The following is a 144,179-nucleotide window of genomic DNA, read 5'->3' on the forward strand; positions in this document are numbered from 1 at the left end:
TTAATCGGATCTAACATACAAATCTTTGTTTATATAATATATTTGCGTATATATATTATTATATTTATAAATAAATTATATGTGTGTTTGCAGCCTATAAATATAGCCTACCTGCGTACACACACACACACACACACACATATATATATATATATATATATATATATGCATACATAAGTGGGTGTGTACACACACATGTATAATATCTATCTATCTATCTATCTATCTATCTATCTATCTATCTATCTATCTATCTATCTATCATAGGAACTTCTGTCTGTCTGTCCATCTGTCTGTTAATCGAATATCTCTCGAACCGTTAGTCCAATGGATTTCAAACTTGACGGGTGTCTTGCTACGGGCACGAGTAAGTGCAGTGCCGAGTTTGACGTTGTTTGGATTAGAAATGCAAAAGATATCGTTAAATATATGCTCCCTGAATCGTCGCACTTATTCATTTGTGGATGTTAACTGATTAGAGAGGGTTGTGGTTTAAAAATAAACATTCTGTCAGCTAAGCATTAAGTCAGCTACACTGTTTACTTCTGAAGTAAAAAAGTAGCGATTCTTTTCGAGAAATTTAGCGATTCTTTTCAAGGTTGTTATTATACATTCATTACAATGTAATTGTTTATTACATGTAATTATACATTTATTACAGTGTTATTATACATTAATTACAATGTAATTATACATTTATTACAGTGTTATTATACATTTATTACAATGTAATTATACATTACAGTGTTATTATACATTTATTACAATGTAATTTTACATTTGTTAATGTGTTATTATACATTTATTACAATGTAACTATACGTTTATTACAATGTAATTATACATTTATTAAAGTGTTATTATACATTTATTACAATGTAATTATACGTTTGTTACAATGTAATTATACATTACTGTGTTATACGTTTATTACAATGTAATTATACATTTTTTACAGTGTTATACATTTGTTACATTATTATTTTGTTACATTCTTTTTGAAAAAAGTAGCGATTCTTTTTGAAAAAGTAGCGATTCTTTTTGAAAAAAAGTAGCGATTCTTTTTTTAAAAGTAGTGATTCTTTTTGAAAAAGTAGCAATTCTTTTTGAAAAAAGTAGCGATTCTTTTTGAAAAAGTAGTGTAAAAAATGTAATTATACATTTGTTACAGTCTTATTATACATTTATTACAATGTAATTAAATGTTTATTACAATGTAATTATACAATAGTCTTATTTTACATTTATTACAGTGTAATTATACATTTAATACAATGTAACTATACATAGTTTAAAAACTATGTATAGAACTATGAAAAACTATGTATAGAACTTTGAAAAACTATGTATAGAACTTTGAAAAAGTAGCGATTCACTTTTGAAAAAGTATCAATTCTTTTTTGAAAATATAGCAATTCTTTTTGAAAAAGTACCGTTTCACTTTTGAAAAAGTATCGATTCACTTTTGAAAAAGTAACGATTCACTTTAGAAAAAGTAGCGATTCTTTTTGAAAAAAAGTAGTGATTCTTTTGGAAAAAAAGTAGTGTAAAAATGTAATCTTATACATTTATTAAAACGTAATATGTTTATTATAATGTAATTATACATTTATTACAGTGTTATTATACATTTATTACAATATAAATAAACGTTTATTACAATGTAATTATACATTACAGTGTTATTATATGTTTATTACAATGTAGTTATACATTTATTACAGTGTTATTATACGTTTATTACATTATTATTTTTTTACATTCTTTTTGAAAAAAGTAGCGATTTTTGAAAAAGTAGCGATTCTTTTTGAAAAAGTAACGATTCTTTTTGAAAAAGTAACGATTCACTTTGAAAAATTATCGATTCACTTGAAAAACGATTCACTTTCGAAAAAGTAGCGATTCTTTTTGAAAAAGTATCGATTCACTTTGAAAAATTATCGATTCACTTTTGAAAAAGTAACGATTCACTTTCGAAAAAGTAGCGATTCTTTTTTGAAAAAGTAGTGATTCATTTTTGAAAAAGTATCGATTCATTTTTGAAAAAGTAGCTATTCTTTTTGAAAAAGTAGTGATTCACTTTCGAAAAAGTAGTGATTCATTTTTGAAAAAGTATCGATTAATTTTTGAAAAAGTAGCGATTCATTTTTGAAAAAGTAGCGATTCTTTTTGAAAAAAGTAGCTATTCTTTTTGAAAAAGTAGCGATTCACTTTCGAAAAAGTAGCGATTCATTTTTGAAAAACTAGCGATTCTTTTTGAAAAAGTAGTGTAAAAAAGTAATTATACATTTGTTAGTCTTATACATTTATTACAATGTAATTACACGTTTATTACTATGTAATGTACATTTATTAGTATTTTATAAATTTATTACAGTGCAAATATACGTTTATTACATTGTAATTATACATTTATTACAGTGTTTTTATACATTTATTACAATGTAATTATACATTTATTACAATGTTATACATTTTTTACATTATTAATATACATTTGTTACATTATTATTTTGTTTATTTTGTTACATTCTTTTTGAAAAAAGTAGCGATTCTTTTGAAATAAGTAGCGATTCTTTTTTAAAAAGTAGCAATTCTTTTTGAAAAAAGTAGCGATTCACTTTTTAAAAAGTAGCGATTCTTTTTAAATTAGTGATTCTTTTTTAAAAAGTAGCGTATCTTTTTTTTTAAGTAGCGATTCACTTTTGAAAAAGTAGCGATTCACTTTCGAAAAAGTAGCAATTCTTTTTTGAAAAAGTATAGATTCCCTTTTGAAATAGTAGCGATTCTTTTTTTTAAAAGTAGCTTAAAAAAATGTAATTATACATTTATTACAGTCGTATTATACATTTATCACAATGTAATTATACGTTTATTACAATGTAATTATACATTTATTACAGTGTTATTATACATTTATTACAGTGTTATTATACAGTTATTACAATGTAATTATACGTTTATTACAATGTATTTATACATTACAGTGTTATTATACGTTTATTACAATGTAATACAATTTATTACAGTGTTATTTTACATTTTTTACATTATTATTATTAAACATTTGTTACATTATTATTTTGTTACATTATTTTTTTTTAAAAAAGTATCGATTCACATTTGAAAAAGTATCGATTCACTTTTGAAAAAGTATCGATTCACTTTCGAAAAAGTACCGATTCTTTTTGGAAAAAGTAGCGATTCTTTTTGAAAAAGTAGTGTAAAGTAATTATACATTTGTTACAGTCTTATTATACATTTATTACAGTGTTATTATACATTTATTACAATGTAATTATACGTTTATTACAATGTAATTATACATTTATTATAGTGTTATATATTTATTACAATGTAATTATACGTTTATTACAATGTAATTATACATTACTGTGTTATTATACGTTTATTACAATGTAATTATACATTTATTACAGTGTTATTATACATTTATACAATGAAATTATACGTTTATTAGGGATGTCCCGATCCGATCACGCGATCGGAAATCGGGCCCGATCACGTGGTTTCAGACTCGATCGGAATCGGAGGTTACCTCCCGATCAGGACTCGGATATATGTAAATTAGGGGTGTAACGGTACATGTATTCGTAATTATTGAACCGTTTCGGTACGAGGCTTCCGGTTCGGACGCATACAAACCGAACGATTCCTAGGACCATTTTTCCTGCAGACAAAATCCGCGCTGGCACGATCACCACAACGTTGCGCAACATCAAATGGCAAACGTAATGAAAGCGTAACGAAACTGCGCTTCTCATTATATTGTGCTTAACGGACCATTATCAGTTCGGACCAGCAACATCTGTGCAGCGCGAGGTCAAGCGATTCACTTGAGATCTGTGCTAAGAGATCCAGTGAAGAAAACATTTGAATTCGCCACTGAAGTAATAACATCGCTGCGAGATCTAGTGAGAAGCATTCAAATTTCTTTGTTATTAACTGTAGATCTCTATTAGATCAAACAGCGCTGACGTGGGACCCAGGAGAAACATTGTGCCGTGAATGGATTTAATGTTGCACTTCAAAACTCAAATATTATATAAATCTATATTTAAATGTTATTTTTAATGTGATTACCAAAACATTATTTGTTCATCCTTCAAAGATTACCCCCATTTATAAACCTGAAAGTTTCAAGATGTAGGAAAACTCAAACTTATTTAAAAATAGTTTTTCTTTTAATAAATAGGAAATTTCTCTGGCATTTCTTTCTTTTTGCTGTATCGTATCGAACCGAACCGCAAATTTTGTGAACTGTTACACCCCTAATGTATATATATATTCTCATTATTTTTTATACACTTTTAAAACATTTTTATTTTTTGTTTACATGCCTGCCGGGTATTTTAAGTTGAGGTGCTATTTGTTTTTATATTAGACTTTTTCTATATTTACTGTTGCACTAAAGTCCAAAAGTGAAGATTTTATGTTATTTATTACTTGATTGTTCAAGCTACCTCACAGAAGTGCTCTGTTTGTTAACAGAGTTGTTGAATGTTAAAATAAGGTGAATTAAATATAAAATAAGGAACATCCTGGATCTGTTTTTTCTCTCTTCTTTATTATTTTTTTATGTATTATATAAGTATCGGATCGGGACTCTGTATCGGTAGATACTCAAAATCAAATGTCTCGGACTCAGACTCGAGGGCAAAAAACCTGATCGGGACATCCCTAACGTTTATTACAGTGTTATTATACATTTTTTACATTATTATTTTGTTACATTCTTTTTGAAAAAAGTAGCGATTTTTGAAAATAGTATAAAAATGTAATTATACATTTGTTACAGTCTTATTATACATTCATTACAATGTAAATATTCATTTATTACAATGTAATTATACATTTATTACAGTGTTATTATACATTTAATACAATGAAATTATAAGTTTATTACAGTGTTATTATACATTTTTTAAACTATTATTATTAAACATTTGTTACATTATTATTTTGTTACATTATTTTTTTTTTTAAGTATCGATTCACTTTCGAAAAAGTAGCGCTTCTTTTTTGAAAAAATATCGATTCACTTTTGAAAAAGTAGCGATTAATTTTTGAAAAAGTAGCGATTATTTTTTGACAAATTAGTGATTAATTTTTGAAAAAGTAGCGATTCTTTTTGGAAATAGCAGCGATTCTTTTTGAAAAAAGGAGCGATTCTTTTTGAAAAAGTAGCGATTCTTTTTGAAAAAATATCGGTTCACTTTTAAAAAAGTAGCGATTCATTTTTGAAAAAGTAGCGATTCATTTTTGACAAAGTAGCGATTCATTTTTGAAAAAGTAGCGATTCATTTTTGACAAAGTAGCGATTCATTTTTGAAAAAGTAGCGATTCTTTTTGAAAAAGTAGCGATTCTTTTTGAAAAAAGTAGTGTTAAAAAATGTAATTATACATTTATTACAGTCTTATTATACATTACAATTTATTACAATGTAATTATACATTTATTACAGTGTTATACATTTATTACAGTGTTATTATACGTTTATTACAATGTAACTATACATTTATTACAGTGTAATTATACATTTGTTACATTATTTTTTTATTGTTTTTTTAAAGTAGCGATTCTTTTTGAAAAAGTAGCTATTCTTGAAAAAGTAGCGATTATTTTTTTTTAAAGTAGTGTAAATAAGTAATTATACATTTGTTACAGTCTTATTATACATATATTACAATGTAATTATACGTTTATTACAATGTAATTATACTTTACAGTCTTATTTTACGTTTATTACAATGTAATTATACATTTAATACAATGTAACTATGAAAAATTATGTATAGAACTATGAAAAAGTAGCGATTCATTTTTGAAAAATTATCGATTCTTTTTTGAAAAATTATCGATTCTTTTTTGAAAAAGTATCGATTTACTTGAAAAAGTAGCAATTCATTTTTGAAAAAGTAGCGATTCAGTTTTGAAAAAGTAGCGATTCTTTTTTGAAAAAGTAGCGATTCATTTTTGAAAAAGTAGCGATTCTTTTTTAAAAAGTATCGATTCACTTTTGAAAAAGTAACGATTCACTTTTGAAAAAGTAGCTATTCACTTTTGAAAAAGTAGCGATTCATTTTTGAAAAAGTAGTGATTCATTTTTTACAAAGTAGCGATTCATTTTTGAAAAAGTAGCGATTCTTTTTGGAAATAGTAGCGATTCTTTTTGAAAAAAGTAACGATTCTTTTTTTAAAAGTAGCGACTCTTTTTGAAAAAAGTAGTGTAAATTTTTTAAATACATTTATTACAGTCTTATACATTTATTACAATGTAATTATAAGTTTTACACAATGTAATTATACATTAGTGTTATTATACGTTTATTACAATGTAATTATACATTACAGTGTTATTATACATTTGTTACAATGTAATTATACGTTTATTACAATGTAACTACATAGTTTAAAAACTATGTATAGAACTATGAACAACTATGTATAGAACTATGAAAAAGTAGCGATTAATTTTTGAAAAAGCATCGATTCACTTTTGAAATAGTAGCGATTCTTTTTGAAAAAGTATCGATTCTTTTTTTTAAAGTAGCGATTTAACTGAATCTGTAGTCAGCACTGTTTAATTCTGAATATTATATTTTATTCTGGTGCGCTTAACGTTATCGTTTTCTCAGAGTTTAGGCTCCTGTGTAATAGTAGCCTAGGCTATTAAGCAACTCAAACATACCAAACCAACAATTACTAAAACACACAAAAACTGATTTTGCAGGGGCACTATATAAATATAATATATACACATATAGGCTGTTATATAAACACAAACTTGTATGTTAGATGCGATTAATCCCGATTAATCGATTTGACGGCACTATTTTTATATACAATGTACAATCACCTACTGAGTACATGAATCTAAGCAGAAATTACCATTTTAATTTAATTATTTTTATAAAAAATGCAAAACTATCTTAACAATAGACTATTTTACATGAAAACTAATGTTCAGTGCTGCAGCATTTTGTACAGTGATCACTTATTATTGACACTCAACCTCATACAAACACACACAGAGGGTACAGAGCCAAAATGTGGGGCCATAAGTTGATACTGGAAATGACTGTTTCTCAGAATACACACTCTGAAAATTGGCATGACTTCAGGAGCACTCTGGATTGAGAAAACTTGTTGTTCTGCTCACATTTCCCTGAAACAGCTGAGAAAAGAACATTATCCTGAAACTCTATTCTTTTTGGCTTGTGTACTTCAGTAATGGGCACAGGGAGAGCCAGAAAGGCTAGCTCTTAGTTCTGTGTGATGCTCCAAGGGATGCCATTCATTCATGTAAAGTTAGACACATTCCTTTGTGTTTGCACCACTGATAGTCTCTGGAGGAAAAGGTCAAAAAACACTCACCGCTGTGTAATTGTAAGATACTAGTACATCATGATGGCTCACAGACTCTTCCTTTGCATAATAAAATCAGAAAACATTTCCCATTCTACTACTACAGGAATATTTTACATTTTTAAACGTTTGCCAGTTAGGTCACTGTGACATAAATAGGAAATATTCTATCATATGAATAACATGAAAAATGTAGCAAGTCAGATTGGTTTTAAATGAACCATGCTCAGAATGGTTATGAAATATGTAAGCTTAATGAAATGTGTTTGCTAAAACAGTGTTTAGGTTTAGTCTCAGGTATAGGGGTAACCAGACAACTGTTGATCCTGCTTTATTAGGATTGTGTCCCTAAGCATTGCATTTGACCTGCTGGACCTGCACATAGTGCTGTCAATTACTGTGTATGAAAAGGTATCTGCGTAATGCCAAGCCAAGAAAACATTGTTTATTTGATTGTACATGATATGGTAATTATCAAAGGCTTAAAAAAAGAGACCGAGACGAAGATGAGGAAAAAGAGAGGAGTTTCAATGTCCTGCAGGTGCGCACAGGCAAGAGCTCGAGTGTGACAAGAGTACGCGCGTTCACACAGCTCTGACGCTTGTTTGAAAGTCAAAGAGACAACCGAGAGTACAAGCTTGGCGCCAGAGAGTCGCGAGCTCAGGGGAGCGCTTTCACGAGCGATGGGCAAGGGGCCAAGGGCACTTCGGTTCATTTCCGCGACTTGAAAACGACGAACAGGTCGTTTCTTAAAGAATCGGCTCTCAGTAAAACAATTCAGAGGTTCCAATTAGCCTGCCTACGTCACATGTAATTGCGTCATCAAGTGTTCCCTGACATCCAATCCGGTTAATTAATACATTTTATTTTATTAAAGGTTGGGTCAATGAACGAATCGTTCACATCGGATTTGCGAAACGATTCAATCGGTCAATTAAGAAGATTTGACTCGTTCACGAATCGAAGTATAGTTATGTTCACAAGCTCATAAATATATTTACGCTTGGTTTGTTGAATCAGTTAAACATCCTGCATTATTAACTTGTTTGCAAAAGTCTTTAAAAGTCCATGCAATAGCTGGACAAGAGTGGCAACAAAACTGACGTGTGTGTCCCTGGCAAAATCAGAACGTTCCAATATAAACATGTTATGTTATTTGTCTGCTCTGCGCACGCAGTTGCACAGATAGCCTACACTTCAGCACGTTTAGCACGAGTAAAGAATGCCGAGGATTGAGGAGGTGCTCACGTGCTGCAAATTTGGCCAATGTTGATGCCCCGGTTCACAGAGTGACGTCGTCTCATCGACCAATCCGCTTAATTCTTTATGCCTTAACAAACCCAGTTCGGTTGCTATATAAACACATTGACAACAAGCTTCCAGCACAGATCTGTGGGAGAATCGAATGCCCTGAAGTTAATCTTAACATCGGTATCCACTATGAAGGCAGTCAGTCCGGTGAGGTCCATAAGGAAACCCGCCTTGTATTTTTCGGAGCATAATCTCGGGATCTCACGGAGCAAGAGCTCCTCGGACGACCCGCTCAGTTTACTGTACAACATGAATGACTGCTACAGCAGGTTGAAGGAGCTCGTGCCGAGTTTACCGCAGAACAAGAGCGTGAGTAAGATGGAGATCTTGCAGCATGTCATAGACTACATTCTGGATCTTCAGATCGCACTGGACCAGAACCCGCAACAGCAGGTCCACGGACAGAGCCCTCCAAAAATGAGCGTCAGATCACTCGGAGCTGATATCAGCATCATCTCCTTCCAGGTATAGCAAGTTTGTATTAAACATTTCCTGGAGGTAAATATCAAAGTGATTCATATTGGCGTAATGAAAAATGTTATCGCAATTAAATAACCGATTTAAGAAAAAGAAATACATAAAAATAAAAAATAAACATCTGAATGACAATTGTAATATACATGCTGCAATGTGATTTCCGCATTAATTTTGCTCATTAAAAAGCATAATGCTATAACACAACTTGAAATGTAGCTGGCAGCTCCACTGAAAATCGTTTACTTCTGTTAATTAACAGCCCAGTAACCCTCCAACAGATGACCTCTTAAACCTGTCTCGTTGAAATGGTAAGTTGGATGCTCTACTACACTGTGCTTGTGTATCTGTAACAGAGTTAAACTTTTGCACGTGGGGCTGTTTGTCAGTGCTGCGGCGCACCTGCACATATTTATTATGCCAGTTACACTTTACTTCAAGGTGTCATTGTTAGTGTAATTATATATTTAAGTAGCCTACTGAGTAACATTAACTAACACCTTGTACTTACTAGGGTTAGGGTAGGATTAGGGTTTGTTGCATGTTATTAGCATAGGCCTACTCTACTGTTATTACTATGGTAAGTAGGCTACATTATGCAACAAAGACACTGTAAAATTAAATATTACCATTATGCCTTATGCACTATTTTATATCTTTATTAAGTCATTAAGCATGATAGCCTATAATGCTTAGAACAACTTCTTTCATTACAATATTTAGAAATATCATTAAACTTTGATAGCTATCAGAATGTAGGCTACAAGATTAGAAAATCTGTTAAAGTTGTGGTTGGTTCGCTCAAAAAAAAAATTTGTCATCTTTGCTCTCTTATACTTTTCTAAACCTGTTTGACCTTATTCTTTGAAGCATAAGAATTCTTTGAAGAAATTTGTGTTCCACAGAAGTCAGGGGTTTCAACAGCATGAGGGTTGGGAGGGACTCTTCATATTATTTAATAATATACAATGTTTGCTAATAGCTACGTTATTTTAACGTGTATGTCAGATGCTCATGTAGACTCTGGCTGTATGGGATTGCCCTGTATTTCGCTAGTGTTTGGTTAAAGTCCGAGAAGAAAAAAACCGTGAACCTTCCTGTGGCTTCCTCCCTGGCGCCAGTCTGTCCGGATCTCTGTCCTTTTGCCTTCTCTAAACACTCCTCTCTCTCTCCCCTCTCTCTCTCAAACACTATCTTTTGCAGGTGTTTCGGGCATGGAGCAAAAACAGGGGCTTTTTGTGTTTTTTGTCCCGTGTCATTCGCCTGGATTTCGTCTTGAATGACAAAGGACTTCCCTCAAACGGACATAAAAAGTTTCTGGGTTAGTTATATACGGACTTTCATATTCTTTCTTCCAAAGGAAGATTAAAAAAGACTGGAGATATTTTAAAGGAAACCCGTAATTAAGCAAACAATCTCAAAAAGCAGGTTTTTGTTGTTGCTTTTATGTTATCAAGATGAAGCGCAAAACGAGCGCGCATTTTAACGGCTCTAATCCAGTTCGTCAAAGGCTGCGAACTCTGTAAAAATGTACTTTTTTTGTTTCCTCTTTCTGCTGAAAATGTGATGTTTATAATATTACAGAAATTTTTATAATAACAACGTAAATGGCACTTTTATACTGTATATAGTTAAATGAGAAGTATGAATTCTGTGTCCTTGTCTCAGCTATAGATGCATTGTTTTTGTTGTTTATCATTTTTGCAAATGCATAAAGCGTATTAACTTATTACCGTTCACTGTCTGTGAGTGACGCAACTCTCTTGTTATTAAGTTTGTAATGTAAAGACTACACGGTTCAAATTATAAGGGTTTTGGGAGGGTGGGAGGTACATCAATAAATAAATAACTATACTGTCATTAATAATCAATGTACTGTATAACACTTTTTATGTAATTCAAAATGTTTGTCTAATGGCTCTAGGGGCACATAAAACAATTAGATTGTGTAAGACGAATCTTACCCCGAAAATTGATGCAACTTCCTTTAAAAAGTCAACCTCTGAGTCATCACAAAGGCCACTCACAAGTGTTCAGGGTGTGGGATATAATTGTAATGCATGAACTACTGGTGCCACCCATCTGTAATTCAGAGTACTAAAATAAGTTTGCTCTTAGCAAATCATCTCGTGGGAACACAATTCTGCAGTGTGTACAGAACAGCAAAATGTTTATTTCAGTACTTTCAAACACAAACTCAAGAAACATGGTTACTGTCAATGCAGGTTTATTTAATTCCATGTTGAAGACAATCATCACAAAACACGTTTTAGTTTTCAAGATGCCTGCCAATTGTACATTTAACCGCTAAGACTAACATCACGTCATGCAGTTTCTACTGGCTAACTGTAATACTGCAGTCTGACACATGCTTGTCACTGTTTATATACTACTGTAACTACTGCAGTCTGACACATGCTTTTCACTGCTTATATACTACTGTAACTACAGCACAATCACAGCGTGCAGGACAACTCAATACAACACATTTTCAAGCCAGACTGGATGCTCATATTCATACTTTTAATGGATTTTACACTAAGTTAAGGTAGCTTTACCATGACAAGGTACTACAGTATTTTCCATTACTGATTATTTTCCAACAGCTGTGATTCCAAAATGCGTTATAGTCATTCAACTGGAGACATCAATACGTGATTAAGCTAATAATACTGTTTGAAAACTATACAGAACAATACAGAATATATAAACAATACTGAACTATAACAAGGTAGATGATGAGTGGGTGATGGTCTGATGTGAATAAAAACCACTTCAACTACACTTCACGTTAAAAAAAGGTCACAATAACCACTGTGACAGATATTTAAGCATTACACCAAACATGCGTTGACACCACAAAACATTAACCAGATAAGACCAGACGTCACCTACAGGATACTTTCTCGCTCTTCTCCGAAGGTGACTGTTTCAGAGGACACTTTAAGGATCTCAGGAGGATCTCCAGGGTTAAGTCCCCTCTTCAGATGCACCACACGGATGTTCTCATTTTGGGTAGTGGTGGAGGTGGTGCTGGATCCAGGGGTTATGATGACATCACTTCCAGTGGTCCTGGAGGTGGTGTTGGAGCTATCTCTGGGTTGGTGAACATTGTTTCCTTGTTGGGCGTTTGTGTTGTTGTTGAGGGTGGTGTTGCTGGGTGTACGGTTGAGGTTATAACTTTTGGAGGAAGGCCAGCTCTCTTCGGGGCTACTGGCCAGAAGACTGCACTGGTCCTCTGAGCAGATAGACATGCGGGCGATTGCTGGGTCTTGGAGGCCACTCAGACTACTCGGCAGCCCTCGCTTTGGGGCCGAGTTCTCCTCATCTAGCTCAATCAGATTAGCCCTCTCAGACTGTGACAGGTCGGCCTCTTCGTCTTGCAGGGAATGGTTGGGCGAGCTTTCATTGGAGCGGACGCCCGAGTCAGAAGAATCCTTCTTATCTGAAAGGTAATCCTTACCTTTGGATAGAGATCGATCTTCAGCATTGGAGGCATTGGGATCAGGTTTCTTTCCATCCTTGAGCAGAGGGGCATTGTCTGACTCTTCAGACTCTTCGTCATCACTAGTAAGTTTCTGGTAGCGTAAACCACCGCCAGCCTTCAGCTTCAGATCAGCACCCTGGAAGAGGCTCAGCTTCTCTCCAGATGTCTTGCGTCCCAGAAGGGACTTTGATGACCCATGGTCAACCTTCTCATCCTCTTCTGTTATGGGATCTAAAGTGGCCGTATCTGGCGAGGCGTAGTCGGTATTATCGGTCGTGGACTTGCTGCTCCCTCGTTTTGAAATGGATTTGCGCGAATCCTGGTCACCTCCGTCCTTCTTCTTGTCCTCAGAGATGGACTGCATTAGCTGGGTAACAAAAGGTGGCACTGGCTTCTCCATTCCTACCTCAATCTGAGCCATGGAGGCAATGTATTCCTCGTAGGCATTGCGATACTCTGCCTGTTGCTTGTCTGTTAGCTTGCAAATTTCATTGGAGGATTCCTGAGAGTTGAGGCTGGACATGCTAGGTGTACGATGAGTTGTGGCCTACAGAAGACAAGAGATGTCTTTTAGACAAATGTCTAAAATGTAATGGCTTGAAAAAAGGATTGCAAGAACCTGAGAAGAAACGCTTACCATCCATGTAGGGTTGGCTTGTCTAGGAGGCTCCTCCAAACCCACATTACTGAGCTCCTCAAAGCTGAGGTTAAAGTTGTACATGGGTGAGGTGTCCGTGTTACCAGTTCCTCCGAGAGCGGATGCTCCCGTGTGCCTGCAAGGTTCCACATGGCCAACAGTGCTGCTGCCTTGCTCACTTGGAGCCTCCTCATGCAGGATCTGGCTCTCCACAAGACGGAGCTCCAACACCTGCAAAACATCAACTTCATTACACCGGTATCAGTGTGAGAGTGTATGAGCCCAATTAACTGTACTGTACTATATCTTACATTTCTTGATCATGTATGCCTCGCAAGCTTAAAAGTTTTGTTTTGTCTGAGATTTACTTGTGAATTCTGCTAGGTAAAATAACTGAACTGGATAACATGGATGAGGTTTTGTTCAATTCGCAAGAATTATGTGTGATTGTCTTAGGAGCATTAGTAAGAATGGTTTCAAAATAGCAAGCCAATCTATAATGGTCAACCATGGGTGCCATCTTTTTCCAGCAAAATAGTTTATGAACTTATAGCTATCCTGTTTCAAGCTATTGCATTTTTTTTTGTAGAAGAAAACATTTGGTGAAAAAAAAAGTTATGTGTGTTACAAATGTATAATAATAAATAAATATAAATATAAAAATAACTAAATATTATACAATTAAAATGAGAAATTTTGCATTTATAATAAGCATAAACATTAATTAAAAAATTTAATTTCTACTTTTTCTGCCAGGGCCAATGAAAATGTTGCCAAGGCATATAGAAATCTGAAGTACTGTTTATATAAATCAGAGAAAACTACTCACCATTGTCCTGAAAAGCTGCCAATCTCCAAAATTCATGTTCATCTCTTTCTTCAGCTCGTCAATGTTACATTGAGACAGAACTCGGCCATTTATGTTAGCCTGAGAAATCACAAAATTAGAATGTAGTGCAAAACAAGATATTTTCTTCTCAATGTACACTTTTTCTTCTTCAGAAAAATACACACCTTCTTAATAGTGGCTGTATACTGAGAAAGCAGGTTCTGGTCGATGCCGTCGATAAGTCTGACACGCTCACAGACAACATCTGTGCTCATTGAGCTGAGCAGCATCGATGGGGTGCCTGAGACCACCGAGGCAGAGCCCTGGTACACACAACACAGAACTATTAGTACCACTCAACTACATCACAACAGTGTGCATATGAAAGATCTCTGAAGCCTTCAGACTGCTACCACAAGAGATAAACCATGCAGATTTTTAGAAAACAGTTGAAAGGGGTTGCAAAAGGTCTTGAATTAAAATTCAAAGAAGAGAGGGATCAAAAAAGGTACTGCAGAGGAAATTATGCAATGCATTTTGTATGTATTGCTGCCAGCAGGATTTCAAAGAGGCTAGTGCAAATCTAGAGTGACAAGATGGTAAGGAAAAGTTAGGGATACAAATAGTTGTACTCAGAGAGTTTGTTAGTGCTGGAGTGTCATATCTACCACCACACTTAGCATTAAGTGTTATGTAGCTTTCAGATAGCTACGTCTAATTATAACAAAAACCAAACATTGTGACCTACACTACATGGACTATAAATACAGATCTCTGAAAGTCAGAGTGGCACCTGGGTTCTATACTTTTAAAGTTTTCTGACAGAATACTTCAAAAGTTTAGCATTCAGGCCACGTGTGAGATGATTATTTCATTGGCTTTTGTGTAAATAGGCATCATTGAAACTGCATCATCACAACGGAGAGGGTAAAGAGGCACAGATTGGTGTACTTTCATTTTTTATGAGGACAGAAGCTTGGAAAATCCAGGGGGAAAAGTGAGAATTCTGGGGAAGGAGAAGATCTCAAGTTTAATGTGACCAACTAAACTGTACATGTTAGCATGTCACATGAGTAAATGAGCACTATGTAATGACAGTATTTTTTTATACAGTTAATTGGCATATTGTACTTTTACTTTGACTTTATATTAGGCATCTAATCTCAACTTAATTCCTCCTTCCCCACTGTGAGTGTTTAAAGAAATTTGTCCCATAGTGCATGCCAGGGTGTGAGTGTTTAGAGCTCTGGAGAGCGTTAGCGTGTGTTTGCGAAAACGTGTGAGGAGGGGCAGCATTAGCAGAGCAGCAGAACTTAAGCCGAGTCTAAAAGGATTCAGTACCTGCTTCTTTTTCAAAGACGGTACCTTACCCTGCTTGAGGAGAGAGAGGAGAGGAGGGAAGAGACAAAGGAGGTGGAAATCGTGAGGGAACCACATTCATGTTGATGAAAGAAAGATGGAGAGAGCGTTTAAACTGGGAGCAAATGAGTCTTTTTTTTCTACAGCATGTGGGAACTGGTGGACTGCGAAAGCCTCCGGTGAACATTAAGGCAGCTGGTGCTTGACGTCACTAGTGAAGTGTATATTTAAACACTGGCACATTGCTTCTTTTCTCACACAAATAAAGCGTAAAATGGACTTAATGCCAAACACTAGGTATGAAGCACTTTCTACAAAAAGGGTACAAAATAGGGCCTAAAACTTGTTAGGGTTATAAAACATCAGAATTTAATAGAGAAAAATGTATGAAATAAATAAATTTAAAAAGCCAAATTTAGTCTAAATAAGCTGCCATTCTGTGAGGACTAGCTAGTAGGATCAAAAATGTTTAATTATTGATAAACTCTCACAAATAAAACAAAAAACAAACTTGTAGTCAACAATTTGTGAGAAAACTGACCAAATGAAATATGGGAACAGAGCTGCACGCAAAAAGGTAAATCCTCAATAATTAGATTTTTTAAATAAAATTATTTAATTAAAAATACTTCAAACAATTCATTAGATTGTCAAAAATATGACATTGTTTGAGCCAAATACAAAATCTGTATTTAAAGGGGGCAGACAAACATCTGATCCATTTAAAACATTTGAAAAAAATCTTTTAATGCTAATTTTAAGGTGACAGTTCCCACAAAAAAAAAAGCATGGGGTTTGCACCATTTGTGCCTACACTGTAAGAAAAAGCATCAAGTATATCTGGAACATGAAAACAGTAAAAAAAAAACGATACTGACACATAAGACAAGAGGGAAGAAGAAACTTTAAATTCATGTTTATAAAAGGAAACACTTGCAGAGCAAAGTGCCACCATTAAACATTAGATGAGATAGAAAAGTATGTCAGCAAGTGAAACCCTAGCAAGAATATCTAACACTAGTGCTATGCTGTTATCTAAAACACCAAGTCTAGCAGCTTTTGTTCATGACTAGTACTTACAGGTCCAATGCTAGGGTCCTTGGGATAGCCAGTTTTAATGAATGGACGTGGAAGAACATGAGGAGGGAAGGAGCTGCCAGCGTATTGCCGCGGCAGCTGGTAAAGATGTTGGGGGAAATATGGCTGGGTGACCAAATGTGGAGGAAACAAAAGTTAGGGAATGAAAATATAACAGAAAATCATAAATAAATACTTGCAGGAATGTTCCAAGTTCAATACAAGGTAAATCAATAAATAACATTTATTGATAATTTCAACTTGCCCTTCCATTTTGAGAACCATATTGTATTACAATTTTTTCCTTTTCTTTAAGAAAATGTTTTCTATGGTATTTAACATTATGCCACAAATGCTGTCAATCGAGCTTAGCTTGTATTGAATCTGAAAGATTCATTTACATGCAAACATGAGAAATAATGAGGTGTCTAACACTCAATCTCTCTCTCACACAAAGACACACAACATTCTCTCTAACAGGTACAAATGCTTACAAAAATAAAGTTCATTAGGTGGAAATGTGCACAAACGTGTAGCCTCATAAACAGTTGGGGGGTTTTTTCACATCGGGGGCTGAACTTAAGAAAACAAGGCTGAACGCAAAACAAAAAAATATAACGAAGCTAAAATGAAGTAAAACAATAACTGAAACACGAGGACAGGGAGATGATTGAAAAATTGTCTGGGTGGGCATGTGGAAATGTTTGGCACTGAGGCTGGAATACTTTGAGAGGTGTGTGCTCATCCAAGGGACTTCCCTCATCTATTAAATGAGCCGATGAGCCTGGTAGAGCTCAGCTCCCTGAGGAAAGTTACGTCTAAAACACAGCTGAGTCATCAATCTACACTTGACACGATTTATCCGTTTTAACTGAACCCAATTCACCACAAATGTCCCCCAAAGAGATGACAATAATCTAATGATATATTAAAACAAAAACACAGTTTCTGATTCAGTTTAACCTATCAGAATTTTCTTTTGTGCGTTATTTGTGCAATTACACTCACCCTGTTGTAGAACGGGTGTTGTGGCCCAGCCATGCCGCTGAAATAGGCGCTGTGGGGCTGAGGAGACACACCCGGCGGGTTATACGGGCCGTTGTAGGAGGCAGTAGGGGAACAGGCCGAAGACTGCTGGCTGTAGACTGATATAGGACGGACCTCCTGCAAAGGTAGCGTGGGATAGGTGACACCACCCATGTTCACCTGCTCCCGTGCAGCACGCACATCTGACAAGAGAATACGGAGATAGAAACTGTGAAATACATGCTTTACAACATAGAACGACGGTGGAAAATATAAGTATTATATGATTTTTTTTTCATTTTCTAAGAGGATTGCCATTTTCACAAACCCGTTACCAAAATTTGGGACGTGATCAATTAAATAAAGTTTTTTTTTTTAATTACTTGATTTTTTAAAATAACTTTATTAAATAAACTAAAATTCTTCTTTTAAGACATATTTTATTAAAATTAAATAAATTAAAATGAAGCCAGAAAGATTAACAAACCGAGTTAGCAAATTTAGCCTAAAACATTATATTAAATACTGCATGAGTACATGGTTTAACCTACATTAAGGTAGTAATAGTATCAATAGGGGCCAGCTAATGTAGTTTGGAATCAAATGTGGTTAGTTTTAAAGAAAGATATTTACCTGCAATAATCTCTCTGAGTTTGGGATCTAAATTAACGGTGCAGGGGAGAAAGGTGCGGATGTCTCGAACCGCAAGCACTGGAGTACGGGAAGAAAGGAACACCTCAAAGCTACGGACATCCCCATCTATCTCCAACAATGGCTCCACGTCTTTAGTTGTTGGAATATTCTTGGAGATCCTGTCAGGCAGTACATGAAAGATACAACTTGAGAAACATGAGACAATACTAATATTTTAAGGTTTGTAAAAGTTACTTTAGCATGTGTGGAGCATCCATCACGTTTTCACTAAAACAATGCAGGCCTTGTGAGAATGACTGTTTTATCTGGCAAGGCTCAATGTAATTTATGCCAGGGTATGTTAAAACCAAAGACATGATGGTTTTACTGAAAATGAAAATGATGCTGATATAACTCAGCATTAGCAGTACAATATCTTCATTTCATTTAGTGTTTCTGGGGCACAAACTGCTTTAAGAGTGGAATGAGTGTGCAGACAGCCAGTATCAACACAATACAGCAATATTACTGATGGTTTGGAAGCCAAACCTCTTCATAAAACCACAAACTTCATATGTTTTCACTTAAACAGACCTAAGGGTTTTCAAAAAATGCTCAATAAACCCCTCAAAATGTCAGAATACACCCATGCCGCGAATGTATTTACTTCTCCCTTTATATTTGGGCACTGGAACTGCACAGTGATGGTACGCTGTGTGTAAAGTAAACATGAGTGCAGTCATTACATTCCATAATCATTTCATATCCGACAACGACACAAGTCTTGCATGAATAGCATCATCTGACTAATCACCATAGGGAAGCCTATCTAATGATCTGGGCCTGCTTTCCTTGGCTTCATGTGACATTCTGTGGCCTCCCATTATTTGTTTCCAGGAAGCTTCCCAAAGGAGACATTTTTCTCTAGGACCCTAATGGGCTAACGAACAAACTACATGCAAAAAAAAAAAAAAAATCATACGTGTGACAAAACAAGCATTACATAAGAGTACTCTGATAAAATACTTTTTTGTACAGATTAGCAACGATCTCAAGTTTAAAATAAAGGCATGTATGATGTTTCTGACAATCTGATGGCATTTTGAAAGGGCTACAAAACTACTGTGATAAAGCCTGTGGTGAAAATTAGCATAGCATCATATGATAATTAAAATATTTCTTTAAAAGCCCCACCTTTCATTGATGCTTTTCAGAGTGTTCTGATCTGGGATGCCGTCTGTCTCTTCTAGGTACAGTATGAGCCAGGATGTACGATATGGCCACTGCTCAGTCAGGTTGATCCAGGACGCAAGCCGGTCCCAGCTAAAACTTATCTGATTGGCCCTCAGCAAGCGGCCTAAACAAGAGGAGAGCATTTCATGAGTACTCAATGTTCAGATTTGTTGATTTCATATCTAAAAAAGTTCCTATTCCATTATAGTGACAAGTTTACACTATTGTTCAAAAGTTTGGGGTCGGTAAGATTTTAAAAATGTTTTTTGAAATAAGTCTCTTATTCTAACCAAGACTGCATTTATTTGATCAAAAATACAGTAAGATTATGAAATATTATTACATTTTAAAATAACTGTTTTATATTTGAATACATGTAAAAATTTAAGTTATTCCTGTGTTATACTGAATTTTCAGCATCACTTCTCCAGTCTTCAGTGTCACATGATCCATCAAAATTCATTCTAATATGATGTTTTGGTGCTTATTATTATCAAAGTTGAAAACAGTTTTATAATTTTTGTAAAATAATGTTTTAATATTATTGTGGAAACAGGTCAGGATTTTTTTTAAACATGATTTTATGATATACTGTAGGGAAAGTTCAAAAGAACAGCATTTATTTGACAACGAAATCTTTTGTAACATAAATGTCTTTACTGTCACTTTTGATCAATTTAATGCTTCATTGATGATTTTTTTTTTTTTTAATTGTACTGACCTTAAACTTCTGAACGTTAATGTAATGCTGAAACATTTGTGACTAGTTTTGCTTCTTTAAAGTGACATATTTCAGAGTAAAACAGATATTCAAAAAGAAAAAAAAATAGGGTCAATAAGAAAAAAAAATCATTTGGATTGTGAAAGGTGGCCATCACTAACCAGACTAAAACAAGACCTAAATAGCCGTTTGGCTATTGGTTAACATTATCTAATAGCTCAAGTGATGTCTGCAGAAATGGAAAGTTATTTCAGAGTTACTACATTTTTATTAAAGGTGACCTATAATTCAAAATTGAATTTACCTTGGTATAGTCAAATAACAAGAGTTCAGTGCATGGACATGACATAGAGTGAATCTCAAACTGGACTGTTTTCGCGTTCTCATTTAATTCACGTTTATGAAAAACACCCCTGAAAAACGGTCGGTTCTCCACATAATACCGACTGTGACGCAATAGTCGGGATCATTAATATGTACGCCTCCAAATATTTGCATAATGCCAGCCCTCAATGCCAGGCGGAACTGCGCAGCCGAAGCATGGCAGTTGCTCAGTGTGGATGTACACATGAACACAAAAGTATTTTTTAGTTCCTTCATCTGAGCCTCTGAAGAAACAATGGGTTAATTTTATTTTCTCTGGAAATTTCCAAACATTTCACCGAGTGTTTCCTCAACTTGGGCCAATACAGAGCTGGCCTCGGATCGAGCTACCAAGCAACACTTTCTGATGTGTAATTGTTCAAGTTCAGACAGGTAATCTTTCTCTCAAAATCGTTCAATACTGTTTATGCATCAGTAAGTCAAGCCAGTGACTAAAATATCAGCTTCACATCGTTTCTTTTAGTAGGATGAAAATAATCGTATTTAAATTGTGAACAAATTATATACAGAAAGCGATCAAAGAACAATCTTTCCACACAGCTCGAGTTTATCTGGACACTTGCCAAACTCGTTATGAAATCAATGACGCACGTTACTGCACAACGAAGCTCTTACTGTATTTACATCATCGTGTTTGCATTGGTGAAAGCAGAGAGAGTGCAGAAACTGCTTTGCAATGATAAGATCTTCATTCTCGCGATCAACACACTGTCATCTGCTCAATGCTCATCACGGCAACATTTTATGTGATGGGAATAGATCTAAATACTTTAAAAACATCTCACGATTCGTTAATCTCGATAGCTGTTATAGTAAAAACGTATAATAGCAGTGGCAGGGTATATGCAGGAATCTTGAAGTTAATTTTAATACCTTTTCAAGACTTTTTCAAGACCTTCTCAATATTTTTTAATACCTCACCGCCACTTCAAGCTGTAACCATTTACATGAGTGATACTTTTAACTTAACAGTTTTAGTTTGTGATTAAGACTATAGACCACTCTGATTAAAAAAAAAAATCAAATAGGCTGGGATAGTAAATCAAAGCAAAGTTTATTAAAAAACAAAACAAAACTTTGCTCCACCCTCAACAACAATCATGCTGACATGTGCCTCAGTTCTTCGTTTTAAAAAAAAAAAAAAAAGACTAAATTCACACACTTTTACGATGTTTTTGGGACTCAAACTGTTGGACAGCTAATTCAGAAAAATTAGGGATGCACCGAAATAAAAAATTCTTGGCCGAAACGAAAAAGAGGAACCCAAGGCCGAAAAAACGAAAGCCCGAAAGAAATTATGCCAATTATAAGTACCATTGCATTTATGGTTATGACTGTGTACAAACTTTACTAAAATCAAGGCATTGCAATAGCATAAATTAACATTTTCAAAGAATAAATCAATTACAAATTATGCAAATATTTATGTAGCACAATGCACAGTATAAAATAAAATTCAAACTAAAATGTTTAACTTGACCCCACTCATGTGTACATTAAATAATAATCTGCTGGCCTGCAGAAAGCTTTTAAAATGAAATGTTCTCTCATAAAAACAAAGCCGAGCACAAACGTCTCATCACACCATCACCCAGTTTGCACGTCTACATTAGTTGATAACATTTTAAAAATGAGCATAAACTAGCATAAAAAGCCATTTTAATGAACAAAGGTCCATGTTTAATACAAAGGTACACGAAACTTAATGAAATATGTTTAGTGAAATTAGAAAATATTTAAGAGAGCGTTAATTTAGTACATATTCCTATACATATTTTGTTGTAATGTCACAAGTAATAATCTCAGGGTTTACTGGGTTTTACATGATTATTTTCGTATTGGTGGTGGTACTAAAAAATAAACATTGTCACGTGTTTATCTTTCTTCTTCTCACCGATTCCTGATGGTTAGAGGACAGTTACTTGAGTCGTCCCCTGTCGTTTCAAAGAATAGTACAACGGCGAGCGCGTCAAGTATAAACGCCTCGACCGTTTGGAGAGGTGCGCGCGCTGTCTGTGGAGACTCGCGCTGCGGAGGCGGGCGAAAGTATAAACAAGGCTTCCGTCTCCTCGCGGGTTCAGATATACTGAAATACGTCCACACCGCAGACATGTTGCTTCAGACAAGCACGTGCAGGTCGCGGTTTCTGTTTGCGTCATCACAACATTTCGGCCGAATTATTTCGGTGATAAAAGTCTTTCGGCCGAAAACCGAAAATGCACTTTTGGGCTATTTTCAGCGGCCGAATATACCGAATCCCTAGAAAAAATACTTTCAAAAATTAAGACTTTATAAAGCCGTGATAAGACTTTTCAATACTTTTTAAGGGTCTTAATTTTCACAAAATTGATTTATCACCTTTTAATACTTTTCAAGACCCCGCGGATACCCTGAGTAGTAAAAATATTCGGGAGAGAGTTTCACATGTAATGCGTTGCTATTTCATATGCAAGCATGTCAGCCAATCACAGCAGTGGCCGCTGTTACACTGAATCCCACAGCAGACACGCCCCTTCAAACAGAGTGTTCAAATCAGAGGCTAAAAGCAGGCTAGGAAAAATGCCATTTATTTCTAAATTATGATTATGTTTTATCTAAAAAACATACTAACATTATAAGGGTAACCCAGGAAACATTATAAAATAATAATAAAAAACATTCTAGGGCACCTTTAAAGATTACACAGAGAATTTTTTTTCTTTGTAATAACATGCAATGATAAATCATTTTATAAACATGATCAAATCTGATTTCATGTTGACCTTAAAGCGTGAATGCTGACCTGTGACTGAAACAATGTTGAGCAGTCTCCTCATAGTCTGAGGGCTGATGTCACTGAACCAGTCCTCAGTGACGAGCAGTTTTGTGAGGTCAAAGGACATCTGACGCGTAACTGACCTCTGCATCTGTCGACGGCGATAAGTATCCTGAGGAGAGATTAGCTAGATTTAAATCAATAGCATCAAGGAATACAGGGAAAGAAATGTCAAGGGAAAAATTTTGAAACATTTTGTGATATGACCACATCATATGGTGGAACATTACTCTCATTCGATTAGTCAGACAAACTGCACAAGCGCAGACCAGGAGATTGCCAGATAGGATGAACAATTTAATTTGTCTTTGGAGTTCAAATCATCATACTATTGTAAACATCAGATAAAATCACATATCTTTTAATCATATTCATAATCCCTAATTATTATCATACAAGTAGCTCTCTGACAAAAAAAACAACAAAAAAACTGCATATTTATCAGCTTACCCTGCGGTTAAGTGTTGTTTTACTGCCAAACTTGGTCTGGTCGCCCAGGCTGTTCTGGGACAACTTTCTGTCCAACTCCTCATGCCAACCTATATCATTAGAAAATGTTAAGAAAATGGCTTTGCAAAGCACCACCAAATTTGCTGATTGGTTGTGATTTTTGTCATACAGCATTTTACTACTTTAAAAGTACATGTTAGTCAGAACAGGGTTAGGGCAACCATTATTGGTAAGACAATATTTTAGCATAAAACACACGATATATTTGGCAACATTTTGTACACTACCATTCAAAAGTTTTGGGAGCAGTAATTTCAATAAAAAAATAAAAAGATTCAGTAAGGATGCATTACATTGATAAAAAGTGAAAGTAAAGACATTTATAATGTTACAAAAGATTTCTTTAAAATAAATACTGTTCTTTTTAACTTTCTATTCATGAAAAAAATACTAAAATAATATATCATGGTTTCCACATTTCCAAATATTAAGCATCACAATTGTTTTCAACATCGATAATAAGAAATGTTTCTTAAGCACCAAATCATCACATTAGAATGATTTTTGAAGGATCATGTGACACTGAAGACTGGCTGCTGAAAATTCAGCTTTGCCATCACAGAGATAAATTACATTTTAAAATATATTAAAATAGAAAACAGTTATATTAAATGGTAAAAAGAAATCTCAATATTACTGTTTGTACTGTATTTTTGATCAAATGTATGCAGCCTTGATGATTTTAAAATATATTAAAATCTTTAATAAATTTTAAAATATATTAAAATAGAAAACAGTTATATTAAATGGTAAAAAGTAATCTCAATATTACTGTTTGTACTGTATTTTTGATCAAATGTATGCAGCCTTGATGAGTCATCTTAAAAACCGAAAATTAAAAAAACCTTATTGACCCCCAACTTTTGAACAGTAGTGTATATCAAAACACTGGGAAGACTACTAATAGTTAGTCACTATTTGAAACAATAGACGTTTTATTTGCCCCCCTTATCCAACGGTAATACAAACCCTCAGAGTTCCCAGTCTCTCCATTAGCAGGAGTTGGCGCACACATCTTCTTTGCACTGCTGAGGCCGCGGCTGTTGAGGAAGACGGGCAGGTGGACAATGTTGCGCATGTAGTCATGGCCGTTGATGTTGGAGTCACGCAGCACGCTATTTAGATTCTGGTTAATGGCTTTAATGATGATGTGAGGGTCACTGGCGAAGACAGAGATGAAAGGACCCTTGGAGAACAGCACTCTCACCTGTTTAGAAGGACAATTTTGATAATAGTTTTGATAATTGGTTTTTGAAATAGGTGATTTGCTCAACACTAAAAACTCATTTTATAGAAATGACAGGTGCCATCTTAAAAATTCACTCAATCTAATTGACTTCACATGCACTAGATTCTCAATCAGTATCCAAATATTTCTTTAAATGTATGATCGCATCCTATTTAGAATAGGTCTGCGGAGTCTTGATTCAATTGACTAACTGGATATGGGATGCTGCTGGTTACCACTAAAACAATGGTTCTGTTCAGTCTTTGTAAGACTAGCAAAAAAGCCAGTTCTAGGAGACCATTTTCTTTTCAAAGAACTAAAGGACAACTCCTGCGCAAAATGAACCTATAGTCTAATAACACATTGGTCCCGAGTCGACCGTTCTCTGGGATTTGTTTTCATTATAATCGAATGTAAAGAGTTTTATCTCTAAAAACTGTTTAGCTTATAACGCTAGTAAATAGGGCATAGAATAAGTAAAAAGAAATCGCTAGTTAATACCACTAACAAGGCTCAAAATAGCCCCACACTAACACGGTAGCATAATGAGGGTCCCTACATGCAAACCGAAGCATTGAGAACTTTGTAAGTGTACAGACAGTTTAATGCCCTATATACTAGCGTTATAAGCTAAACAGTTTTTAGAGATAAAACTCTTTACATTCGATTATCATGAAAACAAATCCCAGAGAACGGTTGACTAGGTACCAATGTGTTATTAGACCAAAGGTTCATTTTGCGCCGGAGTTGTCCTTTAAACAGCCTGAAGGCATCGCTGCATGACAAATCTGATTTCAAGTTTTGTGGAGATTTCATGGCTAACGACAATTCAAATGTGAGAATCTTCCAGAAATAGATGTTTCACAAACATTTACCTTTACATTTCACAAACTAACTATTATAGTATTTATTAATATGTTGAATTAACTTAAATTTTCAGTTGTCATTTCAATTTTAGCTATTTTGTTATGTGCTTTTGTCATTTTTATTACTTTTTTTAGCTATATCTATTCCATCTTTCATGCATTTTTATTTCCGCTCTAGTAATTTTAATATTAATTTAGTACTACTGCTTGAACTTATTTTATTTCAGTTAGTTGCCAAGGCAACATTTCAAATTTTTTAAAGTTTTATATTGGATCTAAAATTGATATTTTAATTTACTTCAGCTTTATTTAAATTAACAAAAATAATATCTAATAGTTTTACTTAACATTAACAACATGTTTTGCGCACAACTGTTGGTGCTCACCGTGTCTAGCATCTGTAGGACTTTGTCCTGTTCACAAGAGTCCAGACCATCAATGATGACCACTAGACGTGTCTGGTTCTGGGTAAAGCCGTCTATAGTCTTGGCCATCTTAGCCATGAGCTCCACTTCATTCTTCAAGACCTAAAAAAAAAGTATTAGAAGATCTAAAATGTCAGAAAAAGATGAACAAATTCACCCTCTGTGACACTGTGTATAAACCCCACTATGTAGCTCTGTGTATAGGTTACCCAGAAACCTGTCAACTAACCTTCATAAAGCCCTCACTTTTCAGCTTGTGCATCTTGTTGGCGGCACTGTGCAGCCTCTTCCTCTGAGAGTTCAGCACTGAGTCTGTCACCTGCCACCAGGTGCGACAGTTAAGCAACAGCGCCAATCCAACAACACTCGCCATGGAAACCAGCACTGCGTTTACTGTCTGGTTTAGCCCATCCACCTTGAAGATAGCCAGCAGGGCCATCCCCACGATCAAGCAGCCCAGGATGAAGAGGAAGATGACAAAGGATGGGATGCAACATGTCTTCTTCCACTTCTTTTTACCTGAGGGTAGACACGGTCACAACAATAAATTAATGTAAATATAGATATATCAGTTTCCCTATAGATCCTGAATAGTCGTGAATGGTCTTTACCTTGAGTGTCCTCAGTTTTGAAGACTCTAAAAAGTCTGGTGGCCAAGAAGCCAAACTCTCTCTCACAAGCATCCGAGAGAGTAGCAATCATTTCAGCCATGGACGTCTCCCCACCCACACTGGATAACCTGTTATAGTCTGTGAACAGAAACCTGACAGAAAAAAGGTGTTAATTAAAACACTTATGTATATACAGTATGTATATTTATATATTGTGACAGGACTGCTGCCTCCCCCTTATTATCACGCCAACCCGTCACTTAAATCACCAATGTGTCTGTCGTTTGCTCCTCCCACCACTATATATATATATATATATATATATATATATATATATATATATAAATAGCTCTTGAGCAGAAAATGGCAAATGGGACACCCTAAAGCTGGCCGTCTGAGACAAGTTTTGCAAATACTAAAAGATTCCTCTGATTCAAGGCTAAAATATGAAGTCTTTGATCGTTAGTTTGACATGTTCACCGACAGCCGATTAATGACCGTTGCGATCAAATTTTACTTCCGACGAAATTCTGGCAGTGTCAGAAGATTTGACTCACAGTCCTGCAGTGTGACTTCTCCTACGACGACTGTCAAATCAAGCTATGACCAAAATTAACGTTAGAGATATCTTTGTAGCCACCATTTCAATCCCGAGTGTAATGCCAATGACCGAACATGTCATTAATTGATGATGTAAAACTCCGCACAAGTTTTCTTGTGCGTCCGTTTTTAACGCGTCTTGACTGTCGTACAGTCTGACATTAATGACAACTGAGATCTTACAGTGTGACATGGCTTATAGCGATCATCATGTTCGTACACTCTGACAAGCAACAATCATAAAGGACTATTATAAATCGCAGTGTGCACACGGCTTAAGGCTGGGGTCCCAAACTCAGTTCCTGGAGGTCCACAGTCCTGCAGAGTTTAGTCCCAACCCTGCTCCAACACGCACACCTGTAGTTTTCAAAGAATCCTAAAAGACTTGATTAGCTCGATCCAGTGTGTTTAACTAGGCTTGAAGCTAAAATCTGCAGGACTGTGGCCCTCCAGGAACTGAGTTCTGTACCCCTACCCTCTTGTGGAAATCATCGACACACCACACCCACCCTTTAGGACACCCTTTATGCAGAATGTTGGCAATTACCTGACAGGCAGTGCACGGGTGGTCTGTTCCGGCAGCTCTGGTGGGTTGACGAACATGAGTTTGAGCAGAAGCTCCAGGTATCCAATGTGTCTGGCCAGACGGGTGCTAATGACCCATGCCCAGTTCCAACTCTCGCCCTCACGCCTGCTCCCAAAGTACACAACCACTGTGTAGAGATACAGAATACACACATATTCACTATACCTTTCAAGGGTTATTAATTGAATTTTGTTTCATTTGATATCATTCATAACTCAATTATGACCAAAAGTACAGATTTTTTAAGAACTTGTGTTGAAACACTGAATAATGGACCAGTTTTTCTTACCAAAGAACACATAAAGTAGTGCTAGGATGCTGAGAGAGATGGAGATAGCCAGCTTGGGATCCACGGTGAAGCCGAGCACAAGCGCAACAGAGCCGCACAGCAGGACAGATAATAACACAACCAGCCAGGAAAACTGGAACAACGGCTCCACCTGCTGACCTGCAAATGTCTTCATCTCATCTGAGAAAGAAATATGAAGATTTATCCACCAATAAATATACACCAGATGCAGCGAACTGAACTCTATTAAACATTCCAAGCTCAGAAATAGCTAAAAACCTATGTGGGTACGTGCTGTACATGACTAAACTTTGATTTAAAATATCCTTTTCAGGTCACTTTCCTTGTTTAAGTCGAGTGATTTTAAATAACGCTCACCCTCTAGTTTCTTGAGCAGGAAGGACTTGCCGCTTCCCCACTGGGCGTACAGACCCACACAGATGGGCGGCTGCATGGTGGGCTCACTCAGGATGTCTGCCAAAGCACTGCTGTACAGGTCATAGCCCAGCATGTCCCCATCTGACTCTGTGGGGGACAGATGTCCTAAAGGGGACAACATAGAGAGGGCAAAAATACACACAGGTCATTCATAACATAACACAACACAGTGAATGTAGTATAATTTGATGCTGACATGCAACTGAAGTAATTCAAAACATATGTGTACTTATTAAGGTTCAGAACTACAGAGAGCAAGTCTCTGGAAATTGTAGATCGATAAGACTGAGGACCACAAAGTGGACAATAAAGAAACAAACATACAATGCAACCTGTTTGGTCAGATTCACGAACAAATTACTCTTACGTGTCAGTTCTTTTTATTGAAGTGAACTAAAAACAAAGTGCAACTACAGTGCAATTTTATTGCCAATATTAATGACTCCTAGTCGGTTCTTTAAATGAACAGTTTAAAAAGATGAGTTAATGATTTGAAACAGTCTGAAAAACTGCCCTGTATTTGCAGAGAAAGAATTTATATGTAAGCAAAATAAACATTATAACTGAAATAAACCCAAATGTATGCGAATTTAATCAAACACAGAATAAATTCAAATGAATCAGAATGGAATCAAATAGAATCTTGTGAATCAGAATGGAATTGAATCAGGAAATCTGTATTGATACCCATTCCCAATGATGAGTATTAATCAATAGTTGAGCTCATGATGGAGATCTAGTCCCAGACTTACGGGCTCCAAAAATCTGGGTGAGGATGCTCTTCTGGTGACTGCAGTCGATGTTGTAGGGTGTCTCTCCAGCCTTGTTGGGCCGGTAGAGGAGGCGGCCATCTTTAGGGTTACGGAGGAGGAGCTCAGCCAGCCTGCGGCTCCGTCCACGTATGGCGATATGAAGAGGGGTGTCTCCTTTCTGTAGCCAAAGAGAGCAGAGACTTAAAGTGCAATATAGTCTCATCATGTGAATGTAAATTATGTACATGAAATTGTGACTGATGTTTTACCTTGTCCACTGCAGAGACTTTGGCCCCTTTGTCCAGCAACAGCTCCACTATTTCTATGTTTCTCATCTTGGTGGCTTTGATTAGTGGTGTCTCAGAATCCTAAATACACAAAAATACAGACTCAAGACTACCCCATAACAGTAAAACAATCCCTTGAACATGAGTCTTGACGTTCTTTACTTTAGTGGTGGTCTCTGTGTCTGGATTGCACTGCAGTATGTCTCTAACCATGGTTGCATTGCCTTTCTCTACTGCCCAATAGAGAGCAGTCTTATTTTCCTGTAAAAAACAACAACAGTACAGTCATTTCAATTTCCCATAACTTTTATACATCTCTCAGTTGTTGTTTATAATAGGGCTGCACGATTAATCATTTTAATCCTGATCACAATTTCTGCTTTTCTCGATTAATTAAGCATAATCATTTGTGATATTGAACCGCTGGTAAATGAGCATTTCAATTATCTTGCACTGGAACCAAGCCTATACAAGCTTTTAAACGTGGGCTTGCCAGATGTCAAATGTCTGAATCCCCCAATCAGAGCTTTTAACTTAAATGGATTAAACATTTTCCAAACAGTCTTTGATAATCTGAAACATCAACAAACATTTATGTTGGAGCGATACAGCGATATTCTTCTCAAATAAAAGTTTTATATAGTCAGTATTCCTTTACAAGGCCTAGACTACATAGTTTGCGAATGTGTTTGCTGAATAAATGCTCTTATGCATCTACAAAATAGTTTTTGTTGTTTTAATAATAAAAACATTAACATAGTTTGTAATTATTGGAATGAAAAAAAATGTAAAGAGTGTGTTAATGTATAGGATATATTAAAGCAAACTAGATGAGGTAAAATTAGAGATGCATCTCTCGTAATTGGAATTGGCCCGTTTTTGCTTCAAACACATGATCGGCAACCGGACTTTTTTTTTTCTTTTGACCTATCTCCGTTCCGGACTTATACACAAACTGCATTGCAATCATTTCCCAAAATGTCATTTGTGTGGAAATATTACTAAGTTTGTAAACAGAACGTTAATACAGGCCAGAGACTGGACAAGCTGAAGATGCAAAGAGAACACAGATGCGCTAGCAGAGCCAGGCACAGCAAGCTCACTGTCCGCAATGCTCGAAATGTAAGAGTCGGAGAGAAAAATATCAATATTAAATTGACCGTTCGCAGGCCCCTCCCACAAAACGGCCATTGTCCAATCACACATCATAGCAACCGTTACTATGTGAGCAGGTCCGTCAAACATTGACTACAAGCAAGATGGTGAAGCGGTGCGCCTACGGCGTTTGTAAATCGGACACTAGGTACCCCGAGAGATTGTCTGGAGGAGTTGTGTTCTTTCCGTCTCCAAAGCCGAAAACACAACGTGAGCGGTGCCTACAATGGATAAAACAGTGAGGACGGCCCCACTCCCAGTTAAATGTGTCGAACATGGTTAACTCGCGTGCAGCGTGCGTGAGACTGAGACACTGAGATTAGTCAAAGAAACATGGAGAAACCAGATCAAGAGGATCCACAAAGGAATTACGTTTTCTAAAGGGTTGTTGTTAACATGATATTCTCAGGGGAAAATGAGCAGCAGTGCAGCACCCGTAGACTAATGTTACAGTGCACGTTCGCAACGGGAAAGCATGCTCACTTAACAACATCAGTTCATATATCAATATCGTAACGAATAGAAATAACCTTAAATAATATAACGTTATGGTTATCTGCATCTTTCCGTCTCTTATGTTTAGTTACTTTTTAAACACGAAAATGGCATTCAGCATGAAACGCAAGCGGTTGCCGTGGTAATGAACAACCTGCTTGTTAAAGCGAATAATCCTGTATCTGAGGCAAAATTACTAAATATGCAGCGCGAGTTATATATTTCTAACTCGAAACATTAGCCACTGAACCAGTTTATAAAATCTTCTTCAAGGCTGTGCTGGTTGAATTTGAGGTAACAGGTCATGGGGTTTCTCAGATTTAGCTTGAGACAGGTGTGGTGCCGAATTCTGACCCCCGCCAAATTATTACCCCCCTAGTATGGTAGGTTTAGGATTAGTTTTGGGGGAGGGGTTAGGATTAGGGGTGGGGTTAGGATTAGGCAATCAGGTACTGATTTCAACGAGGGGGGTAATAATTTGGCAGGCAGTCGAAATTCGGCACAACGTAGGTATACGCATTCGCCTCGATAGTAGTCGTGTCTCTTTCATTGCGTATTTTTATATTTTGAATATATCCCTCCACTGCATACTGTAACCCCTTTTGCCTCGATCTGGAGGATATCGCTGAGGTATTAATCCAAAAAAGGTCACTGACACGCACGAGTATACCTCTTCCCGTCATGGCAATCTGTCGCGCTGGTCGTGTTTGACCATTTGTTTGACGGGCGTAGCAACAATAACTAGGGGGCGTGGCTTTTGCGAACGGTCAAATTGAGGGTGTGGGTTTATATGTATGTATCTCTGAAGGGATCTAATTTAAATCAAAAACAACTGCTCCTGCTACATGTGTGGAACATCTTTGTTTGGATTGTGATTAAAACGCTGTTGTTACCTCTAATTTCAAAGTGGCCCATTTGCTTGTAAAAACATTGGAATCAGAATACATTTTTCTACGTGCCGGTGTCAGTGTACGTGCTGGTGTCTAAGTCAGTGTCGGTGTACGTGCTGGTGTCCGTGCCCGTTCTTGTGTCCATGCCGGTGCTGATGCCCATGCTGGTGTCCGTGCCAGTGCCGGTGCCCGTGCAAGTGTCCGTTTTGGTGTCTGTGTACGTGCCGGTGTCCGTGCCTGTGCCTGAGTCCGTGCTGGAGTCCGTGTCTGTGCCGGTGTCCGTCCGCGTCCGTGCTGGTGCCCGTGCCGGTGTATGTGCTGATGCCCGTGCCGGTGTGCCCATGCCGGAGTTGGTGCCGTATCCGTCCGCGTCCGTGCCAGTGCCGATGTCCGTGTATGTGCTGGTGTCCATGCAGCCGATGCCCATGCCGGTGTCCAATGCCGATGCCAGTGCCCGTGCCGATGCTGGTGACGGTGTACGTGCCGGTGTCCATGCCGATGTCCATATTATTTTGAAATTCTGTGCCGGAGACCGTGTCCGTGCCTATTCTGGTGCTGGTGTCCGCGCCGGAGTCTGTGTCCGCGCCGGTGTCCGTGCCGATTCCGGTCTCCGTGCCGATGCTAGTGCCGGTGTCCGTCCGCACCGGAGTCCGTGTCCGTCCGCACCGGAGTCGGTGCCGTTGCTGGTGTCCGTGCCAGTGCCGGAGTACTTGCTGATACCCGTGCCGGAGCCATGCCGTGGTGCTGGTGCTCGTGTCCATGCTGGTGTCCGTGCTTGTGTCCATGCCGGTGCCAATGCCCGTGCCGGTGTCCATGCCAGTGCCCGTGTCAGTGTCCGTGCCGATGCTGGTGACGGTGTACGTGCTGGTGTCCATGCCGGTGTCCGTGCCAGTGTCCGTATTATTTTGAAATTCTCCGTGCCGGTGTCCGTGCCGATTCTGGTGCCAATGTCCGTGTGCCCGTGCCGGTGTCCGTGCCGATGCTGGTGTCCGTATTATTTTGAAATTCTCCGTGCCGATTCTGGTGCCGGTGTCGGTCTGCACCGGAGTTTGTGTCCGTGCCGGTGTCCGTGCTGGTGTGCCCGTGCCGGAGTCCGTGTCGATGCCTGTGCCGGTATCCAATGCCGATGTGCCCGTGCCGGTGTGCCTGTGCTGGAGTCCGTGCCGATGCTGGTGCCGGTGTCCGTGCCGATGCTGGGGACGGTGTACGTGCCGGTGTCCATATTATTTTGAAATTCTCCGTGCCGGTGTCCGTGCCAATTCTGGTGCTGGTGTCCGCGCCGGAGTCCCTGCCGATGCTGGTACCGGTGTCCATGCTGGTGTGCCCGTGCCGTAGTCCGTGTCCGTGCGCCTGTGCCGTTGTGCCCGTTTCTGTGCCGGAGTCCGTGTCGGTGTCCATGCCGATGCTGGTGCCGGTGTCCGTGCCGATGCTGGGGCTGGTGTACGTTCCGATGTCCATGCCGTTTTGATGTGCGTATTATTTTGAAATTCTCTTAGTCATGTTTCCTGTTTGTCATGTGTTTCCCTTGCCATCATGTGATTATGACTTGTGCTTCCTTAGTCTTATGTGTCATATTCTTATTTGTTGACTGTGTTTCTGATTGTGACTGATTGTTACTGTGACTGATTGCTCACAGGTGTTTCTTGTTAGTCATTAGTCTTGGAGTATAAATAGCCCTCATGTTTCCATTGTATCTTGTCTAGTTTTGTTTGTGTAACCGCTGTTGGTGAGTCTCATGTAACCAAGTCAAATTCACATCAAATTCGTGTCCGTGTTGGTGTATGTAAATGATGACGATTTTCATTTTTTGGGGAAATATCCCTTTAATGTTAATAAAACAACAAAAAACAAAGAGAATATCACTCACAGCTCTGCGAACTTTAATAGTAGCTTTAATAAGAATCAATGTATTATTTATACAGTGAAGTCTATGTAGTGTTTTATTTTTATATTTGTTCATTTAATTTCTTTCTTGAATGCTTCTGTTAAATACACATACTGTGGCTGAAAAAATAAAGCACTGTTTATTTCATTTGTATATTATACACTCACCAAAAGGATTATTATGAACACCATACTAATACTGTTTGACCCCCTTTCGCCTTCAGAACTGCCTTAATTCTACGTGGCATTGATTCAACAAGGTGCTGAAAGCATTCTTTAGAAATGTTGGCCCATATTGATAGGATAGCATCTTGCAGTTGATGGAGATTTGTGGGATGCACATCCAGAGCACGAAGCTCCCGTTCCACCACATCCCGAAGATGCTCTATTGGGTTGAGATCTGGTGACTGTGGGGGCCATTTTAGTACGGTGAACTCATTGTCATGTTCAAGAAACCAATTTGAAATGATTCGAGCTTTGTGACATGGTGCATTATCCTGCTGGAAGTAGCCATCAGAGGATGGTGGCCATAAAGGGATGGACATGGTCAGAAACAATGCTCAGGTAGGCCGTGGCATTTAAACGATGCCCAATTGGCACTAAGGGGCCTAAAGTGTGCCAAGAAAACATCCCCCACACCATTACACCACCACCACCAGCCTGCACAGTGGTAACAAGGCATGATGGATCCATGTTCTCATTCTGTTTACGCCAAATTCTGACTCTACCATCTGAATGTCTCAACAGAAATCGAGACTCATCAGACCAGGCAACATTTTTCCAGTCTTCAACTGTCCAATTTTGGTGAGCTCTTGCAAATTGTAGCCTCTTTTTCCTATTTGTAGTGGAGATTAGTGGTACCCGGTGGGGTCTTGTGCTGTTGTAGCCCATCCGCCTCAAGGTTGTGCGTGTTGTGGCTTCACAAATGCTTTGCTGCATACCTCGGTTGTAACGAGTGGTTATTTCAGTCAAAGTTGCTCTTCTATCAGCTTGAATCAGTCGGCCCATTCTCCTCTGACCTCTAGCATCAACAAGGCATTTTCGCCCACAGGACTGCCGCATACTGGATGGTTTTCCCTTTTCACACCATTCTTTGTAAACCCTAGAAATGGTTGTGCGTGAAAATCCCAGTAACTGAGCAGATTGTGAAATACTTAGACCGGCCCGTCTAGCACCAACAACCATGCCACGCTCAAAATTGCTTAAATCACCTTTCTTTCCCATTCTGACATTCAGTTTGGAGTTCAGGAGATTGTCTTGACCAGGACCACACCCCCAAATGCATTGAAGCAACTGCCATGTGATTGGTTGATTAGATAATTGCATTAATGAGAAATTGAAGAGGTGTTCCTAATAATCCTTCAGGTGAGTGTATGTTGTGTATTATGTAATGTGTATCTTTGTTCTTATCTTTTAATAACAAAGAAAATAATGACAAAGATATTTATCTTTGCCACTTTGGCCTAAATGTCTAAATATGGACTATGTTTAAATAGGGACATTAGTTTGGCTGTAATGCTCAGTCACTTGCAAATTAGTAAAACCAACATGAAAAAGAATTGATAAAATCGTGAATCATGATTTTCCTGAAAAAAATCGTGATATAATATTTTTGCCATATCGCCCACCCCTAGTTGATGTTCTCTTGTTTTGTACAATAAAGTGCAATAATTCTGATGAAATGTAAAAAGAAAATTCTCAATAATCAAGATTTATAATTTTTGAGCAAAATAATCATGATTATCTGTTTAACCATACAGCCCTAGATTAAAATATTTTAAAGTATATGATGTAATAGGCGTGTTACCTGGCCTCTAATGTCGATGTCTGCATACTTATGCAGTAGTGCCCTCACAATCTCAACATGCCCACCTCTCACAGCTCCAATCAGCACAGTGTCTCCACTCTAGAGGTTTAAAACACAACACACAATGAAAATACTTTCTCATCCAGTTTATCCGTTTTACAAATACCTGTTTGTAAGGTTTATTGTGAGGTTCAACCCACCCTGTCTGGGATGTTGACGTATGTGCCGGCATCGAGCAGGTCCTGCACAATCTCAGTGTAGCCCTCTTTAGCTGCGATCATGAGAGCTGTGTTTCCATCCTTATCAGTCATGTTTACATTGGGATTCCTCTTCAGAAGCTCTTTAACCACCTCTGTGTATCCTCCCTTCACAGCAACGATCAGTGCCGTCATGGAGTTCTAAGTGGGAAAGATTAACAAAATAAGACAAACAGTCCCTCTGGCTACTGATGTAATACTGATGTAATGCTTCTGAATCAGCTGTACATCAGTTTTTCTAGTTAAAACAAAATCTCTAAAATATTTTATACGGTAGAAATTAAGGGTAAAAAAATATTTATTTATCCTTATCCAGTAAAATCACAAATTGGAAAAGTCATATGGCCTTTGAAAAATGTTGTGGACAAATCGGGAGCCTTAGATACAAAAAGGCTGAGTGAGAACCACTGTGCTAAATGATGAATACATACCGCCCCCTCCTGGTCAACATCAGCTCCGTTCTCCAACAGGTGCATCACACAGTCATAGTGGCCCTTTCTGGCAGCCCAGATCAGTGGGGTGGTGCCGTACTAAAAGTATAAAAAGTAAAAATGCTGGTTTAAAGTTAAATATGCTGGTCTTTACTTTTAATATTTTTACCAGTAAAATTATTAAATGAATATTTCCAGTTTAACACATGTGGCATGCTGTGGCAGCAACAGCAACTGGGGCATGCTGTCGATTACCAGAGAAAGTAATGTTGACTTCGGTTTGTAAAAACAGAACAATGCACTTACAATGGAACCTTGTTTTCAACCCGGAATATTCATTTAATCGCAGTTAGTCAGGATTGGTTTAGCTCACCTTATCAGAGCAGTTGACTTTAGCTCCATGCTCCAGCAAGAGTTTCACAATCTCTGAATGGCCTCTACCGGCTGCCCAGATAATGGGGTAGACGCTGTATTGCTAAGGTAACCACATCAAAAGTATTATCAATTTTAATCAATGATTGCATATATTACATTTGGATTCATTATATAATTTGTATGTCTGTGCTTGTCTCATATGTGGAAAGGCAATTGATAAGTTTTTGCATCTTTACCAGTCCAGTGGTGATTGGGTTTGCCCCAGTTTCCAGCAGGATCGTGGCCACCTCAACTCTATTTTTATATGACGCCCAAGTAAGGGCAGTCCAACCCCCCTGCACGACACAAACCCATCTCATTAAGTTGATAACGTAAGAATGTGTTCTTTTTTAAAATGTGATTATGGTCCTTAATAAAGCATTTTTTAAAGCATTGATTTTCTCACCGAGTCTCTGTGCTCAATATATGCACTGTTTTCCAGCAGCTCTTTCACCACCTCCACATGCCCCTCTTTAGCTGCAGAGATCAGAGCGGACCAGCAGTCCTATCAGGGAGAGGCACAAAGACGGGTCACTATGGAAACTATTGAACCACTGGCAATGTCGCCATGGGAACAGTGATGGAGCTATACTACAAAGAACAGCCCTACAGCATGGTTATAATGGGCACTTTACCTTATACAGATTATAAATATATAACAAAAATAAGTCTGAAAATAAAATAAGGATATAAACATGCTTCAGGATATTTCAGGATATTGAATAAATAATAAAGGGAAATGCTATGAAGAAGACTGCTGTTGTCAATAAAGTAAAAGGGGACACATTGTAGAAAATCAGAAATTCATGTGAATTTTACAATATAATAAATATAGAAACAATACTAATATATACGTATATATATATATATATATTATCTTATTAATTATTTGATCATAGTAGATGTCACAAACTATTTTCTTATTACATTATAATAAGCTGCTGATATATGGCTATCCATAATATGAACATCGATATAGCATAATACCATAATATGTAACTTCAGTCGCACTTTAGTTTAGGGTCCAATTCTCACTATTTACTAACTATAAACTATGACTTTTACCTCAATAAACTCCTAATTACTCATTAATAGTTGGTAAGGTAGTTGGTAAGTTTAGGCATTGGGTAGGATTAAAGGGATGTAGAATAAGGTCATGCAGAATAAGGCATTAATATGTGCTTTATAAGTACCAATTAACAGCCAATATCCTAGTAATATACATGCTAATAAGCAACTAGTTAATAGTGAGAACTGGACCCTAAACTAAAGTGTGTGTAACTTCCTAACAACTATGCTATGTGGGCATTTTCTCACCACATCATCCAAGTTGACGTTTGCTCCCCTTCGGATGAGCTCTTGAACAATCTCAAGACTGCCCTGCTCCGAGGCCAACATCAGAGGAGTCTGTCCATTCTGTCAAAGACACAATGAGAAAGACAGATAAATGATATCTTAACAATTTAGCTGAAAATCTTAAATCATGTCTGACTTTCTTCGAAGCAACTTACATCGCTTCGACCATCCACCTCTTTGAACTTATCTAGATGGGCTTTTACAGCAGCCAGATTTTCTTCCTCCACGTAGCTGAAGAGGTTCTGGATGGCCAGAGTGGTCATCTTGATGGAGGTTGTGGTGTCCATGATTGCCAGTACCTAGGACACCCTGAGTAGAAACTCATTTAGTCACTTTCAGTACATAAATTGTGAACAGAGACCTAAACTGCATATCACAATAGGTTGTTGGAGGATGAAAGAAAAAAAAAAAGTAAGATTAGAGTAAGATTAAGTGCTAGAGATGTTAAATTGAGTTTGAATTCAAGTGACAGGTGATACCAGAGCATTTGTTCACAGTGCAGGCCAAGAACAGACGCAGGCGATGGACTTTAAATGTCACGAGAAAGGAGGCTGGCACAGATAAGCATAACACAGAATAACATTAATTTTGTCCAAACATCTCCACAGACACACTCACTAATAGGTTTTCCCATTCCCCAGAGTTATGTTGAAAATCTGGGAACGCCTTTTGTCAAAATCAATGCTATCAAAAAAATTAAGATTTAAGAAAAAACTGAAAAACTCTATTGTAGCGTATATATATATATATATATATATATATAAAAAAAATTATGAACTTTTGTGTAATCCCAACTTGTAGTGATTATTAGCACACTGAGGTGCAAATAACTACAACTAAGAATAAATATCATGTACTTTGTATGAATAGCCTAGTATTTATTGCTATTTGTACTTGGTGTGTAACTAGCCTCTACCTTTTTGTGTCTGGTTCTCAAATCTTTGACTTTGTGAGGGTAAATATATTAGTCTTTAACAAGCTACAATAAAGGTTTTCTGTTTTTGTTGTTTGTTTTTTTACCTGACTCTTTGCTGTTTTTCAAAGTGCTGAATTGCATGAAAATTTGGTGAATTGCATGGAAACCAATGGGGGGGAGGGCGGTGTAATCGATGTAACAAAATTATCGATGAAAATTTGCAGCCTTTCAAAAACACATCTACATGGTTTGCATGCACATTTATGACCCTAAATGACAAAAAGTCACAAAATGTCAAAAAATTAAATTGTTAAACTTTGACTAGTGTTTCAAGCAGTTTAAAAACCGAGCGTAGATCAAACTGACCTGCAACACCATAGGAGGGTTAGTGCAAATAATTGTCTAGCGAACAGACAGCATACTCTAATTACTCAATACAGGCCACAAACCAATGCAAATATTATTATAGATATTTTACAGCATTTGACCTTTATTTGATGTGTGCCAGTATGTGACCCTCAATTTAACCTTCAACACAGGCTGGGTGGGGGAAACAGACGGGAAGCAACAAACAAACGGACAACAACAAAGAGAATATGCCAGCTGAGTCAGGAATCCAAGCACCTTTCAAAGCTCTATCTATGAAACATGACACTAAAGTTATTCTTATAAACCACCATGTGACACAATACACCCAGCACAGCGTCACACTGTCCTCTGCTTTTGTCTGAATGCCTGCAGATTGCTGGCTGTGACTTCTGTCTGTCTGCTCTGGAATGGCATCATGCATTATTTATGGCAACCAAGAGTCTACACAGCAAGATGCTGAGATGATTGACAGCCCTGCAGTTATAAATTATAATGTACTGTACACTTTATTACACATTAAACTAGACAGACGATAGATAGATAGATAGATAGATAGATAGATAGATAGATAGATAGATAGATAGATAGATAGATAGATAGATAGATAGATAGATAGATAGATAGATAGATAGATAGATAGGGCTAAAAATAAATACATATATTTTGAGATAAATGGGACCTGGGTGAATAAGAGTCCAAAAACTGTAACGTTACATTATATCTGCATGGTAATGCCTATTTATTCTGGTACATTTGACTGTCTAAATATTGTACTTTGATATTAAAGAATGTTACGTTATTTCTATAAATAAATAGGAAGGGCAGTGTCTTGTCGACATGTCTGCATGTTGATGTACTGACTCCCTATGAGAGACTAGCCAATTAATCGCCATCAAAACAACCCTAAACATATTAACCTTTATTAGTATTACATAAGCATTACAAACTAGCAGCTACATATTATTCGCTGTGAATGTTCAAATACGCTCAATTCTACAGCCTGATGCTCGTTACTATCCAGCTTATGAACTGTCAATCATACGCGGCATCAACGCACAATAGCGATTTAAACCTTACGTCTGCCTTTAGCTACGAGACGTACCTCACAGAAAAGAAACGTTGAAATGCCCTGTTGTCAGAAGGTCCGTTTAGAGATGCGTATTTCTCTCTAGTTTTTCGGTCTACGGAGCTTCTTTCTTCCTATTCACCATCTCTAACAACAGCCATTTTGAAGAAGCGACGCGCTGTGCTGTAAGCTTCTTCCCGGGCGAGTCCCTGACAACATACTGTGTGACGTCATCGCTCAGCACAAGAACGCATGTGATAATCTAATAAATTGTACATAAAATATATGTGTGTGTGTGTGTGTGTGTGTGTGAGATAGTTTAGTGTATAGATTAGTTATATATACACATACTGTTTTACATAATGTTAAATTTAATGTCAGTTATATATTACTAATAGTTAAGGCTTATGTTACATTACATTACACAGCAGTTGTTGCCTAGTCATTGTTATATAATCTTATGTATTTCATCCTGCAGTTGCTTTTATTCTTTCTCAGTGCATCAGTCAATGTGAATGTTTATAAAGTCAATGTTTCTTCAACTATGAAACCTTACCCTGCTGTGACCTTTCAGGAAAAAAAACATAGGTTACTTTTAACACTTTCACTAGTTTAATGTCCAACAGTGTAATTTGCAAACCAAAAACATGTAATTTCCACCTAATGATGTGTTGTGTTGTGTTGTGTTTGATGTCATTCTGTGATGGGAATGGCCAACGTCTTTCTTTTGCTATTGCTAAGGCTGATTTCATAGCTGACTTTTATACCCTAAATACACAAAAAGGCATAATTTGGCAAAAAATAGATCTTGATTGTAAAGATTCTGTTCATAGTGTGATATTTTTGCATACATAGTTACATTTGCCTGTAAAGCGCTTTGAGAAAGCAACTTTTAAAGGTGCTATATAAAAAAAAGTATTATTATGTTTAACTTGATTTTTCTTTTCCTTCACACATCACATATCATTACAGCTCTTCCCTGATATGCTTGTCTCCAAAGTAATATATATACACTCACCGGCCACTTTATTAGGTACACCTGTCCAACTGCTCGTTAACACTTAATTTCTAAGCAGCCAATCACATGGCGGCAACTCAGTGCATTTAGGCATGTAGACATGGTCAAGACAATCTCCTGCAGTTCAAACCGAGCATCAGTATGGGGAAGAAAGTTGATTTGAGTGACTTTGAACGTGGCATGATTGTTGGTGCCAGAAGGGCTGGTCTGAGTATTTCAGAAACTGCTAATCTACTGGGATTTTCACGCACAACCATCTCTAGGGTTTACAGAGAATGGTCCGAAAAAGAAAAAACATCCAGTGAGCGGCAGTTCTGTGGGCGGAAATGCCTTGTTGATGCCAGAGGTCAGAGGAGAATGGCCAGACTGGTTCGAGCTGATAGAAGGGCAACAGTGACTGAAATAACCCACTCGTTACAACCGAGGTATGCAGCAAAGCATTTGTGAAGCCATAACACGCACAACCTTGAGGCGGATGGGCTACAACAGCAGAAGACTCCACCGGGTACCACTCATCTCCACTACAAATAGGAAAAAGAGGCTACAATTTGCAAGAGCTCACCAAAATTGAACAGTTGAAGACTGGAAAAATGTTGCCTGGTCTGATGAGTCTCGATTTCTGTTGAGACATTCAGATGTTAGAGTCAGAATTTGGCGTAAACAGAATGAGAACATGGAACCATCATGCCTTGTTACCACTGTGCAGGCTGGTGGTGGTGGTGTAATGATGTGGGGGATGTTTTCCTGGCACACTTTAGGCCCCTTAGTGCCAATTGGGCATCGTTTAAATGCCACGGCCTACCTGAGCATTGTTTCTGACCATGTCCATCCCTTTATGGCCACCATGTACCCATCCTCTGATGGCTACTTCCACCATGTCACAAAGCTCTAATCATTTCAAATTGGTTTCTTGAACATGACAATGAGTTCACTGTACTAAAATGGCCTCCACAGTCACCAGATCTCAACCCAATAGAGCATCTTTGGGATGTGGTGGAACGGGAGATTCGCATCATGGATGTGCAGCCGACAAATCTGCGGCAACTGTGTGATGCCATCATGTCAATATGGACCAAACTCCCTGAGGAATGCTTCCAGCACCTTGTTGAATCTATGCCACGAAGAATTGAGGCAGTTCTGAAGGCAAAAGGGGGTCCAACCCGTTACTAGCATGGGGTACCTAATAAAGTGGCCGGTGAGTGTGTTTATATATATATATATATATATATAAACTTCTGAAGAAACTTTATTATATTTTTAATTGTTTTAAATATTTATTATACATTTTCATACATTATGAAGGGTAAAACAAATCTATTCTAATTGAAAAGTAACAGAAAGCAAATCTATACTGATTGAAATGTAACAGACAGAAATAAACAAAACAAAAATCCCAGACAACAAAAAGAAAGATAAAAATCTGCCCCTGGGACATAAAAAGTGATTTTAGTGTAACATCCCTATATCATGTCAGCAAGATCAAGTAACTTATTGTTATCTGTAGTGGCACAAAGTGCATGGTTTATGTCTGCAGAGCAAAGAGCAGATGTCGAGGACAGCTCAGGTTGATGCATTTGAGAATGCAGAAGGCTAAATTATTAATATGTTTCAAACATTTCACTACAGATTAATTAATGTGTAACTTCAGCATGCACATTATCTTTGCAAAATAGTTCATCAGAAAACAAATACACCACAAAAGAGTAGTAAAAAGACCTCTTTTAATCACATAATTTGCAAAAAAAACAAATGTACCAGATCCACACAGCGAACATAATACGGTTCAAACAAATCCAGTGGACATCCTCTATCATTTCATCAAACTTTAACACAAACATCAGCTTCATTTCCAACCTTAAGCAGGCCAAACTTTGAAGCTGACTGATGCCATACAAAATGTCCATTACTGTGCATACAGAATCACTGCCTGCCTGACTCGGAAAAAGTCATGCAATTAACAGTACTATCTTTTCTTTTTTTTTTTTTTCTTTTTTACTCTAACATTCCAAAATTCCCAGTTTAGACTGAGAAATACTTTCATTTATGAGAAAAGAATCTCTGGTCTTTAGAGTGGAATGTATTATGTGTAACTTTCAGAGTTTATGTGAAGACTAAATGGACAAGACATTACAACAGACCATAACAAACATAACATTGACAAAGAGCAAAGAGCCCAGTTTTAATGGTTCAGCCGTGGAATTAAATCTCAATTCAGACTTTCTGACTAGGAAAAAGAACCAATTTGTCTTAAAATTTGTGGACATTATTTAAACTTTTTTTTGTTGCACAGACATCCTGCATTCTTTAAACTTCCTTTTTCCAATAAATTCATTATTATTTTTCCTGTTAGTTTAGTTGGTCATTTTTATATTTACCCCTGCGACATGAAAACTCTGTTTTCAAATATAATATTGCCTGCTTTTTGCAACTGGCAAAGGCCTTGTCCCTTGCAAGAAAATCCAATTTTACAACCTGATACAAGACCACCAGGTTAGGACACTAATACTTGCTGTGACAAGTGGGATTATAAAGGCAAGGTCACATGATTCTATACAAGTGTTTTCTTGGCAATAAAACTCTTCTTATAGCAGTCAGACTCAGGTTTGATTCCATCATCTCAAATCTCTGTCGAATCCCAGTACCACTATACTGAGTCAAGAGATGACTTACTCTATCAGTCCAGATAAAGGCTGGTTTGTTGGTTTATTTGTGAGCTTTAGTTTATCTGACTCTCTTCATGTGTGGCTGGAGAATAGGTACATTTGCCCAGTCTGTGTGTGTAGAGACGTTTGGTAAGGTGTTCCAGGACTCATGTGGCTTTTGGTTTCTGGTTGCTGTTGCTGTCTGTGCTCTCCAGGCTTGGCTGTACAGCAGACTGTTGCTCTTTCAGCCGCAGGTGGCGTGGTTTCACAGGCAGAGCAATGGCCAGCAGTATACAGCCTATGTGGATGCAGAAGTACCGTGACCTACAGAGTGATGGAGACAGCAGAATGTCATGAATGAAGATAAAAAAAAAAAAAGTTCTGCATTTTTAGTATCTGTTCTTGTTTGTCCTGCCAACCTGTAGAACTTGAGCGAGGGGCCCACAGAAAGCAGCACAAAGGGAACCACTGTGTAACAAATGGCAATCTGTGTAGCAGCCCATGTGATGACATCATACACAAACTTGTGAGTTGGCGAACCCAAGAAGTACGGTCTTACATTGTGCCTCACCTGAAGGAGAAAAGGGAACAAAACATTAAGAAAGGGAGGAATAACAACTTTAAACCTCAGAGACCCTGATATTCATGATGTGTTATTTTTTTCACCCTTAAAATTTTCTTTAGGAAGAAATTGATGTTAAAAACATTTTGTTTAGGCAAATTATTCATCACGTACTATTAAAAAAAAAAACACCAGTAAGGATAAAGTCATGAAAAGTTAACAAATTTCACAATTTGACCATTTAAACAATGTAATAAATATTTATATCAAAGCATGTTCTAAATATAATGTATTAATTGTAATACCACTTAAAAAAAAATATTATTATATAAATAATGTTCAAATAGTCACACAGACTAGTTTTTCATTCATTGAATAGGCTTTAGAGTGTGACAACAAATCTAAAAAAGCTTGACCCCTAATGCCCGGAGTTGCATTTTTACTATGCTTAAAAAAATCATCTCAAATTGATGTACGTTCAAAGTTTCAGGGCATATAAGGATTTATCCTTACTAGTCATGTAGAAATAAGATAAAACTAAATGGCACATGCTTCATTTATTCCAAAATTGTTATGAATTCAATAAAAATTGAATAACAATAAAAACATTTTTGAATTGGACAAAAGATTTGTGATGAATCTCAGTCTCAGCTACTGTGTAGTATTTACCTATATTTAATAAAAATTTGGTGTTATGTAATAGCTTTATCATAAGTAGTCATGTACTGCAGCACTTCTTTTTTTTTTGCTGGGCTGCTAAGAGACAGATGTCATTCACACTGAGGAAATATTTACTTTTTAATGTCATTTGGTTTCATCAGCCATGCCAAAAGTTAATCGGCCCACTGGGAAACGTCCCAGTGCTCTTCATGGCGAAACAAATGGCAACATCTGATGTAAGTGAGAGGAATGTTCCCTATCTGAAGACTATTTCATGTTTGGTAGAGTGTGATGTCACTCACAGCTCTGGCTGCAAGAGTGATGACGATGCCAGTGAGGAAGGTGAGGTAGTAGCCCGGGTAAGCTCCATGCCACATGGCTGACAGCAGGAAGGTGGCAGCAGTGGGATTGTAAGGACAACGTTCATAACACACCCTACAAGACAACACAGTGCGTCACACATAATAAAACACTATGCAATAATAATTTTAGCATGCAAATGAAAGGAGGAAGGAAATGATTCTTCCTCTTTTCAACTAATGCTGTGAATCTTAGTATAGTTTCTGTTGATAGCCTGTTTCCATGTTAATATTGATCATAACTGGGTAATTATGAAAAATCCCCAGTAGATGGATCTGTGGTGATATTCCTCATACAATCTTGGTCACGCATTATTTTAAACAAGCACAAAATTTGTGTAGTTATGAAGGTAGATGGGTGACATGTAATTACAATATCGTTCAAAAGTCTAAGGCCAGTAAGATATTTTTTAAAAGAAATTAATACTTTTATTCAGCCAGGATGCATTTAACTGATCAAAAGGGACAGTGACTTTTATAATGTTAAAAAATATTAATGTTACAAAAGAATACTGAAAAAAAAAAAATGTATCACGGTTTCCACAAAAATACTAAGCAGCACAGCTGTTTTCAACATACTATTTCTTGAGCACCAAATCAGCTTATTAGAATGATTTCTGAAGGATCATGTGACACTGAAGACTGGAGTAATGATGCTGAAAATGCAGCTTTGCCATCACAGGAATATATTACATTTTAAAATATATAAAATTAGAAAACAGTTGTTTTACATTGTGATAACATTTCACAATATTATGGGTTAAAAGTGTTTTTTACCAAATAAATACAGCCTTGGTGAGCATAAGAGATTTCTTTTAAAAACTTTAAAAAAAATCTTTTCCACCCCCAAAACATTTTAACATTACTGTACAATAGCACAATGTGCTCTTCCTGTTCTTACCTCTTAAGCCAATGTGCTGTTTGGATGTTCCAGTTATCCAGGAATACCTTAAAGCTTGTGGCAAGCTGAAAAATATAAGAGTTGACTTGATTGATTATGACACTTCTGATTCATTCAGGGTCAGGGGAAAAAAAAACATAACAGTAGCTCAACTGACCTCTATATTCATGATCCTGAGGTTGGAAATGAGATCCCACCGAGGCAAACCATCACTGTCGTAGCCATTAAAGCCAAATCCAGCTGCGTTGTTGATGGCATCAGCTATTTGGAAATACAGCATGAGTGTCAAGATACTCTTATATCAGACATAATAAATGTTATGACACCCAAAATTGTTTGTTTATCCCTTTATATAGTGTTATATTTGAGCAAGTATGTAATTGTCAAATTAGGCATTTAGTGAATTCTGGATATGTTTGTTGTAGTGTTTCAAATTTCAAAGACGTGTGTAATGCAAGTACTATAAATAATGGTAAAATCTTGTTCTTACTATTTCATAATTTACTACATGAGATGAATTGTTGCACAGGAATATGAATTTCAGTTCCATCTTTTGTCTGAAGGGGGCATTAAAACACAAGCCATTAGGACCAAGTCTGTGTTGTGTAAGATGTTGATCCCAAATCAAATGGGTCACACAACCAGTCCTCACAACAGATGATGGATGAAGCATCCTAATGTGTAATTAATCACGCCCGAGGTACAGCATAAATGATAATGATGGAACGTGAAAGACATATTGCTCGTGCTTGATTCAATTATTCTTTCCAGTATGGTTCAACAGATATATTTATAACACATTAGGAGGATAGAAAGGACAACTTGGAAATAGGAAAACAGACTAACAGCCAGAAGCTTCATGCCCATTCAAAATGAGGGGTCATGTGCTTGACATTAATATGCCAAATAGATTCCAATACATACATACACTGATCAGCCACATTAAAACCACCTGCCTAATATTGTGTAGGTCAAAACAGCTCTGTTGCGTTGAGGCATGGACTCAACCTCTGAACATGTCCTGTGGTATCTGGCACCAAGCCATTAGCAGCCGACCCTTTAAGTCCTGCAAGTTGCTAGGTGGTCCAGCACATCCCATAGATGCTCAATCGCATTGAGATCTGGGGACTTTGGAGGTCAAGGCTACACCTTGAAGTCTTTGTCATGTTCCTCAAAAAAATGTTGCAGTGTGGCTGGGTGCATTATCTATTATACAGTAACTCAAATAACCACTCATTACAACCGAGGTATGCAGAAGAGCATCTCTGAAGGCATGTGAACCTTGAAGCAGATGGGCTACAGCAGCAGAAGACACCAGGTGTCACTCCTGTCAGCTACGAACAGGAAACTGAGGCTACAATTCGCACAGGCTCACCAAATTTGGACAATAGAAGATTGGAAAAACGTTGCCTGGTCTGATGAGTCTTGATTTCTGCTGCAACATTCAGATGGTAGGGACAGAATTTGGTGTAAACAACATGGAAGCATGGCTCCATCCTGCCTTGTATGAACAATTCAGGCTGGTGGTGGTGTGGGGGGATTTTCTTGTCACACTTTTGGTCCCTTAGTACCAATTGAGCATTGTTTAAACGCCACTGCCTACCTGAGTATTGTTGCTTACCATGTCCATCCCTTTATAACCAGTGTGAACCCATCTTCTGATACTTCCAGCAAGAATAACGCCATGTAACAAAGCTCAAATAATCTCAAACTGATTTCTTGAACATGACAATGAGTCCACTATACTCAAATGGCCTCCACAGTCACCAGATCTCAATGGACGTGGTGGAACGGGAGATTTGCATCATGGATGTGCAGCCAACAAATCTGCAGCAACTGCGTGATGGTATCATGTAAATATAGACCAAAATCTCTGAGGAATGTTTCCGCCACCTTGTTGAATCTATGCCACAAAGAACTCAGGCAGATTTGAAGGCAAAAGAGGGTTCAACCCGGTACTAGCAGGGTGTACCTAATAAAGTGGCTGGTGAGTGCATTTGTATATATATAACCATCTAAACTGTCTTTTTGCAGACTGATCATATCTTATTCCCCCTCAGAATGCTAGATGCATGAGGCTCCTGCTAATAATCAAAACACAATAATAGAAGAAAAGAGAAGATCGGCTTAGACAAATTATTATCTTTCAAAATAGATCAAAACAAGAAAAGGAGAGAGAAAGCTAGACAGATGGGAAGAGAGGGAGAGGCAGGAAATCCACGCACCCAGAGTCCAAACAAAGTAGTATTTAGGCCGGGTGGTCAGCATGGACAAATACAGGTAGACCACCTGAGCATAGAAGGGTGTGGTGGCAATAAAATCATCATCAACGTTACGCTCCACAGGACAGACTTTGCAGACGGAGAGGAAGACCAGCAACGAGATGAAGCAGGTGGCCAGTTTTCGGATGACCTCTGTCTGTTAAGAAACAGAAATGCACAAACTGATATGAATTTGAAATAAGCCAATCATATACATTTTAAGAATAGTTTTATATAACATATTGATAACACAAAATACCATTCAAAAGTTTGGGGTGAGTATGTTTTTTGAAGAAATTAATACTTTTATTCAACAAGGATGCAATTGATCAAAAATGAGAGTTAGGACTTTTACATTATTACCCACGATTTCTATTTCAAATAAATACTGTTCTTTTGAACTTTCTGTTCATCAAAGACTCCTGAGAAAAAAATCCACAAACATATTAAGCAACAACTGTTTTTAACATTGACAATAATAAGAAATGTTCCTTGAGCAGAAAATCAGCATATTAAAATAATTTCTGAAGGATCATGTGACATTGAAGACTGGAGTAATGATACTGAAAATCCATCTTGCCATCATAGGAATAAATTACATTTTAAAATATATTCAAATAGAAAACAGTGATTTTAAATTGTAATTTTAAACAGTTCGTACTGTATTTTCAATCAAATAAATGCATCATTGGTGAGCATAAGAGACTTCTTTCAAAAAAAAAAAAAAAAAAACCTTACCGACCCCACACTTTTGAAGATTTGTCCAGTCTTTATGCTATTTGTGATGTGACTTGGTGTACAAACTGAAGTTATTAAAAAGAAAAATACAAACTACTAAGTAAAACGAACATTTGGTGATGGGTCATTCAGTCTGCTCTTCCCATTGACTTTTCCCTTGGTCTCAAGCTCTCTGTGCCGATAGGGGGTGCCCTCAATGAAGGCAATGTAATCGTTATAGGAGCAGGTGGGACCAGCCAATATGCCCATGAAATTACAGTTATAACTGAAGTACTCCAATAAACTGGGCATCCGTCTGGATGAAACACAAACACGGAAGAAAAGAAGATGATTTTAGAACTGCATTACATCATATCTAGTAGACTTGAGCTTGCAGGTATAAATATAAAGGGCAAAGCAACTATTTTTCTAGACCACAACCATATACACTCAGTCCTTAGTTTAATTTTGTCTTTGTATAGTACAATAAATAGTTTAATTTAAAGCTTCTTTTAAATCTACATACCTTATAGCCAACAGTTTTTGACCCTGGTTGAGCTGATCTTCCTTCCTTGCCATTCCTGTTAACATAAAAAAAAAAAAAAAATTATATATATATATATATATATATATATATATATATATATATTCACACCAACACCTTCAACCCATAATAAAAATTCCAGATGGTAGATTTCTTTATTTTTGTCTGAGGAACTTTGATCTGTGATTCAGAAAGCTTTCAGTCATTGTAACTGCATGGAAAAGATGAACCAGAACATTATTTGAAAATATCTCCTTTTTCCGTTTTCCACAGAAGAAACAAAGTCATACGGGTTTGAAATGTCACAAGGGTGAGTAAATGATGACAGAATTTTAATTTTTGGCAGAAATATTTCTTTAAACAAAATTTTGCTGGAAATCTTGATGTTTGAATCAGAGCACAGAGCAAGTATTGTACCTGCTCAGCTTCTGAGCTTGTGAGAAGTGGTTTCATCTAACAATCCCTGGCCTCTCTCTGATTTACAGAGGGAATTAGAGAAGGAAGAAATGTGCTGTAAATTGACTTGGCTCAGAGTTCATGTGGTCGACTCATGAGTCTCCTCTGCCTCAGTTGTTTGTCTTACTGCGCTGCTGCGCACACACGATAAGACAAGGCAAGGCGACCCATCGTAAGTGGCTTGAATTCTTTCTTCTTCTTGTATTGCAAGCCTTATGAACATTACAAGACGAGCCACTTAAAAAGTTCTCATTAAGGTTTATGTGCGACCCAGCAAGCAGCAGCAGTGCAGAGACAGAGCTTCACTTACAATAGGCCCCAACATGTACCAAAGGTAGTGATGGAGTTTAGCAAGGCCTTCTATTGGGGACTTTGTCCTATTAGTGTCCTACGGACCATAGGGAATATCAATGACAGGTTATTCAGGGCAACAGGCGAGTGAAACCCCTTTATAAGAGTCCTGGCAGACAGCTTACATACAATTTATATCACCCAATGAGTAATTTTATATCATGCTAACAATATATCACAATATAGGTATTTGTTCTGGAAATCGATGAAAAATAACCAACGTGGTAATACCCATTTCTGGATTATCCAGTGAATTAAAGGGATACTCCACCCAAAAATGAAAATTCTGTCATCATTTACTCACCCTCAAGTTGTTGCAAACATGTATGGGTTTCTTCTGCTGAACACAAAGGAAGATATTTTGAAGAACGATTGGAACTTTGGCACCATTGACTTCCATAGTATTTTTTTTTTTTCTACTATGGAAGTCAATGGTGCCAAACAACTGTTTGGTTCCAATAGTTCTTCAAAATATCTTTGTGTTCAGCAGAAGAAAGAAACTCATACAGGTTTGCAACAACTTAAGGGTGAGTAAATGATGACAGAATTTTCATTTTTGGGTGGAGTATCCCATTAAACACTTTCAAAATGAAAGGTACTTCATCACATTAACAGACATTAACTAAAATGTTATTCATAACAAATGAACAAATGATATGTCTGGCATCAGTGCAAAAATAGCTTCATGTTATGTAACAAGCTAAAAGCAGACTCCAAAAGCATGACTTTAAAAATGCATAGCTGTTCTGTGACACCACATCAACCTAATTCTATATTAATGCGAGATACTGCTAACACCTACAGTGGAGTTATTATTGTAAAAAAAAACTCAAAAAGGAAAAAACCTTTCTGTTAATTGACAAAAAACAAACATAACTGGGTAAGATTTAAACTAAACTATATTTTACATTAATTATATTATACTTAAATTACATATTATATTTGAATGACTCCACAAATTAATTATTTCAATTTAGTTTTAGATGGTACATTAAAAAAAAGGAAAACAAAAAACTAAAACAATAACTATATAAAAAATAAAATAAACTAAGAATTCAGAATTTTAACCGTGCAGCATAAATAGTATAGAAAAAATGTGACACGATATTAGCCATAGTATCAGCCAGTCCTACTCTTGCACTAGACATCCAGTGAGGTTACAGCAGAGAGGACAAAAACAAATCTAAAGGGAATCTGCTCTGTTCAAAAGCTACTCCATGACAAAGGTTTGCAGGCCAGCAGCTAAAACTCAGCAGAGGACAAAGAAATGAATTAGTGATAACGGTAATAGTGCAAGAGGAAGTGCAAGATGGTGAGCACTCATCATAAGGGTAATATGTCACCCTGTGGAACAATAGAGGGGTGAGGAGAAGGAGGGAGGCTTGTTTTCATTTGCTTTCATTTCATCCCACTGCCTTCCATTTCTTTAATTAGTTTCTCTGGCCCTTTGGCAGCACATTTGACAATCACAACAGCAGCCTGGAACAGCATCCAGAAGGATTTGGATTTAACCAAACACACACTCACCATCATGGATCTCAAAAGCCACACTAGTTATCTTCTGTGTGATGACCATCATCGGCCTGTCAGGGAGAGAGAAAGAAAAAAAAATTGGGTACACAACAATGACAATGAAGCTCAGAAACCTACCATAGAAAGCCATATTCTTACCCTGTGAAATCGGCAGAGTACATGCCGTAATCAAAGACGTAAACCCGGGTGATTTGGCAGAAGCTAAGATAACCCAGGGCGACCACCAAACAGTATCTGCAATGTGAACCAAAGAGCATGTTTCACATCCAAGCCATTTCAGATGCATTAATGTACTTATAAACATTTTTCTTTAGGAAATACAAATAAATCGTAGTTTTATAAGCGCTTTGATATCATGAAGGGCTGAAGGATGTCATACTGGGATTTTTTGCGATCCATTAAAAGCCAGAAACAAGTACAAACATTATTTAAAAAAAGAAGAAAAACTAACAAAGTGCTCAGTGATGTTTCCAGAAATGAACTCTCAACGGCGGTGTGTGCGTGTGTATGTATGTGTTTGGTTGTGTGTAGATAGGCCATTATTCTCTACCCAAATTAATGACATTATTGCTCCCTATTCTTGTACAATGGAGAAAAAAGGATGTGTAAATTAAAATGGAGCTGGAAGATGAGAAAAGGCACACACATACACACAGACGCAGGTGAAACTGTTAGTGCCATAGAGGCGTTTCATTATCACTGACATTATCACTGTCAGATATACTGCATGTGTTTGCTCAGTCTGTTTGGTATTTTTACATGGCTCTCTGGCAAACTGGATTCTGATTGGCCAATTGTTTGCATAATTTTGCTAACTGCATTACCTATCACTGACACACGCAATACATTTTCTACAAAGCTGTGCTAATTTTACATCTCGTGTATCATTTTATGGCAAAATGGGGGCCAGGGCCCACTCTGGGGTCTCAGCAAACTTCCAAAAGGCATCAATATGATATAATATAAAAAAAAATCTTTGAAGAACCGGAATTGTATTCAAAAATCTGGATATAGGAATCTTAATTTTAGAAGAATGATTTCTAGACAATGTAAAATAATGTAAATTATTCAAATAAAAATAAAACTGCATGTGCATTTTTATAATGAATATAAATTTTTCTAATATATTAAACTTTTTTGTTTGTTTTGCGAGCAATCCAGCAAACAACTGGAACAGTTATAGGAGTCACAGGACCTTCGAATATTGTTTCTTCTCATATTATAAAATAATTTGAATCAAAATATAATTGCATGTCCATTTATTTATGGACTGTATGTATGCTACTTATGTAAGTAACTGTGTAAGCTTGATAAATGGACAGTACGACAAAACGAACCTTAACAAATCTCTACTTAATCTTCTGATCATTCGGTTTGCCAGGTTAGTTTTGTTTGATGCATTTAGTAGCAAGTAGCATATTCTGCTTTGTTTCCTGAGTCATGACTAAGTCAGGGAAAAAGCAGTGTGGACAAGATGCAAACGTGAATGTTGTTGATATCTCGCAATAAGTGGTTTTCTATTGTGCATGTAAACGTACTGATTGAGAGCTGTGTAAGACATCAGCCACAGCTTCTTCTTTTTAAAGCAAATCACATTATGTCCCAAACTATTTTGCTTCTGATGTGTTCAGTTACATAACAACAGGGGGTTATTAGTCCAATAATCACATGGCTTTAAAATGTAAGATCTGTTTTATCTCACAGACAAAGTTAGGGAAAATCAGCACAACAGAAGCTTTCAGTCTTTCTCATTATTTCTTATACATACACGCACACTCAAGCTTTAGTGATGACACATTCAGCTCAGGTCCCCAGACACTGCAGGTGTGAGTACAAAGATAGACTCGGTGTGCGTCTTGTGGGTGTGCTTTCCATTCAACAATGCAAGTGTGTTTTGCAGGTCTGCAAAACTGTTTGCCCTCCTAAAGGCGTACAAAAATAGAATGGTCTCAACCGCTGTATGTTTCCCAAAACGACACAACCATTCACGTCAATCGCCTTTCTACACAACTCACCAATAGAAGACAGAAAAAGGAGGAAGAATTGTCTACCGAATGTTCCGAAGACAGTAATATCACCTCATTTGAAACAAAATGTCCCTAAAGGGCCATTTAGCAAAAGTCTGACATTGAGGCAGTTTTATATTTACCACCTAGTAAGAAGGTTCTGGCAGCTGGCAGGAGACCGCAGCAGGGAAATAATGGAAGATTTTATTACACCCATGAGGAGGACAGTGACTGATGGTCAGCCAGTGAAGGGAATGATGTCTTTCTCATTATAATTATCTTTGGGTCAGTTTTCAACTCTTTCATCAGAAGAAAGGGCACGATTTCTATCTGCATAGACCTTAGTTCACCTTTTGAATGAAAAGGGGGCTGTGAAGGATTCACACACGTCTGCTCAATGGATTCTATTGAATTTGAAGTAAAAAGTTTTTAATGTAATAGTGTTCACAGTTGTAGTTCTGTATTGTGACATATTTCCTAATGAAAAAGGACATGGAATAACAAAAAAAAAAAAAGGACTGTACTTTATTTTAATCAACAGGAATTGATTGGGTTGACTAATGTACTCTTGCTGATGCCAACAAAAAAGAGCCACAATAAGTAAACACTACCGTTTAAAATTTTGGGGTCAATAAGATTTTTTTTTGTTTTAAAGAAATTAATACTTTTATTCAGCAAGGATATTTATAGTGTTACAAAATATTCCAAGATTGAACAACCCAAGATCCTGAAAAATAATGTTTCACAAAAATATTAAGCAGCACAACATTAATGATAAGAAATGTGATTTATTTTTTTAATTAATTTTTTTAACCAAATCAGCATTTGTGACCCGTGCTGGCAAAATGAGTCGCAATGAGTACATTTTCAAAAATTATTTTATTACAAATGAGAGTTATTTTCACATTCTCTATTAAAAAAATCTTCAAAATTATGATTTGTTGGAATCAGACAAAAAATTACTGAGCAACACCTGTTTGAAGTCGATAGGGGAAGCAAAGTCAATTTTTGTTTTGTTTGTAAAGTTTTCTGAAGGTTCCAAAACAAAATCATCAAGCAACCATACCTTAAAATCCCTGGTAATACCACCAAATTTGGCGCACACCAAGTAAAAACTAAATATCTATAGGGAAAATATATATTCAACTTTTTTCCCCCCATGATACTACAATAACATTAATGAACAGTAATATACAGACAGCCTATATTATTAAGACCTACTGTACCGCACAGATCTAATATAATGTTACACATCAGATGTTTCTCCCCAATAGGTAACCACAGACAAACGCCAACAAACGAGTTGGCAGTTGGATTTAGAACTTTATGGTCAGTTAAGTGAAAACAAACTGATTACAGGAAATGCTGTACTTGCCCGGTCATTTCATAGTGTCTTTAATAAAGTAAAAAACATTGATTTAAATGTTGATTCTGAAGTCAATGATTCTAAAGATGTAAAAATATGGACTCACTTGTGCATGTGCTCAACTCCGGTCAGAATCATTATGCCGTAGGTAATGCCGCTCTGGAGAAGGAAATGAAGCGCATACCTGTAGAATAGAGAGAAAATGCTGTTTCTAAAAGCAGTACATTTTTGCTTCATTATGTAATGCTTAATATGGCAGCAGTGAGAATAGAGTTCTACGTTGCGGTTAAAAGAGCCAATGAACTTTTTGATACAGGAAAGGTCTGGTACTTTTTTACTGTAAATGCAAATTACCTGGATCAGCATGAAAAATCTTGTTTTTTTTAGTGAAGTGTGTGTGTGACTGTGTGTGTGTATATATATATATATATATATATATATATATATATATATATATAAATAAAATACATACTGTGGGTGTATTTATATTTTTTTTTATTTTGCTGATTTGACATGTTATTGAAACAATCTTGGCAAAGTTTTGAAGATTTTGCTCTGTCTTCACTGAAGAAGAAGTGAGCCAAATTTGTATGCCCATTACCCAGACTCACCAAAGAGAACTGCCTTAAAGAGACTTTACGGAAGCTTATCTGCAAGTCAGACCCACTTAAACGCACACAAATACAAACAGAGGCACTTTAATAAGGGTTTGAAAAGATGCCACTAATTAGCAAGCAGAAGTCTCTCTATCTTTCAGTGTGGACTATTGATCTGTTTGTCTTATTAAATGAGATGTTAATGAGTTCCAGATCTGAGTCGCCACCGACTCATCAATACAAGCTTGAGCATGGCTGATAGTGATCTCACAACACAGACACTAATGTATCTAAAATGATGTTAGTATCGGCAGGAATTCTCTAAAGGTTTTTAGCAAAATATACTGGAAATTAAAAAATGTTCTTTAAAAATTTGAGCTGGATATATTATTATTATTATTATTATTAATAAATGTCATTAAATTTAACTGTAGGAAATTATATGATTGGACACAAAAATGTAAGTAGGTCACAATTCTTGCAGGGTCCTGAAATACTACAGTAACCTCCCTGAGAGTCATGCCAACCTTCTGATGTTTTTCTGGAATACTGTTAAATCATTTGTTGTGAGTTAGCCATGATATTTTTTTCCGCATATTGATTTTTCTAAAAGATAATGTTTCCAAAGAACAAATGAATAAATGAAACCTTTTTTAGTCCTAATTGTAAATTTAAATGATTATACTACTACAATCCAAAAACGGGACATACCAATAAAAAAGCAAGTTTTTGTATAATGAAACAATCCTTCACTTGTATTTCTGTTTTCCACTTTTCAAATCCATCTTTGATATGAATCAAATGGTGTAATGAGATTCATTTTGCAGCTTTTAAAAAAATTCCGGTCTGCACTGTTGTGCTTGAGTCATACAGGTGTATTTACAACTGAAAAATTCCACATAATTTGATACTTGACGTCAGCTTCAGCTCCCGTTATTGCCTTCAAGCTGTTTGTTTATTCTGTATCAAATGTCTGTAGTTTCACAGACCGCTACATTTCCTATTGATTGGCGTTTGTTGTATCTTTCTGGAACGTCACACCAGCACATATCCTGCAGTCCAGCAGCAGGGAGTACAAGCAAAAGCTGGTCTCAATTTCCTTGTGGACACACAGAGGGATGCGTCAGTATGGAAATACTCACCAGCCAAAGCAGAAGAGGGCAAAGTAGATGCCCAGCAGTGTGGCCACCACATGCCGCACAAAAGGACTTGTCTTGCTGGGGTGCAGATAGAGCCTGAACCACACGGCCGTGAGCAGGGCACAGAGCTGACATACTACGAAGTTCACCTGGAAAAAAAGAAAGAAAAGTAACTTATCAACTGAACTCATGGTTAAAAGGCTGATATTTTAATCAAATGTATTTCATTTAGAGATTTTCAGATTTGATTGTACGGAAGCTCTGAGTGAGAGTAATTCTTTTTAATTAAATATATAATTATTCGTATTTATTTAATGGATATTTTTTAATCAAATATTTAAAAAAATATATTTATTAATTTATTTTATTAATGCATATGGTTAATTCAACTTCTTGACAAAAAAACATGTTGAAATTAGCTAATTTAAAACCATTATTTGTATACAACTTTTTGAATAAAACAAAATACAACAATTTCACAATTCACAAAATGCATGCCATACTGGTTTTACATTTTAAGTGATGGATTACTCATTCTTTAGGACATAACAGAACATATTAATAGTACAACTAGTCTTTTAGTATATTACATTCCCATTCCTAGCACATCAAAGTGACGAGCGTCAAGTGTCATTTGGTTTCCATATCCATTTTGTCATGCTAGGTAGCCCCACCCACAGTGAAACCCCATTGGTCCAAATATCGCTCCACATTGCTGTACATTCAACATCAAATATTTTCTGATAGGCTGTGAGACAGTGTGTATAGAAACACTACAATATGTAATGCTGGAAACAGGTGTGAAGATTATTGTGTAATGTGTAGACAGACAATGGAATTTAGAAGAAATAATAAGCATGACAAAATATCATTGCTAAATCACAACAAACAAAGACAGACAGGGTCAGAGAACAATGATTTAACAGTGTTCCAGAAGAACATCAGAAGGTTGGCAGGACTCTCGGTGAGGTTCCTGCAGTATTTCAGGACCCTGCAAGCCTTGTGACCTACTTAAAAGATAATGCCTTGGGCTTCACACTGACATGCTTCTTGTAAAAGCCAAAGACATCAACAGCATGAGTCTGGGAGTTGTTTCTTGACTGGACACAGCTGTGAAATTTCAGCTGTAAGTCATTTGAAGACAGACATATACACCATCTTCAACCAAACGTCTGCAAATAACATTTATTCCTGCGCTTTATGCAAATAAAATTCATCACGAGTCAGCAGAATAGCTGAGTATATATTAGTCTTGATAGCTGTCTAGTAATTCAAGAATTCACACACCATGTAAGGATGCTACAAAAAAAACTATGTCTCTGTCCTAATCATCCACATCTGCATTCAACTGCTATAGAGCAGCACTTAATAAATCCACCAAAACAAGGAAGGACAAAACTGGTTTTTGAAACATCCAATACATGTCAGGCGACCCAGTGTGGTCTGCAGACCAAACCAAGGGGATTATGGGAGATTCTTGGCAGCATGCTGTAACTTGTACACGGCACTAGCAGTGCTGTAATTGTAAAAAATGTCAAAAGAAATCTCAAGCTCCAAGTAATCTGTATTTTTTTTACAAAGCATGCTTAAATGCAGGCTGCACAGCAAAAATATAACTGAGCCACATGTCTTCGAAATGACCTGAGCTTGGATATTAGTATTACAACATCTGATTTCAAAGAATATGCCTTTGTAAACGCCCCTAAAAATGTCATGACTTGAAAGTAGTAAAACTATTTCACTGACAGCAAAAAACTGTCCATTATGAACCACACAATCCTTGCGTGCGGTTACACATAATTATGGATAGATCACATAATGTTTTAGACACAACATACATAATCCATGACAGATGAAGGATCATCAATCAGTTTTGACAGACTCGTTTGCCAGCTTCTGTTGCTTTCTTTGCAGACTTCCTGTTGCTCTCTCACTCAGTTCCATCTGTCCATCTGTCACACTTGCAACAAACATGAAGCACACACAAAACCTGCAGTAAATCACACAGCTAAATGGTTAAAATTTGTAACAAATGTGCCATAAAAACGGAAATGGCCTTACAATATCATCTTCTTAATGTTACACTAAATATTACTGAAATTCCCACCAAAATATCAAGCAGCACAACTGTGTTCAACATTGATAATAATAAAAAAAAAGTTTCTTGAGCAGCAAATCAGCATATTAGAATGATTTCTGAATATTCATGTGACACTGAAGACAGGACTATTGATGCTGAAAATTCAGCTTTGACATTACAGGAATTAATTACATTTTGACATTTATTAAAATAGAAAATAATTATTTAAAATTGTAATAATATTTCACAATATTATTTTATCTGTATTTTTATCAAAGAAACTCAGCCTTGGTGAGCATACTGTAAGTGACTTTCAAAAACATTAAAAATCTTACCAACTCCAAGCTTCTGAATTGTAGTGCACATTTGAAAAAATAAAAAATAAATAGATAAACTGTAGGCTAAATATTTGACATCAGCACCTTCAACACCATGAGTCACACAAAAGCATTTCAACTACACTGCTGTGATAACACAAATCATACTAATAATTCTAAAATAGTTAATGTAATTGCAAAAGAAAGCTTAATATTTCACTTTACAGCAGCAGATTGTGATATGCTCCCATTAGGGATTTACTCTTTTACCACAGTGTTTAGGTTCTCAGCACCAAGTAAACAGAGGGCACATCCTGCTTAGATTCAGACTTAGAGAAAAGGTGCCATGAAAAATGACACTAACTCAATATATCAATACAGATTATAAAGCATGCTTTCATGCCCTCTTGATGTTAAGGGCAGCCAAGGAGAGACGAGAGGAGCTCGAGCAAACATTTTTACAGCTCTCCTTTAACAGCCATGTAAATGAAAGCAGCGAAAAAAAAAAAAGAAAAAAAAAAGGAAAAACAAACCAAGTTACTCAACTCGACAAGCCTTTTGAGCACCCATCTAAAGCAGATGAATATTTAAACTTTTAATTTTTTTTTAATGATTCAGTATGACAAAACCTACTAATAAGCCCATTTCTGTTTAATTATTTTGCCAGATAAAAGCACTTTTAGTGAAACTATTAAAATCCCCCTGTAGTCAATAATTTCATCCCTTAAAACTCATCTTTGATCATCAAAATTACATATTTAAATGTTTTTTCCTTACTCATGCCTTAAAATAGCTTGAATGTAACTCTACACCCTTGCCTCATTTACTAGTATACGGTTCTATGAATATGCAAATTAGTCCCGCCTCTACTCACTCACACCAGTTCATCCACTCGTTATTGATCACACATGACGACGTGATTGGTTACAGTATGTGATGTTCGGAAACACCAGCGATTTCAAACCGCGATTTTAAGACTGTCTTTGGTTCACTTCAGTTTTAAGGAGAAAATACTCAACAATGGCGTTATGAATCTGCAGATGGTTTGTCTTAAATAAATCATATTAAAAACACCACATAGACATATAAACAACATTAAAACTTGATTTTCACAACAGGGGGACATTAAACTGTTAAATTTAGACAGAGAATTTAAGGGAGATTTAATTCAATCATAAACACTAAGGAGTAATTGTCTGTGCTGGGAATTACTGGAAAATCCATTGTGATTTCTCATAAGGAGAACTATAGTTTTTTGTCAATGTTAAATCAATACTTATGTGAATTTAGGTATGATAGCACTATAATATAAGGTATGACATTTGGATAACTAATCCAAAGAAAAGAAAAAATGAAATGCAAATATAGATTTAAAAAAATACATTGCTCCATAACCTACAAATTGTGCATCGCTAGTCAATACTCATTCTCATCTGACCTCTTTAATATAGTTGCTCTTGGCTTGAAATTATGGTGAAATACGGCAGATGAGCATACACTCACCGGCCACTTTATTAGGTACACCTGTCCAACTGCTCGTTAACACTTAATTTCTAAGCAGCCAATCACATGGCGGCAACTCAGTGCATTTAGGCATGTAGACATGGTCAAGACAATCTCCTGCAGTTCAAACCAAGCATCAGTATGGGGAAGAAAGTTGATTTGAGTGACTTTGAACGTGGCATGATTGTTGGTGCCAGAAGGGCTGGTCTGAGTATTTCAGAAACTGCTAATCTACTGGGATTTTCACGCACAACCATCTCTAGGGTTTACAGAGAATGGTCCGAAAAAGAAAAAACATCCAGTGAGCGTCAGTTCTGTGGGCGGAAATGCCTTGTTGATGCCAGAGGTCAGAGGAGAATGGCCAGACTGGTTCGAGCTGATAGAAGGGCAACAGTGACTGAAATAACCACTCGTTACAACCGAGGTATGCAGCAAAGCATTTGTGAAGCCACAACACGCACAACCTTGAGGCGGATGGGCTACAACAGCAGAAGACTCCACCGGGTACCACTCATCTCCACTACAAATAGGAAAAAGAGGCTACAATTTGCAAGAGATCACCAAAATTGAACAGTTGAAGACTGGAAAAATGTTGCCTGGTCTGATGAGTCTCGATTTCTGTTGAGACATTCAGATGTTAGAGTCAGAATTTGGCGTAAACAGAATGAGAACATGGAACCATCATGCCTTGTTACCACTGTGCAGGCTGGTGGTGGTGGTGTAATGGTGTGGGGGATGTTTTCCTGGCACACTTTAGGCCCCTTAGTGCCAATTGGGCATCGTTTAAATGCCACGGCCTACCTGAGCATTGTTTCTGACCATGTCCATCCCTTTATGGCCACCATGTACCCATCCTCTGATGGCTACTTCCACCATGTCACAAAGCTCTAATCATTTCAAATTGGTTTCTTGAACATGACAATGAGTTCACTGTACTAAAATGGCCTCCACAGTCACCAGATCTCAACCCAATAGAGCATCTTTGGGATGTGGTGGAACGGGAGATTCGCATCATGGATGTGCAGCCGACAAATCTGCGGCAACTGTGTGATGCCATCATGTCAATATGGACCAAACTCCCTGAGGAATGCTTCCAGCACCTTGTTGAATCTATGCCACGAAGAATTGAGGCAGTTCTGAAGGCAAAAGGGGGTCCAACCCGTTACTAGCATGGGGTACCTAATAAAGTGGCCGGTGAGTGTATATCCAATATACAAGTGACATGAGGAACTCAAATAACAGCCTTGAACCTGCTCACCTCCATCAATAACTTAGCAGCTCTGAGTCTGTACTGCTGTGCTCCATGTTGACGTGTTGCTGTTATGAGGCAAGCTGGCCAGAAAAGTTGGACCTCTCTTTCTTTCTGTCTCTCACTATCTTCTTTAATGAATGATCCTTGATGCGTCTCATTACATTCCTAGTCTCCTTTATGTCCAGGTTACCTGGTGCCTTGTCTCCTGTGTCAGTGCAGACGAACCCATCACCCCACAGCTCATGCTGAAGCTGGCTACATCAGAGAATTTGCCAAACCAACAGATTCTGATAAATCCGATTTCTTTCTGTATGTGAGACTCAGAGGCAAGACAACTGTTCTTGGGCTTGGCTGGAAATATCCTGAAGATTCATCAAGTTCAGCTGATGCGGAGAAAGTGAAAAAAAGGCCTTCTCTGAGATGCTAAATTTCCAATGTTAATAACTGTGGAAATGCATCATCATCACACTGTGTGAAAAGATTCCATTGTCAGAACAAATCAAATGGACTGAATACAGAGAAAGAATAAAAGAATAAGGGATGTCAAAAGTACTTGGTGACATCAGCCATTAAGTCTTTTCCAAGTTCAGTTTTTGGTTATTTGTGACAGTCAACTTTGGAAAAAAACATGCAACGAAGAATGAAATAAGTCCAGAGGGATGTAGTCAGGGCTTGACATTAACTTTTTTGCTCACCAGCCACTGTGGCTAGTGGTTTTCCAAAGTTACTAGCCACTCAGCATTTTCACTGGCCACAATTTGGACACCGATACCATAGGGGACTAACTACCATATAGATATTTTTAATAGCATCTCATAATTTGGCAGCCGGTATATTTGGCTACTGTCACTTTAAGAACTGACGCACGGACCCATTATACTGTTTTATATTGCCAATATACTTTAAGTGCACGCACTTTGGGTGTGAGCACAAAATCTGCGGGAATGAGTAAAATTGTGCTCAATACGCACAACCCCTCACCAGAATTCAAGCCCTGTACCACCAACAATATTCATCCGGAGCAAATAAAACGAGTGAGTAAAGGGTTGGTGTGTCAACTTGCTGTCGGAGAGATTAGAGAGCGAGAACACGCAGCTGGTATCTTTTGTATATTCTGCGGAAGAGTTTCAGATATTTCAGTATCAATATGTATCGAAAAATCAATATTACTGCCAACACTAGATTGCACTTAGTTTATTATTTCAGATGCCTTTTTAAAAGACTACAATTGAAAAATATGTATATTATATAAAATTCAACCCATCAAAGTGGCTAGTAGGAGTTACTGCGTTACACGCCAACGCTGAAATCCACCCGCATTTGGCGGGTTGGCGGGTGTTTATGTCAAGCCCTGGATGTAGTGATTAAGTAAATAGGCAGGGTCAATATTAATTTCATGCTGACTCACAACTAAAACGCAGTTGTGCTACAAAAAAAAGAAACAATATCTGTCAGCAAAAACAAAGCAGCAAATGTTGTATAAAAGTTACATTAAAAGTTATACAATAGTTTTGTAAAAAAGAAGTGCAGGATGACAAGGCCAGGCCTAAGTAAATATTTCTCCCTCCCTTGTACTCTGACTTGTAAAATTAGTGTTTAGAAAAACAGGACAGTGGGTGTCTGACTGTGGGCTTGTAACACAATAGCTGCATTTACATAGAACCTAATAATACCTTTATAATCATTCTAGTAGCACAGCCGAAATAAAAAGTCACATGTAGCTAACCATGTCAATCGGAATGAAGTGGCCAAATTCGATTGTAATTTAATTGACCCTTCGCTAAGCCCCCCCCCTCCTTAGTTACTGTTGCTACGCCTGTCAAGCTTTCGCGGCTGCCACGTCTATTACAGTGTGAATGCACCGGTGTCAGACATTCCCAAGGAGATATTTAGTAATTTTTGGCGAACAAGTGAAATATCTGAGAGAGCAAGACAAAAGGGACAGCAGTATATGGAGGACCAACTCTACCATATTTAAAAATAAATACAGAAATAAATAAATGCTCAAAATAAATAAATAAGCATACAATTAATTGCCCCCAAAAAATACAATAAACAAATAAATGTAGGTAGAAATTAAATTGTACAGTGAGACATAAATGTATATACCTCTTTTAATTAGCTTCTTTATTTATTTCCCTTTGTAATAATTACCTTATTTATTTATTGTCCGTTATAATCTTCAACTTTATTTATTAATTACTTATTTTTTGAAGTATTTATTTATGTGTATGTTATAATATTTTTGTCTGTTTTATTCTTCCTTTGTATTTTTTTACCCAATTTATTTCTTCAATGCTATTTATTTCTGCCTGTCGTTTTTACATTTCTGTATGCATTTCTGCCTCATTATGCAAATGAGGAGGGGCTGTGTCTTAAGGGGTCAACTTCTGCCCATTGGTTGGTTAGCATTTTACTGCATCGGTCGAATCTACATGCCACCGGCCGCGATTTCTTTTTTTTTTTGCAGGGTGGTAGGGGAATACTCATTAATATTCGTTAGGGAACTCATCCCTGATTGTCAAACTGTTGAGGTATAAGACTGTGAAAATACGTAATTAAAAAGACTACAAACCCAAAAGGCGCACATTTTCTCTCAATGAATACAGCTAACTTTACTGAAGCTGTCTGTTTGTTCTATAGTCTTACGTTATAATCGTAACGTTACGCCGTCATGCCTGAGTGTTTTGTACCAGACTGCACACACACGAGCAGCGGATCTCGCTCGTTGTTTCGCTTCCCGGGAGATGTAACAGTTCATTGAGCGATTTTCACATAAAACTAAATGTGACTCTTTTGTTTTATGACAAACTGCGACTTTCTTGACTTTCATAATTATATTTTAAATTGACAAACTTCATGTCTAATTCAGGGCACAGTTCAGACGGAATAAAAAGATAAGTTGTCTCTCGCCATTGACTACTATACATATTTCTTCCGAAATAAGGTCCCATGAGCCGGAAGCGGAGGGGAGGGACTTAGGCTCTCTATGGGCAGAAGTTGACCCCTTAAGACACAGCCCCTCCTCATTTGCATAATGAGGCAGAAATGCATACAGAAATGTAGAAACGATAGGCAGAAATAAATAGATTGAAGAAATAAATAGGGTACAAAAATACAAAGGAAGAATAAAACAGACAAAAACATTATAACATGCACATAAATAAATACTTAAAAAAGTAGTAATTAATAAATAAAGTTGAAGATTATAATGGACAATAAATAAATAAGGTAATTATTACAAAGGTGAATAAATAAAGAAGCTAATTAAAAGAGATATACACATTTATGTATCACTGTATAATTTAATTTCTACCTACATTTATTTGTTTATTGTATTTTTTGGGGCAATTAATTATATGCTTATTTCTTTATTGAGCATTTATTTATTTCTGTATTTATTTTTAAATATGGTAGAGTTGGTCCTCCATAGTAGTATGCATTCGAGGGATATATCCACGACATAATATGCAACTTATTAGAGAATAATTTCATCAAAATTGAAGCTAAAGCCTATAACGTTAGGTCCCAGCGCAAGTAGCAGCCGCCTCCTTAGCAGACCATTCAAATGGGAAACACACAAATTGAACAGCTATGTTCATGCACAGCAGAGTAAGTGAAATGTGAAAATAATCTAATAATTACAAATCAAACAGTTTATCCATCAATCTAACACCGGGAGAGCCGCGATCGGATTGGGGTAAAGTTACAGGGGTAACGTAGTAGGCCGTCCGCCGTCGATTAACAAAATGCTGAAACATATTTTAAAGTATGTCAGTGAGCCTCCGTCTTGCCTTTAATCGTCTTATGTTACGTTCAAATATATGCATTATGAAGAACCACCATTATTTCCAAGCAATAGGCGTTTTTTTTTTTTTTTTTATCCTGTCGACATTTAGTTGTGAATGGGTCTCCACACTGCTTGATCCACGCCCGGGATTTCTCCCCTTTGGCTTTTAGGTTTCGGGAAGAGAAAAAAATGCCACCCCACTGTCCAAACTTTTAGAATACCGGGTATCAGATTTGCACAATCCATACGCACAACGCGTCGGCATGTTTCCCTCGCTCGAAAGCTTGACAGACCTCCCGCGCCTAGTTACGGTTGCTAAGCCACGATTGGGCAGTGGCGGTTTTCGGGCGTGGCTTAGCGAAGGGTCAATTCGGATTGTAAGGGGTGGTTTAAACCTTTTCTAATCAGTTCTATAAGACATTGCATGTGTGCAATGACGTAAAAATGGCGTAATTAGGCACAGAATAAGATGTAGTTGTTGAATATAAGGTGTGTCCCAATTCAGAGGCTGCATCCTTCGAAGATCGGACCAATCGTTGTTAAATGGGACGGTCTAGCCTACATAGGATTGTTATTGTCGCCAAGGAACTGTGACAACTGCCGTTGATGAGTGACAGTAACGTTTGTACTGGACTTTTTTTTAAAAGTTATTTTAAACTCTTATATAAAAAAAAAACACGGTTCACAAACGGTCTAAATATGTTCACCATGGACATTTGAACACCTTAAAGATTTTTTTATTTTTACATTTGTATCATTAGATATTTGAGTAAGCTGAAACCTAACAATGCGTTCAATTTCTCTCAAAAAAATCCAAAACGAAGGACACATTTTGAAGGAGCCTTCGAATTGAGACAGCCCGAGTCTGGCCGCTGTGACGCAATCAGCCTTTGAAGGATGCAGCCTCCGAATTGGGACGCAGCCATGGTGTCATTCTAAAATTCTCATCCCACTTATTGTGCGTGACATGCAGGACAATGTTGATCCAGCAATCCTTGCATCGGACTCTCATCCACAGATGACTTGTTTTGGGCGCGGAAGGGGAGTTTTTACTGCTTGATAAATATAAGCAACACGGCACAAAGCTTCATGTGCTCGTTGTCTCCTAATCAGGACCCGAAATAGATAAATATGAAGTATTTAAAACAAAGAAAAGAAGCGATGGCAAGATTATGGCTAGTATGCGCCAACAGTGGGAAACTATATTCAGCCAAACTTCACATACCATGATGTATTTATGTGTTTTATGTTAAATGTCCTGTATGATAAGAAAAAAAATCAATGTTGATTATGATTATGAATAACTAATGCTTCAATTAAGGCCATTTATGCCTTAGTTTGGGAGCATTTGCTTGGCCTACCAATAACAGACAAGGAAAGTATTTGGGAAATCTGTTTAAAAAAACAATCGCTATTTTGCAGTTCCATTTAATGTCACTAGAGGTGCAGACATTCAGCTTTAAAGGTGAACTAAGTAACTTTTTTACCTTAACCAAACAGCTTTGGAGTCATTGTAATGTTTATATTACTGATTTCGTGTTGAATGGTGGTCGTCTCGCACCCCCCTGGTGCCTGTGAGCCGCAAAACCACCCTTGCAACTTTGGGCCGGCGCAACTTTTCGTCGCGAGGTAACGAATTGCTTTACGGCAAAAAAACAGAACTGATAAAATGAGCATCAAACAGAAATAACCCGGTGCCGTATACATGTGGTGTTGGGCGCGCGCAGCTCTTAAAGGGGCCATACCTTATTTCCACTCGTTACAGCGTCCATCCTACTGAACAGGTACCGGTGTACAGGGGGAGGGGATCCGGCGATAGGGATCGTGAGTGCGAGCCATCTCTGCGTGAGTGCTATTCACGACAGTACAAGTGCTCCACAGCGACTCTAGGGGTCGCTGTTTGACAAAAACGGAATTCTTACTGAGTGCTGCTTTAAGTGTGTCGGCTTTTTGTGGCAGTTCTTGAGAAGCCTGTTGCTAGGACACAGTCCTCCTAAAAATAAAAAAGGACACTGAGGTACAGAATGAAAGCTGCCCGCTTCAGTCATCAGTCTTTTCAGCTGTCAAAAGCCACACGATTTGGATGATTGATTTGCTTTCCACACCAAGCACTTCTATGGAGATCAAAGCAAAGGATCATTTTTCATATCTCTGCAGTGAGAATGCAACTGAACCCCAATTGTATTTGTTTTATTCTACATGGACACTTTGGCCAGAATAATGGATATAGAGCAAGAATATTTTCCCTCTCGAAATCTCCTCTCAAACCAGCTCCATATCCACGAAGGTCCATCGTTACAACATCTAAGCAAGAACCATCTGTGGCAGGGTGAGCTCTACAAAACTTAACCCATTAATCTCCCTAATCAAACACCTGACCTTGGCTATGGCATTGGAATTACATGGCGAGAAGTTATCCCATGATTAAATAGCTCTTGAGCAATAAGTGCTTCCTCCAAACAGTGCATTAGATACTCAATTATTTATTGGTGCTGCTAATGCACATGGAGCACTCATGCTCCTGTCAACTGAGCAGGTAAGGATAACCATTACATAATAATAAGTCCTTGAAGCTACGGTAAAATCTGGAGGAGATGGACCATTCCAAGAGCTTCCAAAACAACGCATCAGGGATATGAAGGTCGAATGAGGTTAGTATACAAAGGCAAAAGTTGGTTAATTCATCTTAGAAATGGACTGGAATTGGAGTGAAATGGATATCACTTATCCTGGCTTGCACTTAGCATCAGTTATAGATCAGAAGATGATCTTATTATTACATTTAACAGAAATTTGCAGAGCTCTTCATGAGAGGATTGGCCATAAAAACTTTCAGAAAAATAAATTTCATGAAACAACATTTTACAAAATACTTTAATACTTCTCGCTTTGAGATAAAATGGCATTTTATAGCCAACCATTTTTAACAATTGCAAAATGCTTAAACATTAAAGGACTAAAAGATGAAACAATTATGGATGGATGAGTCACAATGGTTGACTAGTCATCCAACAAATCAATAAAATACACAATAATAAATATTATTAAAATGAACTTTAAATGAGCGGGCGTCATTAAATAATGATATAAATATGGTATATGAATATGATATAAAACCTTTGGTATAATCAGTCTCTATAAATGTTATTATTGGATTAAATGTTTTTGACTTTTTAAAGGGTATTTGAAGTGTTTTTTAGTGTCTCTTGCATTTCTCAGGCCAACCTTTGGTTGCACACATAATTCTTGGATGGCCCTCATTTGTTATGTAATCCAGAAAATAGCAATGTGGCAACGTGAGGAAGGATTTGTTTTCCTCCAGCACATGAGTGAAAATGCTGAGTAACAGGGTAAACTGCAGTCTCTAAAAAGCACTTTCACACTAGGATTCTTATGCCCGGGAGACCTGCTAAATTAATCTGCATCTTCTTGTGAGATACTCGGCCTGCAGAGAGCCCACTGCTCCACATTACTCAATGAAGACAAATGATCAAGCGTTTTCCAAATCGAATGAGCACCATGCCAATTTAGGATCCAAAGAAACACATGACTCACTGAACAGCCTAAACATCCAGGATGAGTTTGATTATTTGAGAGTGTAAATTATTGTTTCCTCAAAAACATGTAATCAAATCTGCCTCTAAATCAGCTCACTGATTTAAATCAATTATTGGACTCCGCATTGTTTCTATCAGGACACCCATGGGAATAATGTTCTCTCCTTGAGTAATTAGCAAAGAGCACAGAGGCTTCCTCCTCCTGTGGGAGACCAAAAGATTGTCTTTGTTTGTCCCACAGGCGCGGTATTGTTCAGAAAGGGTCTTGTCAGAGTTCAGACTTTTTTAAGAAGTTAAAAATCAGATCCAACTCAAAACTACCAGTTTTATTTTAAAGGGATAGTTAACCCAAAAATGACAACAACAACAAACAAACAAAAAACTCACCTAAAGGCGAGTAAATTAACAGCAAATTTTTATTTTTTGGTAAACTACCCCTTTAAGTAGGGCCCTATGATTTCCGCGATCACGGAATCGCGGACGGAATTACGGAATTGGACAAATAACGCGGAATCTAGTGTTAACGCGGAATTTCGTGGAATTTTACATATTTGGATTGAAATTCTGTTTTTGTTTGGGAGAAGAACGTATGTCTGGTGAAAATGCAGACCGGGGGAAGCAAATCTGGGCGACACAACCCCTCCCGTCATTTCAGCTCCAATGACGGCATCAAAACAATGAAAGCATGGCGAAGCGGCTCTCCATGGCTCTGCTTTCCTCGGCGAAAAAGTTAAGAAACTCGACGCTATAAGCCCTCAGTACCGAGCCGAGCAGTTCGCACGTGACTTTTATGCAGTGTTTTTCACACACATAGACTAATTTGCGGCCACAAAATCAACTCCGGCCGCCACATATTGCGTTTCGTTCATTTTTTTACGTTATTTAAAACACGCGGCGTATTCTTTCCGTTGTATTTCCTTTCCCCGCTCTCCCTTCGTCTCTCTATCACTCACGCGTCTCTCTCACATACACACACACACCGCGTCTGTCTATGAGGCGCCGGAATGGACAAAAGCGAAGCGAACTCCGCGAGCGACACTGGGTGAGAGAGAGACAGAGTGTGACTTTTATTTAAACTTTAAACGAATATAATTTATTTTACTGAACAGTTTAAAGCTCATAACCATATTTTGTTGTTACTTGAAGAGTGCAGTGTCATTTGGCATCATGCAGTATTTGTCCTGAAAAGGCTACTGAGTAAATGTCTGTAATTTAAGGTCATTCCTATTTTATTTGTATACATTTTAATCATTAACTTTAAAAGCACACTCTTTTTATGACTAAAATAACAGTAAAGGGTAAAAAAAAAAGAATTCCCAAAAATTAAAACGGAATTTGGGAAAAAATAAAACGGAATTTGGGAAAAAATAAAACGGATTTCATAGGGCCCTATTTAAGTTGTTAGTTGCTATATAGATCCACATGTTGAGCAAATGCTCTGAGATCAGCACTTCATATGATTTATTACTGTAAGCCCTGAACTCAATCAAACAGGCAAAGGCACCACAGATCAGGTAGTGCACAACAGCTGACTAATGAATTTAGAGCCCCACACAATAACACACACACACACACACACACACAGAGAGGTGTCATTTGCATTAATGAGGCATAGAGGTCTTTGTTAAGCAAAAGTCAGGTATTGTGGCATTGTTTGATGAGAACACCGCCTTCGACTTCACCCATTCATTCAGCTCAAGAAACCGAAACCTCTCACAGTCAAATGGTTAAGCAGAGCATAAAATGTTAACATGCATTGTGATCCTTGATCATTGAACACACCAGGGGTGCACCAATATGCAAATTTTGTCTGATATCAATAACTTTTTTAATGCCAAATTATCAATAAATGGCCTACAATTGTGGTTAAAATAAATCACACTAAAATAAAATCAATATTTTTAAATGATACAATTTAATTGATTATTGAATACATCAGGAACGCACCGAGATGGAGATTTCGGTCGATACTAATCATTTTAGTATTATTTTTGATAAACAATATTGGCAACTATATAAAATTATAAACTATTTTGGTTAAAAAATTTAATTGATCACTGAAAACACTATGTATTTACCAATTTTGGCCGATATAATATTTTGAATCTGATATCCAATGCATAAGCTGATATGAAGGTGATACATTTTGTGAGACTTATTACAAAACAAAACAGCAAATGATCATCTTAAAGGTCTAGATTTTTGCGTTTATTTCGTGGAAAACTGCATAATAATAAAACAGATTGTAACAAATGTAGGCCAACTTTCTTTAATAAAAGTTTATTTTATAAATATAGCATATAACTTTCACAAATGTAACAAAAAATAAAGAAACAGACCAAAAAAAGTCTACATGTTTCAAATTTCATTTTTATTTATGTTTAACAAAAAGTGGGATGAATTAAATAATGTGAGTCCTATCCTATGAGCATTCTGTTAAAATAACTGATACCACTAACAATATAAACAACTACAAGTCACATTTATCGACCGATATACACATACGACCACTGATATATATAGTACAACCCCAGAATACACTTACTTACTATTATTATTACATAAAAAAAACAGGTTTCCCATCTGGAATTGGTCAAACAAATATATACTCCTGGACGAGTCAACAATAATAATAATAATAATAATAAATGCAAGGTGAATTCTTAAATCAAAGATCACAAAATTCTGAGGAAATTTTTTCAAATTTATTTAGGCTTTGACCTTTTGACCCAAAGATCCACGGCTGTGAAATGGCATGTTCTTCGTGTGAACGTTAAAACACTGATGCTGGTGACCTGCTGTGACCTGACAACAACACTGATGAAATGCAGCTAATGTGTACCAAACAGAACAGAATTAACTAGACATTCTGTTGCAGAAGGAAACTGTCTGATTCAAACCAACCACAAACTGCACAAGGCATGAGAGACTTTCTCTCTTTTAGACCCAAGTGTAACAGGAGTCCAGTGTCTGGCAGTGGTAGTGCAACATTAGCCGATTTCTGCTCACATTACAGTCTGTTCTCACTTCGGAGTTATTCTCCATCAACAAGACACCTTAGAGGAGTTAACTTTTCAACCAAACCTACATCTAAAGTGTCTACACTACCGTTCAAAAAGATTAGGGTCAGGGTGACAACTGTTTTCAATACTGATAATAATAAGAAATGTTTATTGATCACCAAATCAGCATAGAATGATTTCTGAAGGATTATGTGACACTGAAGACTGGAGTAATGGCTGCTGAAAATTCAGCTTTGCCATCACAGGAATAAATTAAAATATATTAAATAAATAAGTTAAGTTACTTTAAATTGTAATACATCGCAATATGGCTGTTTTGACTGCATTGATCAAATAAATGCAGCTTTGGTGAGCATAAGAAAAATTTAAAAACATTTGAAAAATGTCACCCAACTCAAGACTTTTGAGCGTTAGTACTGTGTATGCCTTTTTTTTGCTATAAAAATATGAGCATAGACAGCGCCATATCTTCAAATATCTTTACTAAGGTCCAACTGTCTGTACTAAATCAATATAGCAGCCAACATACAGAAATCAAATAGCCTTTAATGTAATAAATCACTACTCTTGCCCATTCTGGGGTTTGGTTTCACAATATCAGTGTCTGACCAATCCACACTTTCAAAATGTGAAGGACAGTTTTTTTTTTACAATGATTTAGATATTATATTTAGATATTACATAAAACTATGGCCTGTGTCCCTCCTTCAATAAAAAAATCTATGGGATTTGGTTTCAATTAAGTACAAATTATTTACTCATGGCTGAAATGCTTTTAAACAAAAAGCCCCATTTAACATTGTCTGTTACCATTGTCATACATTTTAGTGAAAAAGATAATTAGCACCATCAACATATATCTTCATAATATGACATACCCTCCATAACAAGCATTTGTCCTTGACCTTAGGTCATGTATTTTTTTTTTATTTAACTTTTTTTTGCATCTACTGGTACAGGCTAATTTACAAAGCAATAAAAGTAGACCATTTAAGGTGTAAATGCTTGTTACGTAGGCCTAATAGATTTTCCTGTCTATCATGATAACAAATCTTTCATTCACTTGAAATTATTTGATATATTTATCAATGCATAGAATGTCTCTAACACTTAAAACACTTAAATTGCTCCAATATTTCCTGGGAGAAAAAGACATGACCATGTAATGTGATTTCACTAGTTATTCAAGTTTGTTTGTCATGTCTTATAGAGAACACAGATTCAAAACACGACTTTTACACAAGCTGCAATTCTCTGTGGAACATGCAGTGACATAGCCGTTTCAAAATCGAGTGCGCTGCATAATTAGACAGGATTTTTGGCCATCTAGATAGGTAGCACTATGAGCAGCAAAATTTCATATATATATACACATCCCTGGGCAAAACAAAGAAGAAGGGACAAGCCAAAAAATGGCTAACTATTTAGTGGTCTTTTAAGAGTCCTAACCATTTAAATCACATATTACTGGTCAGGAAATTAGCAAGAACTGCACAAAGGAACTTAGCATGTAATAGCCTTCCCCAACTTGCAGACAGCTTTTTACAGGAAGAAGAGTCAGTTCATGAGTAGTTGAAAAATGTCTCCCAGTTCATTTGAGTTTAATGTGAGACCAGATATTCACTATAGGGTTCAAATCTGGCCTTTGACCAGGCCAAAACATGATCCTCATGGACTTGTTCTCAAGCCACTATTTGTTTGTCTTTGCAATTTGGGCAGGAGCATTGTCTTATTGAAAAATAACATCTTGATCATTCCTCTTTAGATAACAATTTTTCTTTTGTGGGAAGCAAGCCATACTGCAATACTATCCAGTACTTTAATGCATTAAATGACTTTTCCCAGTAAAGTAGCTTACCAATACCAGCAGCTAAAAAGCCTCCCCACACAATGACACCTCTTCCTCCATGCTTCACTGTGGCAGAGATGCATTTATTATTATATTTCTCACCAGATTTTTAAAGACATCGCTCTGGAGCATCACCCCACACACGACTTCCCATATTCTCCCAAAAACTGCTTTTCTGAAACAGCAATGGCTTGTTAAGTAGTGCATTCGCTTAAAGTTTGCCAATTTCCTGACCAATAATTTGTTGTTAAAACAATTAAAAGCTTAGTATTTAGCCATTTTTTGAGTGCATATGTTTGTGTAGATATATATATAAAAGGGCCAAGCCCAAAATTTGTGAGTATATATGGCCCTGTGCAAACAGAGATAACCACAAAGAAACATCTTTAAAAAGACTGCCTTGGGTAGCAACATCATGACGTTTCCTTAAAAGTGCCGACACAGAATACTGTTTTTTTCTCCCCTGTATCTTATGTATGCCTACATTAATCTAGGTTGTATATGAATTGAATTCCACATTTTCAAATCCTCGAGTAGTTCATCATCCATTTCCTCACCGCCGCAAATGACACATTTCATGAGCACACCATCAACTCAATCCGACGGAAATATGCGATTGCTCAGTCAGACGTCATGAATTTCGAGAGGAAATATTAAAAATGCAACGTTTTCATTGTTCTTACCAAATGTTTTCGTGCACAGCCTGTAAAGGATTTGTAGAAGGACCTGGATGCCAATGAAAGCTGCTGTATTGAGGGTTTTGTGCCTCCAGTATTCATTTTATAAAATAGAAATAACAGAAATGTACCTGATCTAACGGAAGGTTGGTTATCTCGCTTATTGGCTGTAGTAAGCTGGATCCTGTGCAGGCTGATATCGTCTCAGTAGCCATGTTTCGCTATTGTATTAGTTCTGTGCGGTTCTCTATGACAGAGGCTGCCCAGTTCGCCCTGATTCAAACCCACACATCCACATCCACATCCACCTCTGGAGAGACTGTTGCTGCTTGCTGCTGTCCACTGCTGGTAAAAAACGGCAGTACAACACCCCACAGTCCGCCAAACGGATTTACAAATCCTACTACTGTGAAGGCTTGGCTCATGAATATTATTTACGTAACGTGACGTTCGGCCGAAATGATTGGCTGAAAAGCAGACGTTTTCTTTTCTTTCTTTCTTTTTTAGCAGACGTTTGTCGTTTTCACTTTAGTGATGGGAGGTTTTGAGCTCTTTCTTTGAGAGCCTGCGCAAAGTTTCTCGGCAGAACGCAAAAGTTTTTTGCAGGGGAACGCAAAAGCATTGACAAATAATTTTTCCTCCATCTCATATTTTTTTCCTTCACCATGTCCCTTTAGGGGCTCCGTAGAAGCCCGACCGACTCATTTCCGCGAAACGTTTTTTTCTTTTCTTTTTTAATTGCATAATTATAATTCAGTACAAAAAAGGGATAATAAGAACAAGGAACACGAGCATGTGGGGATACAGATAAGACAAATGACAATTTTCATTAAAATTGTTTTATAATACTGGATGTTTTCAATTCCTTTTTTTTTCGAACAGTTCCTTTCGATTAACTTTTTTGTTTGTTTTGTTTAATAATTTGCATTTACAATGCAACAAATGTACCTCTTAAGACTGAAAATGTTTTTTTTATGTTTTTAAATAATAAAATGGTATTTAATCAAACAAACTCTGCTTCGTACATGCGTTGATAAAACTGTCATATAATAATACGATATCCATTGTGTCTTATTTACAACATTTCTGCTATTTGTTAAGAATGTAAACGGTTCAAATGTAAATGAGTCGGTGACACTTGAACCTCCAGAACCGATTCAGTTCTTCTTCCACGAATCAATCAGCACACGCATACATGTTTATTATTGAATGCTGAATTCTCATGTAATATGAAAAACTAGCACACACACACCTATATCAAATACCCGTACATCTCTGTAAACTTGAACAAATCAGACATAAAAAAGATGTGTTATATTACTTATCCATTCCACTAGATTCTAGTGGAATGGATAAAGATGTCACTAGGTGCGATTAGCCAATAGAGGGAGAACCTGAAGTAGAAAACAAATCATTTGATTGGTCAGACGTGATTTAGGGAAGCATAGAGGAGTCTGTAGAGCATATTATTTTGAGATGTAGTATATGCATGTATGTCTATGGTAGGTATGGAGCACAGAGAGAGATGATGAGGAATAAGCTGAGGGAGATGGGAGTTCAGAATATCACATTAAAAGGGTTATTGAGTAGTGATAGGGTTCAGACTAGAATTCTTATGACTTTCTTAAGAGAAATAGGGTTTTTTAATAGAATATAAATAAAGGTAGTATGGATGAGGGTTAAAGTATAAATATTGATGTTGTAATTATGGTGGTAATAATAATTGTTGTTATTATTATTATAATTATTAACATGCAGAATGAATGGGAGGATGTGTGTGTGTGAGTGGGAGAGGGGGATTTAGTCTGTAAACCTATTTTATGTTCGACACTCCGGAGCAGAAGGTGGCGGAAATGCACTGATAAGTTGGATGCCAACCGCCGTAAATTAGCAACAAGAAGAAGAAGTCAGACGTGATCACATGGCACAGCGTTTGCTTTTCCTGTCGTGATGTGTGTAAACATTGCACGTTTGTCTGATTGAATGTAGCGATATAATCTGACAGCGTGTTATGACGATGGTGAAGTGTGCAGTCCAAGGATGCATTAACCACAGTGATCTCAAACCGGGAGAGCAATCGAGCCGGTCGCGCAAGAGATTTTTCAGGTTCCCCAAAGACAAGGCCCGAGTGAAAGTGTGGCTGGCCGCTTTACGGGAGACTGAGCGCGAAATCACCGATCAGCATCAGATATGCGAGGATCATTTCCTGAGCCATCACATCACGCCGAACGGCATCAGTCCGGACGCGATTCCTATTATGCCCCCATTAGAAGGACCTGTCTGCGGGTGGAGCTCATGTGATGAGCAGGACGAGCACCTGGACCCAGCTGGGGAGGTGAGAAGAAGGGTGCAATGCATCTTCTGACAACCAGCTATTTATTTATAAAAGTCATTCAGTATTTTTTTTACATATAGCTTGACTTCATGGTGGAAATTATTTAGTTTAAGTATTTTAGTATTTAACTCATTTAATTTTAATGGTAACATTTATGATCATGTATTACTTTTGAGATTGATGGGTCAAGAGTTGACTATTTACACCAGCCAAATATACATATACAGCTTCTTTCTTTAAAAGATGATGCATTGGTCAAAGCTCCATAAAGCATGGCATAATACAGATAGAACTTCCACATTGTTACAATATAATAATTAAATGGTCGAATGTTAATGTGTTAATAAGATGCTCTGTCTCATATAAATCATGATCACAATACATGTGACAGTGATCATCATATTTATGAACCACTAGCCCCATTCTGAACAGATAACAAGTTTATTCATTACAAAGTGTAAGTGAAACCAAGTAAATAAATAAACATCTGCATTTACTCTTGGATTTTTCCTTTTTATCCCAAACTGAATTATTTTATTTTAAAACTATATTACTTTGTTTAAAGCTTTTAGTTGGGTCTTATTAATATTTATTATGCATATTAATTATTAATGTTATTAATCTGAGCTCCATAATAATTCTATATTTTCCATAGGTTACATTATGTTTGGCAAAACAGCTCCCTGGTGTATACATATATAGCAGCCTATATACATGCATACATACATACTACATACATTCATACAGTGCATCCAGAAAGTCACTGCGCTTTACTTTTTCCACATACATCTGTAACCAGTAATACAATTTATGAAATAAAAAATCATTACACATAAGTAAATAAAAATAAATAAAATTCATGCCGCTTGTTTAACCGAGTTATTGAGTAAAATCATTTTTAAATGTATACGCCATGATTTAATAAAAGCTTTTTATAGGCTTCCTTAAATTCTTGATGTTTTTTTTTTTTTACAATTTTTGGATTACATAAGTTGAGTAACACTGTTTAGTATAGTGTTATTAAATCTTAATTTTGTCTTGTCTTAAAAGAGCGGAGTTACTGCAGATGATGATGATGATGATTCTTATGATGAAGAGTTTGAGGATGATGATGATGATGATGATGATGATGAAGATGATGATGAAGACCACAGTGGTGCACATGATCCCCAAGGACAAAAGGACAAGGATAAAACCCAAGGACAGTGTTTCACTGGAAGGTAAGACTACATTAAAAGACTACTACAGAAAGGAATGGAACAGTATTTGTTATTTTGCCCATTCATTATATCATGTGTTTTCTTTTAGTTTAATTAGCAATCCCAACATGTATTTCGCAATCCCAACATTTAACATGAATCAAGCAAACAGTGTACCCACCGGACAAGGTATGTTCTGAAATGTTTTTAATTCATTCACTTTCTGATGCTGAACAGAATTTAAATGTACTTAGACTAAAGTTAAAAAAGCTTCCCTGAATAGTCCCATTTTTTTCATTCCAGTCCAGAATCGCTCTGACGTCGCTCTTGGACAACTGACCAAACGTTTCATGCAGCTAATTCAAACAGCTCCGAATGGAGTCCTTGATCTCAATGAGGTTACGCGAAAACTGGCCACACGAAAGAGGCGGGTGTATGACATCACCAATGTGCTAACTGGTATCCATTTAATCAAAAAGACATCCAAAAACAAGATCCAGTGGATGTAAGTTTAGACCGAAAATCTTTTCACAATTCCACATTTATTTCCACAATGTGGGATTAGATAAACAAGGCTTTATAGTTTACAAAAACAAAATCTGTTCGATGAAATTCTTAAGTTGGAACCAAGTCTAGAGGTTTGATTCTCTTAATACATCAGTAAACGATTCACGTATCTGTCTCTATGTCCAAGGGGTCCAGGAGCAGTCGGCAGCATTGGGAACCAGTGGAGCCCCAAGACAAAAGCTAACCTACTTAATCTGAAGTCAACTGAGGAGGCCCTTGACTGGCTCATCAAAGACTGCGCCCAACAGCTCTTTGCTCTGACCGACCTCAAAGACAATGCTGAATATCCTCTCACATTTTCTGACAGTCTGTGATATTATACTGTATGTCTAACAATCCTTATAGTACTTCTTTCAGTTGTTTTGGTCTTAACTGCAGTTGTACCTCAGCTTATGTGACATACGAGGACATCTGTAAGATTGGCGTTTTCAAGGACCAGACTATAATAGCCGTCAGGGCCCCTGAAGAGACCAAGCTAGAGGTGCCCACTCCCACTGAAGTAAGCTGGAAGGCCCCGAGCATTTTAGGAGTCTTAATATAAAAAAACAAAAAACGTGTATATAATATAAAATATATATTTGATCCGAGCAAGTTACAGCAGCATAATATACCTGCTGCTGTATTCACATTAATTTTAATCAGACAACACAAGAAAGAGAAAACCAATCACTCACTGATCTTGACTTAATAACTTAAGTATCCTAAATAACAGTCAATGTCTTTTTGATTCATACATTAAAGACCGTTTTATTTCCACATTTGATTATTCAAATTCTGTAGTATTTCTTACTTTGAATGCTACCGTTAAATAGATCTGTTGTACATGAAAAGCTTAAAACACGGTTTATTTTTTATTCTGTTGATTGTTATTTTGAATCTTTGTTCTTTTATTTAATAACACAAAAAATAACTATATTGTGGTGTATGTGTGTATATATATATTATTAAAATTACTTGTGAAATAAGATTTTGGTCATATTGCCCACCCCTAATTTGAATAATGATTAAAGGGCACTCATCCGATAACTGGAGGCAATATGTGTTATATGAACTTATGTTAATGTCTTGCTCTAGGAATCTATCCAGATCCACTTGAAGGGCTCCCGGGGCCCCATCCATATACTGACCTGTGAGACTGAGGGCCCGAATGATGCTGTGGATCCAGCTAACACAGAATCGCAGCTTGTCAAACCAGCTTACTTTCTAACGTTAGAGGAGAGCCGGATACACACACAACCACTTATATCAGGTTAGCTGTATGGCCTTGTTTTCTACACTCAGAATCTCAATGCCTTTTGATCACTCCGATCACTTACACTACGGTTCAAAAGTTTTGGGTCAGTAAGAATTTTTTTAAAGAAATAATACTTTTTTAAAAAGGATGCAGTAATTTGATCAAATGTGACAGTAAAAACATTTATAATGTTACAAAAGATTTCTGTGTCAAATTAATGCTGTGAAAAAATATCATGGTTTTCAAAAATATTACATTTTACATAACATTGATATTAATAAGAAATGTTTCTTTAGCACCAAATCGGCATATTAGAATGATTTCTGAAGGATCTTGTGACACTGAAGACTAAAAATTAAGCTTTGCCATTACAGGACTGAATTACGTTTTAAAATATAATAAATAGAAAACAGTTGTTTTGCAAATTGTAGTGACATTTGCTTTTACTGCATTTTTTATCAAATAAATGCAGACTTGGTGAGCATAAGAGGCATCTTTCCAAAACATAAAAAAAATCTTACGACCCTAAACCTTTGAGCGCTAGTGTAGATGTTGAAGAATAAAATTGTCTGTATCTTATTTTTTAGATTGTGTAAGTTCAGTCCACAAACATCAATATATTAAACAATATTTGCAGCAGTAAATCATTTAAGCTCAATGTGTGTAGATTGTTATTTTGTAAAGATTAACATTTGAGACCTGATTATGCAATTGATATATATATATATTAGATGCAGTATATATATATATATATATATATATAATATCTCATTGTAGTAAAGGCATCCAGAAAGTTTAAATATCAACGGCGGGAAGACAGTTGGGTGGCCGAACATTGTTGTGTCCCATTGTGTTCGGCTTCCTCAAAGTTCAACTCTGTGCTGAGCTTTCACACTTTCCCTCCGGATGAAGAAAGACGGAAAAAGTGGATAAGCAACATTCGGCGCGAGGGTCTTAGCCTCACTTCCCATACAAGAGTCTGCAGCCGTCATTTCAAGAGCGATGATGTGATCGAGCCATCGACTCCTACAGGGCGCCGTAGGCTGAAGAAAGATGCTGTACCCACCTTATTCCAGTGGAACAACTTCTCCGCTTCAGAACCACTGCAAAAGAGAACGGTTTGAAGATCCTGCACCTGTGGACCTCTTGGGACATAATTATTGTTCAGTTCCTGAACCTGCAGCAGTTGCTGTTGCATTGAATCAGGCTGTAGATTAATTGATTGAAAACGTTGTTTTATTTATTTTTTTACAGATGTTTCAAGTACTATAGCAGCTGTACAGAGTGCATAAGCACCACAAAGAAGAGCCTTTGCTTCTATCCCCTTATAATAGACTTTGTTGGCCTTTTTGGAGAGACCACTGTGCATATATTCAATCTCCTGGGGTTTAAGACATCTATTGTGATGACTTTTGGTTTGTAAATATATGGATGAGTATTTTGAACATTTGAAAGTATTTTTTTTCTAAAACTATGAGTAAACTTGAAGGTTGTATTTTGAAAAAGGTCAATTGTTTCTTGGGCCATCCGATAATGCTGTAAATTAATAAAATCTTTGATGGACCTTGGACCCTTTGTTTCCTTGTAGAGAAATAGTGGTTTGTAAATGTACACTATCTTTCATAAGTTTGAGGGCAAGAATTTTTTTGTAAAGAAACACATTTTTTAAAGGACACATTAAATGTGCAATAGGTGATCTGGGAAATGCTAACTTTAGCCTAATAGCATTGAAAGCATTCAATTCCACCCTCCCTGCATCGATGTCCAAAGCCACGCCTCCTCCGGGCACAGACCATACCAGTGAGTGACAATGTTATTGGATTACATCATGTGTCATTCACCGATGAGAAAACATGCTTGCTTGCATACAGAAGTATGTGATTGTGAAATGACTCGAGTTCAGAAGTTGACCTGTTGACATAAAGGAAAGAATGCACTGTATTTCAGCTTTATTCATATGCAATTTCAGGACATAATCGAATCTCACGGAATTATCTGCATAGGGCAAAGTCAACGGTACAGAGAACTGTGCTGTCAAACCTGACATGTAGATATTGCCACTTGTTTTCGGTTAAGAAGGAAAGTTAGGTTGTTTGCCTGCCGTTCTTCTCGCTCTGTCTGCACAGCGTATGTGAAACGCGCTGATGACGTATGCTGTCTGCGTGAACAAGCTGCGCAGTGGTGTGCAAACACACACTGACTGGGAGATTGAATGAACGTTATGGTCCTAAGCCTTCCACATATGATATTTATAAAAATACATTTAGACGCTTAACATAGTAATTGCTATCAGGATATGAAGCAGCATAAAACAATTCTGTAGAGAATCACCAATTCCACCTTTAAATTGATCAAAAGTCACAGTAAAGACATGTATAATGCTGCAAAAGATTTCTATTTAAAAAAGTGATGCTGAAAATTCAGTTTTGCCATCACAGGAATAAATTACATTTTAAAATGGATGAAAATAGAAAACGGTTTCAACTTTTCAAAGGTAGTGTAACTATTAAATTGTATAACATTACAGTGAGCTGTTTCAAAGCCACTACTTTGGCATTTTTGTCAGTTATTTTTGTAAAAATATATCTCAAGTGCTGAAAATAAATGTAAAGTCTTTTAAATGTACAGAGTAAAAGGTTTAATGGCTTGTTTGGTAACATAACATGGGGAACATAACTTGTATACAAGCAACATGGTTTAACATGTCACTTAATTATGCAAAATAAGAGTTGCTCTGCAACTGATATCTGATATAGACAAAAAACTCTGTAAAGATGAGATTAAGGATCCAAACATATTATACTTTATAAAAACATACGGTTCCCGTAATATGCATAGTACTCATTCATACGATATTTCTGCATAAAGTTAGAGGTAATTACACTTGTAATCAGAATAATTGCTAAACAAAAAAAAAGAATCCTTTTCTGAGGTCTTTTGTTTTTAAATGTCCTGTACGCCACCATTCAGCCAGAAAGAATTGGCGAATCCATTGTTAAATAATCAGTGGTCTTAGGTTTCTGTTACAAAAAGTCTGAGCATGTGATCTTAGTAAGACAGCAGTGTATGACATCATTCAGTGATGAAGTGAACAAACGCGACAGGGAAAACGCCCTTCCTGGTCGGCTCCCCATCAATGTGGCCCACCTGCAGGAAACGAGGAAGAGCCCATCAAGATCACACATGATTCAGTCAGCTGATCTGTGCATGTACTGTGTAAGTATGACTTTATACTCACCCACCACTCCTTGTCCTCCTCTCCATCTACTATTATCACCTCTCCTTCTGAGAAGGTCAGTTCATCCACGTTATCAGCCTGGCAGTTATATATGGCCTTTACCCTCTTAGGTCTCGGTTTCTGAAACAAATACAAAGCAAATGTTTTAGTTTTAACACTTAGTTACATCACAGTTCAAATGTATTTTAACAAAATATCAAGTAACATTTATTTTAAAGAAAGCTAGAACAAACACTTTTCATGTTTGCAGATGCCGCTTGGTTTGATATTTTGTAATGCAATGAAATTCCACGTTTAATTGTGGCTTAAATGTAAAAATATTTTTGGGGAAACCCTTTAAAGACTTTTAAATATTTTTTTTAATAATAATAATTTAAACCTTAAAATAAATATAACCTGTCGTTCAGGAATTTGGGTAGGATTTTTTTTTTTAAAGAAATGAATAGAGCAAGAATACATTAAATTGATCAGAAGTGACAGTAAAGAGATTTATAATGTTACCAAAGCTTTCTATTTCTAATAAATGCTGTTTATTGGGTCATTTCAATACTTAAACGGTCACTTACAGGTGGGGCCGTTCTGGGTTTGGGAGCAGGAACAGGAACAGGAGCTGGTGCGGAGGCAGATGACGGCCCGGATTTTGGAGGAAGCCGTTCTATTGGAAATCACCATTTAGACTTATTTCCATCTAACATATCATTATTCTTTTGGCTTTAGTGGTATATTTATCATATATATAAATATTATTATATTAACCTGTTTTGTCACTTGGTCGGGGGACACTGGGTGAAGCTTTATTTACATTTACATCTTTACTAAATGGACCAACGGGATCCCTGAGGAATACACAGAACAGTGCAGCTGACATAATTTAGACAATGCTAACAATGCTACTAAACCAACAGCTGAAATCTCTTTAAAGAAACACAGCATCTGATCAATGTTACTTACCGAGCAGGGGATTTCACTGGTTTGGGGGCAGGGGCTTTTGGCTGTGTGGGTATAGGTGGAGGTGGGGGTTTATTTGAAAATGAAGTGGGCAACACTGGAGCAGGTGGCACTATGGAAGCTGGTCTAACTGGGAGGGGGGGTATAACTGGGGGTGCGGAGGGTGCAGGTGGAACCGGAGACCCTTGGAGAAGAGTTGCCTTTGGATCTGGAGGCGGTGGTCTCTTGGCTGCAGGAGGAGGTGGCGGAGCAGGGGGGAGAACTACAGGAGAGACAAGACCTGTTATGCTAATGACTTATGCTTCTGCCTGCAAGAATAAAAAACTGTTTGGTTTTGGATCATTGTAGCTGGTTTCTAGTTGGTCTAAGGTGGTTTTAATTAGTTGACAAGCCGGTAGATCTGGTAGAGCATTATGGAGCAACAAACTAGCTACCATGTTAAAAAAAAAAAAAAAAACAGTCACACTTTACAATAAGGTCTCATTAGTTAACATTAGTTCATGCATAAACTAACATTTGTTAATGTTAGTTAATCATAATAGTAATGTTAGTTCACAGTGCATTAACTAATGTTCACAGATATAACTTTTGTTCTTAAAAATGTAATGTTGAGATTAACATTAACTATTGTTAATAAATGAAGTAGAAGTATTGTTAATTTTTAGTTTATCTTAATTAAAGTAGTTACATAATGTTAACAAATGAACCTTTTTTTAAAGTGTTACCACAAAAAAAAAACATTTGGGGTCATTAAGATTTTCTTAAAGAAATGAATACTTTTTATTCTGCAAGAACAAATTAAATTGATCAAACTGACAAAAAAGACACTTACAAAAGATTTATATTTCAAATAAATGCTTTCTATTCATTAAAGACTCCTGAAATGTTTTATTAGGATTTCCACAAAAATATTAAACAGCACCTGTTTTCAACAATGATCATAATAAGAAATCAGAATATTATAATGATTTCTGAAGGATCATGTGACACTGAGGACTGGAGTAACGATGCTTAAAATTCAGCTTTGCCATCACAGGAATAAATTACATTTCAAAAAAATATTAACATAGAAAACTGTTATTCGAAATTGTAATAATATCTTACAATGTTACTATTTTATTGTATTTTTGATAAGATAAATGTAGCCTTGGTGAGCATAGTTTTGTATATACTTATATATATACAGTATCAGGCTCTAGTGAGGTCAGACTCACCATATACTGAGTTGTTACTTTCTGGATTCTGAGGGTTTGAAGGGTCTGAACATGATCTCTGCCTCCCGACCGTCTCCATGGGAGGACTCCACCCTGACATCACAAACACACATAATATATGCAATTTATATATATGTTTACTTAATCTACATTTGTAGGAAAGCTACAAGAATTAAACCTATCAGAATTTACTAGCAGAAAATCCTCAACTCACTAGGCCTGAATTCTACTCACCTCTTCCTAAGGTACGAGGGGGTAGAAGAGGAATACCAGGTAAACCCAATGGCGATGGGCTAATATCAAGCATGGTGCCGTAAGTCTCGTTGCAAATCATGCTAGGAATAAAAGCCCTCTGCTTGCTATTAACCACGTTAGCCACGTCCCGTGCCAGAGCGCTCATGTTGGGCATCATGGGGCCACTGCCTGGAACAATACAGCTTACTGGACGCTCCTCACGCCTGTTGGGAATGGGCTGAAACCCAAAATCAATGACATAAGGATGAGCCAGACCGTACCAATATTCACATTAACATCTAAAGAACATCTGTGGATTGAATTATGATTCAACTATGAATTGTCTATGTCTCACTTAGTATGGTCAGATCAAATTTAAGGTTTTTTAATTTTGCAATTCGGAATCAACGTGTCAAAAATGTCACACAAAGTGCTCAATATTCCCTGTGTCCAAAAACATTTTGATCTTTATATAGAGAACTATATGACATTCACTATGAAGTGAACCATGAATGAGTCAGTAGTTTTGGTCACTGTATAATATATGAATGTGTAAAATACTTCTATTGTATATGTTCTGTGTCACATGATCCTTCAGAAACCATTTTAATATACTGATTTGGTGCTCAAAAAACATTTCTTATAAATATCAATGTTAACCCCCCCCCCCCACACACACACACACACACACACACCCCACACACACACACACACACACACACACACACACACAATCACACTTTTTTCCATTTCTTCCATTATAGAAAGTTCAAAAGAACAGCAATTAGTAATTTTTGGTAACATTATAAATGTCCTTACTGACACTTCTAATCAATTGAATGCATCCTTGCTGAATATACTATTTTTTAGGGATAGTTCCAACCCTCAAGTTGTTCCAAACCTATATAAATGTCTTTCTTCTGCTGAACACAAAAGAAGATATTTTAAAGATTTTTTTTCCATTCTATGGAAGTCAATGGGGTCCATTAACTGTTTGGTTACCCATATTCTTCAAAATATCTTTCTTTGTGTTGTTCAGCAGAAGAAAGAAATTCATACAGGTTTGTTGAGGGTGAGTAAATGATGACAGAACTTTTTGGGTGAATTATCCCTTTAAAGTTAGTATAACTGAATTAAATGTGATCTTTTGAGTACACGATTAAAAAGCATGTTAACCTTGTCTTCCATCTCATCCTCGCTCTCGTCTAAGTCATCATTATGCAGACGCCAGTCAGACTCCACATGCACATGGACATTAAACTTCCCAGTCTGCGCCTGAGTCAGCTGTAAATCACACAACACAGAAGAACACGTTGGAAAGGAATTTGCTTGAACACAATCTCAGGCAAGGCCAGGAACTTGCTCTCAAGAAAGAGAGCAAATGAATTTCTGCTGGCATTGCAAGCTGCACGCAAGATAACAAATATACACACCAGCTCCTCGCATTTTGAGTGTCTGAGACGCTGCGCCAGATCCAGAGGAGTCTCTCCTGCATCATTAGCTGCAAGAAAAACACATTTATTTTTTCTTTTCAGACTTTGTTTTTTTTTTTCATTTTCAGACATGACCAAAGAAAAAATATTTGAACCACTTTTTTATTATTTTTTCATTATAAATAATTTAGATTTTTTTTAATGCATTTTGTGTAGTTTGAATTCCTGAGGTTAAAGCAGCATATTATATGAACTCTTACTAATGGTGCCAGATGCTTTTCCTCGCAGTAGCAGCTTCATACATTCACTATTGTCCGTCAAGCAGCAGTAGTGCAGTGCTGTGCTTCCTTTGGCAGTCTGCTTATCTAAATTCCCACTGCATTCACAAACACAGGCACACACATATTGGACATGTAAAATGTCTTCATAATATGTAAAAACCATGTGTTAATAGCATTAATACTTTTAGCTGCAGTACAGAGCATCAGCTGAGCACCTGTTTTGTACAAGGAAGTCCACAATATGGAGTGAGTTCCGGTCCACCATTCGTACTGCTAGATGTAGCGCTGTCTCACCTGGTTCCTGTAAGCGAAAGGCAGAATTTGATATACATACATAAATACATTTATTGAAAAATGATACTGACACAAAACACTGTCTGTATTTATTTAGCTAAAACGAACCGGTTTATAATCATTTGTTCGTGAACTGGACTACACGTGTGGTGTTAGATGCTGTTTTTGTGTGCAGCCCGTCAGGAGAGCTCAATAAAAAGACAAAGCACAATGACTCTACGACTCACATGTTGGTTAGTCTGATGAATGGTCTCCATCAGGTCCAATCCTTCAGCGTATACCTGGATCAAAGAGAAGATGTCCCGGGACTTTACCGCGTCGCACAGTGCGTGCAGTCGGGCTGCGTTATCTGCATACTTCCGCTGAGCAAAGCGCTTCTCTGTGTATTTGGCTGTGATGAAGTCTTTTCGCACCTGCCTGAAGGACGATTGAGAGAGAAAAAGTAAAGTAATTTATGATCTGCAGACTAAATTTCCTTTTTTTTTTTTAATAGTGATTTTTTCATTTACAGCTTAAAATAAACTGAATTTTTTGAATATGTAAATAATGTTGTTATTTTAAACATGCTTAATGAATGAAATAAATTCACAAAAACAAAATAACTGTCAATGAAATCTCACATGTCACTAGAAGGGTTGGGTTTGGGAATCTCCTCTGCTGACAGGTTTGCCTCCATGATTTCATTAAATCCAGCATTGCCTATGCTGTTAGCAAGCTGCAACACATTTAATACCGTCACAACCTATATGTTTGCAATTTCTGCCAAACAAGTACCAAGTTGTAACAAGAATTTACCAAGAGTTCAGACGTGCCCAAGACATCCAGTGTCAGAGACTGTATTCTGGAGTAGTGGACCCCCATTTCCCTATGGATTCCAGAGCATTCTATGCAAATCAACACACCCAGGTTCGTGGAGAGCCATGTTGGATCTGCAGTGACAACAAGCGAAAAGCCGCAGACGTATCATCAAAACTCTGATCTAAATAACAATAAAACAAGTTCTACTGGGATGACTAAGTTTCATACAATGTACAAAGAGAAGTTGAAAGGCCAGATGCAAAACAGGAAGCACAGGGTGTAGATTTTCATTTCTTTTTAAAAGCAGTACAAGCTGAGGCAATAATCACGGCCTGCTAAAATATCTATTTGAGTTGGTGCAAATCAAGCGTAAAACAACAAAAACAATTCAGTAACTTATTTGACTCAGCCATCATTTACATCCTTACATGTTTTGTAGCGAAAATGTTAAATGATGCTGTTTGTGAATAAATCATTTATAGTTGTATTATTTTAGCATTTAGTTTAAATCTTTCTGTTAATCCTGCCACCCTAATAAAAGGCTTCATTGTTTCGTTTTGTTTTGTTTTGTACATGATAAATACTACTGCAAAAATAAGTGATATCAAATAGTTATATACAATACCGTTCAAAGTTTCAGTTTTTTGAACGGTAGTGATGGTAGAAGGCTGCAATGTTGAAAATAATTGTGCTGCTTAATATTTTTGTGGAAACAGTGAAAAAAAAATTTCAGACCCCAAACTTTGGAACGGTAATGTATATATTTAAATTCTAAAAATTCTTTAAAAAAGTGAGAGAGGTCAGAGGTCACTCTTCCACTGGAACTAGACTCACATACGGCCGTTACCGGAAGCCAGAGATTAAAGTTTATACAGTTTATATAGTTTTTCTTTTCTTACAAAAATGCATTGCAGCGCTTCAGAAGGCCTTTATTAACCCCCTGGAGCCGTATGGATTACTTTTATGATGGATGGATGTGCTTTTTGGAGCTTTAAAAGTTTAGGCTCTATTCACTCCCATTATGAAGCTTGGAAGAGCTGATATTTTTTTAAATAACTCTGATTGTGTTTGGCTGAAAGAAGAAAGTCATATACACCTAGGATGCCTTGAGGGTGAGTAAATTATGGGATAATTTTCTATTTTGGGTGAACTATTACTTTAACCACTAGGTTACATCACTTCTATATTGCTTACCGGAAGCTCCACAGTCACAGCACACATCATTGCCACTCATCTTCTTCACCTCTCCCACAATAGCCTTAGTCAGCTCCCGTACAATGTTGTTCTCACACTCGTTCTGATCATCCTTAAAGGCGTTGTTCAGGGCCTCCTCTTTACTATTCTGGAGCACAGACACCCATCTGAAATAGAGAGATACAGATGAAAAGATAGAGGTGATAGACATAATAATTACATTCCACATGATATTCACAATATATATAATGTGATATATATATATATATATATATATTCTGTAAAATCTCTATCATGTTAAACCATCATATGAGCACACACTCTCACACACACACTCACATTTGACACTCTGCCTCGTCCTCTGCCTGGAAGTGATACGTTCTGTCATCTAGAAGATGGAAGAGAACAGTAAGTGAATAAAGATGATCAACCAACCATATGAGCCGTGTCAGACTCTGAGAATACTGGTATTTATGACTGTATTGTGCTGTGACTGTGCTAGTATATTACGGGATATAAGATCAAAGCTTTTTTTCTCATCTGGGTTACGCTTCACTTGGCAGGTTAAGAGGTTCAGGTTTGCTGGCGGTGTGTTGGCCTGCAAGAAAACGAGAGATAGAGCAAGAGAGAAAGAGAAAATGTAAATTTATTACCCTCTAAAATGTTAATATAAATATTAAATATTAATAAACTGATATTATATAATACATTTAATAAATATATGTAATACAAATATTTTTTGTATTCTTGACAAATGCTATTAAAATTATAATATATTCTTATAATAGATATACTGTATATCTAATTATATATTTATTAAAATTATGCAAGCTTGTAAAACTAAAACATCATTCTGAAAGGAGAAACGAGTGCCTGTTTCGTTCCCCTACCGTTCCATGAGAAATAGTCAATAGGCCATTTTTCACAGAGCACTTCCTTTTCTGCCAAACCTTCCTCAGTCTGTAATATCAAGAAAAAGCCTTCATCACACAAACTTTACAGAACATTCACTGGCCAAAAAAAAAGTTCTCAATGCTTGTTAATATCTTTAAAGCACCAGACGAACTCACCCCTCGCTGCGTTTGAGAAGCATCCCAGAGCGCTCAGTGCCGTGAGCTTTATTGCCCTGCAGTTGGTGAAGACTATAGCCAGCACTCTGCTTTGCCTGAATGTCCTTTCACCATAAATACAAACAAAACAACAAGAGTTACCACAGAAATGAAGCAATCTTCCTATCAATCATAGTTTACAATCATTTGGAGATGGCTCACCTCTTTACACTCTGACTGCAGGGCAGATTTAAGAATATCTTTCAGCTGCATCAGCTGTTTCCTTTCTGCATCTTGTGTCTGCTTGTTCTGCGATTCACACACAAATAATAACAAAAATATGAAAAAAAAAAAAATACACCTTCAAAAGAGCAGACAGTAATATCAAAAAACGCACTGCTGTTAAGTCCGTGGCAAGTTTTTCCATGAAAGGTTTTAGATTGTCCACAACTTTTATCCCATCCTGAAAGAAACTGTGAAGAAAAATGAAATATGATGTCAAAATACTCAATTAAATATGAAACATATTGTTACTGGGATATATAGGCCTGGTTTCACAGACAGATTAGGCCTTAATTTCAATATAAGTAGCCATTTAAGTAGCTTTTATAAACGTGCCAGAAAAAAACATTACTGGTGTGCATCTTGAGACAAAATAGTTGCTTTCAGTTTTAGTCCTGGACTCGGCTTAAGCCTTGTCTGTGAAACCAGGCAATAATATTAAACAATATTATAAATAAACATACTTGCACTGAGCATGAAAGTATTTGATGAGGTTTTGGAGCAGGTCAACCCCCTTCTTGACTTTAATTTCATTCACTTTAATGAGATACTGCAAAACAAAGCACATCAAACACTTCAGCACAAAACAATCATTTCAATTGCTTTCTATCAGGAAAATATCTTTTTATATTTCATGAAGATATATGATGATATTGGCTGACAAGTTTAGTTTCAACTTGTATGGATTGCAATATTTTATGTACAGCTGTACTATTGCTGTGCTAATCTTCACACTCTGCTCTTACTGATGGAAGGTAAAATCACTGAAGATTGGCCACTGTATTGGCTAGTGTTTCAGTTTCATTGTCATTGTCCAACCCCAGGACCACCATTGCTGCCCAATTAAAAAAAAAAAAAGGAAAGTCCCTGCTGATGTTGGCTGTATATGAACCACATTCCTTACTTCACACATCTGAAGCTGAAAAAGGCGTCTCTCTTTCTCCATCTCTTCCGCAATCTCCCCTCCGCTGATCTCTGTTCTGATCAGACCGTGCTGTTTGGCATGTTCCCGTTTTTCTTTCTCAATCTTGCTCCTGTGAACAAGTTTAGTGCATTGGCATGAAAAAACATTAGTCTTTCATCAATGCCTCATAATGCTCAGAATGCACAAACAAACCATAAATGCTGGTGTTGATGTTTACTTGAGGTATGGCCCCAAATTGCGCTAAGCTCTTCAGCTATGCTACAGGCTCATGAATTACGCTCAAACATCTGAAATGAATAAACCTCCCCTTCCTCTGCATAGTGGATCAAAATAAACTGATCTACAATCATTAAAACTCAGCAGGAATGTGATTATTTTCATGCATCATGCTGTAAGAAGGTACTGGAATATCTAAAAGCATAACGCCCCACAGAGTGTATAAGGCTCAAGTTTAAATTTCACTGATTTGTAATTATTACTTGTTTATATTTTTTCTGAGATATTACAGTAAGAGGTTAATAGGTGCTTACAGTTTAGTTTCGTAATCCTTCCATGCTTTATCAAAAGGCTTTTTCAAATCCTGCAAAAACAAACGAGAACACAGTTAACATGATAATCAAGTCTTAAAGGTCAAAAAATTCAATACACACTTAAGCAGACCAACATGATCACTGTATTTATATGAAAGATGTTTATGTATACAGTATATACATGAAATTTTGGTTCATTACAGTTTTTCACAATTGCTAGGACACTAAACCCCATTATCTGAATCAAATTCTCAATAGCCTAAACCAATTTGTCGAATTTGCACTCTTTCTGCCAAACTTTAAACAAGTTCAGGCAGTTAGACACTGTTTCATGCACTCTTTATGCATTTGTGTTGCAAAGCGCTAAATACAGGCAGACAATAGATGGAAACAATCTGAGAGGGAGAGGAGGAAGAGTATGAGTAAGAGGAGGAAGAGGAAGAGGACGAGGAAGAACAAGGTGCGGAGAGTGTTGTCAAGACTGGATCTGGCACACTAGGGTTTTTTCTTTTGCCTACAAAGAGACAACATTGCCTGTGATGTGGACAAAGTCCTCAACAATATTGTTTTTCTTAATTGCTAAAACACTAAACCCCATTCTCTGAACCAAATTCTCAATAGCCTAAACCAATTTGTCGGACACTGTTTGCAAATCTCGTGCACTCTTTTTGCAAAACTCTAAACACATTCTCACTCACTAAAACACATTTCACACTGTGGTGCACTTGGTGTTGCAAAACGCTAAACTAGCTGTGCTAACATGCTTTTCATTTTTACTGTAAACTTTTTGACTTTTGCAGTTGGGTCACTGTATGTTTTCACAGTATGCAAGTGCTAAATACAGACATTCAATACTATACAATAGTCAGTACAATACTATACTTGCAGTGCATACAGTATACAATTTATTCACCTTACTACTGTACATTGCGATTACTATACTTTTTTAGGTAATTGCAAAATTAGTTTACTTTGTTACAATATACTTTGTAACTGCATGCTTTGCATTCTGTGTTCTCCATTTTTTGATGTAGTGTCTAGCGAATTATCTGTAGTGTTTTTACAGTAACAATTGCTAAAACATTTCTTGAAACCTTCACCCATTTTCTCACAACATTAAACACAAATCCCAAACTTTCAAACTAAACTCACAAAACCATTTACTCTTCTGGCTTCAAAACTTCAAAACCCTTTCACCTGATCATACACACGAGTCAACAAAATAAGCACTATAGATCATTCATTAGACACTACATCAAAAAATGGAGAACACAGTATCCAGTATGTTACAGAAAAAAATGTAATATAGTAAAAAAAATATTGCAATTACATAAAAAGGTAAAGTAATTGCAATTGATTAAGGTGAATATATTGTATACTGTATGTACTGCAAGTATAGTATACTGAATATTGAATAGTAGGCCTATTGAATGTCTGTATATTCAGCACTTACATATTGTAAAAATACTGCAGTCCAACTACAAAGGCCAAAAAGGTCAAATAAAATTCTAAATGAAAAGCATGTTACGGTACACTCAAATATTGAAAGTTGTGCAACTGCTAAATCAAGGTCAATGAGAGATTGATTCTGCTTCAGCATCATGTCTTCCTGCTGGCTCTGGCCTGAGGACTTTGTCCACATCACAGGCAATGTTGTCTCCTGCCAGATGAAGGAAAAAACCTTCTAGTCTGACACATCCACCCTTGACAACACTGTCCACACGTTGCTCTTTCTCGTCCTCATCCTCTTCCTCCTCTTACACGTACTCTTCCTCCTCTCCCTCTCAGATTTGTTTCCATCTATTGTTCATATCATCATTCAGTGCACCTGTGTCACCTGTACACTGAGTCTGAACTGGCTCATATTTCATACAGTTGGTTTGATCACATAAGTGTGAACAATTTTGAATCGTTGTGTGTTAACGATGACAACTGTTTTAGTTTTGTTTAACTTTTGCCTGCATGTGTTTAGTGTTTTGCGACACAAATGTATCTCAGTGCGATATGTGTTCTAATGACTGAGAATGTGTTTAGAGTTTTGCAAAAAGAGTGCATGAGATTTGCAAACAGTTACTAACTGCCTGAACATGTTTAAGGTTTTGCAGAAATAGTGATTTATTCGACCAATTAGTTTAGGATATTGACAATTTGGTTCAGTTTAGTATTTTAGCAATTCAGAAAAACTGTAATATTGACTTGCTGTGAGTATGATCTGAAAGCATTGTTTCATTTTGAGCACAGATAACATGGTTTTGAGGCAATTGTTTGATTTTGCCAGAAGAGTCAGAGGTTCTCTGAATGTAGTTTGAAGATTTGGTTTTGTGATTAAGGTTTTGAGAAAGTGGGTGATGGTTTTGAGAAATGTGTTTTAGCAATTCAGAGAAACTGTAATTGACTGTATATTGTGTGAAAACAACATGAATCGTGTTAATGGTATGGTCACAACAGACGGATGTTGTGCTTTTTGTGTTTAGAGTTTTGAAAATGTGACTACAGATTTGACAAAAGTATGTTAGCAATTGAAAAAATCTGTAAAGTATTTTTACAGTATGCAAGTGGTAAATATAGACATTCAATACTATACAGTATTCAGTACAATACTGTACTTGCAGTGCACACACAATATACAATATATTCACCATACTTAGATTAATATACTTTTATAGGAAATTGCTAAATTTGTTTTCTGCATGCAATATACTTTTTTTGTAACCTCATGTTCTGGATGCTGTGTTCTCCATTTTTTTATCTAGTGTCTAATGAATGATCGGTAGTGTTTATATATTGACTGATGTGTGTATGATCTGAAAGCATTGTTTGATTTTGAGCACAGGGGAGATAGTTTTGAGGCAATTGTTTGATTTTGTCAGAAGAGTCAGAGGTTCTCTGAATGTAGTTTGAAGATTTTGATTTTTGTTAATGGTTTTGAGAAAAATTTGTGATGGTTTCAAGAAATGTGTTTTAGCAATTCAGAAAAAATATATTTTTTAAAGAAATTAATACATTTATTCAGCAAGGATGCATTCAATTGATAAAAAGAGACAGTAAAGACATTTAAATTGTTACTTTTAAAAAGTTATTTTAAATAGTAAAACTATTTCAATATTTTACTATATTCTTGAACAAATAAATGCAGCCTTGGTGAGCACATTATATATATATATATATCCACATCATTGCATACCCCTTTTACTCCTTTGAGGTCTCCCTTCAGCAGGCTGTCTAGTGGGAAAGTGATGATGTTATTCATGTTCTGCAGCTGTGGGCAACAAAATGTGATATGAGGAGATTCAAAATGAAGTGTATAGTCTGTATATAATAACAAGTGTTAAAACACTGAGTGTGTAAAAACACTCTGCATGTAAACCCATAGTGTCTCATGAAATGGTCTACAGTATATGGATGTCGGAGACTAGCTCACCAAGTTCTTCAAGAGACCGGTGAGCTCTTTGGTGAAACTAGCAAATTTGAGGAAGTAATTGGACATCTCAGGATCGTCTTTGTACACGGAGTTATCTGTAAACCTCTCCAGTGCCTGGATGTATTGCTCCTCATTCTCTACGTGAGCTGAAGACACACAGAAACAGTCTGTTCATTTACCGATCCGCATTTATTTATTATATACAAATGTTTGTTTGATGATAAAGGATACTTTGATACTTTGATTGGTGCCTTATGAAGCTCATATGTTTGTAACACACTTTGCTTGACCTTATCACAGTGTTTCATGCGGGCATGAGCAAACTCTTGTCACGTGGGCCTTTTCCATTCCTACCGCTTGCAAAAGAACATACTTCCTAGTTTATGACCAGAGTGCTGTAGAAAATAGCGTGGTAACCACTCCCAGGTACTGCACTGTACAGCAAAAGGCCAACAGGCTGTTTAAGATCTGGTTTAATATAAAGAATAAACAGTGTGCTAACAAAGTCTCTTCCTTCACTAGAGGCATTTCACTAAGAAGGAATTACAGCTGATTTAATATTTATTCTTAAATGATTTTATAAATGAGTTTTGTGTGTCTTTCTCTTTATCATGGCTATGTAAAGCACTCTGAAATGTCACTGTGTATAAAATGGGCTGTATAAATAAACTTGCACTGCCTTGCCTTGTTTAGCATCTGACTAATAATATAACATTATGCAAATTTGGTAAAGCTGCAAATGTGTCCAAATGTACTATAAGAAAAAAGGAGAGTTTGTATTAAAAAGTATGACATTGTTTTTAACTGGACTGCAGGTGGATAGAGAATAAGCAGGTGCTGAAATACAAGCGTTTCAACTCTTTTCAGAATGTGACCCATTTTACACCACGTCACAGGGCACTAATTTTGATATCCGTGTATTATTTAATTATATATGTGTATTACATTTGAATTAGCCTTTTTTTTTTTTTACTTTTCATCTTATTTTAGTTCAAGTTTTAGTAATTGTTTTATCTTTTGTCATTTGTATTAGTTTTAGTTTATAAATATATATATATATATAGTATACATAGAACTTTAGCCACCGATCACTCATGCTTAATCACATTTTGCAGATTTTGCGCAAAAAGAGCCAGGTGAAGTTGACAGACTTGTGGCCTAAAATCTGTGATTTTTGCGCTTAATTTATTTTTATTTCAGTTTCAGTCATTTTAGTACTTCAACTAAAAAAACTCTTTTCAGTTAGTTGCAAATGCAACATATTTTAAGTTGAAGTTTTTCATCTAATATTTATATTTTATTTTATTTCAGCTTTATTTAAATGAACAAAAAGCCCTTTTTAATCATTTTAGTTTCGTTTTCTGATGGTTGGACAGAAATGGGTGAAAGATGTTCTGCCCAAACTGTCAAACTGACATCATCAGAGAAGAATCAGTGAAGATTTAAGAGGGGAAGCAAATTTTCAGATTTTGATTATAATGAAAAACAAAAAAAAATCTGTGGATTAACTTGTGCGGATTAATTGTTCACCACAAAAGAAGTAACGTGCGCTAACAAAGTAAATAGAAAAAGAAAGAGAGAGGGGAAATAAGCAGGTTCCTGCTAGAACAGGTATCGGTGTTCCTGGTAAGAATGAGAGGAATGTGTGAGGTAGAGCACAAAACCTTGCTCACTACTAGAGTAACAATGACCTGAATCACACTGTATATGAAACCAAAAGCTTTGTCCTGGCTATTGTTATCATATGATATTGTTTAGATAAATTGGGTTACCAGAACAATTGCACACTTGTCTATACGTTCAAAAACTAAACTGGTGAGCTTATTAGTGCAAAGTTATTGGTTATTGATTAAAGCTCAGAGGCAAATGGTCATTTTTGTAATCAGAGATCGTCTTTTCACCATAGAAATGAATCAGAAGTGCCGCAAACTGAATCATACCTGTTTCGCAATTGTCCATGACTTCTCTTATAAAACAGCTTTTTTTTCAGTGTAAACTCTAAAAATAGATCAATCCAAAACAAATGTTTAAGAGCAAACACAAGATTAGCCGATGGGCTGTCGACTCATTAAATGATAAGCAGTTTATTCAGCGTAGTGAAGCCTCTCATACATTAAAAACACGACCTCTGGTTTCCTTCCCTGCATACCGCAGCGTTTAGCAGGCATTACGCTTTTTTTGCTAACCTTGCAGGATTGCCTTGAAGAGGCTTTGTTTGTAATACTCACTCAGACCAGAGTTGTTTATGGCCTTGACTGACTTCTTCATTTTTTGCAGTACACTGCGGTCCAGATCCAACGCCTGCAAAACAACATTCTGATGAATACCTTGTTCTGCATTAAGTAGGTCAAACTATTATAACAAATAATTTGTAACCCAGTTTTGTACAGTGTGGTTTATACTTCCCTCTCACACACACACACACACACGACACAATGCTTTTACATCCAGACGTACTCAGATAGCCTGTAATTTAGCCACCCATCACTCATGCTGAATCACACGCTGGGAATTTTGCACAAAAAGAGCCGAGTGAAGTAGACAGACTTGTGGCCTAAAATCTGTGTTTATGCAGGAGTCATGTCTAGTACGACACCAAGACAAAACCTTCTGACGAGGGACTGCCAAAGCTGACAACACTCATTTCCCACTTTCACAGTCTGACATTGAGCATAAAGAGCATTTAACCATCAATGACATATAATACCGTTCAAAAATTTGGGATCAGTAAGAAGATATTTTTATAGATTTTTTTATAGAAATGAATACTTTCTTTAACACATTAAATTGATCAAAAGTGGCAGTGAATACAATTTTAATGGAACAAAAGATTTCTATCTCAAAAAATTGTGTTCTTTTGAACTATTTATTCATCAAAGAATCCTGAAAAAAAACATGTAGCCTATCATGGTTTCCACAAAAATATATTAAGAAGCACAACATTGATAATAATAAGAAATCTTTCTTGAACAGCAAATCAGCATATTAGAATGATTTATTTTCTGGAGGATCATGTGACACTGAAGACGGTAATGGCTGCTGAAAAGTTTGCTAATTTTGCATCACAGGAATAAATCTCATTTTAAAATATATTAAAATAGAAAACAGTGATTTTAAATAATAATAACATTTCACATTACTGTATTATTATTATTTTTTTATCAAATAAGTACAAACTTTTTGGCAGTAGTTTAAATCTATTTAATAAGTTAGTAATTTTTTTAAATGGGTACATTTTATCTAAAATACAGAGAAAATATAGCCTGGATGCCAGCCCGAACCCCGCCCACAACATTTTTTGGTCGGGAAGACCACTGACTAGAATATGAGTATGACAAAGTCAGGCTAGAGTAAATATGGATACTGTCTATAAATTGTTTACTCAAATAAAATGTGTTTCCCTATTTAATTGGACTTAAGTATTTTAAAGTAAAATTTCTTAGTTTTAGAAATGGACTGAAGAAATCAACAGTCCATTTCTTGTGTAAGCTCAGTAAAATGGACAGAAATAGAAAAGACTGTCAAGATGACCTGCAAAAAATGCATTTGTTACTTTTAAAGATACATGAAATAATAATAAAAAAATTCCTTGGGAATGTAACTAAACAACTGGGTTTCAATAATACTAAATAAAGTACGAAATACTCCAACAAATATTCAAGTATAACAATGAAGTATAAAAAATACAATAGAATACAATAAGAACAATAGTAGCCTACTACTATACACCCCTATTTACATAGGTTCTGATGTCTGTTCAGGTGCGACACTTTGCAGGCATTGGCCTTGAGTATCAGAACAGTACAATCTGAGCTCACCGGTTTACAAAAGACAGAGAGTGACCAGCAGGGCTGCATACACAAAAATGGTGAGTAGACGTGTATATGCGAGAAAGAGACTAGACGGGACAAGCTGGGACAAGAAGTGGGGCAGCCATCCCGCCTTAGCCTTAAGGAATGAGAAAAGATGAAGGGAAAGAAAGAGAGAACAGAAAAGGCGAGAAAGAGATGGGAGATATTAGCTGCACTGGGGTTTTCATCAAAGGCAAGTCTCAGCAGGACACCACGCACAGAGATGGAAGAACCGGAAACAACCAGAAAAAGTATATAACTGCCATTTTTATGGCATCTGTGGGTGTATGCAGTCCTCATGCTACACAGAAAAAGCATATCCAAGTATTTGAAGGGTTTGACTAAATAACCCAAGCATGTGACATCACTGTATGTCTAAACATGTGGTGGCTGCTTTGTATAGATGAGCAAACTTATGCATAAAGAAATTTGCACAAGATCCAGGTCCAGAGTTTACATAAACCATGAACATGTGTTTACCTCAGTTACTTCCTCCATTGAGGCTAAATGCAAATGGGGTAGTGTCAAAGGGCAACTCATAAAGAGAGTCTCCCTCTATTTATCCCAGTCACATGAAGACGCCAGTTCCTCTAAGAGCCCGGAGCAGTAAATTTTACTCATGCCTGCTTTTAAAAAATCACATTCAAAACGTAAGAATCTCCTTTATGAAGAGATTTATTTGAGAGGAGTCAAAATCAACATGCTGATTCTTTGTCATCAGTTATGACTGACACGTTCCCCCTTCATCAGAGGTCAATATCCTAAGTTCAAGTTTGGAGTCAGAATGCAGTATCTCAATAAAAGAAGAAGAGCTGTTGAGTTTTATTTAGATTAATCTTAGACATCAGTAAAGTTCAGCCTGATCTTTTCAACCATTAAAACAGGCTGACAGAGTTCAGAACGATTCTCACAAACTATGCTCTTTTATATTTCCATTGAAGAATTTTCAAACTAATGCAAAACTTTACAAGAACTGTTTTAGCAAGTACAGAACACACATAGTTGTTTCCATTCCTAGAAATAAATATATACAAAGTGAATACACAAAGTTTTTTTTTATTCTAATTCTACCTGATCTAACTATTAAAATGTAGGTAAATCAGTTACTGATGTTACCACATAAAAACACATAGGTAGGTTATCTGACATGGTGTTATTACAGTGTAAGTTCAATATTTCTATTACCTTCTAGTTATAAAAAAAATATGATTTACAGTACCCATCATGTGGACTAAATACTAATAAATAGTATCATGCAGGTCAAGCCTTGCACACTACAAAACAAATCCAACTTCCAAATCAATTTAAAAGATTGAACTATGAAATGTTAGCATTACATAAATAGTTAAGTCCATTTAAAAAGCTGCTGTTTGATCACTTGACTAATTTGTTTTTAGTCAAAGGATGAGGACTTGTGATAACATAAATATTTGTTATTCAGAATTAATAGATGTTTTTGCTCTATTTTGTGTTTTGGATTATATTCTGTTAATCACCGTTTGAGTGATTAATGTTCACTTCAGTGAAATTCCTTCCATTTCAAGGAGTATGAACAACTTGTTTTGGTGAATAAGTAACTCCACATAGCTTCTTTAGTTAGCTCAACAAACCAATAAATAATAAAAAGTTATACATCATTATTACTGTCTGTAAAGTGAATGCTCAGCTTAACGTAATATGCAAGCTTAGTGAAATTGGATCAACTAGTAAAAAACAGTGTTTATAAAAAAGGTTTTATGTTTGATGAAAACCCAGACAATGGTTTAGTTGATGCAGTATAGGCTAATGTTCCCGATAAGTTGAGTATACTCAAATTTCTCCTTAGCTAGTTATCTTAAGTTGTCGAGTTTTCTCAACTTCATTTTCTATTTTATTTTTTAACAGTGTTTTATGGCACAATCATGCTACTTACATATTTAGTATATGGAACTCCAAGGAACTGTTTTGGATATGTGTCCATACCAATGCCAATGACACTTTCTTTATTTTTATTAGTGGGATCTTGTGAATAGTGTTATATGTTTATCATTTTAGTCTTATAAATTATTCCACTGCACCATAGTTTTATATTTGTCTAATTTGTGTAATATCTGTAGACCTAGCCTATTTGTTAATGACAGCTCTATTACCTCAGACATGCACAGGCCTTTTTAAATGGATGCATACAATCTGCCATATGCATCCATTAATAACAAATCACTGTTATGGTAAATGTATGATATCTGTACCATTATGTGAACACTGTAGTACTGGCTTTGAGACTAAAACTTAAATAAGTTAAGAGTGGTGTCAACATAACAGACTAGTAGTCCATTTATTTCATAACACTGCGATAAGCTACATGAGAAAGCTGAACATGGGCGAGGTTCACTTCCAACAGGGGATACGTTGAGCTTTAGTGCTACAAGGAAGTCATTTTCCAGGCTCCTTTTGTAAAATAGGCTATTTTATAGTACATAGCTACTAAAGGAAACCTATAATCTGGGGTTAGACCGCAGACTTTCTATAATAGATACAGTTTAGAATTGTGTATTGTGCACTTCGCGTTAGTCTGTCAATTGTACGGTACATCGTATAACTGACAACTGTAAAGGTGCCTTACCTCTTCCAAAGTGGCAACTGTATTCCTACAGTTGACCATGCGTGAGAAGAACACTGATGTTGTTGGCGCTTTATAGTCCTCATTGGTAATGTCCATAAACTCCGGAACTGTCAGTTGATCAGGCATGATTATTCCCTTTAAATCAACACTACATCCAAGACAAGAAACATAAAGTTTGTTTAAAGTTGCACTTTACTAAAAGACCGCACAAAACCCGAATCAAACTCAGTCCGTATCAGTCATTTCTTAAAGTTTTCAATTCAAAAAGTTTCGCTTTAAGTCCAAAATGATTAAAAAGAAAAAGAGGCAATGAGAAGTAAATTCGTGTTTGAACAGGAGTGTTGAACAGCTCCATCACACGCGCAGATGACCAGATCAACACTTCTGGATTTCACCCATCCTACCTGTACAGTAGAAGTTTAAGTTACACGATTTGTAGGCGGAACCGCATCACCCGTCAATCATTTCCAATCCGCCAATGAGAGAGAACCTCCCGACCGTAAACTAACGCTGAAAACCTGAAGAGCCAAGCCGAAAAGTTGAAATAATGTTAGAAAAAATATGTTTTTAACTTACACATTTTTCCAGATATAATTTCTTTCTTTCTTTCTTTCTTTCTTTCTTTCTTTCTTTCTTTCTTTCTTTCTTTCTTTCTTTCTTTCTTTCTTTCTTTCTTTCTTTCTTTCTTTCTTTCTTTCTTTCTTTCTTTCTTTCTTTCTTTCTTTCTTTCTTTCTTTCTTTCTTTCTTTCTTTCTTTCTTTCTTTCTTTCTTTCTTTCTTTCTTTCTTTCTTTCTTTCTTTCTTTCTTTCTTTTTCAGTTTAATGCGTTGAAAATATTTAGAAATCTATAGTGTGTGTGTGTGTTTGTGTTCGAAAAAAATACTTCGATTGAATTCGTTTTCCTTTATTATTTTTATTTTTTTTCTATCCAAAATTGAGTATGCATTTCAGTATAATTTGATAAATTATTTAACTATCTGATTATAACCTTTATTATGTTTCTTTATTGTCACTGAAGACTTTTATTTTGACTCGAGTCTACACCGGAAATACTTGTCTCATGTCCACAGGTTCTCAGGGCTGCTGCGTATGATCGTTGTCTTTTATTATTAGAAGTATCGGTGATTATGGAATAAGTAATTTTAATTAAGTGTGAAAAAAACCGTCACAAGCATGGCTACAAAACGTAAAGCTGATGTAACAGTGCCTGCAGAAGAAAGCGACCAGCTTCTCATAAGACCACTGTGAGTTCACTTCATTCAGACTGTTCTAATTGAAGTTCTATTCTGCGCCAAATGTTTTGTTGATTGTTTGGCTTACAGTTTTAAAATGATAAACATCATACCTAACAGGACCAAAGTGAGATTGATTTTCATCTGTGTTAATCCTTTTATGTAAGTTAGGCCTACTGTAACTATTCATCTTTTTTACTGTGATTTTTTAAACAGAGGAGCTGGTCAAGAGGTGGGCAGGTCTTGTATCATCCTAGAGTTCAAGGGCCGTAAAATAATGGTAAGCACAGTTTTGTTGTTTATCCTACTTTTGATGGATTTGACAGATGTTTTCTGACATGCCATGTCTTTGCAGCTGGACTGTGGCATCCACCCTGGATTGGAGGGCATGGATGCATTGCCTTACATTGATTTGATAGACCCAGCTGAGATTGACCTGCTCCTCATCAGCCAGTGAGTCCCATTCTTTGAACGAAAGACATCGGGTCAGTGACATTCAAAATTCCGCTGACCTCTTTTTCTCTGCCAGTTTTCACTTGGATCATTGTGGAGCCTTGCCATGGTTTCTACAAAAGACAAGTTTCAAAGGGAGGACTTTCATGACTCATGCCACCAAAGCCATTTACCGCTGGTTGCTTTCAGACTATGTGAAAGTCAGGTACACTAAAGCTCTTGAAAAGGTTTTATAAAAACTTTGCTCTTTGAAAGTTTTATAAAGATCCAGCTCTCTAACATAACCTCTTGTTTCCTTGTGTCTGTAGCAACATCTCAGCGGATGACATGCTGTACACCGAGACCGATTTAGAAGAAAGCATGGATAAGATTGAGACCATCAACTTCCATGAAGTGAAAGAGGTGGCGGGCATCAAGTTTTGGTGCTACCATGCAGGTCATGTTTTGGGAGCAGCCATGTTCATGATTGAGATTGCAGGAGTGAAGGTAGGTGTAGTTTATTCATTCAAACCTGCTCTCTTACCTTCACACAGTTTCTGATAATGATCACGGTCATTCTCTTCAGCTACTGTACACAGGAGATTTCTCCCGTCAAGAAGACAGACATCTCATGGCAGCTGAGATCCCCAGCGTAAAACCAGACATTCTCATCACAGTATGTGCTATAGTTTATGCTTGAAATATGATTTCTTTCTCCAGGGCTCAACGATGTGGATTTCTGTCTGTTCCCACCATTAAGATAAAAGTTTTATGTAACATATTTTTTATAAAATGTCAAACATACATTACAACAAATAATTTTTATAATTATAATATATATATATATATATATATTATACATTTTATGTAACACGTTTTTATATGTACCAAAAGTAAATGTGTATATATATATATATATATATATATATATATATATATATATATATATATATATATATATATATACATAACTTTAAATTTATGTACATTTACTTTTGGTTCATATAAAAATGTGTTACATAAAATGTATAATAAAAAAAATACATATATATATATTAGTGCTATGCGATTAATTCCATCTAATGTAAAAGTTTGTTTACATAATATATGTGTGTGTGTATTATTAAATGTATAATATATATATATATATATATATATACACACACACACACACACACACATGTGTGTCTGTGTGTATATATATACACACACATATATGTGTGTGTGTGTGTATATGTGTGTGTGTGTATATATATATATACTGTATATATATTATACATTTAATAATACACACGCGCACCGCACACACACATATATGTGTGTACCGGTATATATATACACAGACACACGCACACAGACATGCATATGATATATACATATATGAATTAAATAAGATATATATACACATTACAAAAAAATATATATATATTTTACATTATAAAATAATCATAATAATTTAATGTTTTTATTATTTGTGCAATAATAGTTGAAAATTATACAATATTTACCCTATTAACACTAATGTAATGTAAATTCATAATTACACTTTTTGAAGAAAAAAGAAGGCGTAGGCCTACAGTGTAAAATATTACTGACCTTTTGGACATTAAAATCAGCAAAAAATAGCAAAAACAATATTCAATGCATTTAATACACAGAAAACTAAACACTTAAGTTTGCAACCCATATATAGCACGTGTATATAATCCTCAAACAAAAGACTACAGCACTAGCCAGTTTTTTTACACATCAATTTCCCCTTCCCATCTTTCTTGTGCTTGTAGGAGTCTACATATGGCACACACATCCATGAGAAGAGAGAGGAGAGAGAGGCTCGTTTCTGTAACACGGTCCATGACATAGTGAACCGCGAGGGCCGCTGTCTCATCCCCGTGTTTGCTTTGGGTCGGGCCCAGGAGCTGCTGCTCATTCTAGGTAAACCTCAGCAGTTTAGAGTAGACTCTCAGCCGCATCATCAACAATGCCTCACTGACGTTCTGCGTGTCCTCTATTTCAGATGAATACTGGCAGAATCACCCTGAACTCCATGACATTCCTATCTACTATGCCTCCTCCCTGGCTAAGAAGTGCATGGCTGTGTACCAAACCTACGTGAACGCCATGAACGACAAGATCCGCAAGGCCATCAACATTAACAACCCTTTTGTCTTCAAGCACATCAGCAATCTCAAGGTAAGCATCTTCAAAACCGCCCAGAATTGAAGTAGAACAGTGGTATTAGTCATATTGTTAGTTGCTATTGTCCATTTTTATTCATAATTTGCTGTCCTCCAGAGCATGGACCACTTCGATGACATCGGCCCTAGTGTGGTGATGGCATCTCCTGGTATGATGCAGAGCGGTCTCTCCAGAGAGCTTTTCGAGAGTTGGTGCACTGACAAGAGAAACGGCGTCATCATCGCCGGTTATTGCGTGGAAGGAACTCTCGCCAAGGTGAATCTCCGATCTTCAGCGTCAGGTGTCTTTGGGCATGATCGAACTCTCCTCACACTGTTTTCTGTGCAGCATATCATGTCTGAGCCGGAGGAGATCGCCACCATGTCAGGACAGAAGCTTCCTCTGAAGATGTCCGTGGACTACATCTCCTTCTCTGCTCATACGGATTACCAGCAGACCAGCGAGTTCATCCGAGCTCTGAAACCTCCTCATGTGGTGAGTGGTTGTGTCCTGAGATGGTCGTCGGGTTGTAGATCAGGTGTCATGTTATTACTGTGGGTTTCAGATCCTGGTTCACGGAGAGCAGAATGAGATGGCTCGATTGAAAGCCGCCCTGATTCGAGAGTACGAGGACAACGATGAGGTTCACATCGAGGTGCACAACCCTCGTAACACTGAGGCCGTCACGCTGAACTTCAGAGGAGAGAAACTGGCTAAGGTGAGACTGCAGCTCTCATTGGTCCATGTTCTTCCTCACAGTTCGAGACCGTTGCTGTAGTGGTGTGTCAGAGAGAGACTGTCTTTCTCACCAATGGTCAATAAATCATTCAAATTATTAATAATGATAAGAATCACAAACATTTCTTCTTCATTTGATATGAAATCAGTATTTAAACATGTCTCAAACTCGCAAAAGATTAGTTTGAACTGAACTACAAAAATTTGAACCCAGAACAAATTACACTTCTTTCTGTCTTTCTTTCTTTTGTCTTTTTTTTCTGTCTTTATTTTTCTTTCTGTCTTTTTTCTTTCTTTTTGTTCCTTTTCTTTGTCTTTCTGTTTTTCTTTCTTTTATTTTTCTTTCTTTCTTTCTGTCTTTTGTTCTTTGACTTTGTCTTTTTTCTTTCTTTTTGTTCCTTTTCTTGATCTTTCTGTTTTTCTTTCTTTTCTTTGTCTTTCTGTATTTCTTTCTTTTATTTTTCTTTCTTTCTGTCTTTTGTTCTTTGACTTTCTTTCTGTCTTTGTTCTCTTTCTTTTCTTTCTGTCTTTTTGTTATTTTTCTTTGTCTTTCTTTCAGTCTTTTATTCTTTGACTTTCTTTTTTTCTGTCTTTCTTTCTCTTTCTTTTGTTCTTTGTCATTTTCTTTCTATCTGTCTGTCTTTTGTTCTTTTTCTGTCTGTCTTTCTTTTACAATAGAACTTGTTAAAATGGTTTGCTGTTGTGATAAAAAAACATTCAAAAATAATCATATTACAAATACACACTGCACAGTTAAGTCTTATTATGAATCTTTCATCTCTATGATGAATCATCAACGGTTTGAACTGTCCTTTTATAATTTTGTTTCTGAATGTTTTTGTCTGTGGTATTTGAAGGTGATGGGCTCTCTTGCGGATAAGAAGTGTGCACAAGGTCAGAGGGTCTCTGGCATCCTGGTGAAAAAGAACTTCAGTTATCACATCCTCTCCCCCTCTGACCTCTCCAGTGAGTTGGTGTTTGTGATCGGTTCAGACGTTTCATATGTGTGTTTGTGTGTGTTCGCTTCTCACGCTTTTTCTTTGTTCTTAATGATGCAGATTACACTGAGCTGGCCATGAGCACAGTGAAACAGACTCAAGCCATTCCCTTCACTGGCCCCTTTCCCCTGCTTTTGAATCAGCTACGCCACCTGACAGGTGTGTGTGTGTGTGTGTGTGTGTGTGTGTGTGTGTGTGTGTGTGTGTGTGTGTGTGTGTGTGTGTGTGTGTGTGTGTGTGTGTGTGTGTGTGTGTGTGTGTGTGTGTGTGTGTGTGTGTGTGTGTGTGTGTGTGTGTGTGTGTGTGTGTGTGTGTGTGTGTGTGTGTGTCGTTTAAATGTGGTGCTCATTGTGTGTGTGTGTTACAGGTGATGTGGAGGAGATTGAGACATCAGAGAAGAGCACACTAAGAGTGTTTAACAGCATCACAGTGGTTCATGATCAAAACTTGGTCGTGTTGGAGGTAGGGCGGCACAGCAGTCATTGGTGCACCAGTGTAACTATGGCAACAGAAGTGACTCGTATTGTTAATTGTGTGTCTGTGGTGTTCTTCCACCAGTGGTTTGCCAACCCTCTGAATGACATGTACGCTGATGCCGTCACCACAGTGGTGCTGGAGGTCCAGTCAAACCCTAAAGCTCAGAAAGGTGAACAGCTCAAAGAGTTCTAGAGAGAAATAGTTCTTTCTTTTATTTCTTCATTTCTTTCTTGCTTTCTTCTCTTCCTTATTATTTTTATCTTCCTGTATTTCTCACTTTAATCTTTATTCCTTCCTTCAGTGCTTCTGTCCTTCCTTCTGTCTATTCGCCCTTTCTCTTTATTACTATCTTTACCTTCCTTCCTTTCTTGTTCTTTCCTTTCACTTTCTTCCTTCCTTTCCTCTGCTTGCTTCCTTTCCTTTTTCTATACAGTTTTTTTCCTTTATTTCCCACCTTTTTATCTTTATTCCTTCCTTCATTCCTTCTTTCTGTCTATTATATCTTTTTCATTATTATTGTTTTTACCTTGCTTACTTTCTTTCTTGCTTTTTGCTTGCTTACTTTTTCTTCCTTCCTTCCTTAATTCTAGTTTCTTTCTTTGATTGTTACCTTTCTCATTTTTTCTTGCTTCCTTTATTTCCCACATTATCTTTCTTCCTTCCTTTACTTTCTTTCTATTTATTACAGGTTATTACTTGCTTTCTTCCTTTGTTTTTTCATCTTTGCTTCTTTCTCTTTTTCACTTTTTGCTTGCAAATTTTAATAAACTGGTCTTATTTGCTCCAATATCTTTGTTTTCCTCTTTATTTCTTCATCTTAGTTGTTCAGCCCCAAGAAAAGAAGATGGATGTGGATGTTTACCAGAACAGATTACTAAAAATGTTCCAGTAAGTTCATCTTCACTGCACTCAGCTAACCGTCAGTGATATTTATGATGAACTAAATTCTTTTTCTGCCACGATCTGCAGAGACATGTTTGGAGAAGAGTGTGTCGACTTTAAAGACAAGAACTGTCTCGCTGTAAGTGTAGATGAGAAGACTGCCTACATCAATCTGGAAACCCGAGTAAGTATCAGACAGAAGTTTTATGGAAACTGAAATATTGGGATTCTAATGTTTTTGTTATGTTTGTGGTCAGACCGTGGAGTATGAGGAAGCTGATTCTGAAGATGATTCTCTCAGAGAAATGGTGGAGCTCGCTGTGCAGAGGCTGTATGAAGCCATGAACCCTGTCATGTGAGATCGCCAATTCCCATCTGCCTACTATCTGGCTCTTAATTTCCCTCAAGAACTTTTGTTATTACAGTCCATCTAACTTGAACTACTTAAACCAGACTGAAGACACCAGATGTTGGACTGGCCAAAGCACTTCAAAGGATTGAATTGCCATTAAAATCGAATGGATACCAGTGAAAGATATATGTTGATACGTATGTGCATTCAGGAGTCACTGTTCTTTAGTTCCACTAGTTAAATATACATTATGTGATTGTTTAAAATTGTTTTTGTCGTCTTTTTTCTTATCTGACATTTTATGTTCAACTAAAGCTATAATTTGTTTAAGATCAGTGTATTGATTTAATAAAAGAGGTTTTTGAGTGAAGTTGAGCTTGAATTTCAATACACACCTTACATTAAGGGTGAGGTTTTATTTAAAAATGAAAGCTTGCAAAACACCAAATCAAATCAAATATGGCATTTGATTTGAAAACACCAAGTCAAAAACTATTAAGTTATACAAATCTAACACAGATACAAAACACTGTCTTAACATTCAATACTTTCTCTCTTGACCCATCACAACGTTGTGGGGAGCCATGCAGATTATTATGGGCACATTTATTAACATGAAAAAAAGATTTGACACCCGATAATAAAAATAAACCACGTTTTCAGGGTCACGTAGATCTCCTACTTAAAAATGACACTTGTATGCTTGGTATTCTACAAGATCAACACAAATACATTCCCAAAAGACGATTACAGTTATGAGTAAAATTCAGAAAAAGATGACTGTTTAGCCACCAATAAATGACTTCGTCACACTCCCTTTTTGAGTTTTCCTGTAGATTACATTGCAAAACACATGGGAGTAAAATACTTTTTCACAAGACGAATAAAAAAACAAATACAAGGCACTTTGGATACTGATCTCAGAGCAGTGTTCAACATCAGTACATTCTTATGGGAGCAGCTGCAAGATACATATTCTTGCATACAGTTACAGTCATGAACATTGTGTCGAAGAAAAGTATAATAACGTGGAGAGATAAAACTGATTGCCTGTCTTTTCATTTAACTTGTGACTTTGGTATTTCATAAAAAGCCAATGAGCCAAAAGTGTTCTCATATACCAAACAACACGTATATTTTAAGATATGTCAGTGCAAGTTGCTTTCAGTTAAAACAGCTTAAACATGCCTTTTAGTCTGGGACTAGGCTTAAGCCTTATCTGGGACATCAGGGGGTAATGTCTGCTGGTACAACTGTTTAAATTATTGTAACATGTTGTTACATTCAAGAACAGTACAAATGAAAGCAAAAAAAAAAAAAAATGTCCGAAAATATCAAGTAAGTGCCTCTAAAAAATCCGATTGTCTTTTGCAAACAATAAAAAGCAAGAACACAAGATTGTGTTCAATAGAGGTTACAAAACATAATTTGCTGGTGTGTCAGAACACATACAAGTAAAATATCAACTAAAATATAACAGGTAATGGTTAATGGTTTTCAAGATCTGTTAGCATCTGCTCAATCCCTTAGACAAAAACAGACCTGTAAACATCTTGGTATTGGGTAGTTAAGCTTTAACAATGAAGCTGGTCAAGTGTAGATTACTCTGTTGAGATCCAGTGTGCATGTGTAAATATGAATGCATATAGCATAATCCTAACAGGATTAACAACACTGAATTCCCGTGTAATGCCTAGACACTGAATGATTTGTGCCATCTGTTGCTTTATAAAAGACCAGTGCTCTTAAAGGGACAGTTCACCCAAAAATGAACATTCTGTCCTCGTTTACTCACACTCATGTCTTTCCAAACATGTATGACTTTCTCTCTTCTGAATTGGCACCTTAAAAGCATGAAAGTGGTGGACGTGGACCCAACATGTGTGCTTAATTGCAAGTGTTTTAAAGCTATACGGTAGCTTTGTGGAGGAACAGATTTGTCATTTTAAGTCAAATTTAAGTCATTTTCCACTGATAATCTTTTTCTTCACTCTGGCACATTTTTATAAGAATGGTTTTCGTGAAAGAAGTAGCAATGTCCAGTTAGTGACCAAATTAACCTTCTGAATCGGACATCATCAAGATTTTCTCCTTCTGAGCTCCACAGAAGTCAGACAGTCATACAGGTTTGGAACGACATGAGGGTGAATTTTCTGTGAACTATGCCTTTAAAACAAACTGCATTCTGTTTTTGTTTTTTTCAATACTTGAGCGGCAAGCACATTGCATTTCAGCGCATATGTAATGCTCGTTCTGCTCAGCTTTGAGCATTCCCAATCATATTCCCTTACAATTCCTATACAACCACACTCTTAACATTCAGTCTCCTTGCTGTTATTTTGTGCATGTCTCTTTACCCTGAAGGACATGGCATTCTCTCGGTTCTCCGTCAGATCATCAAAGGAGCGTGACACTGTGCCAGAGGTAGGGAAGTCCTCTCCCAGGGCTTGTTCATCCAGGTGGGAATCATAGCTGAGATCTTCTTGGATGGTGGCCATGCGTTGGTGCTCCATTGTGGGGTGAGGACACGGTGTTGGTGTTGGGGTTAAGGCTGGAGCCACCTGGGAGATGGAGACAGGTGGTGTGCTGGTCTGCAAGGGTTCAGACGCCTGAAAGCGTGGCACCGCAGAGGAGCCTGAGGATGATGGCGGTTTGAAGATCCGCACCGAGGCTGATTCCAGACTGCTCATCAGCTCTGCATTCTGGGACAGCACATAAACACAGTCAGGCATTTGTTATGCTTCCTATTATCAAAAGAAAAATGACTTTTTCTGAGTTCTGATTTGTACTTACACTGGGGTAGAAGAGTGGCTTTGTGTTAAATTCATATTGCTGGTCAAGTTTTTTATCCTAAAGACAAGAGACAGAAATCTTGTAAAAATCACTTTTATTTCTTGGATGGGGCCTTTGTCATTATTGATACTTATATTTTGCATCATCAAATGGATTGTCTTCTAAGAACCTGAATGACTCTTCTAAGAGTGTCGTTTAGTTTCGATCTTAGTGTGAATAAACCTTTGGCTTGTGATTGAATTTTTTCCTTTTGCTCTTGGTGTAAATAGACATTTTGTCTGTGATTAATTTAACATTTTATTGTGCTCTTGGTGTAAAGAAACAATTTGTCTGCGATTCATTTAACTTTTTTTGTTTTGCTCTTGGTTTAAATAAATAAATGTTTTGTTTTGTCTGCGATTCATTTAACTTTTTTGCTCTTGGTGTGAATAGTTGTTTCTATATATATATATATATATATATATATATATATATATATATATATATATAACAACTTCATATTCATTTCATTTTTTGTTTTGCTCTCACCGTAAACAGTCCTTTAGACCATAATACAACTCAAGGTCAGTCCATTATAGTTGCAGACATTTCCTCAGAGATACAACTAACTGTAAGATGTTAGTGGAGATGACTCACCACACAATGGACCAGAATGCTGAGCGGGATCCAGAAAAGAAGTGAGAAGACCACCACTGAGCCAACAATGTTGTCTGCCAGGAACTTCCCTGAGAACACAAACGCAGATCTCCTATCCTCCATTGGATTTCAAGTAAGATGACATCACAGTGTTCACAGATAACTTACCAAAAGTATTAATGTCCAACTTCTCAATGAAATCCCACAATCTCTCAATAACATCCTGGACCTGTTTCATGCATTTACCCTGGAAGGAATAAGAACATATTTTTGAATAACTGAACCTAAACCATTTACTTTACAATTGTCTTGTGAACTACTGCAATTTAGCTGAGATTAATCAACACCTTCTATAAATGTCTTACATGAGTAGAAATGTAAAAAAGTGTATGTTGTGAACACTGCCACTCACCGCTCCATCACAAAAGCCCACAGTGCAGGGTTTGCCTTTCCGCAGAAAGATGGGGTTGCCCTTCTCATCAATATAAGGAGTGCACACAGCGCTCTTATCCTTACAGCACACCTTACAAGAGTTGTTCGTCTCTGAAAATGACATACAGGAAGAGTAAAAAAGGGCACGTCTGCTCAAAACAGACTTTAAAAACTGTTGCAATATACCAACAGTGTTAGCTTTATCAGAAGCTCAGTTTACCATTGCAAGCACACGACTGCAGGCTCTTCACAGCTTCACAGAATGGGATGCAATCTCCGTTCAGACACCGCCCATTGTCCACACAGATGGTCTTATTAGGGACGTTCTCTGGAGGAGGGCATGCACTGCTGAGTCCTGTAAGAAGCACAGAAGAATAGAGTTTCAGTGAGGACAAAGGGCTATGCGGTTAAATCTCATCCGCAAGTCTATTTTTAACAGATTTTTAGCATTTCAGCATTGTTTCCCGTGACATTTAAGCAAAATTTCTCATTACTATAATCCATATGGATATTTTACTTCCAAAATCTTTAGTAATTTCTATTTACCTCAGTAGTGATTCTCATTATATCATCATACAATCTCAAATGACAACCATGAACCATTACAGCATAATTTCTTTGAATTTCAGTAATGAGAATTGGATTTTTTTGCATTAGGGTATTGATGTCACAATGCAAAATATTTCACCATAAAAATGTATGGTACCATAAAAATAAGTAAAAAAATGAAAGTACTTTTTTTAAATAATAAAACATATAATTGCACAAGCAGTGTTGTTATTGTAAACTAATGCCAAATTAAAGACAAAAACTAATATTGATCAAATTGTAGTAATTGAAATAAACTAAAAAAAAAAAAAAACTTGAGAAATTTTGCTAAGACTAATAAAAATGACAAATGCACATAACAAAAGTACTAAAACTTAAACTAAAATGAAAATGAAGACTGAAAATATAAAAATAGAAGCTAATTCAAAATATTAATAAATAATACTAAAACTGTTCTCAACCTGAATTCCTTAATCAGATATATAGAATCAAAGTAGTACACTCAGTTGTGTAAACTTGAAGCTTGTTAGTTGATGCCTCACCTGTACAGTAAGACCTTCCCTTGCAAGTGGCATTCATCGGCTCCTGACACACCTTGCCCTTCCTCTCAAACATGCAGTCTTTGCAGCACGCACTGTTCCTGTCACTAGAGTCAAGGAAAAAAGACACAAACTGACATATACCCAGGAGATACATTTTTGGGTGAACCGTCCCTTTAATACACCATATCTGCATCAGCATTTTTTTCATGAGGCCACATGGAGGAGCTGTACCTGCACTCCACATTGGGCCGAAGTTTGCAGTCTGACGTGCAACAGCGGTCGCTGTTGAGGTGGAGCAGTCCAGGATCACACTCCTCACCTTCCTCCACCCGTGAGTTTCCGCACACATTGCTGTTCCTCTCTCTGAAGCAGGCGGGGGCCTTGAGGGTCAGACTCTTTACTATGGATCTCTTGCTGCAGTTTGAAAACAACTATAGGGGAGCACCAAAACAAAACACTTACAAACTGATCACGTGACGTTGTGAACAATGACACCAAGCTGAATTCACATCGACGAAGGACGTACTTTATTGTTAGAGTGGTCCCCACTCACTGCAATGGGGTACATTACGTATTTGCCCCCCTGATCCTCTCTGGGCGTGCAGTCCGGTGAAGTATCTGGATCATGAATAGCACCAAAGTTGTGGCCAAGCTCATGAGTGGTAACCAAATCAGCTTCCTGTTGGTATATAGTCAGAAAATTAGCTTACTAAAATAAAAGCGACAAGAACATTTGTTTGGACTTCACTTGCCTTGGTAAGAATGGTTTTTCCATAATTTTTGGTGCTGGTTAGTCCAGTGTTAAGGTATATAGCACGATTGTCATTTCCTGAAGAAGGACACTCTTAAGAAAGACAGATAACAACAATAAACAAAATGACTAAGCATGGGGAATATGTAAGACCAAATTGATTCAGCCATAATGTGGTATTTACACTCACTCTCAGAGCAAAGACCTCCAGGAAAGCCTGCTTTGGAGGGAGCCACGTAAGCCAAGCCGAGCGTGCCTTCATCAAAATCCTGATATGTGAACAGATGAGCCAAGCACACTTGGGATGCATTATCTGCGATGTCAATGCTAAATTGCTGCAGGAGGAAGACAAAAGGACAATTTTTACAACAATTTATCGCACAGCTGTTTATTCGTGACGAATCAGGCACCCCAAGTTCACTTGTGAATTTCTAAAGCATTTTGTTTGTTTTTGGCTTGCTTTTCTATTTACAAGCAAAATAATGTCTTAAGGACATAAGGACTACAACTACAAGGATGTAAGTTTACATGCTTGACGAAACAGAATATCACTGAAACTTATATAGCAACGACTTACTTTTATTCAGCAAGGATGCATTAAAATGATCAAACATGACAGTAAAGACATTAATAGTGTTTTCTGTTTCAAATAAATTATGTTCTTTTCATCCTAAAATGTATCACAGTTTCCACAAAAATATTAAGCAGCACTGTTTTCAACTTTGATAATAATAAGAAATGTTTCTTAACCACCAAATCAGCATATTAGAATGATTTCAGAAGGATCATGTGACATTGAATACTGCAGTAATGAGGCTGAAAATTCAGCTTTGCCGTCAAAGGAATAAATTACATTGTATTAAATATTAAAATAAATTATACACTCACCTAAAGGATTATTAGGAACACCTGTTCAATTTCTCATTAATGCAATTATCTAATCAACCAATCACATGGCAGTTGCTTCAATGCATTTAGGGGTGTGGTCCTGGTCAAGACAATCTCCTGAACTCCAAACTGAATGTCAGAATGGGAAAGAAAGGTGATTTAAGCAATTTTGAGCGTGGCATGGTTGTTGGTGCCAGACGGGCCGGTCTGAGTATTTCACAATCTGCTCAGTTACTGGGATTTTCACGCACAACCATTTCTAGGGTTTACAAAGAATGGTGTGAAAAGGGAAAAGCATCCAGTATCCGGCAGTCCTGTGGGCGAAAATGCCTTGTTGATGCTAGAGGTCAGAGGAGAATGGGCCGACTGATTCAAGCTGATAGAAGAGCAACTTTGACTGAAATAACCACTCGTTACAACCGAGGTATGCAGCAAAGCATTTGTGAAGCCACAACACGCACAACCTTGAGGCGGATGGGCTACAACAGCACAAGACCCCACCGGGTACCACTAATCTCCACTACAAATAGGAAAAAGAGGCTACAATTTGCAAGAGCTCACCAAAATTGGACAGTTGAAGACTGGAAAAATGTTGCCTGGTCTGATGAGTCTCGATTTCTTTTGAGACATTCAGATGGTAGAGTCAGAATTTGGCGTTAACAGAATGAGAACATGGAACCATCATGCCTTGTTACCACTGTGCAGGCTGGTGGTGGTGGTGTAATGGTGTGGGGGATGTTTTCTTGGCACACTTTAGGCCCCTTAGTGCCAATTGGGCATCGTTTAAATGCCACGGCCTACCTGAGCATTGTTTCTGACCATGTCCATCCCTTTATGGCCACCATGTACCCATCCTCTGATGGCTACTTCCAGCAGGATAATGCACCATGTCACAAAGCTCGAATCATTTCAAATTGGATGACAATGAGTTCACTGTACTAAAATGGCCCCCACAGTCACCAGATCTCAACCCAATAGAGCATCTTTGGGATGTGGTGGAACGGGAGCTTCGTGCCCTGGATGTGCATCCCACAAATCTCCATCAACTACAAGATGCTATCCTATCAATATGGGCCAACATTTCTAAAGAATGCTTTCAGCAACTTGTTAAATCAATGCCACGTAGAATTAAGGCAGTTCTGAAGGCGAAAGGGGGTCAAACACAGTATTAGTATGGTGTTCCTAATAATCCTTTAGGTGAGTGTATATTAAAACCGTTATTTTAAATTGTAAGAATATTCAGTGTTACTGTTTCATAACATATTTTTTATCAAATAAAAGCAGCCTTGGTGAGCATAAGAGACTTCTTTCAAAATCATAAAATTTTACCAACCCCAAATTTTTGAACAGTAGAGTATCTTTTCAAATCACTCAACAGTTCAAAATTCACATTAGAGGTATGACTATGGGTTATTTGTGTTGTAGAACAAAACCTAAAAGTCTCTTTTAAAAAAAATGTACCCACAGACCTTATTTTACTCAAATCAAAAATCACACAAAATGGCTGGAAGATGCTAATTCTCCTCGGTAGTTTTAGAACTACAAATTGAACTGCACTAATAATGTTTCCAAAGCATGTTCTTTCTCTTTGCTGGTTCTCTGCCAAACAGAGTTGGATAATGTAACAATACACAAGTCCTCAATATTCTTCACTCTCAAATAGAAGCGTCGCTCATCGTTTCAAATCAGCACAGCTCAGAATACAGAAAGGACGCTCTCATTAATTCAGTCATTTGCGAGACTCCCACAGTTCCAGCTCGCTCACCTCCAGGAGCGTCTTGACGTCCCAGACATGTTTGTTCTTCACAGGAGTCCCTTTCATGTTGTAGTGGGCACCTCTCAGCGACACTTTTGTGGGTGTCTTGTTAATTATTATCTGAAAGAGACAAATGCTTGTTGCTGGCTCCAAAATAGCATTTCATTGGAGTTCTTCACCTTGTTCTCATCAAAGAACCATGCTTACCTGCTGAATCTGAACTCCATAACCTTTATACTCCTCATTCCAAGACGTATTACGGTAAATGTCATCCACACGATCAATCAGCTCAATCTAAACACATCCAAGGCAAATTTGTAAGACATCTGCTGCCAACAACTTTATACAACCTTCTTCTCAGATGACAAAAAAATTTTGTCAAAAAAAATTTTGGGCCTCAGCGAACATTAAAGAGGGCAACAAAATGACTTAAACTTATTTTAAAATTTTCATTACAATACTGATCAAAAGTTTGGGGTCACTAAGATTTTTTAATGCTTTTAAAAGAAGTCTCACCAAGGCTGCATTTATTTTATCACAAATATAGTAAAAACAGATATATTGTGAAAAAGTATTAAAATTTAAATTAACTGTTTTCTATTTGAATATATATTAAAATGTAATTTATTCCTGTGATTGCAAAGCTAAATTTTCAGCCTCATTACTGCAGTATTCAGTGTCACATGATCCTTCAGAAATCATTCTATTATGTTGATTTGGTGCTCAAAAAACATTTCTTATTATTATCAATGTTGAAAACAGTGCTGCTTAATATTTTTCTTAATATTTTCTGGGGTTTTTTGGATTCTTTGATGAATAGAAAGTATAAAAAGGAAAGCATTTATTTGAAATAAAATCTTTTGTAGCATTATAAACGTCTTTACTGTCACTTTTGATCAATTTAATGCATCCTTGCTAAATAAAAGTATTAATTAAAAAAAAATCTTATAAACCCCCAAACTTTTGACTGGAAGTACATGTCAAGGACAAAAATATTATATCGGTTAGAAATTATAAATTGGAGTCAAAATGGTTGAGAAACACTGATCTAAGAAGCACTGTCCTATTGAAATGAATGTGACGATTTGCATCAGAATGATTTTATGCTCAATTTATGCAGAAATGTGTTCGTGTGTTTCATGAAAAGGGCAAATGACAATATAAAAACTGAAGACTTCTTATTTACCAGGTAGTTGAGGGTGGTGCTCTCCTCCTCACGGCCCATGTGTCTGAAAAATCGATAGTCGGCCACAAGCAGCAGAGGGCAGGTGTTCTTACTGTGGTCCGGGGTCTGTCTTCTCTCTCTCAGGTGCCCTGTGGAACAGATGCAATGGAGTGAAAAAGATGGCAAAAATAGATAAAGGGTTGAGAAGGCGAGAGACATAACACATGGGTGACAAAGTAACTATATAAAGTGGCAACTCACATTACACTGTCTAGATCTGTCTCAGATGAGCAGGAAAAGTCTCATTTAAACCAGTTGTGTTGTGACAGAGAGCCATAGAATGAGTTTTCAGGATTTAATAACCAGTTTTGACATGTTAAACATATACAAATTAACTCAAAGACTTACCATCCTCCTCCTCTTCCCCTTCATCTAGTGCTCTGGCAGCCCGCACACTCTCTGGCAGCATCTCGATGGCATCTGTGCTGATGTAGCCGCACACTTTTGAAGCCGCCAACCGGCTCACGTTCCTGATGTCTTCAGAGCGATATATGAGCAGCCGATCATCATGTGAGTCTTCGATAAACCTCCACAGGGGCTGCAGAAACCAGATGAATGGGTTAACAATTATTGTATTCTCTTTGCTGAGTGGCATCATCATTAGATTGGTGGTGTTATAATACCTCAATATTGTATTCGGCTTCATCAGTAAGAATATGAGCAGTGAAGTCATTGACACCGATATGCGCTTGAACACGGGAATTCTCCTCTCCTAGAAATTAAGGGGAAAAACATTGTAAACTGCCAATGAAATTTGCTAGAAACTAATTTTTAAGATGTTAAAAGTATTTTAGACGTTAAAATACATAGAGTTGCAGTTACCAATGACATGACCGATGAAGAAGTTTTCTCTCTGGACCTCGTACGTCTTTTGAGCGCCATCTTCTCCTACTACCACAGCCTTAAAGTCATGAGTGAAGAGCTCTGTGTTGGTTGCCAGGTACAATTTGAAATGCCTGGGAAATATTTAGGAGAGCTTAAATGACTGAGATCTAATCTTGGCGGTGTGTCATGGTACATGGGTGATGAGTATTCACCTCTGTAACGCAGTGAAACCGAGAAACCTCTCTGCGTGTGTTTGTGACTGGACATCTCTCTTGCGAACCGAATGCTGTTGAAGACTGGACCGCTGAAGAACATCAAAGTCTGACAGCAATGAGCTGAGCTGGTCTGAAAGAGTCACAGTGAACAACTTTATACATATTATGGAATTAGGCCCAATTCATTTTAAAGTGAAATTACAGGTTTCAAGGAGCAGTTTGAAGGACTTGGAGTGTCTGTGTTTTCTATTTCTCCGTAATCACTAAAAATGGGTTTCTCTCAACTATGGAAAAAATTCAAAAAGCAATTGCAACTTTTATCTGGCAATTCTGGTTTTATTTCTCACAATCTGTGATTTTCTCAGAATTGCAAGTTTATAACATACAATTCTTTATTTCTCATAATTCTGGGTTTATATACCACAGTTTTGAGTTAACATCTCACAATTCTGAGTTTTTATCTCAGAATTACAAGTTTAGAGATGTAAATTCAGAATTCAGAGGGAAAAGGTTAGAATTGGGAGATGCATTTCTGAGATAATTGTGAGAAATTCTGAATTGTGTCATAAGATCACAATTCTGAGAAAGTGTGAATTGTGATCTTATGACACAATTCAGACTTTATTTCTCAATATTCTCAGAATTTAATTTTTTTTTTCCTCTGAGTACATCTCGCAATTCTGACTTTTCTCTAAGAAATCTCAGGAAACTCTCAATCCCTTCCACTCCTTCAGAGCTCCAGTCCATGTCTTGTTTCGTAACAGGGAAACAATGATGCTTTGGCTTCTTTTCCAACGATTTTAGTTAACAAAGAAAGAAAAAAGACTAATTAAATGGACACATTTTTTCTGCAGAATAAGATACATTCGATATTAACTTTTTGTTTATATTTTTGTTTATTAGTCAGTTTTTACAACCACGATCTATAGCCTACTACATAACTAAAAAAAGGATGGAAAGTCTGGTGCCATGGTAAACTCTTCTTTGCAATTGAGCTTCTTCACAAAATGTTTGGTGAAAGTCATTCAATTCAATGACAAACAGTAGATCTGAGATCTGAAAATACAGTTAGGTATTTGAAAAAAAAAAAAACACTAGGTTATGATGGCGTAATCGAAACAGCACACTCTTTCGATTTAAATGTATCCATGTTTTCAAAGTATTCCTATTCGTATTCTCAATAACTCACCGTACTCGTCGTCTAGGACATCCCGAATGGGTCTCCTTGAACACTCCGTCAGGAATAAAGACGCCAGAAAGAAAACGATGCGTTTCATGGCGAGCACGTTAATGCAGCATACAGTTCTTCACACAGCAACAGCATTTAATCCCATGGATTACCAATCTGCCTGAGATCAACATCTGGACATGGCCAAACAAATGTACACGCTCACATCTGGCTGGATAAAACAAAGCCACAAAGTATCAAAGAACAAAAACACGCTCACTTTAAGACGCTCTCGTCCATCTCGCTTGATGTTATAAAGAAAAAGATTCACTCAAAACCAAATCATGCCAACATCTGAGAGTAGTGAAATACCCGGAAGTATTTAATTTGGGATGGATGGTGCCGATCAGATTCACCGCGACAGGAAATCACTATTAACTTCATCTACAGCTCGTGTTGAAGGCGTTATCAAAACACTGATTTGAAGGGCGGTTGATTTTAAATTCACGCTTGACAGTACGCAGAGTATTTTAAATGGGTTTTAGAGAGTGTATCCGCGGTATGAGTTACGTAAGTGGATAAACTCTCGGGCTGTGCTCAAAAACCAGTGAGCTGTCTATCTAGACCGTATTTAGTGGGCGTCGCATACGGGTGAACGTGCGTCTAGATAGACAGCTCACTAGGTTGAGAACAGTCTCAGTCTCGTCCAGACTCTATTTTTAAATTCTTACATCAAACCTCATGGAATTCAGTCTAGCGTCTATAGGCTCATTTGGAGGACAGTATACAAGCAGCTGAAAATCTTCTATTTAGGGAGCCATTATCACAAACTCAAAGCATTCAATTAATTTGTACAAGTAATTATTTTCACAGAACTGTTAAACCATGTATAATTGAACGTGTGAAGGAGAAAACCGCAGAATTGTGCTGTAATATTTAAGGTTAACCATCATGTATCGTTTCCTCTTCTGGAAAATTGACCAAAAAACACTGATGGCACTCAGTCATTTTAACCAATCACTTGTATTCTAGAATTAAATTATTTTGATTATCATTAGACATGTGGTCTAAGTTAAGTAATGTAAAATACTACCGGTTAAAAAATAAGGGACACACATAAACTTCCTATTTCAAAAGTCAACGAAATTGTATTTATTTTGTCACTATTAAAGAAGTCTACAAAATACTACTGAAAACCAGTCAAAATGCAGTACATCATCAGTCACCAGGAAAGACTGAGATAAAACAAATTTCAAGACAAAACTGTATGGTTTATAAAATGGTCATTTTAATTCAGGTTACATAGCTGTTATGTAGGGCTTGTACATTTTCACAAGGCTTTGGGGGACTACAGTCAATGATTAGCAAAAACACAACGGTGGTCCAAATAACTATTGACATCACTTGACAAATTAAACATCCTCTCAACATGTGCATAAACCTGCAATGAAAAGTACTTAACCAAACTGTGGAACATGAATGCAGTATTGGTTCCCATTCCAGTGTATATTGAAAAATGGGCATGCCATGCATGATATCTTTTTTTTGTTTTTTTTATCATCACAAGCCATTGCAAGGTCACACATTAAAGTGAAAACCATAACCAGGCAGGAGTGTTTCGTGACCTTCGAGATGAAGACATGATTCAAATGGTCAATGAAAAGTGCATACTTGGCTGATCAATGCTAGCTGACTTGGTACATCAGAAAACAGCCTTCTTGCTATCAATACTAAAGTACAGGCCCATTTTAAGCCAACACTATGACAGTCAACAACACATTAATCTCATTCAAGTGTATGTTGATTTCCCTAGAGACGTACAAATGGAAGGTGATATAGCAGGACAGGAACTAGCCATGCTTGAGGCAAAACGCTCTGCATTTTGTGACCGACACTTCCAATATTTCAGTTTACCAGAATATACACACTAGTCGCTGTCACAATTAAAGGACAATTGTTTTTATGTGAGGCTAACACTTTTCTACAGCAGACACTGCACATAAAGAAGGCCAAAGGACAAAAACACAAAACTGAGGAATGGAGATGTTACTTTAACTCAATATTTACTTTCAGTACAACCACAAGCCAGGTGGTGGAAAATGGAGAGAGAGAAAAAAAACCCCAGACTGATTGGAATTCCCACACTCACAGCTCATTGGTAATGATCATGGGCTTTAACATGGCTAGAATAATCATAAGTGAAACAATAAGGAATGAAGAAGTGTAAAAAGTTGTCTTTATCCAGGATTCTTTCGCTTCAATCTGTGGAGAGAAGATGTGCGTTTAGTTCTCTCCGTCTCCTCCTTCACCCTCATCTGCAGCGTTGTCAGAGGTCCATAACTGATAAAAAAAAAAAAAAAGAGGACAAATGTGTGCTTGAATACTGAATATCTATATTTTGCACAATAAATATAAATGATTGTAATATAACTTATAAAATCTACATTCCACAGTCTCAGAGAAGACTATTTTGTAGGTCAGTATGACTTTGTTTGTAACTCACTGTGAGGTTGTCTCTAAGCAGCTGCATGATAAGTGTGCTGTCTTTGTACGAGTCTTCGTTCAGTGTATCCAGCTCTGCAATGGCTTCATCAAATGCCTGCAAGCACAAGGCCACAATAAGTTGAGGTATGTGAACGAACAGTCAAGACCCTGGTATGTGAACCACGTGCCTGACGAAAGTGTAAAAATCTAGAAGGACAAGTGGGTAAATTTTCAATAGGAATTTCCCCTTCACTGAGTTAAATGTTTAATTAAAGGTGAATAACTAAAAGAATGTAAAAAAAAAAAAAATGCCCACAATCCCTTCTGGCATTATTTTTTGAAAATTCCCTGCTTAACAGCATATTACAGGTAGTCCAACCCCAAACTCATATTATTAGTCAAGCTAGAAGCTGATATGTTTGGGGGGGGGGGGGGACACTAAATTGTCTCATAAATCAATTTAGTGAAGAGCAACAGAGTGGTGCTGTCATCTAAAAATCCTACTTGTTTGGCCAGAGCGCAGGCCTGCTCAGGAGAGTTGAGGATCTCATAGAAGAAGACAGAGAAGTTGAGAGCCAGTCCCAGACGGATGGGGTGTGTGGGCTGCATCTCCTTCTTACTGATGTCAAACGCATCCTGGTAGGCGCCTTGAGAGTTGGTTATCGTGTCTGTAGGGACACAAAATAAATATAACTATTAACTATTTGTCATATATAACAAATATAACTAGTTATTAGTAATATAATAATAGTCATAAAAAAATAAAATAAAAAACCCTAACTAGTGGAAATGAGTCCGTGGTTCTGGACAGAATAGATTTCTCAAAAACCAAGCTCTCGGAATGTGGACCTTTAAACCCTTTCATTGGTTGACTTTAGTTTAGTAGCTCTTAACCATTATGACTCCTTTTTCCCTTTGTCCAAGACAATATTCAAAGGTCCTACTACCCATTCTGAGATGTATAAACTCAAACATATGATGTCAGATTAATGTCGTACATCTTTATATTTAGTATTTTCTAGCGTTTTAGTAAGATATTGTACTTCTTGGGCACCCCTGGAAGTTTGCAGAGACCCCGTAATGAGCCCTGGCCCCCTATTTGAAAATCACTGCTTTAAACAGATAGTTCACCAAAAAAATGAAAATTCTGTCATTGACTCACCTTAATGTTGTTTTAAACCCGTAAGACTTTCAACCATCTTCAGAACACAAATGAAGATAATGTTAATGAAATATGAGAGATGTCAGTCCCTCCATTGACAGTCCCGCTTAATTCATAATGGATTCATTTTACAATCTCTTTATGAACTTTTTGAAGCGTCAAAGTGGGAGTTGTGTAGACTGTCAGTGGAGGGACAGAAATCTCTCAAATTCCATAAAAAAGATCTTAATTTGTGTCCCGAAGATGAACAAAAGTCTTACGGGTTTGGAACGATATACGGGTAAGTAAATTACAGAATTTAAATTTTTAGGTAAACTAACCCTTTAAAGCCATTGCTTTAGAATGCGTGTATCATCCAATATTCCACACTGTGCAAATGTAATTTTGCTTTCCATTTACTTAATGAACACTTAAAGTACTTCGATACCACAGCAAAAACACCTAGCCTAACTAATAAAGTTCAAACATTAAAAGGCAAGTGAACAGTCAGTAAAAAATAGAGATTAAATAATATTAAATGCACTAATTACAAGCATAGATAAGGTATAACAAAGTTGCAAATAAAGTAATGTCTAACTGTAGTGTATTCAGATAAAGACGTAATAATTAGGCCTAAATGTAAAATGACACCTAGTGTTCACTATATAAATTAAATATAGATTAATCTTTGTTAAAGCAGTGTTTTGTTGTTTGATTAACATTAATGACAGAAAGCAGCAGGTATTTATAGATTGCTGTCACTTTAAGACCGAATGCACGGATCCAATATAAAGATACACATCAAATTTCTTAAAATTCACTTAAGACATAACCGACTGTTTATGAGAATACTTGCAGAGAATGACATTTTGACAGTTCTTTGTATGTGTCCATTCAAGTGCATGGAGATGCGAAAGAAGAATCAATTCGCTGTTCGCGCGCCATCTGAAACACACCTCTCTCTGTGTGTGTGCTGCTGTGCACATAGATAACAGCACGCAAATACCGAATTGATGACGAAACTTAGCAATGAATCTGCCAAAAACATGTGTGCCGAACTGTGAGCCTGGTCCTTACAGATCAACTCCAAACTGTTTAACCCCTTCTCATGTTGTTCCAAACCCGTATGCTGTTATTTATAAAAAATAATTTCTCCTTAAATTCTCCTCCTGTGATCCATGGGAAAACAACAGCGTAGAGATTTGGAACAAAGTGCAGTTGATTGATTGACAAAATATTTATTTTTTTGGTGAATTATTCCTTTAAGCCAACAGACTGCTGGCATAAGTATGAACATATGCATTATCAATTACAGAATGCCTCTGTAAAATCTGAAGACATATGAAGACAAAACAGGCATTCATTTCAAATAAGAGAACATAAATTGAGCAAAACAAAAACAAAAACCTTAAAGGGGTCATATAATGGTACATGCACTTTTACAAGTTGATTGTACTGAAATGTGTGTTGGCAGTGCCTGTACACAAACATCATAAAATGATAAAAATCCATCCAGTGTTTTTGTTTTAATCTCCTTATATGTTTTCCCCTGCCTCAAATCAAGCTGTTCGACTGTGTGACGTCACACGGTCGGACGCCCCTCCCATGATTGTTGATTGACAGGAGCGTTTCAACAACAGACCCGCCCTCGCTCGTGAGCCAGCTGTCAACCATAGTCTGCACGGCGCGGACCGGCGCGGTCATTGTTGATATGCTGGAGCACTGTCTATGAGCAGAATGGCGTCTAAGCGATTGTGGTTTTCTGTTCTTGGGTGTAATAACGAACACAGCAGTCATTTTAATGTTCCTGAATCCGAACCGCTGAAGACGCAGTGGCTGAGTTTGTTTTCGAAGGGAATATTCCCCACGAGCAACGTCAATGCTCTCATGTTTGCGCGAATCATTTCTCACCAGACTGCTTTATAAACGAGGATCAGTATAAAGCTGGATTTGCTAAGAAGCTGCTCCTGAAAAAAGGATCGGTACCAGCTATTCGTGTTCCTGCTGAATCTCCAGAAGAACGGAAGTGAGTGTAACGTTTTATTAAACTTTATATTAATATATGAATCTTTGCAAATCGCTAGCTGCACGCTTAACAATGAATGCGTCTAAGGTTTACACTTAGGGTACATTACGCCATGTTTTCTATGTATGACGTTCTCAATATAATTCATAATCCCACGTTTATACTGAACAACGCGTTATGGTTTTTGTAACTCAATAACACAATTGGTGTACGCACAGAACAGAGAGGCGGGGTGAGCAAAGCTCATTATCATTTAAAGTCATATGTAGGGATGGGAATCAAAAACCGGTTCCACTCGAGAACCGGTTCTAAATTTTACGATCCATCGATATTGTATGCCCTCGACGTTAACGAGTCCTCTTATCGATGCTCCTGCTCTGAGTCAGCCATAGTATGTATACAGACCGTGAACTCACAACTGTCCCTTTTGTCCTTTATCAAGCACCATTGCACCACGTCCAAAGCTAATCTTTGTCCTGCAAAGTCTTATTTGATCAGTGAGTAAAATTGTCTCTCTCTGGTAATGTAGATGAACCGCTGCGCTTGTGACAGGGCGCATGTTAAACTGATCGAGCAGAGAGAGAGAGAGAGAGAGAGAGCCCCGGTCGCGCGCACGCACTCTCTCTCTTCGGAGCAAGGCGAAAGTAGGCTTCACCGTCTCAAAACTAAGCGCTGTCTTCCTCTCTCCCTCGCACATATTAATCAAAATAAACGACACGATGGTAAGGTAGGGAGACTAAAGTTTCATGTGGAGCATTCGGAGATTTGTTTTTCCTGAATTGCCGCTGGGTGTGAATTGTGCTAAAATACGTTGCCTTATCTTCTCTGAAAAGTGTTCCGCACATTCAGCTGACATAATCACACTTCAAATAAACGAAAAAAACGATCCAGTGATGAAATGTTTTCTGTGATGACACACATCTTGTGGGATGTCCCAACTGCCGGGATAATCACACAACGCGGCGCGCACACGTCCGATAATGACACGTCCAATTTGCGAACTAATGACTCATTTGAACCGATTCGTTTTAATGAATGGTTAAAACAACTGATCTTTCCAACACTGAACTCACGGGACATTTAATCGGTGTATAACTAATCGGTAACACTTTACAATAAGGTTCCATTTATTACATAAATTACATAAAAAGTACAGTTTGCTTAGTCAAGTGTAAGCTTTAAAACAAATAAAACAACTTGTTTTTTCCCAAGAAAAAAAAAAAAAATCCCACACAGTGCTATCAAGAATCGATAAGAGAATCGTTAAAGAATCGGATCGATAAGCAGAATCGTTAGTGGCATTGATATTGATAAAATCTTATCAATTTCCATCCCTAGTCATATGCACTGAAACGGCGTGCTGAAAACAGAGCTGTTTTTGACCAGGTAAAATAAGTGTTCTCTTACAATACTAATGAGAATTTTTAATTAAAGTATATTACAAACTTTTAATTTAGACCCTAAAGAATCATATTAGCTTGTACAAAAATGGCATTATATGACCCCTTTAAGATATTTTATTAAAGGTCAAGATGATGAAATATCCTTCTCCAAATATAAGATGCTTGGAAACATTAGCAAAGCCATATTCTAAACTGGATCTTGATGACTGCTCCTGTTCTGTAGCAGCTTGCCAGAAGGGAAATAAAACCCCCAGAAGATGTCTTCCAGAAGGACAAGCAGCTGACTCGAGGTGGGTGTAGAAACAGCCCAAAGCAGCTAAATACTCTGCAATGAACCCAAACTCATTCATCCTGAATTTGAAGCCCACAGACCCAATTTAGCCTAAAGCAAAGCACAAGATGCAGCACTGACATGGTCTACCAAATACAGATTGAATTTATTTAATTCACATCTGAGATGGAAACATTTGTGCTTAAATATGAGGCATCCCAGGTCCCAGAGCTGTCTATTAAACCTTTGAAAAGTACAATCACAGCGAACATTCAAATATGCACTGGCTCTGCCGTGGACCCAGAGAGATCAGTTGTCAAGTATAGCCGTATGAAACAGCTTCACAAACAGTATCATTATCATCATGGTTTCTGTTAAAAATATGATGTCATGTTCCTCATGCTCCGCTCACGACCACTGACGGACTGTCCCGTATTAGCATATTTCCACCCTCAGCCATTTGAATACGGTTCACCAAGGCAGCACTTTACGTGTCTTGGGTCGACACCCCCCATGGAAGAGAGGGGTGGGGTGAGCAGTTGCTCATTATCATTTAAAAAGACATGCATCGAAACAGGTTGCTGTGAACAGAGCTGTTTTTGAGGAGGTAAAAAGGGTGTTGTTTTACACAACCATTAAGGAATTTTAACCAAAGTATGTTACAAACTTTACATGAAGACCCTAAAGAATCATACCAACTTGTGGAAAATGGGCATCTGATGACCCCTTTAAGGCCTTAATTTGTGTAAGGGTGATTTAAGACTTTAAACTTTTTTAAAGTCCCAACTTTATAGTTTGGACATTAACAATAATGTTTACAGAAACAATCAAAATTGAGTAAATCACCTTTTGAAAGTAACACTTCAAATAAAGATTGTATCAATTGCATCATTACACCAGTAGGTGATGACAAGTGACTGTTAAAAATGTATTTGTCATTGAATCATTCATTCAAGAGATTCACTCAAATGCTGATTCATTCAGTAATGAAACAAGTGAAGTCTTTGAGCGAGTCATTGAACATAACATACAAAACCAGGCATTCATTTTAAACCAGAGAACATAAATTGAACAAAAAAAAACAGATTAAAGATCAAGATGGTGAAATAGATGCTTGGATGCATATGCAAAGCAATTTTTAAAAATTAATTTAAAATTAATTAAATATTTTTAAATAGACTGCAGCAAATAACATTTTGTCAGAAAATCTTCCAGGTACTAAATACATTATTAAGAAAATAACAGCATATACTCCCTTCCCTTATAGCAGAAATGCATTAAGACACTTACCCTTCCTGTCATCTCCAGAGGCAACCTCTGCAAGATATCTGAAGTAGTCACCCTTCATCTTTAAATAGAAGACTTTGCTCTCAGGATTTGTTGAGTTCTCGATCAAATATTTGCTCAGCAGTCCCTGAGGGTTGGGGAGAGAGAGAGACCATGTGTAAGGAAAGACAGATAGAGAGCTTGTTTTATCTACTTTAAACAAAACGGTTACAATTGATGCAATTAACTAATGAAGGTGAAAATAGCTGCAGTTTCATAGGATTGTAAATGTGAAATATCCATTGCAAAAGTATGCACAAAGTCTGTTGTTTTTTTATAACCCAAATTCTTCTCCACTCCAGTTAGAGGCAAGTACACTGACATTCTGCATCTTCCCCAGTTTACCACATTCTAGGCGTTGGTGGTTCAGTGGGGCTGTTAGACAAACCATGCAAACACACATACACAACTGAATACCACAGAATGGTGCAGACTTCCTGTGACAGCCCGGCCCTCCCTGCTCAGCCTGTCATTTTAGATCTGTTGACCAACTGTATATGTAAAAAAAAAAAAAAAAAAAAAAAAAAAGAAACTAAAAAGAGAAGAAAAAAGCAAAGAAAAAAAGAACAAATGGAGAAATGAAAAAGTAAAAGACTGACAGTGCATTTAGTCTAAAGAGGGCAGTCATGGCACTCTGGCCCCACATGACCCTATGATTGCACAGTCAGAGCAGCAGCCACATCACACGTGCTTCCTAATGCCTGATTTAACAGCACGCCTGAGAACTGCAACACACACCCCTCATGACCATACAGACATGGATGTGTCAGAACATAAAATCCACTGTCAGAGGAAATTTAAAAAAAGAAACATTACAATGTTCATAGTGAAGAAATTGTCATTTTTTCTGGACTTTTTCGATACAGTTGTAATCGAAATGATTCAACCCCCATTGCAAATCAGGTTTATTGGCAAAATACACAGACTTTCAGCTGTTTGCAATGAACAAATCAAACAAAGTAATTGAAACCGCTCAACTCAAATGTTTCAAGTGGTTTTCCCAAATTCAACTGAAAATGCCACTTTTTATGACTTCTGCAGTCTCAATTATTCAACCCCCTGAAGAGAATCCCTCACAACAGCACAAATCTGCAAAACAGGTGTTGTCTCAAGTACACCTGATGCAACTAACTAATCAAGGGCTTCATTAGTTGCACCAGGTGTGCTTAAGCTAGAACACATGAAATATTAAAACTGGCTGGGTTTGTTGAGTGTGAAGTTTGACTGCATGTTAGAAATATGAAAAAAGAAAGTCAAAAGAATGGTCCAAACGTTAAGAGAAGATATCTTAAATATTACTTGTATAAAGCTTGAATGATCGGGTTCCTATCGGCCAATCATAATGACAAAAAAAACATAATCAGAGCGCCCCTACCAAGTATAAAGCGTCTAAATATGAGCCCAGAAGAGTAACTCAATGTCGATGGAATAAAGGTAACTTTGGGTGTTACCCAAAGTGAAACCACATACAGGCAATCTTGCGTAAACCAAAAACTCATTTAGAAACAGCTACTATAACCTGAATGAGATAAAGCTTAGATTTTCTATTAATATATAATTAATACCTGCGATGACAAAGCTGAATTTTCAGCAGCCATTATTCCAGTCTTCAGTGTAACATTAATCCTTCAGAAATTATTCTAATATGCTGATTTGCTGCTCAAAACACATTCCTTATAATTATCAATGTTGAAAACAGTTGTGCTGCTTAAAAGATTTGTAGAAACCGTAGCTACGTTTACATGGACACCTTTTGGTTCAATCGGAATGAAAATCTATTGATCAACATCAAATCCGATTGATGAATCCAAACACGGTGTTTACATGAACGATAAATAAAGTAATCGGGTTGATGTGCGCGTTTATATGTCACCTGCTTCAAATCGGAATTGATTTTTCGACATGCACACACTGCACGAATATACTGCCACTGTTCGTGCATAACCATTCTCCTCAATTGGTTCTTTATTTTTTTTTAAACAGCAGACTTAATATTTATCCGTCTCTGGTCATGATTTGGGGACAATGAGCATATGAACCATTTTGCCGCTGCTTATATTGATCACGTAGTAAAACTGCCCAAAACCAGTCGTCTGGATGAGTCTGAAACCAGGACTGGTGGGACGTTGTCCTGCTCCACTTCACAGACACTGAGTGAAATGAGAATTTTAGAATAATGGGTTCAGCGCGTCACACGTCATTACGCTATTTTAATGTCATTGCACATGTGCAGTCCTTTCAATTTCGGTTTTCAATCTCGATCGGATTACAAAAGGAAAAAAACACCCCTTTCAATCCGATCGAAATTCCAATCCGATCGAGCTCAATCAGATCGATTAAGGTGTTTACATGAAGGTTTTTAGTCCGATTGAGCCGTCAATCCGATTATAAGGGTACATGTAAACGCAGCTTGTGATAAATTTTTTCCAGGATACTTTGAAGAACAGAAAGGTCAAAAGAACAGCATTTATTTGGAAAAAAAATCTTTTGTAACATCATAAATGTTTTTACTGGCTCTTTTGATCAATTTAACTTGTCCTTGTTGAATAAAAGTATATATTTCTTTCAAAATAAACAACAAAAAACACTTTTGAACAGAAGTCTGTTTTATGCAAACTACCACATTCACATATGCCATCAGTTCATTCCAGCAATCAGATATCAATGGGACAGTCCTACAGGAACCCGCCAAAAATTATGTAACATTAGGAAGGATAAAACAAGAAATTAATGCACTTTCATTTTCAATCTCCTAATGCAAGTTTAAGTTGTTTAAAAGTCAGTGTTTACTGCCAGCTGTTAACAGCAAATAAAATTAAAATGTTAAGCAAGCATGACACTTTACCCCACTGTACACATTCATCAGTCTAACAGACGATCAGCACATATCTAATGTCTATGAAGCCAGGGATTACTTTCCTGTTTACCATCCAGTAATCCAGCTGGTACCACCTTAAGAAAACTGGAACAGGATTTGATTAGAGCAGTGAATTTATGCAGCCATGTACACTTCAGTCCAGCTGAACCATGAATAAGAACTGATCCCGACTCCCCTGCAAAGTGTAGCGACAGTCAGAGACATTTTAAATGAAGAGACCTGATGCATCTTTACGAGCAATCTGTGGAAATCTGCTGATGAAACTAGCATGACAGTAAGACAGACGATACACAAAGTTGCATAACAGCAAAACAGGAAACAAACCGATAGTCATTTCCCCTGGAGGAACCTGAGGTTAAGTGCCTTCAAGGGCAAAATGGTGAAAGGTCATGGCTTGTTATTTGTATTGCTTGAACAAGCAGCGTTCAGCGTTTTAGCCACTATGCCACACCATTCACATTAAAACACACTGAAATAGAAATTAGTCCCTCTGTTTTGATTTAAAAGTTGTTTGAGAGAGATTATTTTAGTATTATTTGTATACTATTATAGTAGTTAATTTTTATATTTTCAGTTTTTATTTTAATTTCAGTTCACGTTTTAGTAACTTAGTTTTGGTATGCACATGACGTCACAGTAGGTGGGAATCACTGCGTTCACACCCTGAAGAGTTTCATACTGAGCGGCAGCGTTGGTGTTCAGCTTGAATGACGCGCAAAACACAAAAATAGCATCTAAAACGGGAAAGAGCTTCGTGATTTATTAAAAACATCCATTACAATGAGCCTTGTGTTCTACAAAGGTGGATGGTTTGGTTAATGTTAGACAAACACAGTATTCCTTACAAAGCTAAACTCTATATCATCTGCCTGATGGTAACAGTCGAGTTATCCAGATATCTTTTAAAAGTTTCAACAAAATATTTTGAAACAACCAGAATATCCATTGATGTCCTCGTCACTTTTATCCCATCTGTCAAGTCAAGTCAAATTTAATTAGCGCTTCGCAATACAGTTTCCAAGCAGCTTTACAGAAAGTCATAATGTTATGTCTATAATGCCAAGTTTTAGCGCTGGGCGATATGACAATATATATATCAACGATATAAGTGTTCATCCGGATTCAGATCTACCTAAATTGTATTTATAGTATTGTCTAGCAGATAAAGCGTTAACAGGGTTTGCTTTTTGTATTTCCCCGTCATTGAAATCCATGGACCACTGGTTCTTTGGTAAGTTGTAAAGAACACTGTTGAGTCCAATTGCCTTTAATTTAATTGTTTTTCTTACTCTTGATTTTGCAGTTTCTCCTATTAAATGAAATCCAGTCATGTTGCAGGATGTTGTGCCCCTCAATCTGGCTGAGGGGGCGTTTTCTGGTGAGAAATTGATGTCAATGCCAGTGTTGCCAGATTGGGACGGTGATTTACAGCCCAAAAGCTCACCAAAACCCGCCCACTACAAGAAAAAACCGCCCAAAATTTTACTGCCAAAATAATGTGATATAATTTCATTACCATGTCATTTAAGGTTGATAAGCACAATTTGTATCTCCTTAAAACAAAATAACGATGATAAAATAAAATAAATAAATAAATACATTTTCCAGCAAAACAGATCAAAAGAAACAGGGCAATAATTAAGGATAATTAGCCAATATGACTACAATGTCCAGGTGGACACTGTCAAAACGGCAATCAAGAAATGAACCGATGACTTTAACCCTCGGAAGTACACATTGCAGAACATAACGCAGAATTTAGCAGTCAAAATTCATCGTTGAAACCTTTTTCAGCAGCTGTCAGGGACAAGTAGAGTGCAGTCTGGATGGTGTAAAGTTGCAGATGTTTGGTTAGGCTAGTGTGCACATATGACATGGACAGGAATCGTCCCATATTTGATTTCAATTCAAGTCATTCAACTGTGCTCTCCTCTCAGAGTTATATTCACCATAGAGTGATCTCCTTCCACGTGTGCGTTTCTTAGAGTTGCTCACTACTGTACACTCTTTTGTATAGTAGGCTATGTCACTTTGCCTTAGCGATCACTTGAATATACAGCTACAACTTCTCGCGCTCAATCGCGTCTGCCTGCGGATCGCTGATTGGCTAAAAGTGCGTGCTCGTCGGTGATGTCAACACTAACGCCAGCTGACTCTGCATGAGCGTGTGTGTGTACAATAATGTCATGATGACTGATTTTATGGACTACATGCACTTTAGTTTCGTTTTTTTAACCAATTAGACTTTAAAATGTAGATGTTTGAAAACCGCCAAAATGATCCCAAACCAGCCCAAATTTTGACCACCCGCCCAAACCCTTTTTTACCCGCACAATCAAATTCAAAACCGCCAATCTGGCAACACTGGTCAATGCATACCCTCATATATATATATATGTAATGCCCTTTAATATTTCTATACTGCTTTAATTTTTGTAAAATCTCCATTTGAGTTTTAGTAACCTCTGTAGTATTTCAACTTATTTTATTTCATTTCTCATTTTCATTTAAGTTTATCTAGTAATTTTAATTTATTTAGCTTTATTTTTATTATTATTAATAATTAATAAAAACAGTGATTTACATACATACTAGCTACTTTTGAATTGCACACAATGGACAAAGACCCATTTGCAGTCACATGGTGTAGTTACAGAATCTACCAGCAGGGGCAAACTGGGCCATGCTAAACAGCCAAACCATGACCCCACAATAGCAACCCTTTAGACAATGAGAGATTTCATTGAGTCATGCCCTTTACCTCCCTGTGTGTCAGCGGCCCCTGACCTTCCTGTCTTCACGCACTCTCCTTTCTTTGTTTGACAGGAAACCAGCTCTTTTAATGCCCTTCCTCCCCTTCTCTTCAGCATAAAGAGATGCAGAGAAAACAGTGGATGACATGTGCACGTCCATTTCCTGCCAGATTTTGCGGCATGTAACCTACAGTACTGTGCATACACACAATCGCTCCCCATTACAGGATGGGCGCCCTCATGTTATGGATGCCCCTCCACGCAGAAGGATTAGCAAGACACTATCCTGAAATGAACCACGCTATTAAAAAACAGAGCACACTACAACAGTCAACTGCAAGGCAATGCATTGCCACGGAAACTGTCTTAACGGCTACTTTTAGCAGCTGAGGTCATTTGTTTCTAACCACAAATATTTTCTATCTGCAGCATTTGACAACTGCAAAAGACCTGTGAGAGAAAGATGAAGATAATGTAAGCTGGAGGCCCATCAGCAAAACTCTCATGATCAAGAAAAAGCTGCTGAATTATTTGCTCCTTTCAATATAAAAGACAACACTTTCACTCGTGTGATCTGGTCACCTGATTTAGTGAACAATAACCCATTAATTATTGCATTGGAATCTTTAGCTTTTCTCAAGAAATCCATACTCAAAGTAAGGAAAGCAAGTAAGGAAATGCAAAAGACCAGATATATTTCATCTCTCAAAATGACAAAGCATATAGAGTTTGGTCACCATAAAATAAAAAAATTTCATTATTTTCTCACTTATGTCATTCTACATATACATGACTGACTTTATTCTGTGGAAAACAAAAGCTATTTTGGTATGAAACAACATTGGATACCATTGACTTTCAGTGTATGGATAAAAACGAATCTTTTTTGTGTTCCACAGAAGAAGAAAAAAGTCTGAAAAGGTTCAGAATAACATGAGGGTGCACAAATGAAAACAAAATTATTTTAAGGTGAACTCTCGCTTTAAATTATCTGTCGGTCTGTCAATGTCATCACATGACATGAATAGCCTTGTCTGTGCTGCAGCAGAATTTCAACAAGTTTGATTAGATGACTGGGCTACCAGGGCAGTGACAGTGGGAATCCAATAGTGATGACACAGAACCTCCCTGTCAAACCCTGTGGGAGAAGAGGAAGAAAGATGCTGTACTTCTACCTGCAATACATATCGATTGTGAGAAACTGAAGGCTTGGTTCTTGCTCTCTGCACCACTGTTCGGAGGAATCAATTCTCTAATAGTTCCATGAGAGCCTCTTACAACAAGAGCACCGTGATGAGGTGCCAAGCTATACACTGGAACACTGTATGCAGCTGTTTTCCCCTCTAAATGTGCCATGGCTCAACACAGCACTCCTTTCGAGATGAATACAATTCTTCTTAATTCATTGAGGTTGGGGGGGTACATAACCACTGGGTTCAATGCTTGTCTGTCATGTACTGCCAGCGATGACACTGCTAACAGTGACAGATCCTTGCTGGTGCTCAAAACCAGTTCCATATCATCACTAAACCGTAAAGGCTCCATATGTATATCCATATATAATGATGGTCCATATGTAATACTGATGCATAGAGGTCAGCAACAAAAACAAAATAATAATATAAATTATAAATATATACAGAAAAATCATTAAAAATGAATAAATAATAATAGCATATAAAATATTACAATGAAATCATAATTTACTATTCTTATATATTATGGAATATTGCAGTATTTATTACACATAATGTATCCATGCAATTCATGTGATCTTGCAATGACATCCCTTCTTTTCTTTGATGATGTGTTTGCTGGCACCAGGGCGGGACAATAACCTCTTTCTTCCAGCAACCTGCTTAAAACTTACTTTTAAACTTGCTTTAACAGCTCAAATGAAAAATGTAAATGTAGGGCATGACTTGATTTTGCCCATCATAAATTGATTGGATCGTTGTCATTTGCTATAGCTGCAGTCTCATGATACAAGTGACAGGTTGTCCCACCCTAGCACCGAAAAACGTCATCAGAGAAGAGATGTCATTGGAAGGTGGGGAAGCTATATTTATTTCACTTATTAGAAAATGATGATGTGCGCAGATAAATAATTTATAATAAATACTGCAATATTCCATAAAAATGGTGACTTTAAGTGTAATAGAGTGTCAAAATTTAGTATACTTAGTATTTAGTCAGCATTGAGTGTTTACAGCATTTTAAATAGACAGATTAGCAAATATAGAGGGAGTATGAATTAAAGACGTATTGAGCCAGAATAGATATCTAGTCAATACAGAGTCAGTATTGAGTAGTAAAGTTCAGATATTGTCAATACAGTATAGCGAGTATAGATTATAGCCGATATTTATAGAGATTCAGTAGTTAGGACATTGCCAATGTGGAGTACATTTAGTATAGTAGCCTATATACGCATTAAAGGGTACAGCCTTACCAACACCTCGTTGCAAATGTCGCGTAATTCGCCCTCCACCTTCTCCCTGTACTCCTTCACCATCTGAAGCTTCTTGTCGTTGCCCTCGGTTTTCTGTTCAATACTGGAGATAACCCTCCAGGCCGACCTCCGGGCCCCGACGACGTTCTTGTAGGCGACGGAGAGCAGGTTCCTCTCCTCGTTGGTGAGTTCGGCTCCCTGCTCCGTCACCTGCTTCATGCACGCCGCCATGTCATCATAGCGCTCCGCCTGCTCCGCCAGCTTGGCTTTCTGAATCAGCTCCGTCTTATCCATGATTTAATCGCACGATGCGGCCGTTTAAACTCCGGGAAATGACGAGTCCGGCAAAGTGGGGAGGGAGAGAAAAACAGTGTGTAAAGGGGGAAAGGAGAAGCTGGCTGGCCGAAGCAGTAAGGGTGAAGTGATCCAGCAGCACCTGAGGATAGAATATGACAGTTTTAATCAATCACATGTTCAGAACGGACATAGCCATTTGTTTAGATTTATAAATAACGTATTTTAAAATATTTCACCGCTTTCAGTCTGCCAAAAAGTGTTATGCTATATACACAATACATATTTTGTTTAACATGTCAATTTAAACCACATAAAGAGGATTAGAGGAAAACTGTCCTGTTAACCTCTTTATTTAATTCACAAAATAAGTAGCATATAAGTTAGAGGTTTAATATTAAATAAATTTCGCCTGCTCGGGTTACTCACGCTTGTCTAATCTATACTGTCCATTAACCAGCCGATGGCTAACTAACGTTAACCTACTACTAATGGACCACGACCAGCGCCACGATTTCATGTCACTTCCAGCAAACCTGCCCGCTGTTCGTGAAGATGTTTTAAACATCGTTCAAGATAAATCATGTCAATACATATCAAATATTTGCATTGGCTTTTAATAAAGCCCAGTTCACCTGATAGCGCGTGTAATTGATTTGGTTAGCTTGTGACAGCTAACGACTGCACTCTTGTCTGACAGGGCTTTTGAGTTTTACAAAATAACGCCTGGCAGCAAACGCTAAGGTCAAACATGTTCAAATTCATTATATAACTGGAGTAAGGAATAATGTACGACAAGGTAAAAAAAAGATAAGAAATGTTTCCCACCTTGAAGAACGGTACCAATCAGCTACTCCGCGAAAGGTATATCCGCTTTGGGAGAAAAGATTCGCCTTCCCCTCAACCAAACTGAAAGGGGGCGTGGCTTTTAGGACGCAAGTCCAATCAGGTCTTAGATATATCATGCATTTTATCGTAGGTCAGGCTAAATTGACCAATGGTCGATAAAATATTGAAATAAAGGCGGGAATAGAGGAGGTTCACCCTGAGACCATGGAGTTTACGTGAGAGGACGTCATTATCACGACCCCCTTGTGCACTCAGCGGGCGTGGCAGTAGGATCATTATTTCGGAAAATTAATGATGTAAAAATGTTTCACACAACATTGTAAATATGTTATATCCACTTTTACGTCGTATTTTTGTCTAAACATTCAGCATGTAGCGCTGTTTGCATTAGTGTTTGCATAGTAGGCCTACTCTTATTGGCACGTCTATATTGGCCGCAATTTAACTATCTAATAATCTGCTTAGGTAACTGTCATAAACAATATTGGCTACATGGAAGATCTATGTACGCATTGCTTTGATAAGAAGGTGTCTGCAAAAAATATGTAAGCTACACCACATTTAGGCTGCCTATATAAATGTACATATTATTTATGGATCATGATCAGAGCTTTGGGATATATTTAAGTAAAATTTGAATGTTCATGGACCCAAATGCATCTAATAATCTTCCATATGATAAGAGGTGGTAGTTTAGGATGTGCATAATTTTTAAATGACATGCAGAGCTCCCAACTGTCCATTACTTTAATAGAAGATCCATGCATTATAAATGTTTTCAGTAATGTTGTGCCAGTTTACAGAGAACAGACATACATTATGTTGTACTTAATATGTACAATGACTGAATCAACTAGAGTCTGAAAATGGCTGCAAACTGGTTGTAAATTACCACTTACTTTTTGTTCATGCCAATGAACCTTCATTATGTCTGACTTAAGATTTTGAGTTCTGATCAGTTTTTTCCCTGTCTAAGACATTAAATGCTTCTAAAGAAAAGAACCACTCAAACTTGAATTTTAAATTTAGGTACCCATAACTGGTCCAGCAAAGGGATTAAAATGGGGACTGAAATGAAAATAGAGGACCTTTTGCTCCGGGTCACACTTGGCTCCGGTCTGACTTCACAATAGGTCACGTGGCTGCTCTAAAACAGGAAAAACTGCAGATCGGTTACCGGGAATGATCTCTTGCCCTGTAATCCCATCCGATTGTTATGCACCATGGACTGGAAAGGGTGTATGGTGTTTTAAAAACTGAATGGGGCCTTTCTGATTCATGACATGGCATTCCTCAACTCCATGATGCAATGTTTAATACTTAACTTTCACTGGATCTTCCAGCCAGATCATAATTTACTGAATAGCAGGAACACATGGTGACAGAGATGCTAATAGGCCTGCATTACCTGCTTTTTTAAATCTTCCACCACTTTATAGTGCTATCTTTCTAAATCTTTCACTTTATATTCTTCTATGAGGCTTAAAATGAAATGGGGATACAGTGATAGAATACAGTAATACACTGAGCCTCCTTCTAAGCACTCATAGCCTATACTTGGCTTATCTAACACTCACATGGAGCCTGAGAGCTGTGGAGAATGTGTGAGAGTCGGCATATGATGAGAGCCGGGCATTTATGTGAAGTTTCTGAACTGCTGCACCCTCTCTGGCCTCAGGGCTGTAAAACATTCATAAAGAGCGGAAAGAGGGAGAGGGAGAGGGAAAGTGTTCCCTGATTAGAAAAGCCAAGATAAGTGAGATGTCTCCAATGAAGTAGGCCACCCTTTCAAGAAGCTATATGGTTTTATGATTATGGTTATATTATTTTATGGTCCTAAAATGAATAACATATCATATATGATTAATATTTTTTTTAATATAATATTGATAATAATAATAATACTGATTGAGAAACATAATTTGTGTAATAGGAAACAGCAAAACAACATTGTTTTTATTAAAAATCGTGTAAATATAAAGGCAGTCAGAGGAGCATGTAGTGATATACTGTATATATAGCAAAAATGATATAGCATAATCTTTTCACCATATAAAAATGTTTTTGATATAGAAATATGTTTCTTGAATAACTTTCAAGTATGAATCATCAATTTGCTTGTATTGCTTAAATATCACTAACTTAGTAAATTTGAGCATTTCAAGGTAGACATTTATTCATTTTTTTTCTCACTTTTTTATTTGGCAGCTGAAAAACTTTTTTGCACCATTTTTTATCACCTTCAACAAAATCAAAAATCCTCTCTTCCATAAACACTTAACTGTGTATTTCTGATTTTATAATAATAATTCTTCTTCTTTTTCTTTGTTTTTATTATTTCGTATATCCCTCCCTGCTAGCTTGTACTATTCTGGACAATGTTTGAAACTGTATTACCATCACTTCTCATGTTTTTGCGTCCTTAAGATGTATTCCTCATTTGTAAGTTACTTTGGATAAAGCATCTGCTAAATGAATAAATGATATGGAATGATATTATATTTTGGTCTTAATTATACAGTATATTTAAAAATGTATAGGTATTCTCAATAGCAATAGCAACATAAACCTACAACATTTAAAAAATATATAAAATGTTAGATCAAGTTATTTAAAAAATCCACCTTTTGTCAATGAACCAATCTTTTGGATCAAGAAAATTGGGCAGTGCATGATGAAGAACACATCATTTTGAGATTCATATTGAGTACAGAGCAAGATTAAGCCTTTTAGTGAAATGCATATTGCATTGCTCACACCCTCTCCAATTTTTCCTCCACCGCCTCCCAGCCTGTCTGCTGTCATGCGCGTTCACGAAGTGGATCAGTCAGGCTGTCGGCTCACACTGTCTGCACAGGCAAGCATTATTACGCAATGGTTTCTTTTTCAGTGAATAAGAAGGAAAAATGTCCCAGGGTGTTGTCTCATCTCCTGAAAACCTGCCTGGGAACAAAGGATACTTAGACCTGTTATCATGGTCATGTACAATAGTTTCTATTTAAAATTTCGCTCAACCCCTCCTTGCAGCAGTTTTACAACATCCAAAAACAGGGATGTTCCAGAAAAACAAGACTCATTAGAAAAATCGTTCAACAGAAACCTGAAGAAGCATGTGGAATAAGATTCAGTGGGGTGTTTCAAGACTGCTGATGTCTTGAATGTGCCTGTGCATGACTGTCCTCTGTGAACCTGTGATCCAACACAGCTGAAGCATGGGCTTTGATGGAATCACATCTCTGGGGACTATTATCTTGTCATTCCTATTTTCTCCACTTTATCAAGGCAGCAGTTGAAATTTCCTTTATGCTTTCCTCTATTATTTATCTGGTTTCAGCCTTGAATTATATTGATGTTTGCATACACAGCACTCTCTGGCTGCATCACAAATTGTGTTGTGATTTGATTTTATGTATAAATTTACAAGAGCCACCTTTGTT

General features: G+C 36.9%; 8 protein-coding genes across 13 annotated transcripts; 3 read left to right on the top strand and 5 right to left on the bottom strand.

Moving 5' to 3' along the window:
• Positions 1-8,646: 8,646 nt before the first annotated feature.
• On the top strand, positions 8,647-10,912 carry id2b (inhibitor of DNA binding 2b). Its single transcript, XM_056240124.1, has 3 exons — positions 8,647-9,166; positions 9,438-9,486; positions 10,379-10,912. The coding sequence occupies exons 1-2, from the start codon at positions 8,831-8,833 to the stop codon at positions 9,480-9,482; spliced, it is 381 nt and encodes a 126-aa protein (XP_056096099.1). The 5' UTR covers positions 8,647-8,830; the 3' UTR covers positions 9,483-9,486; positions 10,379-10,912.
• Positions 10,913-12,054: 1,142 nt separating this feature from the next.
• Positions 12,055-41,217, bottom strand: kidins220b (kinase D-interacting substrate 220b). Of its 5 annotated transcripts, none has more exons than XM_056240118.1 (30): positions 41,045-41,217; positions 38,813-38,966; positions 38,619-38,717; positions 37,708-37,806; positions 37,499-37,597; positions 37,261-37,362; positions 36,888-36,986; positions 36,400-36,597; positions 36,200-36,298; positions 30,131-30,229; positions 29,951-30,049; positions 29,682-29,859; positions 28,870-29,034; positions 28,492-28,671; positions 28,164-28,329; positions 27,017-27,168; positions 26,635-26,924; positions 26,367-26,507; positions 24,856-25,093; positions 23,827-23,915; positions 23,344-23,488; positions 19,418-19,580; positions 18,224-18,402; positions 17,573-17,793; positions 16,568-16,690; positions 15,470-15,499; positions 14,314-14,451; positions 14,129-14,227; positions 13,300-13,530; positions 12,055-13,209 (listed from the first exon to the last, which is right to left on the bottom strand). In XM_056240118.1, exons 2-30 carry the CDS (start codon positions 38,942-38,944, stop codon positions 12,067-12,069), a joined length of 5,196 nt encoding a protein of 1,731 aa, XP_056096093.1. In that variant the 5' UTR covers positions 38,945-38,966; positions 41,045-41,217; the 3' UTR covers positions 12,055-12,066. The 5 variants fall into 5 exon arrangements, with proteins under 5 accessions (XP_056096093.1, XP_056096092.1, XP_056096094.1 ...); XM_056240117.1 differs by having other exon boundaries at positions 15,470-15,502; XM_056240119.1 differs by lacking the exon at positions 15,470-15,499.
• Positions 41,218-43,730: 2,513 nt separating this feature from the next.
• Positions 43,731-76,494, bottom strand: mboat2b (membrane bound O-acyltransferase domain containing 2b). Its single transcript, XM_056240103.1, has 13 exons — positions 76,299-76,494; positions 58,123-58,268; positions 56,491-56,568; positions 53,151-53,246; positions 53,007-53,062; positions 50,655-50,709; positions 50,261-50,444; positions 49,376-49,568; positions 47,308-47,411; positions 47,151-47,215; positions 46,193-46,325; positions 45,088-45,239; positions 43,731-44,992 (listed from the first exon to the last, which is right to left on the bottom strand). Exons 1-13 carry the CDS (start codon positions 76,380-76,382, stop codon positions 44,836-44,838), a joined length of 1,503 nt encoding a protein of 500 aa, XP_056096078.1. The 5' UTR covers positions 76,383-76,494; the 3' UTR covers positions 43,731-44,835.
• Positions 76,495-78,079: 1,585 nt separating this feature from the next.
• Positions 78,080-83,072, top strand: e2f6 (E2F transcription factor 6). The gene is made up of 8 exons (XM_056240136.1): positions 78,080-78,502; positions 79,553-79,722; positions 79,811-79,874; positions 79,956-80,206; positions 80,396-80,551; positions 80,653-80,767; positions 81,343-81,517; positions 82,757-83,072. The coding sequence occupies exons 1-8, from the start codon at positions 78,179-78,181 to the stop codon at positions 82,792-82,794; spliced, it is 1,293 nt and encodes a 430-aa protein (XP_056096111.1). The 5' UTR covers positions 78,080-78,178; the 3' UTR covers positions 82,795-83,072.
• An 836-nt stretch (positions 83,073-83,908) lies between these two features.
• Positions 83,909-104,214, bottom strand: asap2b (ArfGAP with SH3 domain, ankyrin repeat and PH domain 2b). Its single transcript, XM_056240102.1, has 28 exons — positions 103,797-104,214; positions 99,572-99,644; positions 97,344-97,489; positions 97,107-97,181; positions 93,923-93,972; positions 93,372-93,501; positions 92,932-93,017; positions 92,583-92,658; positions 92,408-92,494; positions 92,207-92,310; positions 92,027-92,096; positions 91,647-91,734; positions 91,476-91,524; positions 91,137-91,303; positions 89,940-90,073; positions 89,765-89,859; positions 89,372-89,561; positions 89,066-89,151; positions 88,830-88,945; positions 88,570-88,637; positions 88,313-88,420; positions 87,137-87,374; positions 86,903-86,995; positions 85,692-85,950; positions 85,497-85,576; positions 85,307-85,395; positions 84,741-84,860; positions 83,909-84,649 (listed from the first exon to the last, which is right to left on the bottom strand). The coding sequence occupies exons 1-28, from the start codon at positions 103,920-103,922 to the stop codon at positions 84,575-84,577; spliced, it is 3,078 nt and encodes a 1,025-aa protein (XP_056096077.1). The 5' UTR covers positions 103,923-104,214; the 3' UTR covers positions 83,909-84,574.
• Positions 104,215-104,861: 647 nt separating this feature from the next.
• On the top strand, positions 104,862-111,455 carry cpsf3 (cleavage and polyadenylation specific factor 3). Its single transcript, XM_056240032.1, has 18 exons — positions 104,862-105,040; positions 105,245-105,308; positions 105,384-105,481; positions 105,558-105,686; positions 105,790-105,967; positions 106,047-106,136; positions 107,245-107,395; positions 107,478-107,653; positions 107,756-107,914; positions 107,987-108,133; positions 108,204-108,356; positions 109,234-109,342; positions 109,435-109,533; positions 109,742-109,836; positions 109,933-110,020; positions 110,673-110,739; positions 110,821-110,917; positions 110,991-111,455. Exons 1-18 carry the CDS (start codon positions 104,970-104,972, stop codon positions 111,090-111,092), a joined length of 2,073 nt encoding a protein of 690 aa, XP_056096007.1. The 5' UTR covers positions 104,862-104,969; the 3' UTR covers positions 111,093-111,455.
• A 1,708-nt stretch (positions 111,456-113,163) lies between these two features.
• Positions 113,164-123,443, bottom strand: adam17b (ADAM metallopeptidase domain 17b). 2 transcript variants are annotated; one of them, XM_056240033.1, is made up of 19 exons: positions 122,887-123,443; positions 121,695-121,827; positions 121,480-121,613; positions 121,281-121,369; positions 121,006-121,195; positions 120,619-120,746; positions 119,640-119,726; positions 119,442-119,552; positions 116,979-117,123; positions 116,790-116,881; positions 116,564-116,716; positions 116,269-116,468; positions 116,038-116,141; positions 115,167-115,301; positions 114,927-115,057; positions 114,683-114,761; positions 114,515-114,603; positions 113,879-113,935; positions 113,164-113,787 (listed from the first exon to the last, which is right to left on the bottom strand). In XM_056240033.1, the coding sequence occupies exons 1-19, from the start codon at positions 122,972-122,974 to the stop codon at positions 113,398-113,400; spliced, it is 2,535 nt and encodes an 844-aa protein (XP_056096008.1). In that variant the 5' UTR covers positions 122,975-123,443; the 3' UTR covers positions 113,164-113,397. The 2 variants fall into 2 exon arrangements, with proteins under 2 accessions (XP_056096008.1, XP_056096009.1); XM_056240034.1 differs by having other exon boundaries at positions 116,564-116,712; positions 116,786-116,881; positions 122,887-123,442.
• A 1,690-nt stretch (positions 123,444-125,133) lies between these two features.
• Positions 125,134-140,855, bottom strand: ywhaqa (tyrosine 3-monooxygenase/tryptophan 5-monooxygenase activation protein, theta polypeptide a). The gene is made up of 6 exons (XM_056240038.1): positions 140,722-140,855; positions 139,600-140,035; positions 131,481-131,604; positions 125,854-126,017; positions 125,369-125,464; positions 125,134-125,205 (listed from the first exon to the last, which is right to left on the bottom strand). Exons 2-6 carry the CDS (start codon positions 139,891-139,893, stop codon positions 125,149-125,151), a joined length of 735 nt encoding a protein of 244 aa, XP_056096013.1. The 5' UTR covers positions 139,894-140,035; positions 140,722-140,855; the 3' UTR covers positions 125,134-125,148.
• Between the last annotated feature and the right edge of the window lie 3,324 nt (positions 140,856-144,179).

Source organism: Rhinichthys klamathensis, unplaced genomic scaffold, assembly GCF_029890125.1.
Source record: "Rhinichthys klamathensis goyatoka isolate OS25496 unplaced genomic scaffold, OSU_Roscu_1.1 h1tg000579l_1, whole genome shotgun sequence".
In the NCBI taxonomy this organism is placed as follows: Eukaryota; Metazoa; Chordata; class Actinopteri; order Cypriniformes; family Leuciscidae; genus Rhinichthys; species Rhinichthys klamathensis.

Coding starts and splice junctions, on each gene's coding strand:
- e2f6 (XM_056240136.1), top strand. CDS start 78,179: ATGACGATGGTGAAGTGTGCAGTCCAAGGATGCATTAACCACAGTGAT. Junction 79,723..79,810: donor GGACAGTGTTTCACTGGAAG/GTAAGACTACAT, acceptor GTTTTCTTTTAG/TTTAATTAGCAATCCCAACA. Junction 80,552..80,652: donor GACCTCAAAGACAATGCTGA/ATATCCTCTCAC, acceptor CTGCAGTTGTAC/CTCAGCTTATGTGACATACG.
- id2b (XM_056240124.1), top strand. CDS start 8,831: ATGAAGGCAGTCAGTCCGGTGAGGTCCATAAGGAAACCCGCCTTGTAT. Junction 9,167..9,437: donor TCAGCATCATCTCCTTCCAG/GTATAGCAAGTT, acceptor GTTAATTAACAG/CCCAGTAACCCTCCAACAGA.
- cpsf3 (XM_056240032.1), top strand. CDS start 104,970: ATGGCTACAAAACGTAAAGCTGATGTAACAGTGCCTGCAGAAGAAAGC. Junction 109,837..109,932: donor AAAACTTGGTCGTGTTGGAG/GTAGGGCGGCAC, acceptor TTCTTCCACCAG/TGGTTTGCCAACCCTCTGAA. Junction 110,918..110,990: donor ACATCAATCTGGAAACCCGA/GTAAGTATCAGA, acceptor GTTTGTGGTCAG/ACCGTGGAGTATGAGGAAGC.
- mboat2b (XM_056240103.1), bottom strand. CDS start 76,382: ATGGCTACTGAGACGATATCAGCCTGCACAGGATCCAGCTTACTACAG. Junction 58,269..76,298: donor CCAACCTTCCGTTAGATCAG/GTACATTTCTGT, acceptor CTTTTTTTCCAG/GTGAACTTCGTAGTATGTCA. Junction 47,216..47,307: donor TCAGGATCATGAATATAGAG/GTCAGTTGAGCT, acceptor TATATTTTTCAG/CTTGCCACAAGCTTTAAGGT.
- kidins220b (XM_056240117.1), bottom strand. CDS start 38,944: ATGGACACCACAACCTCCATCAAGATGACCACTCTGGCCATCCAGAAC. Junction 37,807..38,618: donor ACGTCAACTTGGATGATGTG/GTGAGAAAATGC, acceptor TCTCCCTGATAG/GACTGCTGGTCCGCTCTGAT. Junction 17,794..18,223: donor ACTCAGAGAGATTATTGCAG/GTAAATATCTTT, acceptor TTCTCTTGTCAG/ATGTGCGTGCTGCACGGGAG.
- ywhaqa (XM_056240038.1), bottom strand. CDS start 139,893: ATGGATAAGACGGAGCTGATTCAGAAAGCCAAGCTGGCGGAGCAGGCG. Junction 126,018..131,480: donor CTCTGGAGATGACAGGAAGG/GTAAGTGTCTTA, acceptor GTGTCCCTACAG/ACACGATAACCAACTCTCAA. Junction 125,465..125,853: donor CCTGCGCTCTGGCCAAACAA/GTAGGATTTTTA, acceptor TTGTGCTTGCAG/GCATTTGATGAAGCCATTGC.
- asap2b (XM_056240102.1), bottom strand. CDS start 103,922: ATGCCTGATCAACTGACAGTTCCGGAGTTTATGGACATTACCAATGAG. Junction 93,973..97,106: donor ACCTCAAAGGAGTAAAAGGG/GTATGCAATGAT, acceptor TTGTTTTTGCAG/GATTTGAAAAAGCCTTTTGA. Junction 84,650..84,740: donor AGGAGGACAAGGAGTGGTGG/GTGAGTATAAAG, acceptor CGTTTCCTGCAG/GTGGGCCACATTGATGGGGA.
- adam17b (XM_056240033.1), bottom strand. CDS start 122,974: ATGAAACGCATCGTTTTCTTTCTGGCGTCTTTATTCCTGACGGAGTGT. Junction 120,747..121,005: donor AGGGGAAGAGGAGGAGGATG/GTAAGTCTTTGA, acceptor TCTGTTCCACAG/GGCACCTGAGAGAGAGAAGA. Junction 119,727..120,618: donor GCACCACCCTCAACTACCTG/GTAAATAAGAAG, acceptor GGATGTGTTTAG/ATTGAGCTGATTGATCGTGT.